This window comes from Echeneis naucrates, chromosome 7, assembly GCF_900963305.1.
Source record: "Echeneis naucrates chromosome 7, fEcheNa1.1, whole genome shotgun sequence".
Lineage (NCBI taxonomy): Eukaryota > Metazoa > Chordata > Actinopteri > Carangiformes > Echeneidae > Echeneis > Echeneis naucrates.
In genome coordinates, this window is record NC_042517.1 from 25,088,135 (window position 1) to 25,232,313 (window position 144,179).

The window sequence follows — 144,179 nt, forward strand, 5'->3', positions numbered from 1 at the left end:
CCAGCAGCTGCAGCTTTAAGTTGGAACTTAGCCTCTGTAGTTTAGCTGCTAATTTCTGACTCCTGAGTTTATTTTATTTTGTTGTTGTTATTTTTTCGTCAGGTCTCCTGGGGAAGCTCTCCTCTCCAGAACTTCCTCAGAACTCCACCAATTCAAGACCCCATAAAATGTAATATTTGACTACTTTTATTTGGGGGCCGACTCACAGGAGTGGACTGGTTGTCAGCGTGAATTTGGTCCAATCAAGTTTCTCCCTTTAACATCAGAGCATAGCAAGGGTGGTGTTTGGATTTATGGATTTCAATCACCCAAGTCTGATGTTATATATAAAACAAAGATAAATGTCTCCTTTTGATAAGTACAGTTTTCTCTGCTTGTTGTGGTTACTTTGGTGGACATGGTTTTATCTGATTCACTGTAAAACACAATTAAATGGTTATTAGTTAATCACAACATCACAGAACACACAACCAAATGAACCAAGAAAAGAACATGATGCTGGATGAGATCCAGAGGAGCAAATATGGTGGACTGGACTCTGTGAAGCTGATTTCAGAGCAGCTCAGTCATCTTCATAATCCTCTTCACTCTCGCCTTCACTGATATCATCATCACTTCCATCTGTGGAGAGAAGAAGAGTCAGAACTCACAAAGACTCACTTCCTCATGACTTCAGTCCTGGTCTGACCAGATGTGAAGCAGCAGTGTCTTCTGTGTAATGATTTGGAGGTTCTTTTACTAGTTTTTAGATATCTTAACGGTCTTGAGTCCTTTTTTGAGTCCATTAGTTTTTATCCCCAGTGTTTCCTCAGGGGGGCCTTCCACAGTAGGAGTTGCTTTTGGTTCACCGATGGGGGTGCTGTGGATGGCTCCGGTCTGTGTACTGTCTGCCTGGCTCGGGGTTTTCTTCTTTGTTGTTTTTAGCCTCTGTGAGGCACTTTGTGTTGCTTTTATGCATGATCAGCTCCATACAAATAAAATTTGATTTGATTTGAACAGCTGGAAGCTCAGCCCTGAAATAATTTCAGCTAAACCTCTGGATGGATGTTAAAGAGGTGGACCAATTAAAAACTGTTTCCATCTGATGATGTAATGACTTTATTTGTGTCCATGTAAACACCGGCCAGTTAATAATGCAGCCTGCTCTTATTTTGGAAAGTCCAGACTGGGACAGGCACAAATACACACAGACACTGACCTCACTTTACAGTCTCGTCTCTGCATGAGGTTCTCCAGGTCTGGATCCCTCAGGCTGTTTTCCCTCAGGTCCAGTTCTCTCAGATGGGTGGGTTTGGACTTCAGGGCTGACACCAGAGAAGAACAGCTGATCTCTGACAACCTGCAGTCCTTCAACCTGAATGCAGAATAAAAGATTTTGCTACTTGGAACTGTTCAGAGCTGATGTTTGAGAAGAATAAAACATGTTGAGCCGTAACAGAGGAACAAAGGACTCCAAATCCACCCCAACTCAACCAACAGCATGGTTAAGCCCAAGTCAAACATATTTTGGGCCCCCCATTGGTCAAATGGGGGGGCCCAATGGGGCATGGAACATAGCTCTTGGGACATGGAACATAACTTCTGGTGGGGACGAAGCCTGGGCTTGTGCGAGAGGTTGAGTGGTACCAGCTAGATGTAGTCAACACACAGCTGTGGATCAGGAACCAACCTTCTCAAGAGGGTCTGGTAAAGGGTTCTGCCCTTGTGCCTCAGGGTTGGCGAATGGGTGGTTGGCACTTGTGTACCAAAGACTAGTCCTTAGGACAGGTGCTGGAACGCACCCCCATCATGGTGTCCATTTTCCAACTGGGGGACTTGACAGTGTGATCTTGAGATGTGATCTGGACCCAAGCAATTTTCACTTTTTGCGCTTCTGCACTACTCATGGTCTGTTCATCACTAGCACAATCTCTGAACAAAATGGTGTCCATTGGTTCACCTGGCACCAGGACATGCTTGGTCTTAGATCAATTATCAACTTCTAAGTCACTTTGGATGATTTGCAACTGTATGTTTTGGACACACTGGTGAAGAGAAGAGCTGAGCTGTCAACTTCACAACCACATGAGGTGGCAGAGGAGGAAGCCAGAAAGATGTGGCAGGTCCAAACAAATAATAAAGGTCTGCTAGGAATGTCTGATGTAGGACTCAGTCCTCTTAGTTGACCTACTAATGAATTAATGGTTGATGCTTGAAGTGGTTTTCTAGGTTTGTGACATCAGTGTTGATGACCGGGGACGGGGGGGGGGCCAGACGTCACCATGTAGACCCTCAGTGTGGATCAGTATAGTATCAGTCTCATTCCTGCCGATCATCACAATTTTAACATCACATTCAATTCAGCACAGAAATAGAAGTGTAAAGTCTGACCTCAGAGTCTCCAGTCCACAATCTGGACTCTCCAGGAAACCACACAGACTTTCCACACCTGAATCCTTCAGGTCCTGGTTGTCGCTCAGGTCCAGTTCTCTCAGATGGGAGGGGTTCGACTTCAGAGCAGAGACCAGAGACGAACAGCTGATCTCTGTCAAGCTGCAGCCGTCCAATCTGAATGAAGAATTAAAGATGTAGATAAAGTTTGATTGATCAGAATAGTTCTCATCAATGATCTTTGTGTTAGTGTACATCATCATTCATACACCTGATCATGTGAACCCAGATTGATCATCTGCAATCTGTCAATAAACAATATTTGATCAGACATCCATTCATTCATCTGCAACCACATATCCGTTTCCAGGTTGTGGGGTGCTGGAGCCAATCCCAGCTAATACTGTGAGGGAAGGCGGGGTCACCCTGGACAGGTCGCCAGTCCATTTCAGGACCAACATAGACAGACAAAGACCAACAACCACTCACACTCAGACCTACAAGCAGTGACCTGACCTCAGAATCTCCAGTCTACAATCTGGACTCTCTAGAAAACTACACAGAATCTCCACTCCTGGATCCTGCAGCTGCTCGTTGTAGCTCAGGTCCAGGAGTCTCAGATGGGAGGGGTTGGACTTCAGAGCAGAGACCAGAGAAGAACAGTCGATGTCTGACAAATTGCAGAGACTCAACCTAAATAAAAAATAAAAGATGTAGATTAAGTGATTGATGATGAATAATCTAGGTGGTACTGTAGATAATTATCATGTCAACACAACATTCATACACCTGTTGATGTGAACTCAGGTTGATCAGCTGCTGCTGACCTCAGCACAGGACCTTTAAACTGACCTCACTCACCCTGAAGCTGCATGTAACTGTGACCTCAGCCAAAAGTGAACCCTCAGCAGCTTCAGCATTAGATCTGCTCAGGTTCAGCTCCAGGGGCTGAGAGCAGGTCCCATCACTGACCACTAACCCTCTGATTCAACTCTGACCTTTGACCCCTGACCAGCTGAAGTGTTGTGATGTCAAAATCAGTTTAAATCACACAAATACACAAATGACTGAAAAACAGATACAAAAACACAGCACCTTCAGTCCTGAATCATTTAGGGGCATCCTACTCAGGTCCAGTTCTCTGAGATGGGAGGGGTTGGACTTCAGAGCTGAGGCCACAACTTCATAGTGAGTCTCTGAGAGTCCACAGAAAATCAGTCTGTAAATATAGAAAATATAAAAAGTGTTGGAATCAAATCAGATTTAAAGTTTTGTTGATACAACATGAATGAAGGTCTGTTGTTCAGATCGTGTGATCTGATGCTGGAGAGGAAACAATTCTCCTCATGTCTCTCAGACCTCCAAGTTTTAACGTCCATCTTTGTTTACAGATGAAGGAGGGAAATGACGTCACGTTGATGTAATCCTATGATTGGATCCAGAGTTAGAGTCAAGACATTTCTCTGTCCAATGTTTCTAAACTGACTCCAGAAATTTTTGTTTTCGCCTGTTTGTTGCTTTGTTTTCTTCACAGAACATGACGCTGGCCTTTGACCTTTGGTGTGGAGAAGAAGACTGAAGCCTCCAATACATTCATTGATCTACAGTCTTCATGACATGTTCAATAATGAGTCATTCAGCCAGCTCCTCTGTTGTTCTGCTGTGATTAGTAGTTTCCCTTCATGTCTGTGACCTTTAAATAGATGATTGTTTTGGGATTCTACCTCCCTGTTTCTGTGAGGGAGTGTGAGTTTGTGGGTGTGTCTGTGTTTGTGTAGTTGAAGTCCTGGCTGCTGTTTCCTGATTGGGTCTTTGGGGCTTTAAGTGGCACGCCCAACCACCAAGATGACGTCTCCACTCTTATCACTGTAGCAGAGCAAGCTTCACATACGTCCTTTTTCTGTTTTGTGAATTTGTTGAGTACGTGTTTCTTATCTGTTGCAGCAGCACTAAGAGTAGTGATGGAGAAACCGAAGCTTGCTGAACCACTGAATAAATATGAAGCAACTGTGTTGCAATGGTTCAGTGTTTTGAAGTATTTGATTGTTAAATATGGTGACGCCTGCTGGTTAAAATTCAACGTAACATTTGCCTGGAACAAAAAGGGCAAGGTCTCAAACAGCCAGGCACTGTTGAGTATGTTTAACAATTAAGGTTTTATGTGCATCTTAAAATTTTTGACAGTGTTGTCTTTAAAATGTACAATATACTTGTCTTATAATGTGATTGTGCCACAGTAAAATACTGTACGTAATAAAGATATGATTTTGCAACGGAAATACTTGTATAACTATAGTAGTAAACGCTGGTGGTGCTGGATAGATTATTTACGCGGTTCAAAGTTTTTTATTTAAAAACAAGATCATTTCATTTCAGTTTGGCTAAAGTCTGTTTCTCTTCCATGTCACTGCCTCTCCAGCTTTAGAGAAAACTCTTGCATATGGCAGTGAAATCAGTATGTCTCATGTTTGAATGTCTCTGTGCCAGTGTAAAAGTATTACTTTATGGCTGTTAATCTAATCATGTGCTAATCGTAGCTAAAACTCACTATCCCTGGTTTAATATAGCAATAATGCAGGCAAAACCCATGAAGCTTAGAAGGATTGTGCGCTTTTAGTACGTATTGTGGGAGTTTGAAAACACTGTAGCCGCGACACATTTATGATACCCACATGATGTAGTGAAGCTTTATTTGGGGAGTCACTGAATTTTTTCACATGTTGAAGCGAGGCATTGAAGCGAGCCATCTGCTTCGAGAATAACAGCACTAGGTAGAGGTGAGAAAGCCTTTTTATTTTCCAATCTTGGGTTTGTCCTATTTTTCCAGTGCTAGGAGGCTAGGTAAGGTATCTGTACTTTTGTTTGTTTCCTCTTGGTTGAGGTAAGTCCAGGGCCCCTAGTCTCTTCCTGTTTGTTGTTTTGGGTCACGCTCACACCCGAGGATAATAAAAGCTGCTTTTGAGACTTGAGCTTTGTCGTGCTGGCTGTGTTGATTCAGATATTGAGAGCGGTGGGTAATGCCACCCTATCTTACCTCTGGACCCCACTACACCCTGGGATGTAACATCGATGTTGGTAAAAGACTCAACTGAGTGTCTTCAGTAAGTCCTGACTTTTTATCATCAACCTTGTCCCATCAGTGCCTTTTAACTCAGAGCCACTGTTCAGATAAACTGTCACTCAACGCTGATGACTATTGTCATGGAAACCTGAGTCTGAGGACTCCACAGTGACAGGACTCCAGCTTTTAATTCAACCAAAAAGGCTAAATAATGAAATTAAAGTAAAAATAAATAAATACATAAATACAAAACAAAAGAGAAAATAACAGTTTCCATTCATTTGACAGCAACAGTCACAACCATGTGAAACTATTGATGTGTGTTTTTAAAGTCACACTAAGAATAAAGTAAAGAAATGTAATTCTGTTGATCTGGTCTGGACTCACCGAGCCTTCCTGCAGTTCCTGACAGCTGGGATCAGTCTCCGTCGGCCCTGATCTGATGTGTTGTACTTCATCAGGTCCAGCTCATCCAGAACGTTCTCTGACATCTGCAGCATGTCGGCCAGAGCTGAGCAATGGATGTCAGAGACACTCCTATTTGAAAGGGTGTCTGACTTCAGGAACTCTTGGATCTCCTGGTGCACTGAACGATCGTTCATCTCCATCAGACAGTGGAAGATGTTGATGCTTCTGTCAGGAGAGGTGTCATCACTGTTCATCATTTTCAGGTTTTTGATGGTTGTTTGGACGGTCTCTGGTCTGGTCTCTGTCTGACCCAGCAGACTTCCTAAGAGTCTCTGGTTGGACTCCAGAGAGAGACCATGGAGGAATCGAACAAACAGGTCCAAGTGACCATTTTTACTTTTAAGCGATTTCCTCATGACTGCCAACAGGAAGACATCCAGGGTTGAATTGCCATGTTTGTTCCCCAGGAAGTCCTCCAGGACCTTCCTTTTCCTTTTGGCTTGACAGTAGAATATGTACACTGCAGCCAGAAACTCCTGAACGCTCAGATGAACAAAGCAGTAGACGGTTTTCTTGAAGATCACATTCTCTGCTTTGAAGATCTCAGTCAAGAGTCCGGACTTCACCAAGGCTTCTGTGACATCAAGACCACACAGCTCCAGGTCTTCTTGGTAGAACATGATCTTTCCTTTCTCCAGATGTTCAAATGCCAGCCTTCCAAGCTTCAGAAGAATTTCCCTGTCAGCCTCTGTCAGCTCCTGTGGAGTCCTCTCATGCCCCTCATGGTACTTGATCCTCTTCCTGCTGCTCTGGACCAGCAGGAAGTGTGAGTACAGGTCAGTTATGGTCTGTGGCAGCTCTCCTTGCTGGTCTGTAGTCAACATGTGCTCCAGAACTGTAGCAATGATCCAACAGAAAACTGGGACTTGACACATGATGTGGAGGCTCCTGGACTTCTTGACGTGTGACATGATTCTGTTGAACTCTTCAGCCCTGAACCTCTTCCTGAAGTACTCCTCCTGCTGGGCGTCAATGAAGCCTCGGACTTCTGTTAGCCTGTCAACACATGAAGGAGGGATCTGACTGGCTGCTGCAGGTCTGGAAGTGATCCAGACCAGAGTCGAGGGAAGCAGATTCCCCTGGATGAGGTTTGTCAGCAGCAGGTGGACCGATGACTCCTGTGTGACGTCAGACACGACCTCCCTGTTGGTAAAGTCCAGTGAAAGTCTGCTTTCATCCAGGCCATCCAAAATGAACAGAACTTTACAGGCAGCCAGCTGTTCTGCTGCGATCTTCTGTAATGTTGGATGGAAAACATGGAGCAGCCTGAGAAGACTGTACTGCTGATCTCTGATCAGGTTCAGCTCCCTGAATGAAAGCAGAACCAGCAGACTGACATCCTGGTTCTCCGAGCCCTCTGCCCAGTCCAGACTGAACTTCTGCACCGAGAAGGTTTTTCCAACACCAGCGACACCAGTGGTCAGAACCAGTCTGATGGGACTCTGCTGGTCAGGTGAGACTTTAAAAATGTGATCACACTTGATTGTAGCATCATGGATGGTCTTCTTCTTGGAAGTTGTCTCCAGCTGCCTCACCTCATGTTGGGTATGAACGTCTTCACTCTGTCCCTCTGTGATGTAGAGCTCAGTGTAGATCATGTTGAGGAGGGTTCCATTTCCTGTTCCTGTTCCTTCAGTCACATGTTGACATCTGGTCCTCAGACTGATCTTATGTTGATCTAAGACCTTCTGCAGACAACAATCATCTGCTGACAGAGAAGAGACAACGTCAGACTGAGTACAGAGAGTTGTTGATTCTTTTCATCAGCTGCAGGAAAACTGCAGACAATCAGAAAATCTTTTTAAGTTGTGTATTTATCTACATCTTTAATTATAGACCTGTGATGTAGAGAACAGCAGGTGTTTGTTTCAGACATGAGGACGTCATCACAATGATCTTCAGACTCACTTTGGGCAGGGTTAGTCTGCAGTCCTGGCCTTGTTCTGAGTCTTTGTCCACACTGGGGACAGGAGGAGTCTCCAGAAGAACCAGACTGGTTCCACTGTGAGGTGTAGCCCTGTCTGCAGCCCCAATGTCCACATCTGGTAGAGACCGGATCCTTCAGGGCGTTCAGACACAGAGCGCAGCAGGACAGCTGCTCCTCCACGGAGACACTAGTCCTCTTCCTGTCTCTGTGAAGATATTTCATCATCACAAACATGTCAGAGTCACACGTCCTCCAACACCTCTGTCCTCCTGCTCACTGAAAGCTGATTGTGGGTGTGTCAGAATCCAACTATGGAAGCTGTGGAAGTCATGATCAGACGGTTTTAAGAGTGACAGGCTGATCGACAGGAACACAAAGACACTTTGCTTTAGAAATCTGGTGGACAGAGTGTCTTCATGTTTGTGTCTCTGACTTCTGGTTGTGAACCTTCAGGCTGTCTGAAGTTTCCAGGTGTTTAGCAGATCTCTTACTGTGTGTCTGAGGGTCCAGGACCCGGACTGAAGTTTGGAGGTTTGCCTTTAGACCTGTCACTCTTTATGGACACACAGATGGATCCTGGAGACTGTGCTCTGTCCTCCTCTTCCTCCATTCTGTCACTGATCTTAAACACACACACAAAGAATCAGGACAAACAGGTCTTTTTAAGTGAAGCACTCGTGAATTCAACAAACAACAACTTCACTGTCCCTCACCAGCACATCCTTCAGTTCCCTCCTTCTGCTCCGTACAGTTAGAATGGAGTCTGGGCTCTGAACAGTTTCATTTTTACCTGTTTGTTTCCTCTGCTGTTTGAGCGTCTGAGAGAGACCAGAGGCTGCAGCAGCCGGCTGTGGAATCTGCCACTGATTGCTGGAAGTCTCCCTCACACACTGTTACCTCCCCAGTTTGTCCAGGGGTATAACAAAATATATATAGTAAAAAAAAACGGGATTGAAAAGAATACTTCCTGGTTGTCTCTCCTGTTGATTGCGTCCCCTGCCCTAATGTGGATCACCTGTGTCTTGTCTATTCACTGTGTATTTAAGTCCTGTTTTCTGTGTAGTCCACTTCAGATCCTTGTCCCTTGTTCGTGTTTGTCTCGTTTGGCCTGCCTTCCCTCCTTCCTGACTCCTGCCTGTCTCTTTGCTTGTCTCTGCCCGTGTCTCCGCCTGTGTCTCTCTGTCCCTCTGCTGGTCTCTCAGTCTCTCTGCCCGTGTCCCTCGGCCTGTTGTCTTCCTGTACCTCTGCTTGTTCTCTTGAGTTATTTTGTAGTTTTGGTTTTGTGAATTAAAAGTATTTCATTTTTACCTCAACCTGGTTCCTGGCTCCTGCATGTGGGTCCTCATTCCACCACCATTCCCTCACACAACACCACCCCGTGACAGGTAAGGTAGACAGTTGGCGTGTATAGTAAAATCATTAAAACTGGTTTTACAAGTTTATTACCCAGTTTCAAGCAGGGACTTTGTCTCTTAGAGTCACATCTTTTTTTGCTTTACTCAGGTTGAGTTGCTATAGCTTGTTTAATGTGATTTACAATGATAACAAAACCATAAGAATGGGGCTAAAAAAATATTCAATTTAACAACTTGAAATCAAAAGGCACAAGACAATGCTTGGAAAAGACTGGACACAAATCACAAGGCTAAGCTGAATACAAATGATCCCCTTCACAGTGGCATGAAAATCATCTCTCCTAATCAGACCAGGTCTCCCCCAGAAAGTCTTCCAGTTATCTATGTAGCCCACGTTGTTTTCTGGACACCACCTCAACAACCAGCGGTAGAATGAAGTCATAGGCTGTACATGTCATCACTGGGTGCCAGGACCTGATAGTTTTGTGTCTGGTCTACTTCCTGTTTTATTTTGAAGTGATTTCCCTCCCAGTGTGATACACCTGTGTCTTGTTAGCCCCAGTGTCTCTAACTAGTGTTAATTGAGCAGTTTTCTTTCTTCAGTCTTGTTTTGTTAAGCTGTTTTCTTAAACCTCTTCTGATTTTACTTGAGAACTCTTGTACTTGGTGTTCCTGTCTCTGCATTTTGAGTCCAACTAGTCTGTCCCTGATACTGGTCAGATTTGGCAGGCGGCCAAAGAAAAACTACAGCGTTTTTGCACACTGCATTACACTCCACATTACTCTTTGTGACCTCTAGCTGCCGTGGTTGGATGTTGTAACTGCTGATGTGAATAAAACAGCTGCTCTGTTGTGTTTTACATTTATGTATGTCTGTCATAAACTTCAGCTCTTCATAATTTTAAATGCTGTTGCAGGATGACATGGTGGTGTTGCTGTTTTTTTTCTCTCCTTAAAAAAGGTTCATATTTCCTTTAAAGATAAGATCAAAACTGAAGCTCCTTATTGTAACGTGGAGGTTTGATGCGTTTGGATTGGATCACTCTTAGATGGGGATAAACAGCAAGATGGAGATGAATATCTTTCCCAAGCAGCACTTTACTTTTGTTCAAGAGAGGCTAAGTAACCTTACTTAGTAATGTCCGTTTGGTATGTTCAGTTTTGTGTCTTTGTGTGTGTATTTACCTTGTGTTGTTTAGCTTCTTTCTGACCTGTTAATTGCCTCCCTTCCTCTAATGTGATACACATATGTCTTGTTAACACTCAGTGTATATGTGATGTGCTCCTTCCATCATCTCTTCAGGGTTCTGTCAGCGTTCCAGCGTTTCCCCGTGTATACTCTCAGTGCTATCAACTGCTTTTGTGTCTTGGATTTTGTGATTTTGTACCTCTGCCCAGTGTATTGGTTTTTCTGGTTTTTGGACTTTGACTGATTACATTTTTTGAGAACTCCCATTCACTCTGCCCTTGTCTCTGCATATTGAGTCCACCTGGTCTGTGCCTGATCATCAGGCTCTGCATTTTCAGCATATACTTTCACAAAGGAGTTGACTCTTTGACCAAGGGAGAGCTGCTCCTCAACAGTTTTTGTTGAAATGGCTTATTGAGACTTCACCATCCAGCCCTTCCTCCAGTCACTGTCTTTGGTGCTGCTCTGTGTCTCCTGACCAAATATGACATGATCTAACTTTACTTTTGTAAGTCCAGGTATTAAGTTTTACCTCTCTAATCTCATAATGATGCTCTGAGAGCCTGCTGAGCAGTTAGACTGTTGGAGTCTCAAGCTGCTTTCTAGTCTGTTCACTGCAGAATATGAGGAGCTCAAAGACTTTTAGTTTAAGAATGTATGAAACTGAAACCAAACAGTAGACAAAATAAATAAGTCAGAAAACAGGTTACTGGTATTCATCATGTATGCAGGGACATGAATAACCGGGTTTCTCAGTGTTCCATGTAAACATCATATCCCAGTTATGCTTAAAGCCGGGATACCTAAGACCATGTAAGCACAGTAATTAACAGAGAGTGATAGCTGGAGAGGAGAGTTTGATCTTGATCTGGTTTTAAAAGTAATTTAATTGCAGCTGTATTCATTTTGGCTCTTACAAAACGTGTGTTGTTGATCTCTGTCACTGTACTGAGGAATAAAAATGCTAGCACTTCATAAATTGCCATAAATTCTAGCTCTGTTTTCTGATTATCCAGCGCTACATGGTTTTTATAAAGGCCCCTCACATCGTCTGCTCCAACATGTATTAATAGGACTGAAGCAACAGAGATGAGTGGGATAGCCTTTTCAGTTATGTTGGTGTACTCTGTTCAGTCACTTATGCGCTCTTGGTAAGGATTACTTTAAAAAGGAGACATAGGACTGAAATGATAAAACCCTTACCCCTTGTTTTTCTGTGGGCCTAGAGGTGGAGGCCACAGGTTGGACAATGTCCTCTCGCTGCGACATTAATTAGCAAGAAGCGTCATTATTTCTAATTTTAAAAGATGGATTTAGATTTTACAATAAATTCTTTAGATTATCAAGATATCTACCCCCACAGGTCCCTCTGAATACTCCTCATTGTTTTTCTCCACCTGTGGAATAGTTTGAGAAATAAACAAAAAGGATTCAACACAGCAAACAAAGATAAGAGTACATGACAGAGTTACCTCTGTCTGGGGGTCAGCAAGGGTGTGTCCTTCAACTGTAAATTACATGAAGACTTTTCTGAGAAACAATAAACGTGCATTTAGTATTTTAGCACCAAACTCTGGACAAAGAATAGCTGCTGGAAGCTTCCAGGGTCTGACTGAATACCCCCTTGTATCCCCTCCAATATTTGAAAGGACCAGCTCCTCTGAGGCTGTGTGATCTGCTGGAGCGGGGCTTCCTCCGGTCTTTCTCCTCTCATTTTTCTTCTTCTTTTCTTCAGATAATATTAACACGTAATATGTTGCACAGTGTATCATCCACATTACGCTTAAAGAGACACGAATACATACCACTTTGGATTATATTTTTGTGCTTGGTCCAGATTTGCTGCCAAGACTTTTTTGCCCTGCTAGCACTACAACTAATAGAACACCAGATAGAAAATTGCTTTGACTAATCACAAATAAGACAAATCAAATTAATTTCACTTTGATTTGGCCCTAATCTAAGTGATTTCTATGTATCCTTCATTGTGAGACAATGTCAGGAAGGGAATTAAAGTTATGATACACAGTACAATAGGCTATATTAACTTCTGCATTCACACAATTCACACAAATTTTTTGGTCCTGTTTGCAGCAACAGTGTTGCTTTTAGTTGTTAACCCTTTAAGAACGGCTCTGCAGTCCTCCTAACTCTCCATTATTACAATCTGCTCCTCTTGGCTGAAATATGTGGCACGTGATTGGTCCATTTTTCTGCTGAAACATAATTAACTGAACTCAAATATACTGTAATAAACAGGCCCAATAAGGGCTTTGTCAGCGGCGAAAAACACAATACCACAAGGAGTGTATAGAAAAACAAGCAAGTCTTTATTTCATCACAAGTATAAAAATGCATGTATGGAAACAGGAGGAGCACGAGGACCCTCAACTACACAGGTAATAATAATAATAATACATTTATTTATAAAGCGCTTTCCATCAAAGTGCTGTACAGCAAGTAGAATATGAGGATAAAAACACATTAAAACAATGCCAATAAAAAAGAGTCGAGAGCTGATTATAATCATAAAATAAAAACATTTAAAACTAAAATTAAATTAAAACACACACAATCAAGAGTTGGATGTCAAAGTACACAAGTGGGTCTTTAGTTTTGCTTTAAAAACGTCCACTGAGCTGGCCTGCCTGATGTTAAGAGGTAGATTATTCCATAGCGTTGGGGCACGAAAAGAAAAGGCACGCTCACCAACAGTCTTTTTGCAGACCTTGGGGACACACAAAGGGCCGGACTCCTGGGAGAGCAACAGGCGTGCGGGCACATATTGTTTCACCAGATTGGAAAGATACAAAGGTGCGTTACCATTTACAATTTTATAGGTGAGAAGGAGCACTTTGAAGTCTGCTCGCACCTGAACTAGAAGCCAGTGTAAGGAGGCCAGCACTGAGGTAATGTGATCAAATATACTGACTCCAGTCAGGATATGAGCTGCAGCATTTTGAACCATTTGCAGACCATGAGTGTTTTGTTGGGTAAGTCAGACAAAAGGGCGTTACAATAGTCCAATCGTGATGTCACAAATGCAATGATCAGAAAGTCAGTGTCCTTAAAAGTCCTCAAGCCTGTCCAACAATATCTGATAATCCAGAGTGTCGAAGGCAGAGCTCAGTTCTAACAGTAATAAAATAGACGGGAGTCTGAGTCCAATGTCTGCACCACACACGCAGGGAGCAGTGAAGATGGAGTAACTGTTTCTCTCCTCTTAGCCATGGCTGCTGTGCTCAAGGGAAATAACAATCTCAGGCGACTTTACACAATACTTTATAGGCTATTGGCTAATGATTCATATATGATATTATTATATTCTTATATTGTAGCAACACCCAGTCAGGTCGTGCTATAAGTTCACAGTGGTGGACTGGGATAATAATTCAGGTCATCAATTTATATTTAACAATTTATAAATTATATTATACCAGTTAAGGAAACTTCCAAAAAAACAAACACACAATCTTGCTGTATCATAAGCAAACAATTCTTTTCATTGTAGATGAGAGACAATAACAGACAAATAAAAGACATGGAAAGGGAAAGAAAGATGGTATGAAGGATGAAGAGGTGGAAAGTTACACTGGAGACAGAAGAGACAGCAGCTGTAGGAGAAGGTGACAGTCCAGTGGATGATGAAGGTACACAGGATGAAGACACTGACTGCCAACATTGCAAACCAGGACGAGAAAAATTCTAAATTTTTATCACAAAAAACAATGGGACAAAATAAAACCTAAACATGACACGTGTAAGCTCAGATCTCCATGGACTGACACATTATATTGTGAGTTTCCAAAAGAGAATCCACGTTGTACACTTTTGTTTTTTAAGTATCAGCATGTCAAAAAAAAGTAATAGCCACAATAAGGGATTTCACTATTTCAGTGCTAATGCAAAATACACTTTTGATGAGTGTGCTGCTGTTTACCACTTCTCTAAGAGAAAAAAGCCAAAATCAACAGCTACAAAAATAAGTTTTCAAGTGATTTGCGTAGGTGTGATTACACATGCAAAAAACAAAAGGAGATTTCGACCAGCGAAGTACCTGCGCAGAGGAAAAATAGCAAAAGCTATTGCTAAAGGTGTCAACAATTTCACTATGCCATGCTCAAAGTTACACCAGTTAACAAAATAACAGCTGGCAACATAACACACGGCCTGACAAAGGATGTTTTAAAGAAAATGTCCTCTGGAATAAAGAAAAGCAAAAGGCTTCACAGTGATGTCATGCTGGAACTAATACTCACACAAAAAATAATGCTTCATGCAAAGGATATCTTCAGCTTCTCCAAACTGATCTATTTGCACTGCATTCTGTCTGAGCATCTGAGAAAACCATCACCTGTCACTCTCTACCTTGATGCTCCAGGCAGTGTTATCCAGAAAAGACCTGATCAAAACAGAAGGTTTCTGTATTACACAGTAGTTTTGCCCGGCATGGGCAAGGACAACCATCCTACCTGTTACAGACCTGTGTCAAACAGCCATTCACTTCCTGCCATGTCACACTGCCTTATGGAATTTAAAAGACAAATATCAAACAAAACGAGAAAAAAAAATAGCACAGGTTGAAACAGATCATAGCTGGGCTTTGATTAACAGTGTGCTAATTGCATGTAATAAAGAAAATGTTTCTGTCTACCTTGATGGAGCATATGAAATCAGAATGGGACAAACCAGAGAATTCCATCCTTCACAGTACTTCATCTTTGCTCTGCCCACATTTTGAAGGCAGCATTACAAACCCTGGTGAAGAAAACTTCTGACAAAGGCATAAAGGTGCCTTATACACCTTTGATTACCTTCTAAATTGCACTAACATGAAGATGGCTGTGGAGGTGTTTTATCACAAGTTGCTGCTTTATGATGCAGAGGAGGAAAAAGAAGTGGTGAACCAGAGCAAAGGATATCTTGATGTGTGTGTTCTGGAAAACAAGGGCCTTAAGGTGGAGGAAAGTGAAGAAGATATCGATGTGCTACCTAAAAACTACACGGGGATCTTTCCTTTATGGAGTGGTTTGCTTCTTGGGGATCTTTCACGCCACATGAAAAAAAAAAAAAGTAAAAAAAAAAAAAAAAATGTGATGGAAAGCCTAAAACTAGAGATACAAACTGCCACGTTGAGCTGTGGTTCAGTTTAGTGAAGGACTCCATCCTGCAAAAGAAGAGATACTTGTGACCAGCAGAGTTTGTGTCCAAAATGTATGCCTCAATTCAGGAAGGCTATATTGAGCACATCATGCAACAGAATCTTCCAGGGTTAGGGTCAGACCGTTTATTATTATTAATTGGACAATCAATTTGTTGTTTCTGTCAGGTTATTGAGGGCCTGCTTCATGTTTTTGCCAACACATTCAATGTGATGAACACCATATATTTAATGAGCCACCACACAGCAGGTTGTATTCTGTTTGGCAACAGGACAAAGCTGCCTCAACAACGTTTACAAAAAGTGCATGTGTGTGTGCGCACGTGGGTGACTATGATGAGTAAGGCCTAACACTTTTCAATAATCACCGTAAGAATAATTTTGAATAAAACTTTAATTTACTCACTCCCGGACAGTGAAGACAATTAAAAACAACACTACAACACTACAACACTACAACACTAAAACAGGTATAACAGAGAAATGCCATGGTCATGAGTGAACTGTTTGTTTGTTATTTAGGGATTATTTTGTAATTATTCCAACTGTAGGTGAACTTCAGCAACTTCAGAGCTGTTCTGTCATTTGTGCTGGTCAACAATAACCACTGGAACTTGCTGGTTTGTAAATTTTAGATGTGGATCTCTTGATTTGTGTCTTTAAATGCATATCATCTCCCAAGTAATATGAAAAAATATAGATAGTGCCATGAACCATGTAGTAAGGTCCTGTTGCAACCACACTTGCTATGCTCCTCTCATGGTTGCTGTGCCAAAGTCCAAATTAATGCGAAGACAGGTAAACTGGGTGAGGATAAACACTTCTTTATTCACTTCTTTATTTGATCGTTGGAGAGCATTACAAGTGCCGTGTGTGAAAATGCTCTGAACAACAAAGAGAGGTCCCAGTCTTTTGTTCCCCCGGATTTCCCTATGTTTTTTTTTTTTCTGCTTTCGAATGACAGTGAGTCGGATCCCCCTTCTTTCTTGTTGAGAGCAGTTTTCTCAAGGCCATTATTACGTAAGCTGCTCTGCTTTACTGTTACACTACTAGATTATGATTCAAACATGTTATATGAATTCTCACACTTGTTACAGTACCAGATTATGACTCAAACATATTATGTGAATTCCCCACATTACTCTGCCCAAAAACCACAGAGGAGAGTGCATAGCACAGTGACACAGAGAGAGACATGTATATATGTTTTCTATTACAGACAGAGACAGACAGGCACATTTCATTAGGAGCCATGCTGCTGTCTAAATTCAGCATATCAGTATCACACATATCTTCATCACCCTTGGGCACTCTTAAAATTTTGGGTCAGAAATTCTGCAGTTTCACATTGTTTTGTCATTATTTCTTGGCTACATACATGGTGAAACCAGCAAAGGGTACCTGGTGTCAATCAAATGATCAACAAGATTAACAGGACACACCAAAATAAAACAGGATGTAAACACCGAATGTAACACTCCACCCCATAAAGATGGCACTTAACTGTCACATTCATTCATTCGTGACAGGGTATCAGCTACAACATTTCCCCTGCCCTTTTTGTGCCAGATGTCCAACTTGTAGTTTATGACTATGCCGGCCCAACGCATTAGCCTCTGGTTGCTGTTGTACATGCAATGTAAGAAAACCAAAGGGTTACGGGCTGCAAAGAGGATCCAACATACATCTCAAAATGCTCTAAAACCCACAACAAAGCCAAGGCGTCTGTAGTTCCTCTAGTTCTAGTTCCTCTGCGTTTGTGAAAACATTTTGGAAAAGCAGAAGACATGATGGTCAATGCCTGCTGAATCTTCTTGAATCAGAACAGCTTCAGCACCTGAACCACTTACATTAACCTCCAGCTTGAAGGGAACAGCAAAATTGGGGGCAGCAAGAACTGACGAGTTGTACAGCACAGCTTTCACAGCTTGAAAGGCCTGTTCACATCTGGAGTCCCAAACCAACTCCTGAGCCGGACTGACAAGTTCGGGAGGGGAGAAACAATGGTAGCAAAGATAAGTCAGAATGCCCTGTAGTAACCTGCTAGCCCTAAAAAACGTCGCATCTGACGTTTGGTAGTGGAAACGGGGTACTCAGCGACAACACTGATTTTGACTGCAAGGGGGCGCACCTGTCCCTGACCCACTTTCTTATCAATATAAGTAATGGTAGCTTTTGCAAACTCACAGGGTTCACACATAGGGATGCTGCTCGATAGGAGCGCTATCACCGACGTCAGTGTCATGCTGCAAGAGAGTTGTGTAAGTAGGTACGCCTGAAAACAAGACAAAATGACCACATAAACAGCTGAAGGACATCCTCCTTTTGAGAATCAGGAAGATAAGACACATGAGTCTCTAGGTTTTCCAACACTTCTGAGTTCTGAAGCCAAGGACCCAAGACAGCCGAATTTTCCTTGGCTAAACCATCATCACCAGAGCAAGTGGAAACAACTGAAACTGCAGCGACACAATAAACTTTCTTTGATGGACTTTGTCCCTCTTGAGACCAGGCAGCATAAGACTTCAGCAAGCAAGTAGTTCCTCCAAAGCGGCAGACGTGTCCACCGCTTTACCGAGATGACTACGAAGTTGATGCAGTAAGCTACAGACGACATCAATCTCCCCAAGCGGCTGCCATGTATGAGAGTGAGTGGAGACGTCGAGATAACATCCACCACAAACTCACCCAGTCTTTATCCTACACACCAAGTGCAGTGGGACCCAGCCCTCGATTTACAAGAAGATGAGTACTCCTACAGACAAAATGAAGGATATATGACAGGAGGCGTGAAGCGGCTAGTGAGACCTTCCCACCTTCCCCTGAGCCCACCAGGAGACATGACTGGGCTGCTACGTGTAAAGCTGAGCTACAGGAGATTCGTATGGAGAACATGAAGCTGCGTCAATCCTATGAGTACATGTTAGATAACATTGCTCAGATAAGAGACATTCACAAAGACATGAAGTCACTAACAGACACTGTTAAGGCTATAGGTAATGCCCAGGCAGATGTTTGGTGGAACCATGTCTAAAGCGAAACAGAAAAGAGCCAAGCGTCTCGGCTTCCTGGGGAAGTTTCAGACTAAAGATGGACGGAAGGGTGACACCTCAGGGTGAGCAAAGACTACCGAGCAGTCATCTGTTCAACATGTCAAAGAACAACGAAAACCAGAGCAAATAAGGAGGCAAAGGCTCCAAGAGCTACAACAAAAACAGAAAGTCTCGAGAGAAAGAGAGCTGATGAAGCGGAGGAATTTGCAAAGCTTTCAGAATGACATCCTACAGCAACAGAGAGAGTTTGAACAGAGGGAAACAGAAATGCAGAGTTTGGAGAAGCATGTCAATTTTTAAAATGAGAATTCAAGAAAGGCATATTACAGAGAATTTAAAAAGGTAGTAGAAGCTGCAGATGTAATTTTGGAAGTTTTGGATGCACGTGACCCTCTTGGATGCAGATGTCCACAACAGACTGAACACAACAAAGATAAATGAGGGTGCATTCATTTCCATTATTTAGCGGTACATGTAAACAATACATATAAATATAATGCTACTCTAGCTAGTTAGCAGATGTCCTCAGGTGGAGCAGGCAATTATTCAAAGTGGAACCAACAAAAAATTTGTTTTGGTACTCAATAACATTTATTTAGTGTCAAAGGAAATAGTGGAAAAGTGGATTAAGTATCTTCGTAATGAGTTTCCTACTGTGGCTTTCAAAGCATCCACCCAGCAGCAGACAACAAACTTGAAAAGCAGTAATCTCCCTTTGACACAAAACGTCCTCTTGATGGGGCGGCCGGATAGTGCACTACCACAGGTGGTGTATCCTATGGATAAGGGACTGACCAGAAAGAGATGGAAGCATTGTCAGATCCTGGCAGACCAGTTCTGCGCCTGTTTCATCCGGAAGAATCTGCCCACAACCTCTCCAGAAATGGCATGCTACCCAGGATGACCTCACCGTAGACTCTGTCGTACTGCTTGTGGATCCACTGCTCCCCAGAGCAAGCTGGCCCATTGATTGCTGCAACTGCTCTTTAGTGTCCACTTTTTGAGAGGTGCACCAACGGTCAAACGAAGTCTCTTTTTCCCTAAAAAAAAAAAAAAAAAAAAAGATCCCACATAGGTTTGTCTTTCACCTTTGGAGTAGCTACGAAAACGTTGTCTATAAGCGTCTGGCACATGTTCATAGGCACTAAATATAGCAGATATAACAGTATCATAATCTGTACTTTGGTCAAAAGTCAATGAAGAGTACACATCCTGAGCTTCACCCACAAGAATACACTGCAACAACAATGTCCAGTTGTGCTTTGGCCACTCCGATGTGGTTACCACTCACTGAAAATGTGAAATATATTTCTCAACACCTTTTTCATTGAAAGGCAGGCACTACCTCAAGCATTATAACTCAAATTACACCCAGCATAACTGAATAAGATATACAGACTGAACACAACAAAGATAAATGAGGGTGCATTCATTTCCATTATTTAGCGGTACATGTAAACAATACATATAAATATAATGCTACTCTAGCTAGTTAGCACGCTAACCGCTTGCATGCTAAGCGCTAACGTTAGCATGCCAGGTACCAACTGTGTAACGACACAACACTTAACGTTGACTATATCAACTATATTTATGCACTTACTTACTAACATGTCTAATGTCCCAGTCGAGAACTAACCCAGTTTCCTACTACCTTACTTTACCTAAGTATCTTCAGTGATGCACCCGGGCATGCCAGGGGCCACCCCAGGGCTATCACACAAAATAATTAAGTGGTGCTGGTCTCTCCAGCAGCCGCCGGTTCACTCAACTGTGTGACTTCAAACCTACCTCATGTGACTTGCAGGTGATCTGAACAAAAGGGCCAGCCTAAATAGACTCAGCCCTCTCGTCAGCACAGGTGTCTGTCGATGAGATGATCGACCAAGAGGAATCAACAAGATTAACAGGAAACACCAAAATAAAACTGGATGTAAACACTGAACGTAACAACAAATAAATCATCAAAGATGTTAAGCCGATGATTATACAATACAATTGCATTCGGTGTTTAGATTTTAAAGCTATGAGCTAGTTGCTTGACCTCCACTTTTAAAATAGATTATAACAATACATTTTTAACATCGTCAGCAGTGTCACTTAAAAACAAAAAAATCTATTTTGCTCGATGTTGACATAACTGTAAGTGTCTTCCTGTTTCAGTTAGTGAAAGAACGTAGAATACGAATACAAAAATTAGTATTATACATGATAGTTAAACATTTTATTGTAACATTATTATATTTATTATATTATTATTATTATATTTATTATTATTATATAACGTTATTATTTTAACAAAACAGTCGTCCCTGACGTTCTTCAGCATGCCATCATGAAACACATAAAAAGGAGCGCATCCTCAATATTGCGCTTTGTGTGCGCTGTGGGGCTGGCTGCCTCCGGCCGAGAAGAGAGGGCAGACTGGACACAGTTGGCTCAGGGGTATGCACTGGTTCAGGAATCCCTATAACAACAACAACAACAACAATAAGAAGAAGAACAAGAATCGGCTAATTATAATAATAATAGTAATAGTGAAAGGGTCGCGGAGAAAAAGGCAGCACAGGACATAACAGTGGAGCAGCAGGAGGAAAACACAGGACAGCGGTGCTCACCTGGCCCACGTCAGCCGTGAAGAGAACATCTGGATCCACAGTATCCAATGAAAGTCGACTCCTTTTCTTCAGTATAGACCTATTTTCATGTAGGTCGCTGTCCAAGTTTTGAAGCATTTCCAAGGCCATGGCAGCTGTCATCTTTCTCTTCCTTCGCTCATTTATTTTAGACATTGTCTGGTCTCCTTACTCTAAACTTTGACATATACAATGGTACAAATACAGATCTCTGTATAATCCCAGACCGATCGTGACTTGACAGACAGTGATAGCAACTAAAACTGCGACATAAATCGCGGGAAATATGAACTTCAATACCGTGAAATTCCGTGCGGTCAATATGACCGCTTATGGACGAAATAGGTAAAAATGATCATATCTGCTTTGTCTTTTGTGTTATTTATATATATTAAAAAAAAACATTTAAAATTACAATACAGACTCTTTTAGGAAAAGTCAAGTACCAGCAGGATTGTTTGTTATTATTCGACAAAGTTATTGCACATAGAAATTTCAAAACGGTCACAATGACCGTCTTGGCCGTTGTAGCCACCAGAACCAGGAAGTGCCGTTATACAATGGGTAAGTAACTGTAAAACAGTAATACAGCAGACATGTTGAATTGTCAAAGCCACCACACAAACAATGATAATGTTGTTTAGGTGTCTTGAATGAATTTATTAATAATACCATATTTCATTTGTTCTAAATCAAACAGATCCAGCGTGACGAGTGCGACAGGTGGTTCCATAGCTTATGTCTGTCCATGGAGAGTGAGGAAGTAAAGCAAACCATGGATAAAAACTGGAAATGTCCGTTATGCCTTTGAATCACTGAAACAAGCGAAATGATTCATGAGGAGAACAATGAGAGCTGTAAGCTGCAATGATCGGGCCGTGTACCCCGATCCCTGTCTGGGCAGGCTGCAGTCGAGTGGCTTTTACCGGTACAGGACTGTCACACTGTTTTATGTTTTTGGAAATAATATTGTCTTTATGAAGAAATAAAAACATAAGTCATTGTATTGCTATTACTGTTATGATCATGTCACTCCGCTGGTTGCATGAGATAAGCCTCTTGGTTTTCCATTTTAAATCTGCAAATAAATCTGCAATAATATTTGTTTCCGTAAATATTAGTATTTTAGCTGAATAACTTCCAGGTCATGTGACCATTTGACTCGAAATCAGTGTGGGATCACAATACTGCACCGGCTGCATGACATACACCTCTTGGCTTTCCATTTCAGATCTGAAAATATTTTTATTTTTACTGTTAATATTAACGTATTAGCTCAATAGCTTCCAAGTCACGTAATATGTTCCAGCACAAAACCTTTGTTGGAAGATATTGATACTTGTTGGCACTGTCCGCTGTTATTGCCATTAAACACAGTAGTAGATATCCATTTTTTATTTTGAAAACAAGAAGCTGGTACACGCTGCAGCCGTCTTCATCTGCCTGTGTTTAACAAAGTCTACAATACGGGTGCACTTGAAATGTTGCAGTGACTGGTGAAGGTCTGCCGAATATCCAACTTAAAACTAACGTCACTGTCAAAAGGGCTCACGGTGGATGAATGAAAACAGCAAAAAACTACACCCACGGAGGAATCCAGGCCACGCCTACTTTAGACACGGCAAATAATCGCTCCTCCTCCCTGGTAGTTTGAGTCGATCAGCCCACTGTTTCTCTCTAAAATGCATTACTACTAATGATTACTAAAATCGACGGGATATTCAATGCACAATTTTAGTACACAAATACAAAATACAAAACTGGCAGTGATACATGAAGTAAAACCTTCCCAGGTCTGAGCTTTGGCACCGTCCGACCTCCGGAGGACCAACAGCCGCACCACAAGCTGCCAGTGTGCCCGCAAACAAAAGCAGACAGCTCCCTCCAACAACAAACCCTCTTTAACTCACCTCATCCGTGATTGAGCTCCACCACAGATTTATTACAATATGTTCATTCACTTCGACACTTTCATTTTCCATGTTCGTTCCAAATGACAATGACGAAACTCCAAATAAACAATTTGATTTCTGTATCAATTCGCGCATGAGGAATAAACTATGCGCACCGGAAGGCGCCCTTGCGCATGCGCGCCACTGTGCCTTCTGAAAAACTGTGCGTTAAGGAAGAACGCGCGACCGTAAATGCCTTTGATGTGTGACGGCCTTTGTTACGTCACAGAGTAGGAAGTAAGTAGAACTCCATGTTGACTTAACATTCATACAAGTGACTCCAAGAGAACTAAAAGCACAGAGAGGATTCAAACTCCGCTCAACATTTACAGGAGACTTCACATCGACAATGGACCGATCCAGATCACAGATGGACAACACTGCCCTCATCTCAGCCAAGGAGCTTTTACCCATCATCAATAAGTATTTGAGGAGATTCTCTGCAGTACAGTGGAACCTGTTGGCTGCAGGGATCCAGGACTCGGCCACAACAGCTACGCTGGCTGACCTTTGTACAGAGGTGGTCCAGACCCTCTGTACCATTGTCCTCAGACTTCTCACTCCCACCATCGAGCAGAGCTTTCATAGGAAGGAAGCACCAGCTGAAATCAGCGCAAATTTGGAGAATATCAACTCAAACGTTGGAGATCTGCTCTCTGACAGCTTTGCTGTGGCTCTTAGCGTGGAGCAGGTGAAATGCGACAGCGCCACGCAGCTAACAGCTTTAGTTGAAAAGGAAGTTTCAGAGAAGGTCAACTCCATTGTGTCTGAGGCCCTCAGTAGCTCCGTTTGGCCTGAAGAGCCGGCTGTTTTTGTGAGCGGTTCCGTGTCCAGCATCAGCTCCCTGGGTCTAATGGTGTCTCACGTGTCCAAATGTCTGAGAAGATGTTTGAATAAGGTGAAATTCCAGTGCTTGGGAGAGTGTTGGCATCCGAAGATAAGCTCATCTGAGAAAGTCCCTGAGTCAGCACCAGAGACCCCAGAAACGAAAGAACAGGAGCACTGCGACTCACCGCTGAGTGTAAAATCAAAAATTTCTGTCCACTCAGCCACCGAGGCTGTCACCAACATTTTTCTGAAATGGTCCAGTGAAAACCAAGACGAAGCAGAAGAGCAGAAACACTCTCCTCTGTCTGACATCTCTCTGGATGCCCAGGATGCAGCGTCTGACATAGTCAAACTCATAATAGATGATCTCCATTATGAAAACTTTGAATATGTTGCTGGATGCAGCCAGAAAACTAGCTCTCCCAGACATCATTTTAATCTGAGGCCAATTTTGCACAGGGTCAGAGAGTTTTTCCTTTCACAGGACGAACCTTCAGAAAACATCACAGATGGAGACCAGATCAAAGACAAAAACAGATTTTCCTGCTTTGCCAAGAAGCAGTATAAAAAAATGACGACAGAGCTGAAGAAAAGATTTAAGGCACAAAAGCCAAAGTTCCTGGTGAGTCTCACGCAGGATTCAGGCTCCCCTCGGCTGCTAACCAGGCAAACACCTGAACCTACCCGTCCATTCAGCAGGATGGAAGTCACCAGTGTAGGATCAAAACCGTCCAAAGTCGGTGTCAAGGCCATAAACTCTGATGTGAGCAGTTTGTTTGAGATGCTAAACCAAACGAAGGATCCTGCAGCATGTCTCAGCAAGACACTAGAAGCCATCAAGGCCAGCGGAGAGCTCAGAAAATTTTCAAGGGAACTAGTCGATAGAATATACTCTCATCTGGCGACTGGCCTGACAGATGAGATGCCCATTGTTTCAGTGGGCAGCTGTCTTTCTGACTCTGTCATCCCAAAATTGACCGTGAAGAGAGAGGCCGCTCAGTCAAAGTTCTCACCTGAGGTCCTCTACGCCATGACCGAGGACGCTGTGGAAACATTTCTACAGAAGGTGCTTCTCTGGATGGACAGAGAAGAATCTGATAGGAAGAGCTACAGTGATGAAGTGTCAAATGTATTAAATGACATCGTGGAGGTCGTCACAGAGATGCTGTCCACATCACAAGAGGAGGACACCATAATGCCAGACTCCCCTCAAGGTAACAATGAGCCCAAAACAACAGGTCACACACCACATCCTTGTGAGGCGGCAGCCTCTAAATCTGTCTGTATTGAGGTGTTGGATGAAAGGGTTGATGTTCATGAGGTGACCTCACAGAGAGCATCTTGTGACAAAGTCTCTGAGCCTCCATCACTTTCTCACCACAGTCCTAAAGGATGTGGCCCCAGTCTGGGTTTGACCCCCGAGGAGGCAGGTAAGGGGCTCTTAGCGCAGTCAAGGGAGAGCTCCTCTTCTGTAACGGAGGAGATGACCAACGCCTTCATGACTTCGCTTTTCCTGAGGCTCCTCACAAAAGTCCCCAACATGACCAATGTGTCCGGAGAGATAGCTGTCAACGCTCTCACCCAGCGCCTGTCAGACATGGCACTGGAAGAAATCAACGCCCGCAACTCCCAGAACAAAGTCAAGACAATCAACCAGGCTATGACTGAAGAACTTCATTTGGTGTTTAACCCTCCAAAAAAACTGCTGAGGGTGGCAGTATCTGAGGAGCCATTTTTTGATGAAGCGGTTGTGGCATTACTGCAGCAGTTTGTTGATGAGCCCCTCACTGATCCACCCAGAAAGAAGAAATCCAAACTGGCCAGATTTTTCTCAGCAGTAAGGAAAGCTTTCATCAGGCCCTTCAAGTGCTGCAGGTAGAGTGACTCAACCTCCTCCACCAACACCACCATCATCATCATCGACAACAACACCACCAACAACAACACCACCACCATCATCACCGACAACACCACCATCATCATCACCGACAACACCACCACCAACAACAACACCACCATCATCATCACCGACAACACCACCACCAACACCACCAACATCACCATCACCACCAACAACAACACCATCACCAATAACATCACCAACACTTAATTTCACATGCTGTTTGGGTTTACCCCGTGTGCTCCGGTTTCCCCAACTTCTTTTTTTATAAATAATAAAAAAAATAAATCACAATTGCATATAAATTTCCCAGTTGTGTATCTGTCATTAGTGAAAATGAGACTGGATGTATATGTATGTATTGGGTTTGAGTTTCACATCATTACATCAAGAAGAGCTCCACAGTAGATGTAGGACTATATTTTAACTGCTGGATTTAACCAACAGACACAAAGTGTATTTGCTTCTTCCCAAAACTTATCACCCAGGCGGTGAAACACAGTCAGTCTTCAGTCTCTATCTGTGGCTCTGCTGAATGTTATGTGAATGATACATTACAAAATAAATTGAATGTTTTTTTTGTTTTGTTTTTTTTGATACAGTCCCTTTGCTCTTAAATTCATGACTCAATTCATTCATCTTCTACCGCTTATCCGTTTCCGGGTCGTGCGGGGTGCTGGAGCCAATCCCAGCTCACTCTGGACAGGTCACCAGTCCATCACAGGGCCAACGCACAGAGACAGACAGAGGTGAGTGTGTAATGCTGTGAGCGTCCACTAAGTGGTGATAATAACAAATCACTCCATCCATTAACATTTTTTGATAATATGATCCAAAAACACAAGCTGTTGTCGGCTGTTGTGGCTCAGTGGTTAAGGCAATGGACTGGTTCTACTACTAATCCAACACACTAACATCTGCACATATCACCTGTCAACCAAAAACCACAATTTTAGTAAATAAATACAGACAAAAACTATCTTTGATCAATGGAATATGCTTCTTTACATATCCATGCACCTCACACATATTTATACAAAGTTAATTTAGTCTGAATGCCACTTAAAATACAATTTATACTTGCATATGGTCATATGGTGATGTCATATATATGAATACTGCTCCATCAACCCTGAAAGCTCTTGATGCAGTTTACCACAGTATGTTACGTTTCATTACTGGATATCCATTCACCACTCACCATTGGGCATTATATAGTAAAGTTGGCTGGTCCCCTCTTGCCATCCGTAGAGAACAACATAGTTTATTATTAATCTATAAGGCCCAGCTTGGAAAGCTTCTTTCATATTTAATCTCACTTTTAAATCTCTGTGTCATTGGTCCACAGATGCACAACCTTGGAAAGTCAGCCTTCCCCTTCTACACACCGAATTGTTGGAATAATTTACAGAACTCGTTAAAACTTAATCATCTCATCTCTGTGAAAGCTTTTAAAGCTCCACTCAATGTTGCAATCACGAGTACTTGTTCTTACTAGTAATTCTTTAACTTCCGGATTATGTGTCATTTATCAAATGTTAGTTGTAAATCATGTGTTGAGCACATTGATTACTTCTATTGTACTCTGTTCTATTTATGTACCTGTGATGTTTTGATGTATTTGTCTTTGTAATGTGTTCAGGGCATCCTTGAAAAAGATGCAAAAAAAATAAATAATAAATTGTAAATAAATTGTCGTGGCCGACTGGTTAAGGTGATGGACTAGAAATCCAGTTGTATGGCTAAAATGCCGAGCACCAGTACGCCACGCACACTAAACCCAAGACAGGCATCATTGCCAGACATGTTTGAAAGTGTCACTTAGTGTGAGTGCAGCTCTAAAGTCACTGGAAAACCACTCTGACAATTAAAGAGTTCATTGTAAGTTAAATACATAGAGGCAAAGCCAAAGACATGTTGCTCTTATGTTTCTGTAATGAACAGCTAAATAAAAGTGTTATTTATTACAACTCTTGCATCTTATTGTGACATCTTTTAAGGTACATAAATATGTCATTGAGCACACATACTGCACTATTTACTGGAAACTTTTAAACTCCAGCACTATATGCTGTTTATCACAGAGGTAATATCTCAAACATTTTCATTCTGCGAAATTAAATGTAAGCATGAGTTAATGACTTGATCTCAATCTGTACTTGGATGAAGATATACCAAGTATTGGTTGCAATTGACCTGATTAAGATGTTCATCTATATAAACGTGTTGTTTTGTATATGTATATTGAGCGTATCCTTTTATAGCGACTATCCTGTCCTCCTTTAGTCGTTCATGGTGAGGTGGGAGACTGTTTTCCTACGCGCTCTCTATTGAAACAATGTCCATATGTTTCCACTTTTGGGTCATGTTCCCGTTTATTGATCAGAAAAAAAAAAAAAAAAAAAAGATAAGTTATTACATAGATGCAAAAATAAATAACGTTGGCATAATGATGAAAACCAAACAAAAGAAACCGGCTGCGTGACCTTCCACCTCCAAACTCCTCCTCCATCACCAGCACCCGTGCTTATATAGAAAAATGGTATTCTGCCACCTGTGAAGACCTGACCCAACACCCGAAGACAGACAAATAAACAAATGTGGCTCCTACACACCGGCCCCTAATTGTGACAATAGAACAATTATATCAAAGCAAAAAAGAAGGAGTCACAAAACAATCTAATCTTCTGTCTTCTTTCTTCTGAGTCAAGATCCTCCAACACACATGACTCAATGTCAGGTCCTGACCTTTAGACCGCTTCTTGAAGCAAAAAGAGCTTGGATATGGGCCGCTGCACATACCCTGTTTTTGTCTTCAATTGTACTGAACGTACAAGTCCCCTTTTGTCTGGGTAAGTCTTTGTTACTCTTCCCATAATCCATGAACCACGAGGAGCTGTTTGATCCATGACAACAACAATATCTCCAATCATGAAACTCCTCCGAGGCTTCATCCATTTTTGCCGTTCCTGCAGCAGTGGTAAGTATTCCCTGATCCACCTCTTCCAAAACAGATCTGAAAGGTATTGAACCTGTTTCCATCTTCTCTTGATGTACACATCATCCTTTTGAAAGAGGCCAGGAGCAAGAGTGGGTTTACCTTTGAGCAAAAGGATGTGATTTGGAGTGAGAGCTTCCAAGTCATTGACATCATCAGAGACCTTGGTAAGGGGGCGGTCATTGAGGATGGCCTCCACTTCACACAAAATAGTATGAAGACTTTCATCGTTCAAAGAAAACAAGACCTTTCTGACCATCCTCATGAGTCGCTCCCACACGCCGCCATGATGGGATGCAGCAGGGGTGTTGAACCTCCAATCAATGCCCTTCTGCAGGAGAGCGCCTCCGATCTTGCTGTGATCTATGGCAGCTAAGGCTTCTCTTAACTCTCGCTCTGCTCCAACAAAATTTGTGCCATTGTCTGACCTCAAACTGCATACTTGACCTCTGCGACACACAAATCGTCTTATGGCGTTAATACAGGATTCTGTGTCTAAAGAATATGCAACCTCCAAATGTACAGCTCTGCTTGCCATGCAGGTGAATATTACTTCATACCTTTTGACCACAGCACGTCCTCTCTTGACCTCAATGGGCCCGAAGTAGTCCACTCCTACATGGGTGAAAGGGGGCAGGTCTGGAATAGTTCTCTCCCTTGGCATGTCAGCCATTTTCTGCTCACTTGGTTGTCCTCGATGCCGTCGACAAGCCACACATTCAGATATTATTTTTCGACAGGCAGAGTTAGCACTTGTGATCCAGTATTTTCGTCTCAAGGTTGAGAGCATGTGATTTCTTCCAGCATGGCCAAGTTGTTGATGAACATATTGCAGAATGAGATTGGATACATGATGACCTTTGCACAGTATTACAGGATGTTTCAGCTCCTCAGGTAAAGCTGACCTACTGAGCCTTCCTCCCACTCTCAACAAACCATCCTGCAACACCGGATCCAGTCTGTAAATAGCACTGGTTTTCTTTACACCTGCTCCTCCGCTCTCCAAAGAAGTGATTTCTTCCCTGTATGTTACCCGTTGACTGAAGGAAATAATGGCTGATTCTGCTCTGGAGAAGTCACTCACAGAAAGCAATTGACTTTTGACAGCATGTCTAGCCTTTCTCATCTCCTCTTCAACTGACTGCATAGGTGAGCCAGCAAAAGATGCAATCGTTGTTTGTTTTAATGGTGCAACTCTAACTTTGCCCAACATGAATGCAATATGTATCCCTTTATCCTGGTTCTCCAGCCTCAGGTAGGACACTGTGCCATAACCATGGTCGCTAGCATCTGCAAAGTGATGCAACTGTGCATGCGTATGTTTCCCAAAGTCTTTTGGTTTGATACAGCGATCCACCTTAAACTCTACCACCTTCTCCAGGTCCATCAGCCATTCTGTCCATTGCTGCGAGAAGGTGGGTGGTACAGGATCATCCCAGGACATGTTTTTGCGACATATTTCTTGCAACAGCATCTTTGGTAGCAAGGTGAGTGGTGACAAAAAATAGATGGAACAGACCATTGGAAGAATACCTCTTCTGGTATGCGGTCTCTTTTCCACTGCAGGCTTGAATATAAATGTGTCACTCTCAGCACACCAACTCAACCCAAGCGCTGTCTCCACTGGCAAGTTGTCCTACTCCAAGCGCAGCTGCCTGGTTGTTTTGGAACGCTTTGCCTCTGGAATAGATGACAACACCTTTTGACTGTTGCTGGTCCACTTTACCAGCTGAAAACCTCCCTTTGCACATAGGTCAGCAAAATCAGCAACCAACTGCTGTGCATCCTCATCTGTGGGCAGGGATTTCAAACAATCATCCACATAAAAGTTTTTATAAATGGTGTCAGTTACTTCCACTTTAAAGTCATCCTTATTGTCCGTTGCAGTCCTCCTCAAAGCATAGTTAGCGCAACTTGGTGACGAAACTGCTCCAAAGATGTGCACTCTCATTCTATGTTCCACTGGACTCTGTGACGTGTCTCCTTTCGGCCACCAGAGGAAGCAAAGAAAGTTCACATGCCTCTCTGACACCCTCACCTGGTGGAACATAGCTTTGACATCAGTCATCAGAGCAATGTTTTCCTGCCTGAATTTTATTAAGACACCCAAGAGAGAATTTGTGATGTCAGGACCCTGCAAAAGCTGACAGTTTAAAGAGGTTCCTTTAAATCCTGCTCCACAATCAAAGACCACTCTCAAGGTTTTCTTCTTTGGGTGATAGACTCCATGATGAGGGAGATACCACACTCTGCCATCTTTACATTCCAGCTGGTCTAGAGGAACCACCTCAGCATATCCACTGTCAATCATCTCAGTGAGATACGCTGTGTACTCCTCCCGATAGATCTTATTCCTGTCAAACTTCCTCCTGAGACTTTGAATGCATTGTTCAACTATGCACCTGTTGTTTGGCATGGTGATGTAATTCACTTTAAAGGGCAGGTCCATGCAATAATGACCTTCCTGCATGCAAGTGGACTTCTCAGTGATCTCCATAAATCTCAGATCCTCCCTTGACATCTCCTGCTTTTCCTCCATTATTTTCTCACTGAAATCCTGGTTATATTGTGAGACCAACAGCTCCTCCAATTTAATGATGGATATCCTATTGGCATATATGGTTGAGCAGCTTCTCTGACAATCATTGTTGCCCCTCAAAGGTCCGTTGATGACCCACCCCAATAGGGTCTTCACGGCGTAAGGTCCATCACCTTTACTGTTGAGTATTTCCCATGGTTCCAGGAGTTTTGGTGCATTAGTCCCAATCAAGATTTCAACATCAGCATCCAGTTCTGGGATCCTAATATCTTTCAGATATTCCCATCTTTCAATATCTTGCTGTGTTGGAACGTTATTCTTTGACACAGGGATTGTTTCTTGTGTGAATGTCTCTGGGAGCTCCACACATGCCTGCCTTCCAGGACAGAGAGTCTTGTAGTAGCAGCAGCTATTTGTGCATCAATGTCCAGCTGCTCCTTAATTTTCCTCAGTTTGTCTCTTTCTTGTCTGAGTTTCTCCTCTTGTGCCTCAAGTGCCTCCTTTGCAGAGCAACAGCTTTCTCCATTAAAGCTGCTTTGTCAGCCTTTGCCTTTAGGCGTGCAGATAACATACTAGACATGCCTGATGTAGCACAGCTCGTCCTGCTTGATCTTTTACTAGGCACATTAGACACACTGTCCTCAGGATTAATATCATCTTGACTCTCAGACTTTGCATTTTTATCAACATCATAATCATCACTTTCATCAACATCGTTTTTATCAACATCACCATCAGCATTTTCATCAAGAGACTATCCATTCTCTTTCAACCATGTTGATATTTCTTCAACAAACGCATCGTTACTAGACCTTTTGGTCTGAAACCATGCTTCCTGCTTTCTCAAAACCTCCTCGGGGAGAGAATATTGAATGACCAATGTGTTATGAAGCTCAGATGCCTTTTGACATAGTTGCTTAAACCCTTTTAAATTATGATGAACAGCAGAGACACTTTCCTCAGACGCCAAGAGAGCTCTGATTTTTGTTTTCAATTTGCTTGCCTGAGCAAAATCTTCCCTCCTTTCCTGTTGGAGCCGTTCAACCATAAACACGGTTCCTTTATATGTAGGTTTCCTTGTCCTCTTCTCCGAGGCATCACTTCTCACAGCTGAGTCGGTTTCAGCATTTCCACACTGCATTTCATTCATTCACAACAAGAGCCTGCTAACGCTTTAAAGAGAAGACGCTTCAACAGTGCGGCGCTATGTTTGAGACCTGCATGCGCGCGATGTGCGCACCTTTATCCATATGACACAATCACGGTCACACAACGAATACAACTTTGAACGATTACCTCTTTCCTTCATTTCCCATGAATTCACAAGTCATCACAGTGAATAAAGCCTTGAATGAGAAACTTCAACATCGGCCGACTGCCGTATCAGCGCAATGCTGTTCCAAGGTAAACAAATGCACAGGTAAGCGTACTAACCGGACCTCCCAGGTATTCGTTGATGCCCATAAACTTTTCCTTCTTTCGGGATGACAATGATGGAATTACTGCGTCCCAAGATGTTGTCCAAGAAGCTCCAAGTCTCCAGGTGAGAGGTTTTTCCTTGTATAGCGACTATCCTGTCCTCCTTTAGTCGTTCATGGTGAGGTGGGAGACTGTTTTCCTACGCGCTCTCTATTGAAACAATGTCCATACGTTTCCACTTTTGGGTGATGTTCCCGTTTATTGATCAGAAAAAAAAAAAAAAAAAAAAAAGATAAGTTATTATACGGATGCAAAAATAAATAACGTTGGCATAATGATGAAAACCAAACAAAAGAAACCGGCTGCGTGACCTTCCACCTCCAAACTCCTCCTCCATCACCAGCACCCGTGCTTATATAGAAAAATGGTATTCTGCCACCTGTGAAGACCTGACCCAACACCCGAAGACAGACAAATAAACAAATGTGGCTCCTACACACCGGCCCCTAATTGTGACAATAGAACAATTATATCAAAGCAAAAAAGAAGGAGTCACAAAACAATCTAATCTTCTGTCTTCTTTCTTCTGAGTCAAGATCCTCCAACACACATGACTCAATGTCAGGTCCTGACCTTTAGACCGCTTCTTGAAGCAAAAAGAGCTTGGATATGGGCCGCTGCACATACCCTGTTTTTGTCTTCAATTGTACTGAACGTACAAGTCCCCTTTTGTCTGGGTAAGTCTTTGTTACTCTTCCCATAATCCATGAACCACGAGGAGCTGTTTGATCCATGACAACAACAATATCTCCAATCATGAAACTCCTCCGAGGCTTCATCCATTTTTGCCGTTCCTGCAGCAGTGGTAAGTATTCCCTGATCCACCTCTTCCAAAACAGATCTGAAAGGTATTGAACCTGTTTCCATCTTCTCTTGATGTACACATCATCCTTTTGAAAGAGGCCAGGAGCAAGAGTGGGTTTACCTTTGAGCAAAAGGATGTGATTTGGAGTGAGAGCTTCCAAGTCATTGACATCATCAGAGACCTTGGTAAGGGGGCGGTCATTGAGGATGGCCTCCACTTCACACAAAATAGTATGAAGACTTTCATCGTTCAAAGAAAACAAGACCTTTCTGACCATCCTCATGAGTCGCTCCCACACGCCGCCATGATGGGATGCAGCAGGGGTGTTGAACCTCCAATCAATGCCCTTCTGCAGGAGAGCGCCTCCGATCTTGCTGTGATCTATGGCAGCTAAGGCTTCTCTTAACTCTCGCTCTGCTCCAACAAAATTTGTGCCATTGTCTGACCTCAAACTGCATACTTGACCTCTGCGACACACAAATCGTCTTATGGCGTTAATACAGGATTCTGTGTCTAAAGAATATGCAACCTCCAAATGTACAGCTCTGCTTGCCATGCAGGTGAATATTACTTCATACCTTTTGACCACAGCACGTCCTCTCTTGACCTCAATGGGCCCGAAGTAGTCCACTCCTACATGGGTGAAAGGGGGCAGGTCTGGAATAGTTCTCTCCCTTGGCATGTCAGCCATTTTCTGCTCACTTGGTTGTCCTCGATGCCGTCGACAAGCCACACATTCAGATATTATTTTTCGACAGGCAGAGTTAGCACTTGTGATCCAGTATTTTCGTCTCAAGGTTGAGAGCATGTGATTTCTTCCAGCATGGCCAAGTTGTTGATGAACATATTGCAGAATGAGATTGGATACATGATGACCTTTGCACAGTATTACAGGATGTTTCAGCTCCTCAGGTAAAGCTGACCTACTGAGCCTTCCTCCCACTCTCAACAAACCATCCTGCAACACCGGATCCAGTCTGTAAATAGCACTGGTTTTCTTTACACCTGCTCCTCCGCTCTCCAAAGAAGTGATTTCTTCCCTGTATGTTACCCGTTGACTGAAGGAAATAATGGCTGATTCTGCTCTGGAGAAGTCACTCACAGAAAGCAATTGACTTTTGACAGCATGTCTAGCCTTTCTCATCTCCTCTTCAACTGACTGCATAGGTGAGCCAGCAAAAGATGCAATCGTTGTTTGTTTTAATGGTGCAACTCTAACTTTGCCCAACATGAATGCAATATGTATCCCTTTATCCTGGTTCTCCAGCCTCAGGTAGGACACTGTGCCATAACCATGGTCGCTAGCATCTGCAAAGTGATGCAACTGTGCATGTGTATGTTTCCCAAAGTCTTTTGGTTTGATACAGCGATCCACCTTAAACTCTACCACCTTCTCCAGGTCCATCAGCCATTCTGTCCATTGCTGCGAGAAGGTGGGTGGTACAGGATCATCCCAGGACATGTTTTTGCGACATATTTCTTGCAACAGCATCTTTGGTAGCAAGGTGAGTGGTGACAAAAAATAGATGGAACAGACCATTGGAAGAATACCTCTTCTGGTATGCGGTCTCTTTTCCACTGCAGGCTTGAATATAAATGTGTCACTCTCAGCACACCAACTCAACCCAAGCGCTGTCTCCACTGGCAAGTTGTCCTACTCCAAGCGCAGCTGCCTGGTTGTTTTGGAACGCTTTGCCTCTGGAATAGATGACAACACCTTTTGACTGTTGCTGGTCCACTTTACCAGCTGAAAACCTCCCTTTGCACATAGGTCAGCAAAATCAGCAACCAACTGCTGTGCATCCTCATCTGTGGGCAGGGATTTCAAACAATCATCCACATAAAAGTTTTTATAAATGGTGTCAGTTACTTCCACTTTAAAGTCATCCTTATTGTCCGTTGCAGTCCTCCTCAAAGCATAGTTAGCGCAACTTGGTGACGAAACTGCTCCAAAGATGTGCACTCTCATTCTATGTTCCACTGGACTCTGTGACGTGTCTCCTTTCGGCCACCAGAGGAAGCAAAGAAAGTTCACATGCCTCTCTGACACCCTCACCTGGTGGAACATAGCTTTGACATCAGTCATCAGAGCAATGTTTTCCTGCCTGAATTTTATTAAGACACCCAAGAGAGAATTTGTGATGTCAGGACCCTGCAAAAGCTGACAGTTTAAAGAGGTTCCTTTAAATCCTGCTCCACAATCAAAGACCACTCTCAAGGTTTTCTTCTTTGGGTGATAGACTCCATGATGAGGGAGATACCACACTCTGCCATCTTTACATTCCAGCTGGTCTAGAGGAACCACCTCAGCATATCCACTGTCAATCATCTCAGTGAGATACGCTGTGTACTCCTCCCGATAGATCTTATTCCTGTCAAACTTCCTCCTGAGACTTTGAATGCATTGTTCAACTATGCACCTGTTGTTTGGCATGGTGATGTAATTCACTTTAAAGGGCAGGTCCATGCAATAATGACCTTCCTGCATGCAAGTGGACTTCTCAGTGATCTCCATAAATCTCAGATCCTCCCTTGACATCTCCTGCTTTTCCTCCATTATTTTCTCACTGAAATCCTGGTTATATTGTGAGACCAACAGCTCCTCCAATTTAATGATGGATATCCTATTGGCATATATGGTTGAGCAGCTTCTCTGACAATCATTGTTGCCCCTCAAAGGTCCGTTGATGACCCACCCCAATAGGGTCTTCACGGCGTAAGGTCCATCACCTTTACTGTTGAGTATTTCCCATGGTTCCAGGAGTTTTGGTGCATTAGTCCCAATCAAGATTTCAACATCAGCATCCAGTTCTGGGATCCTAATATCTTTCAGATATTCCCATCTTTCAATATCTTGCTGTGTTGGAACGTTATTCTTTGACACAGGGATTGTTTCTTGTGTGAATGTCTCTGGGAGCTCCACACATGCCTGCCTTCCAGGACAGAGAGTCTTGTAGTAGCAGCAGCTATTTGTGCATCAATGTCCAGCTGCTCCTTAATTTTCCTCAGTTTGTCTCTTTCTTGTCTGAGTTTCTCCTCTTGTGCCTCAAGTGCCTCCTTTGCAGAGCAACAGCTTTCTCCATTAAAGCTGCTTTGTCAGCCTTTGCCTTTAGGCGTGCAGATAACATACTAGACATGCCTGATGTAGCACAGCTCCTCCTGCTTGATCTTTTACTAGGCACATTAGACACACTGTCCTCAGGATTAATATCATCTTGACTCTCAGACTTTGCATTTTTATCAACATCATAATCATCACTTTCATCAACATCGTTTTTATCAACATCACCATCAGCATTTTCATCAAGAGACTATCCATTCTCTTTCAACCATGTTGATATTTCTTCAACAAACGCATCGTTACTAGACCTTTTGGTCTGAAACCATGCTTCCTGCTTTCTCAAAACCTCCTCGGGGAGAGAATATTGAATGACCAATGTGTTATGAAGCTCAGATGCCTTTTGACATAGTTGCTTAAACCCTTTTAAATTATGATGAACAGCAGAGACACTTTCCTCAGACGCCAAGAGAGCTCTGATTTTTGTTTTCAATTTGCTTGCCTGAGCAAAATCTTCCCTCCTTTCCTGTTGGAGCCGTTCAACCATAAACACGGTTCCTTTATATGTAGGTTTCCTTGTCCTCTTCTCCGAGGCATCACTTCTCACAGCTGAGTCGGTTTCAGCATTTCCACACTGCATTTCATTCATTCACAACAAGAGCCTGCTAACGCTTTAAAGAGAAGACGCTTCAACAGTGCGGCGCTATGTTTGAGACCTGCATGCGCGCGATGTGCGCACCTTTATCCATATGACACAATCACGGTCACACAACGAATACAACTTTGAACGATTACCTCTTTCCTTCATTTCCCATGAATTCACAAGTCATCACAGTGAATAAAGCCTTGAATGAGAAACTTCAACATCGGCCGACTGCCGTATCAGCGCAATGCTGTTCCAAGGTAAACAAATGCACAGGTAAGCGTACTAACCGGACCTCCCAGGTATTCGTTGATGCCCATAAACTTTTCCTTCTTTCGGGATGACAATGATGGAATTACTGCGTCCCAAGATGTTGTCCAAGAAGCTCCAAGTCTCCAGGTGAGAGGTTTTTCCTTGTATAGCGACTATCCTGTCCTCCTTTAGTCGTTCATGGTGAGGTGGGAGACTGTTTTCCTACGCGCTCTCTATTGAAACAATGTCCATACGTTTCCACTTTTGGGTGATGTTCCCGTTTATTGATCAGAAAAAAAAAAAAAAAAAAAAGATAAGTTATTATACGGATGCAAAAATAAATAACGTTGGCATAATGATGAAAACCAAACAAAAGAAACCGGCTGCGTGACCTTCCACCTCCAAACTCCTCCTCCATCACCAGCACCCGTGCTTATATAGAAAAATGGTATACTGCCACCTGTGAAGACCTGACCCAACACCCGAAGACAGACAAATAAACAAATGTGGCTCCTACACCTTTAAAAGCCAGATTAATATTTATTTATCCACGTTAAAAAATTAGACTTTTATTTTTAAAGGCTACTTGCTGTTTGACGCAACCCTACCGGTGTGTCAACCGATTCGGTTCCCCTTTACGCTGATTTACTGCTGAATCGTGCGTACTTAAAGAAGAAACGTGGTGATGCACACAGGATTATACATCGTGGCCATATTCTTAACTGGAACACGAACAGACATGGCCACGATGTATAATCCTCACCCTACCTGGATTATTTCTCCATAACGATCGGGTCGTTCTACATCATATATCATCATATATCTTGGTCGTATTATTACCTGAACACGCATTCAGAACACGCAGTCAGAGTTTGGATGTCTTCTGTGGAAATCACTTACAACAACACGGTCCAACTCCTCATCTCAAAATACAGGTCTGTCTTTCTGCACACCCCAAAAAAAAAAAAAAAAAACATTAATGTCCCGGTCCTTGTGTGTGTTGTTGTGTCTGAAGCGGTTGAGTACTTCATCTACATTTGCGGTCAATATCTTTGTGCAGAAATAAAGCCAACAAGTTAAATAAATTCCTCTGGCCCCATGTCACTTTCTCTGTGACCTGACTGCAGCTGGAGCCCTCTCCGTCTCCTCCTTTCTGATGGAGCTCCCAAACTCAGCTGTTTCTGTCAAAGATAGCGTTTTGTGTCAGGCTTTAATACAAGCTAGGCTAATGGACGTTAGCATTAGAGCTGTCCAGTTAGCTTACGTTACAAGCTAACGACCCTGTTTCTTACCTTTCTCTACGTTTCTCGTCCCAAATTCACCGTCACCACCTTTTTAGAAAACATTTGCATAGAAAAAATATGTGTTGGGGGGGTGTGACAATTAGGAAGAAAACAAGTTAGAAACTTTTGTAACTCAAATAATACATAATCTTAACGATCACTTTTTCCCTCCTTCCATAACAAATCATCTTTGGTGATTCCTTCGCTCTTTTACTGGTCTAGTCTGTGGACGTCCTGTCTCCGGTCTGGTCTCGGTCCGTTCCTGGAAGGGTGCCGTCACCGGTCTGGTGTGGTTCGGTCTCGGTCCTGTGGGGGCGCCGCAGTCCAATACTCGCAACCAATTAGCTCCGTAGACACGTTCAGGTGCCCGCACCGGGAATGGACCTTCACATTACATTCATTTAGAGTTACCATTACATTTGCATCATGTATACATATTAACATTGTACATTACATTGTACATTCACATCACATACCCTAGCCGAGAATCGACCCCTCCCACTTAAGTGCGGGTCGGCAGCGTTACCGCTGCGCCACAGCGCTGCTGGAGTTACAGCACACATTTGCTCCACGTCACCTGACCTGACGTGATGACGTAAAACCCAAAGTGAGCTGGGATTGGCTCCAGCACCCCACGTGACCTATTCTTCTTAGCTCCGAATCCACATCTGTTGACTTGTTAATAATTCTTATGAGTAAATAAATACCACGCTTTGTTGCTGATTTTTTGTTGTGTATATGCTACAGTTTAACTGGTTTATCGATCAGTGATAATTATGTAGACATATAGCCTATTTTATGGGCACGTCGTGCAAGAGATAACAGATCACGTGCAGGCTTCCAGGAAAAAATATTTGAAGTGTTCAGTGAACGGATCATTGACTTTCGTAGTGGGAACACCTTTCAGCCTGCAAGGTTGTTGCCCAGAATGAGGATAACCCCCACAACTGTGACCTGTGACCAGACTACACTTTAAATACACAGTATGCAGGGGTGCCCTGAGGTAGGCCATTTCACAACCATGTATTAATGCATCACCACCAGGGAAAGTCTCTTCAGACAAAGGTAGCACTACTTGTAGGAAAATGGACTATGATCCCACAAAATGTGAATCAGTACAGCAGGATCAGATTCAGACAGTGCTACAAAGCCGTCAATGATAAATGGTTCAAAGCCTAAAGGCTTGGAAAGTGGATGAATGAACAGCACTGTGGTTGCTCAGAGTCAACGGCAGAGAATGAGCAAAGCACATACCCAATTAAGGCCACAGGTTTAGGTTTCTGCTCTTTGTTTAAAACAGGGCAGTCAGCTACAATATTGCCTGGCTTCTTGCAATTGAAACAACTCCTATCTGAGCCTTCATTTTTAGAGCCAGAAATTTTGTTAGAAGCATAGGAAGCGGGACTACCACTGGAAACCTTACTGGGAAGACGAGATCTCTGTACAACTGCATGAATCTTACTTTCAGCGTGAAACTTGTCACTAAACATACTATACGCCAATACAGCAGTGTCCTCCACAGTTTGTGCTCTCTGCTCACTTAGATAAGTGGAAACCACCTCTGGAACACAAGTTTTTAGCTCTTCCAGAAGAATTGATTGCAGCAAATGCTCTTTTGTGTCCACTTTTAGAGAGGTGCACCAACGGTCAAACAAAATCTCTTTTTCCCCTAACAAATCACACGCAGGTTTGCCTTTCACCTTTGGAGTAGCCACGAAAACGTTGTCTATAAGCTTCTGGCACATGTTCATAGGCACACAATATAGCAGCTTTAACAGTATCATAATCTGTACTTTGATCAAAAGTCAATGAAGAGTACACATCCTGAGCTTCACCCACAAGAATACACTGCAACAACAATGTCCAGTTGTGCTTTGGCCACTCCAATGTGGTTACCACTCACTCAAAATGTGAAAAATATCAGTTCATGCTGCCTGAGGTGCTGTCTTTACTTTGCCTCAATCTCCAATTCTAACTTCATCAACTGCAGCTTTAACCCTAGCTCCCTCACTCTTAAGAGTTTCGTTCTCAGTAGCTTCATGTTCACTCTGTTGCAACTCACCTCGCTCCTGTTCTCCCTCAGAGGATGCAAAAGCCTGCTGATCAGGCAACTCAAATTTTTCAGACAAAATACCCTGCTCAATCAGACCAGCAATAATCTTTTTATGCAATTCCTCTTTCATTAAAGTACCTTGAACACCAATATTATAGTGCTTTGCTACCAAACAAGATCTTTTATTGTGCAACATAAAGGTTGCTGATGTGTTGGTGAGAACCAGGTAAACTGTAGTGCTGGGTCTGGATAATAGTAGTCGATCTGTGTCCTCATCTGAATCAGGGATGGCAGGAAGGGAGATGAATCAGGCCACCGGTCTGGTGTGGGTCCGATCCTTCACCAACACATCTGCTGATGTAGTGCACTATCCGGCTGCCCCATCAAGAGGACACTTGGTGTCACTGGGACATTACTGCTTTTCAAGTTTGTTGTCTGCTGCTGGGTGGATGCTTTGAAAGCCACAGCAGGAAACTCATTATGAAGATACTTAATCCACTTTTCCATTATTTCCTTTGACACTAAATACATTTTATTGAGTACCAAAATGATTTTCTCGTTGGTTCCAATTTGAATAATTGCCTGCTCCACCTGAGGACATCTGCAGCCAAGAGGGACACGTGCATCCAAAATTTCCAAAATTACATCTGCAGCTTCTACTACCTTTTTAAATTTTCTTTAATACACCTTTCTTGAATTCTCATTTTCAAAATTAAAATGCTTCTCCAAACTCTGCATTTCTGTTTCCCTCTGTTCAAACTCTCTCTGTCTCTGTACAATGTCATTCTGAAAGCTTTCCAATTCCTCCGCTTCATCAGCTTTACACGAAGCAGCCCAGTCATGTCTCCTGGTGGACTCAGGGGAAGGTGGGAAGGTGGGAAGGTCTCACTAGCCGCTTCACGCCTCCTGTCATATCCTTCATTTCGTCTGTCGGCGTACTCATCTTCTTGTAAATCGAGGGCTGGGTCCCACTGCACTTGGTGTGGAGGATATAGACTGGGTGAGAAATCAATAACATGTCTCTGTATTAATACAACCATTGTTATTCTCAGCAGAGAACATATTTAGCTGGGAGACAGCACAGTACCACACTTAGAGCACAGATTAGCATACTACCCCAAGCATTATAACTCAAATTAAACCAATAATAACTGAATAAGATATAGAGACTGAACACAACAAAGATAGATGAGGGTGCATTCATTTCCATTATTTAGCGGTACACGTAAACAATACATATACATATAATGCTACTCTAGCTAGTTAGCACGCTAACCGCTAGCATGTCGACCGCTAGTATGCTAAGCGCTAACGTTAGCATGCCAGGTACCAACTGTGTAACGACACAACACTTAACGTTGACTATATCAACTATATTTATGCACTTACTTACTAACATGTCTAATGTCCCAGTCGAGAACTAACCCAGTTTCCTACTACCTTACTTTACCTAAGTATCTTCAGTGATGCACCCGGGCATGCCAGGGGCCACCCCAGGGCTATCACACAAAATAATTAAGTGGTGCTGGTCTCTCCAGCAGCCGCCGCTTCACTCAACTGTGTGACTTCAAACCTACCTCATGTGACTTGCAGGTGATCTGAACAAAAGGGCCAGCCTAAATAGACTCAGCCCTCTCGTCAGCACAGGTGTCTGTCGATGAGATGATCGACCAAGAGGAATCAACAAGATTAACAGGAAACACCAAAATAAAACTGGATGTAAACACTGAATGGAACAACAAATAAATCATCAAAGATGTTAAGCCGATGATTATACAATACAATTGCATTCGGTGTTTAGATTTTAAAGCTATGAGCTAGTTGCTTGACCTCCACTTGTAAAATAGATTATAACAATACATTTTTAACATCGTCAGCAGTGTCACTTAAAAACGAAAAAATCTATTTTGCTCGATGTTGACATAACTGTAAGTGTCTTCCTGTTTCAGTCAGTGAAAGAACGTAGAATACGAATACAAAAATTAGTATTATACATGATAGTTAAACATTTTATTTTAACATTATTATTATTATTATTATTATTATTATTATTATTATTATTATTATTATTATTATTATTATTATTATTATTATTATATAACGTTATTATTTTAACAAAACAGTCGTCCCTGACGTTCTTCAGCATGCCATCATGAAACACATAAAAAGGAGCGCATCCTCAATATTGCGCTTTGTGTGCGCTGTGGGGCTGGCTGCCTCCGGCCGAGAAGAGAGGGCAGACTGGACACAGTTGGCTCAGGGGTATGTACTGGTTCAGGAATCCCTATAACAACAACAACAACAACAACAACAACAACAACAACAACAACAACAATAAGAAGAAGAACAAGAATCGGCTAATTATAATAATAATAATAGTAATAGTGAAAGGGTCGCGGAGAAAAAGGCAGCACAGGACATAACAGTGGAGCAGCAGGAGGAAAACACAGGACAGCGGTGCTCACCTGGCCCACGTCAGCCGTGAAGAGAACATCTGGATCCACAGTATCCAATGAAAGTCGACTCATTTTCTTCAGTATAGACCTATTTTCATGTAGGTCACTGTCCAAGTTTTGAAGCATTTCCAAGGCCATGGCAGCTGTCATCTTTCTGTTCCTTCGCTCATATATTTTAGACATTGTCTGGTCTCTTTACTCTAAACTTTGACATATACAATGGTACAAATACAGCTCTCTGCATAATCCCAGACCGATCGTGACTTGACAGACAGTGATAGCAACTAAAACTGCGACATAAATCGCGGGAAATATGAACTCCAATACCGTGAAATTCCGTGCGGTCAATATGACCGCTTATGGACGAAATAGGTAAAAATGATCATATCTGCTTTGTCTTCTGTGTTATTTATAAAAAAAAAAACATTTTATATTACAATACGGACTCGTTTAGGAAAAGTCAAGTACCAGCAGGATTGTTTGTTATTATTCGACAAAGTCATTGTACATAGAAATTTCAAAACGGTCACAATGACCGTCTTGGCCGTTGTAGCCACCAGGACCAGGAAGTGCCGTTATACAATGGGTAAGTAACTGTAAAACAGTAATACAGCAGACATGTTGAATTGTCAAAGCCACCACACAAACAATGATAATGTTGTTTAGGTGTCTTGAATGAATTTATTAATAATACCATATTTCATTTGTTCTAAATCAAACAGATCCAGCGTGACGAGTGCGACAGGTGGTTCCATAGCTTATGTCTGTCCATGGAGAGTGAGGAAGTAAAGCAAACCATGGATAAAAACTGGAAATGTCCGTTATGCCTTTGAATCACTGACACAAGGGAAATGATTGTAAGCTGCAATGATCGGGCCGTGTACCCCGATCCCTGTCTGGGCAGGCTGCAGTCGAGTGGCTTTTACCGGTACAGGACTGTCACACTGTTTTATGTTTTTGGAAATAATATTGTCTTTATGAAGAAATAAAAACAACCAGACAACATAAAAACAAGTCATTGTATTGCTATTACTGTTATGATCATGTCACTCCGCTGGTTGCATGAGATAAGCCTCTTGATTTTCCATTTTAAATCTGCAAATACTTTTTATAATATTTGTTTCCGTAAATATTAGTATTTTAGCTGAATAGCTTCCAGGTCATGTGACCATTTGACTCGAAATCAGTGTGGGATCACAGTACTGCACCGGCTGCATGACATACACCTCTTGGCTTTCCATTTCAGATCTGAAAATATTTTTATTTTTGCTGTTAATATTAACGTATTAGCTCAATAGCTTCCAAGTCACGTAATATGTTCCAGCACAAAACCTTTGTTGGAAGATATTGATACTTGTTGACACTGTCCGCTGTTATTGCCATTGAACACAGTAGTAGATATCATTTTTTTTTATTTTGAAAACAAGAAGCTGGTACACGCTGCAGCCGTCTTCATCTGCCTGTGTTTAACAAAGTCTACAATACGGGTGCACTTGAAATGTTGCAGTGACTGGTGAAGGTCTGCCGAATATCCAACTTAAAACTAACGTCACTGTCAAAAGGGCTCACGGTGGATGAATGAAAACAGCCAAAAACTACACCCACGGAGGAATCCAGGCCACGCCTACTTTAAACACGGCAAATAAACGCTCCTCCTCCCTGGTAGTTTGAGTCGCTCAGCCCACTGTTTCTCTCTAAAATGCAATTACTACTAATGATTACTAAAATCGACGGGATATTCAATACACAATTTTAATACACAAATACAAAATACAAAACTGGCAGTGATACATGAAGTAAAACCTTCCCAGCGGTCTGAGCTTTGGCACCGTCCGACGTCCGGGGGACCAACAGCCGCACCACAAGCTGCCAGTGTGCCCGCAAACAAAAGCAGACAGCTCCCTCCAACAACAAACCCTCTTTAACTCACCTCATCCGTGATTGAGCTCCACCACAGATTTATTACAATATGTTCATTCACTTCGACACTTTCATTTTCCATGTTCGTTCCAAATAAACAATTTGATTTCTGTGTCAATTCGCGCATGAGGAATAAACTATGCGCACGGGAAGGCGCCTTTGCGCATGCGCGCCACTGTGCCTTCTGGAAACTGTGCCTTAAGGAAGAACGCGCGACCGTAAATGCCTTTGATGTGTGACGGCCTTTGTTACGTCACAGAGTAGGAAGTAAGTAGAACTCCATGTTGACCTAACATTCATACAAGTGACTCCAAGAGAACTAAAAGCACAGAGAGGATTCAAACTCCGCTCAACATTTACAGGAGACTTCACATCGACAATGGACCGATCCAGATCACAGATGGACAACACTGCCCTCATCTCAGCCAAGGAGCTTTTACCCATCATCAATAAGTATTTGAGGAGATTCTCTGCAGTACAGTGGAACCTGTTGGCTGCAGGGATCCAGGACTCGGCCACAACAGCTACGCTGGCTGACCTTTGTACAGAGGTGGTCCAGACCCTCTGTACCATTGTCCTCAGACTTCTCACTCCCACCATCGAGCAGAGCTTTCATAGGAAGGAAGCACCAGCTGAAATCAGCTCAAATTTGGAGAATATCAACTCAAACGTTGGAGATCTGCTCTCTGACAGCTTTGCTGTGGCTCTTAGCGTGGAGCAGGTGAAATGCGACAGCGCCGCGCAGCTAACAACTTTAGTTGAAAAGGAAGTTTCAGAGAAGCTCAACTCCATTGTGTCTGAGGCCCTCAGTAGCTCCGTTTGGCCTGAAGAGCCGGCTGTTTTTGTGAGCGGTTCCGTGTCCAGCATCAGCTCCCTGGGTCTAATGGTGTCTCAAGTGTCCAAATGTCTGAGAAGATGTTTGAATAAGGTGAAATTCCAGTGCCTGGGAGAGTGTTGGCATCCGAAGATAAGCTCATCTGAGAAAGTCCCTGAGTCAGCACCAGAGACCCCAGAAACGAAAGAACAGGAGCACTGCGACTCACCGCTGAGTGTAAAATCAAAGATTTCTGTCCACTCAGCCACCGAGGCTGTCACCAACATTTTTCTGAAATGGTCCAGTGAAAACCAAGACGCAGCAGAAGAGCAGAAACACTCTCCTCTGTCTGACATCTCTCTGGATGCCCAGGATGCAGCGTCTGACATAGTCAAACTCATAATAGATGATCTCCATTATGAAAACTTTGAATATGTTGCTGGATGCAGCCAGAAGACCAGCTCTCCCAGACATCATTTTAATCTGAGGCCAATTTTGCACAGGGTCAGAGAGTTTTTCCTTTCACAGGACGAACCTTCAGAAAACATCACAGATGGAGACCAGATCAAAGACAAAAACAGATTTTCCTGCTTTGCCAAGAAGCAGTATAAAAAAATGACGGCAGAGCTGAAGAAAAGATTTAAGGCACAAAAGCCAAAGTTCCTGGTGAGTCTCACGCAGGATTCAGGCTCCCCTCAGCTGCTAACCCGGCAAACACCTGAACCTACCCGTCCATTCAGCAGGATGGAAGTCATCAGTGTAGGATCAAAACCGTCCAAAGTCGGTGTCAAGGCCATAAACTCTGATGTGAGCAGTTTGTTTGAGATGCTAAACCAAACGAAGGATCCTGCAGCATGTCTCAGCAAGACACTAGAAGACATCAAGGCCAGCGGAGAGCTCAGAAAATTTTCAAGGGAACTAGTCGATAGAATATACTCTCATCTGGCGACTGGCCTGACAGATGAGATGCCCATTGTTTCAGTGGGCAGCTGTCTTTCTGACTCTGTCATCCCAAAATTGACCGTGAAGAGAGAGGCCGCTCAGTCAAAGTTCTCACCTGAGGTCCTCTACGCCATGACCGAGGACGCTGTGGAAACATTTCTACAGAAGGTGCTTCTCTGGATGGACAGAGAAGAATCTGATAGGAAGAGCTACAGTGATGAAGTGTCAAATGTATTAAATGACATCGTGGAGGTCGTCACAGAGATGCTGTCCACATCACAAGAGGAGGACACCATAATGCCAGACTCCCCTCAAGGTAACAATGAGCCCAAAACAACAGGTCACACACCACATCCTTGTGAGGCGGCAGCCTCTAAATCTGTCTGTATTGAGGTGTTGGATGAAAGGGTTGATGTTCATGAGGTGACCTCACAGAGAGCATCTTGTGACAAAGTCTCTGAGCCTCCATCACTTTCTCACCACAGTCCTAAAGGATGCGGCCCCAGTCTGGGTTTGACCCCCGAGGAGGCAGGTAAGGGGCTCTTAGCGCAGTCAAGGGAGAGCTCCTCTTCTGTAACGGAGGAGATGACCAACGCCTTCATGACTTCGCTTTTCCTGAGGCTCCTCACAAAAGTCCCCAACATGACCAATGTGTCCGGAGAGATAGCTGTCAACGCTCTCACCCAGCGCCTGTCAGACATGGCACTGGAAGAAATCAACGCCCGCAACTCCCAGAACAAAGTTAAGACAATCAACCAGGCTATGACTGAAGAACTTCATTTGGTGTTTAACCCTCCAAAAAAACTGCTGAGGGTGGCAGTATCTGAGGAGCCATTTTTTGATGAAGCGGTTGTGGCATTACTGCAGCAGTTTGTTGATGAGCCCCTCACTGATCCACCCAGAAAGAAGAAATCCAAACTGGCCAGATTTTTCTCAGCAGTAAGGAAAGCTTTCATCAGGCCCTTCAAGTGCTGCAGGTAGAGTGACTCAACCTCCTCCACCAACACCACCATCATCATCATCGACAACAACAACACCACCATCATTATCACCGACAACAACACCATCATCATCATCGACAACAACACCACCAACAACAACACCACCATCATCATCACCGACAACAACACCACCAACACCACCATCATCATCACCGACAACAACACCACCAACATCACCATCATCACCACCAACATCACCATCATCACCGACAACAACACCACCAACACCACCATCATCATCACAGACAACAACACCACCAACATCACCATCATCATCTCCGACAACAACACCACCAACATCACCATCATCACCACCAACAACAACACCACCATCATCACCACCAACAACACCACCAACATCACCATCATCACCACCAACAACACCATCACCATCACCAACACTTAATTTCACATGCTGTTTGGGTTTACCCCGGGTGCTCCGGTTTCCCCAACTTCTTTTTTTATAAATAATAAAAAAATAAATCACAATTGCATATAAATTTCCCAGTTGTGTATCTGTCATTAGTGAAAATGAGACTGAATGTATATGTATGTATTGGGTTTGAGTTTCACATCATTACATCAAGAGGAGCTCCACAGTAGATGTAGGACTAATCTGCATTAGCCCAGTCCAATACTCGCAACCAATTAACTCCGTAGACACGTTCAGGTGCCCACACCGGGAATGGACCTTCACATTACGTTACATTACATTACATACATTTAGAGTTACCATTACATTTACATCGTTACATTTACATAATGTATACATATTAATATTATCATCACAAACCCCAGGGGTAAATTACATTATACTGTACATTGTACATTCACATCACATACCCTAGGAATCGAACCCCTCCCACCTAGGTGCGGGGCCAGCTTTACCGCTGCACCACAGCACTGCTGCGCTACTTCACCACTTCACATTCACGTCACCTGACCAAACCGTGATGACGTAAAACCCAAAGTGAGCTGGGATTGGCTCCAGCACCCCACGTGACCTATTCTTCTTAGCTCCAGTCCACGCCTGTTGACTTGTTAATAATTCTTATGAGTAAATAAATACCACGCTTTGTTGCTGAATTTTTGTTGTGTATATGCTACAGTTTAACTGGTTGATCGATCAGTGATAATTATGTACATCGTGCAAGAGATAACAGATCATGTGCAGGCTTCCAGGAAAAAATATTTGAAGTGTTCAGTGAATGGATCATTGACTTTCATATAAATCACGCGCTTACTTGGAACTAACCCAGGACATAAATTAATTCCCAACCCAGTTTCTGAGTGTATGTTCTTTATGGTAAAATGGACAAACTTGTGTTCAATGACTTCGTGAATTATGAAAAATACGGACACTAACTAAGCTGTTGAGAGAAATTGTTGAGGTCATGACAAATAAGCTCCTGGCTGATATGGGCACAAGGTTTGTTATTGTTTCATTTGGTGCCGAGTTTAAATGCGGTGCGCTTCTTGAATTGATATAATGTAATGTAAAGTTGCATTTTCTAATACAGAAGATGTATTATTGAGAACATTATTTCATATGATTTATTTATTTGTCCACAAAGACTTGAAAAGAGAGCTATTATTGTACAAGTTGATTTTTCTAACACAGAAGAGACATTATTTCCATCATAATTTTATTCCAGAGATTTTACATTTATTTTGCACACACACACACACACGTTGTATTTCTACTATTGAGGCATAATGAAGAATGTTTAGTAACCTCTGAGAAGCCTATCTGAATTTATGTCTTTGAGAGATGTTATTTTGTAATATAACAAAATATTCCTTCCATACATAAAAATATATTAAAATTATAAGGAATCTTTGAGTAAACTGTGAGTATAATTTTAGTAGGCTATCTCGTGGCCAGGCCGAGTGTCCTCTTTTTTTGGAAATCAAAAATGGTCACCCTACCCAAGCTAGACTGGTCGTCGGCTGAAGTGGCTGTCGGTCTGGCTCGTCCCTCTTCAGCAGCAGTGTTGTCTTTTGAGCGATTGTGTTGGTTATTGAGTTAATGTCCGAATTATTCTTCTCTTTTCTAATGAAAACAGACTGGAGCAGCACAAGCGGCCCTGGTTACCACGGCAACTCGAGATGCTGGAGGCTGAGTGCAGTGCAGCCAAACTTGTTCCGGTCTCCAGCAGCTGCAGCTTTAAGTTGGAACTTAGCCTCTGTAGTTTAGCTGCTAATTTCTGACTCCTGAGTTTATTTTATTTTGTTGTTGTTATTTTTTCGTCAGGTCTCCTGGGGAAGCTCTCCTCTCCAGAACTTCCTCAGAACTCCACCAATTCAAGACCACATTAAATGTAATTTTTGACTACTTTTATTTGGGGGCCGACTCACGGGAGTGGTCTGGTTGTCAGCGCGAATTTGGTCCAATCAAGTATTTCCCTTTAACATCAGGGCATAGCAAGGGTGGTGTTTGGATTTATGGATTTCAATCACCCAAGTCTGATGTTATATATAAAACAAAGATAAATGTGTCCTTTTGATAAGTACAGTTTTCTCTGCTTGTTGTGGTTACTTTGGTGGACATGGTTTTATCTGATTCACTGTAAAACACAATTAAATGGTTATTAGTTAATCACAACATCACAGAACACACAACCAAATGAACCAAGAAAAGAACATGATGCTGGATGAGATCCAGAGGAGCAAATACGGTGGACTGGACTCTGTGAAGCTGATTTCAGAGCAGCTCAGTCATCTTCATAATCCTCTTCACTCTCGCCTTCACTGATATCATCATCACTTCCATCTGTGGAGAGAAGAAGAGTCAGAACTCACAAAGACTCACTTCCTCGCGACTTCAGTCCTGGTCTGACCAGATGTGAAGCAGCAGTGTCTTCTGTGTAATGATTTGGAGGTTCTTTTACTAGTTTTTAGATATCTTAACGGTCTTGAGTCCTTTTTTGAGTCCATTAGTTTTTATCCCCAGTGTTTCCTCAGGGGGGCCTTCCACAGTAGGAGTTGCTTTTGGTCCACCGATGGGGGTGCTGTGGATGGCTCCGGTCTGTGTCCTGTCTGCCTGGGTCGGGGTTTTCTTCTTTGTTGTTTTTAGCCTCTGTGAGGCACTTTGTGCTGCTTTTATGCATGATCATCTCCATACAAATAAAATTTGATTTGATATGAACAGCTGGAAGCTCAGCCCTGAAATAATTTCAGCTAAACCTCTGGATGGATGTTAAAGAGGTGGACAAATTAAAAACTGTTTCCATCTGATGATGTAATGACTTTATTTGTGTCCATGTAAACACCGGCCAGTTAATAATGCAGCCTGCTCTTATTTTGGAAAGTCCAGACTGGGACAGGCACAAATACACACAGACACTGACCTCACTTTACAGTCTCGTCTCTGCATGAGGTTCTCCAGGTCTGGATCCCTCAGGCTGTTTTCCCTCAGGTCCAGTTCTCTCAGATGGGTGGGTTTGGACTTCAGGGCTGACACCAGAGAAGAACAGCTGATCTCTGACAACCTGCAGTCCTTCAACCTGAATGCAGAATAAAAGATGTTGCTACTTGGAACTGTTCAGAGCTGATGTTTGAGAAGAATAAAACATGTTGAGCCGTAACAGAGGAACAAAGGACTCCAAATCCACCCCAACTCAACCAACAGCATGGTTAAGCCCAAGTCAAACATATTTTGGGCCCCCCATTGGTCAAATGGGGGGGCCCAATGGGGCATGGAACATAGCTCTTGGGACATGGAACATAACTTCTGGTGGGGACGAAGCCTGGGCTTGTGCCAGAGGTTGAGTGGTACCAGCTAGATGTAGTCAACACACAGCTGTGGATCAGGAACCAACCTTCTCAAGAGAGGCTGGTAAAGGGTTCTGCCCTTGTGCCTCAGGGTTGGCGAATGGGTGGTTGGCACTTGTGTACCAAACACTAGTCCCTAGGACAGGTGCTGGAACGCACCCCCATCATGGTGTCCATTGTTCAACTGGGGGACTTGACAGTGTGATCTTGAGATGTGATCTGGACCCAAGCAATTTTCACTTGTTGCGCTTCTGCACTACTCATGGCTGTTCGTCACTAGCACAATCTCTGAACAAAATGGTGTCCATTGGTTCACCTGGCACCAGGACATGCTTGGTCTTAGATCAATTATCAACTTCTAAGTCACTTTGGATGATTTGCAACTGTATGTTTTGGACACACTGGTGAAGAGAAGAGCTGAGCTGTCAACTTCACAACCACATGAGGTGGCAGAGGAGGAAGCCAGAAAGATGTGGCAGGCCCAAACAAATAATAAAGGTCTGCTAGGAATGTCTGATGTAGGACTCAGTCCTGACCTACTAATGAATTAATGGTTGATGCTTGAAGTGGTTTTCTAGGTTTGTGACATCAGTGTTGATGACCGGGGACGGGGGGGGGGGCCAGACGTCACCATGTAGACCCTCAGTGTGGATCAGTATAGTATCAGTCTCATTCCTGCCGATCATCACAATTTTAACATCACATTCAATTCAGCACAGAAATAGAAGTGTAAAGTCTGACCTCAGAGTCTCCAGTCCACAATCTGGACTCTCCAGGAAACCACACAGACTTTCCACACCTGAATCCTTCAGGTCCTGGTTGTCGCTCAGGTCCAGTTCTCTCAGATGGGAGGGGTTGGACTTCAGAGCTGAGACCAGAGACGAACAGCTGATCTCTGTCAAGCTGCAGCCGTCCAATCTGAATGAAGAATTAAAGATGTAGATAAAGTTTGATTGATCAGATTTGTCCTCATCAATGATCTTTGTGTTAGTGTACATCATCATTCATACACCTGATCATGTGAACCCAGATTGATCATCTGCAATCTGTCAATAAGCAATGTTTGATCAGACATCCATTCATTCATCTGCAACCACATATCCGTTTCCAGGTTGTGGGGTGCTGGAGCCAATCCCAGCTAATACTGTGAGGGACGGCGGGGTCACCCTGGACAGGTCGCCAGTCCATTTCAGGGCCAACATAGAGAGACAGACAAAGACCAACAACCACTCGCACTCAGACCTACAAGCAGTGACCTGACCTCAGAATCTCCAGTCTACGATCTGGACTCTCTAGAAAACTACACAGAATCTCCACTCCTGGATCCTGCAGCTGCTCGTTGTAGCTCAGGTCCAGGAGTCTCAGATGGGAGGGGTTGGACTTCAGAGCAGAGACCAGAGAAGAACAGTCGATGTCTGACAAATTGCAGAGACTCAACCTAAATAAAAAATAAAAGATGTAGATTAAGTGATTGATGATGAATAATCTAGGTGGTACTGTAGATAATTATCATGTCAACACAACATTCATACACCTGTTGATGTGAACTCAGGTTGATCAGCTGCTGCTGACCTCAGCACAGGACCTTTAAACTGACCTCACTCACCCTGAAGCTGCATGTAACTGTGACCTCAGCCAAAAGTGAACCCTCAGCAGCTTCAGCATTAGATCTGCTCAGGTTCAGCTCCAGGGGCTGAGAGCAGGTCCCATCACTGACCACTAACCCTCTGATTCAACTCTGACCTTTGACCCCTGACCAGCTGAAGTGTTGTGATGTCAAAATCAGTTTAAATCACACAAATACACAAATGACTGAAAAACAGATACAAAACCAGCAGCAGTCAGTGAACTGACCTCAGAGACTCCAGGACACAGTTTGGACTCTCCAGTCCAGAACACAGCACCTTCAGTCCTGAATCATTTAGGGGCATCCTACTCAGGTCCAGTTCTCTGAGATGGGAGGGGTTGGACTTCAGAGCTGAGGCCACGACTTCATAGTGAGTCTCTGAGAGTCCACAGAAAATCAGTCTGTAAATATAGAAAATATAAAATGTGTTGGAATCAAATCAGATTTAAAGTTTTGTTGATACAACACGAATGAAGGTCTGTTGTTCAGATCGTGTGATCTGATGCTGGAGAGGAAACAATTCTCCTCATGTCTCTCAGAGAGAGTTAGAGTCAAGACATTTCTCTGTCCAATGTTTCTAAACTGACTCCAGAAATTTTTGTTTTCGCCTGTTTGTTGCTTTGTTTGCTTCACAGAACATGACGCTGGCCTTTGACCTTTGGTGTGGAGAAGAAGACTGAAGCCTCCAATACATTCATTGATCTATACTCTTCATGACATGTTCAATAATGAGTCATTCAGCCAGCTCCTCTGTTGTTCTGCTGTGATTAGTAGTTTCCCTTCATGTCTGTGACCTTTAATTAGATGATTGTTTTGGGATTCTACCTCCCTGTTTCTGTGAGGGAGTGTGAGTTTGTGGGTGTGTCTGCGTTGTGTAGTTGAAGTCCTGGCTGCTGTTTCCTGATTGGGTCTTTGGGGCTTTAAGTGGCACGCCCAACCACCAAGATGACGTCTCCACTCTTATCACTGTAGCAGAGCAAGCTTCACATATGTCCTTTTTCTGTTTTGTGAATTTGTTGAGTACGTGTTTCTTATCTGTTGCAGCAGCACTAAGAGTAGTGATGGAGAAACCGAAGCTTGCTGAACCACTGAATAAATATGAAGCAACTGTGTTGCAATGGTTCAGTGTTTTGAAGTATTTGATTGTTAAATATGGTGACGCCTGCTGGTTAAAATTCAACGTAACATTTGCATGGAACAAAAAGGGCAAGGTCTCAAACAGCCAGGCACTGTTGAGTATGTTTAACAATTAAGGTTTTATGTGCATCTTAAAATTTTTGACAGTGTTGTCTTTAAAATGTACAATATACTTGTCTTATAATGTGATTGTGCCACAGTAAAATACTGTACGTAATAAAGATATGATTTTGCAACGTTGGGAAATACTTGTATAACTATAGTAGTAAACGCTGGTGGTGCTGGATAGATTATTTACGCGGTTCAAAGTTTTTTATTTAAAAACAAGATCATTTCATTTCAGTTTGGCTAAAGTCTGTTTCTCTTCTATGTCACTGCCTCTCCAGCTTTAGAGAAAACTCTTTCATATGGCAGTGAAATCAGTATGTCTCATGTTTGAATGTTTCTGTGCCAGTGTAAAAGTATTACTTTATGGCTGTTAATCTAATCATGTGCTAATCGTACCTAAAACTCACTATCCCTGGTTGAATATAGCAATAATGCAGGCAAAACCCATGAAGCTTAGAAGGATTGTGCGCTTTTAGTACGTATTGTGGGAGTTTGAAAACGCCGTAGCCGCGACACATTTATGATACCCACATGATGTAGTGAAGCTTCATTTGGGGAGTCACTGAATTTTTTCACATGTTGAAGCGAGGCATTGAAGCGAGCCATCTGCTTCGAGAATAACAGCACCAGGTAGAGGTGAGAAAGCCTTTTTATTTTCCAATCTTGGGTTTGTCCTATTTTTCCAGTGCTAGGAGGCTAGGTAAGGTATCTGTACTTTTGTTTGTTTCCTCTTGGTTGAGGTAAGTCCAGGGCCCCTAGTCTCTTCCTGTTTGTTGTTTTGGGTCACGCTCACACCTGAGGATAATAAAAGCTGCCTTTTAACTCAGAGCTACTGTTCAGATAAACTGTCACTCAACGCTGATGACTATTGTCATGGAAACCTGAGTCTGAGGACTCCACAGTGACAGGACTCCAGCTTTTAATTCAACCAAAAAGGCTAAATAATGAAATTAAAGTAAAAATAAATAAATACATAAATACAAAACAAAAGAGAAAATAACAGTTTCCATTCATTTGACAGCAACAGTCACAACCCTGTGAAACTATTGATGTGTGTTTTTAAAGTCACACTAAGAATAAAGTAAAGAAATGTAATTCTGTTGAACTGGTCTGGACTCACCGAGCCTTCCTGCAGTTCCTGACAGCTGGGATCAGTCTCCGTCGGCCCTGATCTGATGTGTTGTACTTCATCAGGTCCAGCTCATCCAGAACGTTCTCTGACATCTGCAGCATGTAGGCCAGAGCTGAGCAATGGATGTCAGAGACACTCCTATTTGAAATGGTGTCTGACTTCAGGAACTCTTGGGTCTCCTGGTGCACTGAACGATCGTTCATCTCCATCAGACAGTGGAAGATGTTGATGCTTCTGTCAGGAGAGGTGTCATCACTGTTCATCATTTTCAGGTTTTTGATGGTTGTTTGGACGGTCTCTGGTCTGGTCTCTGTCTGACCCAGCAGACTTCCTAAGAGTCTCTGGTTGGACTCCAGAGAGAGACCATGGAGGAATCGAACAAACAGGTCCAAGTGACCATTTTTACTTTTAAGCGATTTCCTCATGACTGCCAACAGGAAGACATCCAGGGTTGAATTGCCATGTTTGTTCCCCAGGAAGTCCTCCAGGACCTTCCTTTTCCTTTTGGCTTGACAGTAGAATATGTACACTGCAGCCAGAAACTCCTGAACGCTCAGATGAACAAAGCAGTAGACGGTTTTCTTGAAGATCACATTCTCTGCTTTGAAGATCTCAGTCAAGAGTCCGGACTTCACCAAGGCTTCTGTGACATCAAGACCACACAGCTCCAGGTCTTCTTGGTAGAACATGATCTTTCCTTTCTCCAGATGTTCAAATGCCAGCCTTCCAAGCTTCAGAAGAATTTCCCTGTCAGCCTCTGTCAGCTCCTGTGGAGTCCTCTCATGCCCCTCATGCTACTTGATCCTCTTCCTGCTGCTCTGGACCAGCAGGAAGTGTGAGTACAGGTCAGTCATGGTCTGTGGCAGCTCTCCTTGCTGGTCTGTAGTCAACATGTGCTCCAGAACTGTAGCAATGATCCAACAGAAAACTGGGACTTGACACATGATGTGGAGGCTTCTGGACTTCTTGACGTGTGAGATGATTCTGTTGAACTCTTCAGCCCTGAACCTCCTCCTGAAGTACTCCTCCTGCTGGGTGTCAGTGAAGCCTCGGACTTCTGTTAGCCTGTCAACACATGAAGGAGGGATCTGACTGGCTGCTGCAGGTCTGGAAGTGATCCAGACCAGAGCCGAGGGAAGCAGATTCCCCTGGATGAGGTTTGTCAGCAGCAGGTGGACCGATGACTCCTGTGTGACGTCAGACACGACCTCTCTGTTGGTAAAGTCCAGTGAAAGTCTGCTTTCATCCAGGCCATCCAAAATGAACAGAACTTTACAGGCAGCCAGCTGTTCTGCTGCGATCTTCTGTAATGTTGGATGGAAAACATGGAGCAGCCTGAGAAGACTGTACTGCTGATCTCTGATCAGGTTCAGCTCCCTGAATGAAAGCAGAACCAGCAGACTGACATCCTGGTTCTCCGAGCCCTCTGCCCAGTCCAGACTGAACTTCTGCACCAAGAAGGTTTTTCCAACACCAGCGACACCAGTGGTCAGAACCAGTCTGATGGGACTCTGCTGGTCAGGTGAGACTTTAAAAATGTGATGACACTTGATTGTAGCATCATGGATGGTCTTCTTCTTGGAAGTTGTCTCCAGCTGCCTCACCTCATGTTGGGTATGAACGTCTTCACTCTGTCCCTCTGTGATGTAGAGCTCAGTGTAGATCATGTTGAGGAGGGTTCCACTTCCTGTTCCTGTTCCTTCAGTCACATGTTGACATCTGGTCCTCAGACTGATCTTATGTTGATCTAAGACCTCCTGCAGACAACAATCATCTGCTGACAGAGAAGAGACAACGTCAGACTGAGTACAGAGAGTTGTTGATTCTTTTCATCAGCTGCAGGAAAACTGCAGACAATCAGAAAATCTTTTTAAGTTGTGTATTTATCTACATCTTTAATTATAGACCTGTGATGTAGAGAACAGCAGGTGTTTGTTTCAGACATGAGGACGTCATCACAATGATCTTCAGACTCACTTTGGGCAGGGTTAGTCTGCGGTCCTGGCCTTGTTCTGAGTCTTTGTCCACACTGGGGACAGGAGGAGTCTCCGGAAGAACCAGACTGGTCCCACTGTGAGGTGTAGCCCTGTCTGCAGCCCCAATGTCCACATCTGGTAGAGACCGGATCCTTCAGGACATTCAGACACAGAGCGTAGCAGGACAGCTGCTCCTCCACGGAGACACCAGTCCTCTTCCTGTCTCTGTGAAGATATTTCATCATCACAAACATGTCAGAGTCACACGTCCTCCAAAACCTCAGTCCTGCTGCTCACTGAAAGCTGATTGTGGGTGTGTCAGAATCCAACTATGGAAGCTGTGGAAGTCATGATCAGACAGTTTTAAGAGTGACAGGCTGATCGACAGGAACACAAAGACACTTTGCTTTAGAAATCTGGTGGACAGAGTGTCTTCATGTTTGTGTCTCTGACTTCTGGTTGTGAACCTTCAGGCTGTCTGAAGTTTCCAGGTGTTTAGCAGATCTCTTACTGTGTGTCTGAGGGTCCAGGATCTGGACTGAAGTTTGGAGGTTTGCCTTTAGACCAGTCACTCTTTATGGACACACAGATGGATCCCGGAGACTGTGCTCTGTCCTCCTCTTCCTCCATTCTCTCACTGATCTTAAACACACACAAAGAATCAGGACAAACAGGTCTTTTTAAGTGAAGCACTCGTGAATTCAACAAACAACAACTTCACTGTCCCTCACCAGCACATCCTTCAGTTCCCTCCTTCTGCTCCGTACAGTTAGAATGGAGTCTGGGCTCTGAACAGTTTCATTTTTACCTGTTTGTTTCCTCTGCTGTTTGAGCGTCTGAGAGAGACCAGAGGCTGCAGCAGCCGGCTGTGGAATCTGCCACTGATTGCTGGAAGTCTCCCTCACACACTGTTACCTCCCCAGTTTGTCCAGGGGTATAACAAAATATATATAGTAAAAAAAAACGGGATTGAAAAGAATACTTCCTGGTTGTCTCTCCTGTTGATTGCGTCCCCTGCCCTAATGTGGATCACCTGTGTCTTGTCTATTCACTGTGTATTTAAGTCCTGTTTTCTGTGTAGTCCACTTCAGATCCTTGTCCCTTGTTCGCTTGGTGGTGTTTGTCTCGTTTGGCCTGCCTTCCCTCCTTCCTGACTCCTGCCTGTCTCTTTGCTTGTCTCTGCCCGTGTCTCCGCCTGTGTCTCTCTGTCCCTCTGCTGGTCTCTCAGTCTCTCTGCCCGTGTCCCTCGGCCTGTTGTCTTCCTGTACCTCTGCTTGTTCTCTTGAGTTATTTTGTAGTTTTGGTTTTGTGAATTAAAAGTATTTCATTTTTACCTCAACCTGGTTCCTGGCTCCTGCATGTGGGTCCTCATTCCACCACCATTCCCTCACACAACACCACCCCGTGACAGGTAAGGTAGACAGTTGGCGTGTATAGTAAAATCAGTAACACTGGTTTTACAAGTTTATTACCCAGTTTCAAGCAGGGACTTTGTCTCTTAGAGTCACATCTTGTTTTGCTTTACTCAGGTTGAGTTGCTATAGCTTGTTTAATGTGATTTACAATAATAACAAAAGCATAAGAATGGGGCTAAAAAAATATTCAATTTAACAACTTGAAATCAAAAGGCACAAGACAATTCTTGGAAAAGACTGGACACAAATCACAAGGCTAAGCTGAATACAAATGATCCCCTTCACGGTGGGATGGACACCATCTCTCCTAATCAGACCAGGTCTCCCCCAGAAAGTCTTCCAGTTATCTATGTAGCCCACGTTGTTTTCTGGACACCACCTCAACAATCAGCGGTAGAATGAAGTCATAGGCTGTACATGTCATCACTGGGTGCCAGGACCTGATAGTTTTGTGTCTGGTCTACTTCCTGTTTTATTTTGAAGTGATTTCCCTCCCAGTGTGATACACCTGTGTCTTGTTAGCCCCAGTGTCTCTAACTAGTGTTAATTGAGCAGTTTTCTTTCTTCAGAGTCTTGTTTTGTTAAGCTGTTTTTTTAAACCTCTTCTGATTTTACTTGAGAACTCTTGTACTTGGTGTTCCTGTCTCTGCATTTTGAGTCCAACTAGTCTGTCCCTGATACTGGTCAGATTTGGCAGGCGGCCAAAGAAAAACTACAGCGTTTTTGCACACTGCATTACACTCCACATTACTCTTTGTGACCTCTAGCTGCCGTGGTTGGATGTTGTAACTGCTGATGTGAATAAAACAGCTGCTCTGTTGTGTTTTACATTTATGTATGTCTGTCATAAACTTCAGCTCTTCATAATTTTAAATGCAGTTGCAGGATGACATGGTGGTGTTGCTGTTTTTTTTCTCTCCTTAAAAAAGGTTCATATTTCCTTTAAAGATAAGATCAAAACTGAAGCTCCTTATTGTAACGTGGAGGTTTGATGTGTTTGGATTGGATCACTCTTAGATGGGGATAAACAGCAAGATGGAGATGAATATCTTTCCCAAGCAGCACTTTACTTTTGTTCAAGAGAGGCTAAGTAACCTTACTTAGTAATGTCCGTTTGGTATGTTCAGTTTTGTGTCTTTGTGTGTGTATTTACCTTGTGTTGTTTAGCTTCTTTCTGACCTGTTAATTGCCTCCCTTCCTCTAATGTGATACACATATGTCTTGTTAACACTCAGTGTATATGTGATGTGCTCCTTCCATCATCTCTTCAGGGTTCTGTCAGCGTTCCAGCGTTTCCCCGTGTATACTCTCAGTGCTATCAACTGCTTTTGTGTCTTGGATTTTGTGATTTTGTACCTCTGCCCAGTGTATTGGTTTTTCTGGTTTTTGGACTTTGGACTGATTACATTTTTTGAGAACTCCCATTCACTCTGCCCTTGTCTCTGCATATTGAGTCCACCTGGTCTGTGCCTGATCATCAGGCTCTGCATTTTCAGCATATAGTTGACTCTGTGACCAAGGGAGAGCTGCTCCTCAACAGTTTTTGTTGAAATGGCTTATTGAGACTTCACCATCCAGCCCTTCCTCCAGTCACTGTCTTTGGTGCTGCTCTGTGTCTCCTGACCAAATATGACATGATCTAACTTTACTTTTGTAAGTCCAGGTATTAAGTTTTACCTCTCTAATCTCATAATGATGCTCTGAGAGCCTGCTGAGCAGTTAGACTGTTGGAGTCTCAAGCTGCTTTCTAGTCTGTTCACTGCAGAATATGAGGAGCTCAAAGACTTTTAGTTTAAGAATGTATGAAACTGAAACCAAACAGTAGACAAAATAAATAAGTCAGAAAACAGGTTACTGGTATTCATCATGTATGCAGGGACATGAATAACCGGGTTTCTCAGTGTTCCATGTAAACATCATATCCCAGTTATGCTTAAAGCCGGGATACCTAAGACCATGTAAGCACAGTAATTAACAGAGAGTGATAGCTGGAGAGGAGAGTTTGATCTTGATCTGGTTTTAAAAGTAATTTAATTGCAGCTGTATTCATTTTGGCTCTTACAAAACGTGTGTTGTTGATCTCTGTCACTGTCCTGAGGAATAAAAATGCTAGCACTTCATAAATTGCCATAAATTCTAGCTCTGTTTTCTGATTATCCAGCGCTACATGGTTTTTATAAAGGCCCCTCACATCGTCTGCTCCAACATGTATTAATAGGACTGAAGCAACAGAGATGAGTGGGATAGCCTTTTCAGTTATGTTGGTGTACTCTGTTCAGTCACTTATGCGTTCTTGGTAAGGATTACTTTAAAAAGGAGACATAGGACTGAAATGATAAAACCCTTACCCCTTGTTTTTCTGTGGGCCTAGAGGTGGAGGCCACAGGTTGGACAATGTCCTCTCGCTGCGACATTAATTAGCAAGAAGCGTCATTATTTCTAATTTTAAAAGATGGATTTAGATTTTACAATAAATTCTTTAGATTATCAAGATATCTACCCCCACAGGTCCCTCTGAATACTCCTCATTGTTTTTCTCCACCTGTGGAATAGTTTGAGAAATAAACAAAAAGGATCCAACACAGCAAACAAAGATAAGAGTACATGACAGAGTTACCTCTGTGTGGGGGTCAGCAAGGGTGTGTCCTTCAACTGTAAATTACATGAAGACTTTTCTGAGAAACAATAAACATGCATTTAGTATTTTAGCACCAAACTCTGGACAAAGAATAACTGCTGGGAGCTTCCAGGGTGTGACTGAATACCCCCTTGTATCCCCTCCAATATTTGAAAGGACCAGCTCCTCTGAGGCTGTGTGATCTGCTGGAGCGGGGCTTCCTCCGGTCTTTCTCCTCTCATTTTTCTTCTTCTTTTCTTCAGATAATATTAACACGTAATATGTTGCACAGTGTATCGTCCACATTACGCTTAAAGAGACACGAATACATACCACTTTGGATTATATTTTTGTGCTTGGTCCAGATTTGCTGCCAAGACCTTTTTGCCCTGCTGGCACTACAACTAATAGAACACCAGATAGAAAATTGCTTTGACTAATCACAAATAAGACAAATCAAATTAATTTAACTTTGATTTGGCCCTAATCTAAGTGATTTCTATGTATCCTTCATTGTGAGACAATGTCAGGAAGGGAATTAAAGTTATGATACACAGTACAATAGGCTATATTAACTTCTGCATTCACACAATATGCAATTTTCTGGTCCTGTTTGCAGCAACAGTGTTGCTTTTAGTTGTTAACCCTTTAAGAACGGCTCTGAAGTCCTCCTAACTCTCCATTATTACAATCTGCTCCTCTTGGCTGAAATATGTGGCACGTGATTGGTCCATTTTTCTGCTGAAACATAATTAACTGAACTCAAATATACTGTAATAAACAGGCCCAATAAGGGCTTTGTCAGCTGCGAAAAACACAATACCACAAGGAGTGTATAGAAAAACAAGCAAGTCTTTATTTCATCACAAGTATAAAAATGCATGTATGGAAACAGGAGGAGCACGAGGACCCTCAACTACACAGGTAATAATAATAATAATACATTTATTTATAAAGCGCTTTCCATCAAAGTGCTGTACAGCAAGTAGAATATGAGGATAAAAACACATTAAAACAATGCAAAGCATATTAAAACAATGTCAATAAAAAAAGAGTTGAGAGCTGATTATAATCACAAAATAAAATAAAAACATTTAAAACTAAAATTAAATTAAAACACACACAATCAAGAGTTGCATGTCAAAGTACACAAGTGGGTCTTTAGTTTTGCTTTAAAAATGTCCACTGAGCTGGCCTGCCTGATGTTAAGAGGTAGATTATTCCATAGCGTTGGGGCACGAAAAGAAAAGGCACGCTCACCAACAGTCTTTTTGTAGACCTAGGGGACACACAAAGGGCTGGACTCCTGGGAGAGCAACAGGCGTGCGGGCACATATTGTTTCACCAGATTGGAAAGATACAAAGGTGCGTTACCATTTACAATTTTATAGGTGAGAAGTAGCACTTTGAAGTCTGCTCGCACCTGAACTAGAAGCCAGTGTAAGGAGGCCAGCACTGAGGTAATGTGATCAAATATACCGACTCCAGTCAGGATATGAGCTGCAGCATTTTGAAACATTTGCAGACCATGAGTGTTTTGTTGGGTAAGCCAGACAAAAGGGCATTACAATAGTCCAATCGTGATGTCACAAATGCAATGATCAGAAACTCAGTGTCCTTAAATGATAAAGCAGGTCTGATCCTAGCCATGTTTCTTAATGTTCTTGTCTTGTCTCAATGTTCTCGGTTCAGTAGCAGGAAATTTGCTGATAACCAGCTCTTAACAGCAGCCAGACAGTCCAAAAGTTTCTGTTTGTTTGACCCATCACTGATAGTTAGTGGCATATATAGCTGCAAATCAACCACATAACAATGAAAATCGATATTAAAAGAACAAAGAAGCTGACCCAGAACACCCAGAAATTCTGCAGTTTCACATTGTTTTGTCATTATTTCTTGGCTAACAGTACATACATGCTGAAACCAGCAAAGGGTACCTGGTGTCAATCAAATGATCAACAAGATTAACAGGACACACCAAAATAAAACAGGATGTAAACACCGAATGTAACACTCCACCCCATAAAGATGGCACTTAACTGTCACATTCATTCATTCGTGACAGGGTATCAGCTACAACATTTCCCCTGCCCTTTTTGTGCCAGATGTCCAACTTGTAGTTTATAACTATGCCGGCCCAACGCATTAGCCTCTGGTTGCTGTTGTACATGCAATGTAAGAAAACCAAAGGGTTACGGGCTGCAAAGAGGATCCAACATACATCTCAAAATGCTCTAAAACCCACAACAAAGCCAAGGCGTCTGTAGTTCCTCTAGTTCTAGTTCCTCTAGTTCTAGTTCCTCTGCGTTTGTGAAAACATTTTGGAAAAGCAGAAGACATGATGGTCAATGCCTGCTGAATCTTCTTGAATCAGAACAGCTCCAGCACCTGAACCACTTACATTAACCTCCAGCTTGAAGGGAACAGCAAAATTGGGGGCAGCAAGAACTGACGAGTTGTACAGCACAGCTTTCACAGCTTGAAAGGCCTGTTCACATCTGGAGTCCCAAACCAACTCCTGAGCCGGACTGACAAGTTCGGGAGGGGAGAAACAATGGTAGCAAAGATAAGTCAGAATGCCCTGTAGTAACCTGCTAGCCCTAAAAAACGTCGCATCTGACGTTTGGTAGTGGAAACGGGGTACTCAGCGACAACACTGATTTTGACTGCAAGGGGGCGCACCTGTCCCTGACCCACTTTCTTATCAATATAAGTAATGGTAGCTTTTGCAAACTCACAGGGTTCACACATAGGGATGCTGCTCGATAGGAGCGCTATCACCGACGTCAGTGTCATGCTGCAAGACAGTTGTGTAAGTAGGTACGCCTGAAAACAAGACAAAATGACCACATAAACAGCTGAAGGACATCCTCCTTTTGAGAATCAGGAAGATAAGACACATGAGTCTCTAGGTTTTCCAACACTTCTGAGTTCTGAAGCCAAGGACCCAAGACAGCCGAATTTTCCTTGGCTAAACCATCATCACCAGAGCAAGTGGAAACAACTGAAACTGCAGCGACACAACTCACTTTCTTTGATGGACTTTGTCCCTCTTGAGACCAGGCAGCATAAGACTTCAGCAAGCAAGTAGTTCCTCCAAAGCGGCAGACGTGTCCACCGCATTACCGAGATGACTACGAAGTTGATGCAGTAAGCTACAGACGACATCAATCTCCCCAAGCGGCTGCCATGTATGAGAGTGAGTGGAGACGTCGAGATGACATCCACCACAAACTCACCCAGTCTTTATCCTACACACCAAGTGCAGTGGGACCCAGCCCTCGATTTACAAGAAGATGAGTACTCCTACAGACAAAATGAAGGATATGACAGGAGGCGTGAAGCGGCTAGTGAGACCTTCCCACCTTCCCCTGAGCCCACCAGGAGACATGACTGGGCTGCTACGTGTAAAGCTGAGCTACAGGAGATTCGTATGGAGAACATGAAGCTGCGTCAATCCTATGAGTACATGTTAGATAACATCGCTCAGATAAGAGACATTCACAAAGACATGAAGTCACTAACAGACACTGTTAAGGCTCTAGGTAATGCCCAGGCAGACGTTTGGTGGAACCATGTCTAAAGCGAAACAGAAAAGAGCCAAGCGTCTCGGCTTCCTGGGGAAGTTTCAGACTAAAGATGGACGGAAGGGTGACGCCTCAGGGTGAGCAAAGACTACCGAGCAGTCATCTGTTCAACATGTCAAAGAACAACGAAAACCAGAGCAAATAAGGAGGCAAAGGCTCCAAGAGCTACAACAAAAACAGAAAGTCTCGAGAGAAAGAGAGCTGATGAAGCGGAGGAATTTGCAAAGCTTTCAGAATGACATCCTACAGCAACAGAGAGAGTTTGAACAGAGGGAAACAGAAATGCAGAGTTTGGAGAAGCATGTCAATTTTTAAAATGAGAATTCAAGAAAGGCATATTACAGAGAATTTAAAAAGGTAGTAGAAGCTGCAGATGTAATTTTGGAAGTTTTGGATGCACGTGACCCTCTTGGATGCAGATGTCCACAACAGACTGAACACAACAAAGATAAATGAGGGTGCATTCATTTCCATTATTTAGCGGTACATGTAAACAATACATATAAATATAATGCTACTCTAGCTAGTTAGCAGATGTCCTCAGGTGGAGCAGGCAATTATTCAAAGTGGAACCAACAAAAAATTTGTTTTGGTACTCAATAACATTTATTTAGTGTCAAAGGAAATAGTGGAAAAGTGGATTAAGTATCTTCGTAATGAGTTTCCTACTGTGGCTTTCAAAGCATCCACCCAGCAGCAGACAACAAACTTGAAAAGCAGTAATCTCCCTTTGACACAAAACGTCCTCTTGATGGGGCGGCCGGATAGTGCACTACCACAGGTGGTGTATCCTATGGATAAGGGACTGACCAGAAAGAGATGGAAGCATTGTCAGATCCTGGCAGACCAGTTCTGCGCCTGTTTCATCCGGAAGAATCTGCCCACAACCTCTCCAGAAATGGCATGCTACCCAGGATGACCTCACCGTAGACTCTGTCGTACTGCTTGTGGATCCACTGCTCCCCGGAGCAAGCTGGCCCATTGATTGCTGCAACTGCTCTTTAGTGTCCACTTTTTGAGAGGTGCACCAACGGTCAAACGAAGTCTCTTTTCCCCTAAAAAAAAAAAAAGATCCCACATAGGTTTGTCTTTCACCTTTGGAGTAGCTACGAAAACGTTGTCTATAAGCTTCTGGCACATGTTCATAGGCACTAAATATAGCAGATATAACAGTATCATAATCTGTACTTTGGTCAAAAGTCAATGAAGAGTACACATCCTGAGCTTCACCCACAAGAATACACTGCAACAACAATGTCCAGTTGTGCTTTGGCCACTCCAATGTGGTTACCACTCACTGAAAATGTGAAATATATTTCTCAACACCTTTTTCATTGAAAGGCAGGCACTACCTCAAGCATTATAACTCAAATTACACCCAGCATAACTGAATAAGATATACAGACTGAACACAACAAAGATAAATGAGGGTGCATTCATTTCCATTATTTAGCGGTACATGTAAACAATACATATAAATATAATGCTACTCTAGCTAGTTAGCACGCTAACCGCTTGCATGCTAAGCGCTAACGTTAGCATGCCAGGTACCAACTGTGTAACGACACAACACTTAACATTGACTATATCAACTATATTTATGCACTTACTTACTAACATGTCTAATGTCCCAGTCGAGAACTAACCCAGTTTCCTACTACCTTACTTTACCTAAGTATCTTCAGTGATGCACCCGGGCATGCCAGGGGCCACCCCAGGGCTATCACACAAAATAATTAAGTGGTGCTGGTCTCTCCAGCAGCCGCCGGTTCACTCAACTGTGTGAGTTCAAACCTACCTCATGTGACTTGCAGGTGATCTGAACAAAAGGGCCAGCCTAAATAGACTCAGCCCTCTCGTCAGCACAGGTGTCTGTCGATGAGATGATCGACCAAGAGGAATCAACAAGATTAACAGGAAACACCAAAATAAAACTGGATGTAAACACTGAACGGAACAACAAATAAATCATCAAAGATGTTAAGCCGATGATTATACAATACAATTGCATTCGGTGTTTAGATTTTAAAGCTATGAGCTAGTGGCTTGACCTCCACTTGTAAAATAGATTATAACAATACATTTTTAACATCGTCAGCAGTGTCACTTAAAAACGTTCTCTATTTTGCTCGATGTTGACATAACTGTAAGTGTCTTCCTGTTTCAGTTAGTGAAAGAACGTAGAACACGAATACAAAAATTAGTATTATACATGATAGTTAAACATTTTATTGTAACATTATTATATTTATTAAATTATTATATTATTATTATTATTATTATTATTATTATTATTATTATTATTATTATTATATAACGTTATTATTTTAACAAAACAGTCGTCCCTGACGTTCTTCAGCATGCCATCATGGAACACATAAAAAGGAGCGCATCCTCAATATTGCGCTTTGTGTGCGCTGTGGGGCTGGCTGCCTCCGGCCGAGAAGAGAGGGCAGACTGGACACAGTTGGCTCAGGGGTATGTACTGGTTCAGGAATCCCTATAACAACAACAACGACAATAATAAGAAGAAGATCATGAATCCGCTAATTATAATAATAATAGTAATAGTCAAAGGGTCGCGGAGAAAAAGGCAGCACAGGACATAACAGTGGAGCAGCAGGAGGAAAACACAGGACAGCGGTGCTCACCTGGCCCACGTCAGCTGTGAAGAGAACATCTGGATCCACAGTATCCAATGAAAGTCGACTCCTTTTCTTCAGTATAGACCTATTTTCATGTAGGTCGCTGTCCAAGTTTCGAAGCATTTCCAAGGCCATGGCAGCTGTCATCTTTCTCTTCCTTCGCTCATTTATTTTAGACATTGTCTGGTCTCCTTACTCTAAACTTTGACATATACAATGGTACAAATACAGATCTCTGCATAATCCCAGACCGATCGTGACTTGACAGACAGTGATAGTTGCTTAGCAACTAAAACTGCGACATAAATCGCGGGAAATATGAACTTCAATACCGTGAAATTCTGTGCGGTGAATATAACTGCTTATGGACGAAATAGGTAAAAATGATCATATCTGCTTTGTCTTTTGTGTTATTTATATATATTTAAAAAAAAAAATTAAATTACAATACAGACTCTTTTAGGAAAAGTCAAGTACCAGCAGGATTGTTTGTTATTATTCGACAAAGTTATTGCACATAGAAATTTCAAAACGGTCAGAATGACCGTCTTGGCCGTTGTAGCCACCAGGACCAGGAAGTGCCGTTATACAATGGGTAACCCCGATACCCCGATCCCTGTCTGGGCAGGCTGCAGTCGAGTGGCTTTTACCGGTACAGGACTGTCACACTGTTTTATATTTTAGGAAATGATATTGTCTTTATGAAAAAATAAAAACATAAGTCATTGTATTGCTAATACTGTTATGATCATGTCACTCCACTGGTTGCATGAGATAAGCCTCTTGGTTTTCCATTTTAGATCTGAAAATATTTTTATTTTTACTGTTAAAATTAACGTATTAGCTCAATAGCTTCCAGGTCATGTCATATGTTCCAGCACAAAACCTTTGTTGGAAGATATTGATACTTGTTGACACTGTCCGCTGTTATTGCCATTAAACACAGTAGTAGATATCCATTTTTTATTTTGAAAACAAGAAGCTGGTACACGCTGCAGCCGTCTTCTGTCTGCCTGTGTTTAACAAAGTCTACAATACGGGTGCACTTGAAATGTTGCAGTGACTGGTGAAGGTCTGCCGAATATCCAACTTAAAACTAACGTCACTGTCAAAAGGGCTCACGGTGGATGAATGAAAACAGCAAAAAACTACACCCACGGAGGAATCCAGGCCACGCCTACTTTAAACACGGCAAATAAACGCTCCTCCTCCCTGGTAGTTTGAGTCGCTCAGCCCACTGTTTCTCTCTAAAATGCATTACTACTAATGATGACTAAAATCGACGGGATATTCAATACACAATTTTAATACACAAATACAAAATACAAAACTGGCAGTGATACATGAAGTAAAACCTTCCCAGTGGTCTGAGCTTTGGCACCGTCCGACGTCCGGGGGACCAACAGCCGCACCACAAGCTGCACCACAGATTTATTACAATATGTTCATTCACTTCGACACTTTCATTTTCCATGTTCGTTCCAAATAAACAATTTGATTTCTGTGTCAATTCGCGCATGAGGAATAAACTATGCGCACGGTAAGGCGCCTTTGCGCATGCGCGCCACTGTGCCTTCTGGAAACTGTGCCTTAAGGAAGAACGCGCGACCGTAAATGCCTTTGATGTGTGACGGCCTTTGTTACGTCACAGAGTAGGAAGTAAGTAGAACTCCATGTTGACTTAACATTCATACAAGTGACTCCAAGAGAACTAAAAGCACAGAGAGGATTCAAACTCCGCTCAACATTTACAGGAGACTTCACATCGACAATGGACCGATCCAGATCACAGATGGACAACACTGCCCTCATCTCAGCCAAGGAGCTTTTACCCATCATCAATAAGTATTTGAGGAGATTCTCTGCAGTACAGTGGAACCTGTTGGCTGCAGGGATCCAGGACTCAGCCGCAACAGCTACGCTGGCTGACCTTTGTACAGAGGTGGTCCAGACCCTCTGTACCATTGTCCTCAGACTTCTCACTCCCACCATCGAGCAGAGCTTTCATAGGAAGGAAGCACCAGCTGAAATCAGCGCAAATTTGGAGAATATCAACTCAAACGTTGGAGATCTCCTCTCTGACAGCTTTGCTGTGGCTCTTTGCGTGGAGCAGGTGAAATGCGACAGCGCCGCGCAGCTAACAACTTTAGTTGAAAAGGAAGTTTCAGAGAAGGTCAACTCCATTGTGTCTGAGGTCCTCAGTAGCTCCGTTTGGCCTGAAGAGCCGGCTGTTTTTGTGAGCGGTTCCGTGTCCAGCATCAGCTCCCTGGGTCTAATGGTGTCTCACGTGTCCAAATGTCTGAGAAGATGTTTGAATAAGGTGAAATTCCAGTGCCTGGGAGAGTGTTGGCATCCGAAGATAAGCTCATCTGAGAAAGTCCCTGAGTCAGCACCAGAGACCCCAGAAACGAAAGAACAGGAGCACTGCGACTCACCGCTGAGTGTAAAATCAAAGATTTCTGTCCACTCAGCCACCGAGGCTGTCACCAACATTTTTCTGAAATGGTCCAGTGAAAACCAAGACGCAGCAGAAGAGCAGAAACACTCTCCTCTGTCTGACATCTCTCTGGATGCCCAGGATGCAGCGTCTGACATAGTCAAACTCATAATAGATGATCTCCATTATGAAAACTTTGAATATGTTGCTGGATGCAGCCAGAAGACCAGCTCTCCCAGACATCATTTTAATCTGAGGCCAATTTTGCACAGGGTCAGAGAGTTTTTCCTTTCACAGGACGAACCTTCAGAAAACATCACCGATGGAGACCAGATCAAAGACAAAAACAGATTTTCCTGCTTTGCCAAGAAGCAGTATAAAAAAATGACGGCAGAGCTGAAGAAAAGATTTAAAGCACAAAAGCCAAAGTTCCTGGTGAGTCTCACGCAGGATTCAGGCTCCCCTCAGCTGCTAATCCGGCAAACACCTGAATCTACCCGTCCATTCAGCAGGATGGAAGTCATCAGTGTAGGATCAAAACCGTCCAAAGTCGGTGTCAAGGCCATAAACTCTGATGTGAGCAGTTTGTTTGAGATGCTAAACCAAACGAAGGATCCTGCAGCATGTCTCAGCAAGACACTAGAAGACATCAAGGCCAGCGGAGAGCTCAGAAAATTTTCAAGGGAACTAGTCGATAGAATATACTCTCATCTGGCGACTGGCCTGACAGATGAGATGCCCATTGTTTCAGTGGGCAGCTGTCTTTCTGACTCTGTCATCCCAAAATTGACCGTGAAGAGAGAGGCCGCTCAGTCAAAGTTCTCACCTGAGGTCCTCTACGCCATGACCGAGGACGCTGTGGAAACATTTCTACAGAAGGTGCTTCTCTGGATGGACAGAGAAGAATCTGATAGGAAGAGCTACAGTGATGAAGTGTCAAATGTATTAAATGACATCGTGGAGGTCGTCACAGAGATGCTGTCCACATCACAAGAGGAGGACACCATCATGCCAGACTCCCCTCAAGGTAACAATGAGCCCAAAACAACAGGTCACACACCACGTCCTTGTGAGGCGGCAGCCTCTAAATCTGTCTGTATTGAGGTGTTGGATGAAAGGGTTGATGTTCATGAGGTGACCTCACAGAGAGCATCTTGTGACAAAGTCTCTGAGCCTCCATCACTTTCTCACCACAGTCCTAAAGGATGTGGCCCCAGTCTGGGTTTGACCCCCGAGGAGGCAGGTAAGGGGCTCTTAGCGCAGTCAAGGGAGAGCTCCTCTTCTGTAACGGAGGAGATGACCAACGCCTTCATGACTTCGCTTTTCCTGAGGCTCCTCACAAAAGTCCCCAACATGACCAATGTGTCCGGAGAGATAGCTGTCAACGCTCTCACCCAGCGCCTGTCAGACATGGCACTGGAAGAAATCAACGCCCGCAACTCCCAGAACAAAGTCAAGACAATCAACCAGGCTATGACTGAAGAACTTCATTTGGTGTTTAACCCTCCAAAAAAACTGCTGAGGGTGGCAGTATCTGAGGAGCCATTTTTTGATGAAGCGGTTGTGGCATTGCTGCAGCAGTTTGTTGATGAGCCCCTCACTGATCCACCCAGAAAGAAGAAATCCAAACTGGCCAGATTTTTCTCAGCAGTAAGGAAAGCTTTCATCAGGCCCTTCAAGTGCTGCAGGTAGAGTGACTAAACCTCCTCCACCAACACCACCATCATCATCACCGACAACAACACCACCAACACCACCATCATCATCACAGACAACAACACCACCAACATCACCATCATCATCTCCGACAACAACACCACCAACATCACCATCATCACCACCAACAACAAAACCACCATCATCATCACCAACAACACCACCAACAACACCATCACCATCACCAACACTTAATTTCACATGCTGTTTGGGTTTACCCCGGGTGCTCCGGTTTCCCCAACTTCTTTTTTTTTTATAAATAATAAAAAAATAAATCACAATTGCATATAAATTTCCCAGTTGTGTATCTGTCATTAGTGAAAATGAGACTGGATGTATATGTATGTATTGGGTTTGAGTTTCACATCATTACATCAAGAAGAGCTCCACAGTAGATGTAGGACTATATTTTATCTGATAGATTTAACCAAGAGACACAAAGTGTATTTGCTTCTTCCCAAAACTTATCACCCAGGCGGTAAAACACAGTCAGTCTTCAGTCTCTATCTGTGGCTCTGCTGAATGTTATGTGAATGATACATTACAAAATACATTGAATGTTTTTTTTGTTTAGTTTTTTTTGACACAGTCCCTTTGCTCTTAAATTCATGACTCAATTCATTCATCTTCTACCGCTTATCCGTTTCCGGGTCGTGCGGGGTGCTGGAGCCAATCCCAGCTCACTCTGGACAGGTCACCAGTCCATCACAGGGCCAACGCACAGAGACAGACAGAGGTGAGTGTGTAATGCTGTGAGCGTCCACTAAGTGGTGATAATAACAAATCACTCCATCCATTAACATCTTTTGATAATATGATCCACAAACACAAGCTGTTGTCGGCTGTTGTGGCTCAGTGGTTAAGGCAATGGACTGGTTCTACTACTAATCCAACACACTAACATCTGCACATATCACCTGTCAACCAAAAACCACAATTTTAGTAAATAAATACAGACAAAAACTATCTTTGATCAATTGAATATGCGTCTTTACATATCCATGCACCTCACACATATTTATACAAAGTTAATTTAGTCTGAATGCCACTTAAAATACAATTTATACTTTCATACGGTCATCTGGTGATGTCATATATATGAATACTGCTCCATCAACCCTGAAAGCGCTTGATGCAGTTTACCACAGTATGTTACGTTTCATTACTGGTGATCCATTCACCACTCACCATTGGGCATTATATAGTAAAGTCGGCTGGTCCCCTCTTGCCATCCGTAGAGAACAACATAGTTTTTTATTCATCTATAAGGCCCAGCTTGGAAAGCTTCTTTCATATTTAATCTCACTTTTAAATCTCTGTGGCATCATTGCCAGACATGTTTGAAAGTGTCACTTAGTGTGAGTGCAGCTCTAAAGTCACTGGAAAACCACTCTGACAATTAAAGAGTTCATTGTAAGTTAAATACATAGAGGCAAAGCCAAAGACATGTTGCTCTTATGTTTCTGTAATGAACAGCTAAATAAAAGTGTTATTTATTTCAACTCTTGCATCTTATTGTGACATCTTTTAAGGTACATAAATATGTCATTGAGCACACATACTGTACTATTTACTGGAAACTTTTAAACTCCAGCACTATATGCTGTTTATCACAGAGGTAATATCTCAAACATTTTCATTCTGCGAAATTAAATGTAAGCATGACTTAATGACTTGATCTTAATCTGTACTTGAATGAAAATATACCAAGTACTCAAGTTCCCCCAGCATGTTGCGAAGACCCCTGTCAGACCTGACATCGTTCTGGTGTCAGAGACAACAAAGAATGTTGTCATGCTGGAGCTCACGGTGCTGTGGGAAGAACGTATGGAGGAGGCCTTTGAGTGGAAGAGGGAAAAATATGATGGCCTGGTCAGCGACTGCCAAAGATAAGCCTGGAAGGCTAGGTGCTTGCCTGTGGAGGTAGGGTGCAGAGGCTTTGCTGGACAGTCTCTGTGCAGAGCTTACAATGCACTCGGAATCACAGGAGAGTGAAGGAGGAGGGCCATCCACAACATCACAGGAGCAGCAGAGAAAGCCTCTAGGTGGCTCTGGATTAAGAGGGCAGATGCCTGATCAACCTCAGCAGGGTCACCTGAGAGATGGAGAGTCTGATGTTCGAAAGACCTGAAACATCCAATGATCTCAGATACATCACAGAACATGTGCCCTAGCTATGCATCAGAAGATGTTTCATGACAACAAAAAGCTACAGAACGGAGCAATATAACCAACATTTTACTGTCAAGGAGCCCCTCAGGTCACATGTGAAAAATAAATAAAGGTTATAATTATTACACTTTTTTTCTTGACTTTCAATGTAAGATGGAAAGGTGGAGTTCTAAAATACCCCTTCCAGAAAGATGGCTCCAGCTGCGGAGTGATTGTCATCAAAGTAATAAGAATGTATTTCAAGAATGTTTCTTGAAATATCAACTTGATCAATTTTTATTTTTTTTAAGCGATTTCTGTTTTATTGTAATCCCATCTGCTGGAATTTTCAAAATTATGCAAACTTTTTTTACTTTTTAGATGGAAAAGGCAGTCATGGGGGCCTCTCCACATACATCCAAGATGAAACTTGAAACAGCTCCAAGCAAGATGGCAGAGAAAAGGAAGCAGCTGGCCATGGAAGTCCTGGAAGCCCCACATGTATAACAATGGATCCTATACAGTAACCTAGTATTACTGAAAACACTTTATTTTCAGTATTTCAGAATAGGAAGATGTTTATTGTTGTTATTATAAGTTCTATGATCTGTGATGATACACCTAATATTTTCAACTTCATGTTAGTTTTTAACACAGACACGAGCTGTCCCATGTGTGCAGCTGTGAAACCACCACTCCCAGGGCCTGCCTTCACAAACTGGGTCAATTATTGTTTTGTAAACTTTGTGTATGCCTTATATTTAATCTGGATGACATCAACCAAGGGTAGAGAAGGATCGGAAATCAGGAAATCTCTCTCTCTCTCTCTCTCTCTCTCTCAACCCAACCGGTCGAGGCAGATGGCCGCCCCCCCTGAGCCTGGTTCTGCTCGAGGTTTCTGCCTCTTAAAGGAAGTTTTTCCTTGCCACTGTTGCCAAGTGCTTGCTCATCGGGGGATCTGTTGGGTCTCTTTAAATAAATTTATAAAGAGTTTGGTCTAGACCTGCTCTATATGTAAAGTGCCTTGATGTAACTTTGTTATGATTTGGCGCTATACAAATAAATCTGATTTGATTTGATTTGACAAACAAGCATCTTGAGCTTCTCTCCTCGGCCAAAAGGATAAGCATGTTTTACAAGATATGACAAAATTTTGTTCTGGAGACTAATCAAATATAGATGAATAGTCGTCAAAGGGTGGTGGTAGGAAATTTATTGTTAAGGCAGTACATAATTACTTAGTGATTTCCATGAATAATGCAAATACAACGGCCATGTCAACCTTGTAATTTCATGTCATTCACATAAATTACACATTTGTTTTACACTGTGCGAATGCATTTTCACACTGTGAAATATCATCTGGAACACAAAGCTATATATTTGAAATATCATGATTATTTTATTCTTTTTTCTGTCATAATTAAACAAAAAGGTTTATTCTTGCATGTCTTTTACAGATTCTTTGCCTGAGGTCAACTGTACCAACCATTGTCAAATCAAATCAGATTTATTTGTATAGCGCCAAATCATAACAAAGTTACATCAAGACGCTTTACCAATAGAGCAGGTCTAGACCAAACTCTTTATAAATTTATTTCAAGAGACATAACAGATCCCCCGATGAGCAAGCACTTGGCAAACGTGGCAAGGAAAAACTTCCTTTAAGAGGCAGAAACCTTGAGCAGAACCAGGCTCAGGGGGGGCGGCCATCTGCCTCGACCGGTTGGGTTGAGAGTGAGAGAGAGAGAGAGAGAGAGAGAGAGAGAGACAGGCATTGGGTAGGAACATGTTGCTGCATGAAGTTCATGGAGTTGAGCTGTAGTACATAATTCATGCTATATGGGACCAGCAGGTGTTGCAGGAACATGGGATGGAGATGAGTCACCACCTGCAGGATGAGGACAGGGACAGAGAGGAGAGGAACTGGGAGAGACAGAGACTTTGGCAGAACATGGTTAGTAAATGCAGTATAAATGCTTAGAACTGGGTGAAACTGTTTTTTAAGAAGGATGGTTCTTATCAGCGCATGCAAGGGGGGAGAAAAGGAGAGCGAGCAGAGGGAGGGAGAGAGAGAGAAAGTGGGAGAGAGAGAGAGAGAGAAAGAGAGAGAGAAGCTCAGTCCTTCCAAAGGACATGGAGCTGTTGTTAACATGAACAAACTGATGTCTATCTGATAAGTAGGATTTGAACCACCTTAGTGCAGTTCCTTTAATTCTAATTTCATGTTCCAGTCTCTGTAGTAAAATATTATGATCTATGGTGTCGAATGCAGCACTAAGATCTAGAAGGAGAAGTATGGAGGCTGATCCATTGTCTGAGGCCATCAGAATGTCATTGGAGACTTTAACCAGCGCTGTTTCTGTGCTATGATGGGCTCTAAATCCTGACTGAAACTCTTCAAACAAACTGTTCCCATCCAGATGGTCGTGTAGTTGTTTTACTACGGCTTTCTCAATGATTTTAGAAATAAATGGAAGGTTCAATATGGGTCTATAGTTTGCCAAAACATCTGGATCAAGATTAAGCTTTTTAAGCTGGGGTTTGATGACCGCGGTCTTAAGTGCCTGAGGTACATAACCCTGAAATAAAGTCAGATTAATCAAATCTAGAATGAACGGCTCAATGAAATAAAAGATCTCTTTAAAGAGGCCAGTTGGTACTGGGTCTAATAGACAGGTTGACGGTCTGGATGATGAAACTATAGAAGCTAGCTCTGAGAGATTCAGAGGTGAGAATGATTCCAGATGTAAAAGAGCCGTTGCAGCTGATTCAGGAGTTGCCGTATTCAGTAGGGGATTTTTATCTAACGTAGGCAAGAGCTGATAAATTCTTTCTCTGATCGTGAGAATTTTATCTGTATATCTGTATTTTATCTGTATAATAATAAAATCCTCACTGCTTAGAGCTAAGGGGATCACTGGTTCAACTGAGCTATGGCTCTCTGTCAGCCTGGCTACAGTGCTGAAGAGAATCCTGGGGTTGTTCTTGTTTTCTTCTATGAGTGCTGAGTAATATGAACTTCTAGCACTGCGGAGAGCTTTTTTATACGTTTTTAGGCTGTCTTTCCAGGCTCAGTGAGACTCTTCTGACTTACTGGAACGTCAGTTTCTTTCTAATTTCCTTGATGTCTGCTTTAAGGCACGGATTTGGGAACTATACCAGGGAGACAGCCTCCTCAGATTGAATACTTTCTTTTTGAGTGGGGCGGCATTGTTGAGATTCGAACGCAGTGTGGCCATAGTGCTAGTCACAAGGTCATCAACCTGCGTATGGGAGAATTTAGATATGGCATTGTTGGGAATGATGACCAGATGTTCTCTTTAAATTTAGCCACAGCTGCTTCAGATAAACATCTTCTATAGCTGAATTTATTCCTCAATGCTGTGGAGCACATTAAAGTAAACTCAAATGTAATAAGGTAATGGTCAGACAGGAGAGAATTTTGGGGAAGAATTGTTAGCTTGTCAATTTCAATGCCATAAGTTAGAACAAGATCAAGGATATGATTGTAGAAGTGAGTGGGTTCATTCACATGCTGGGAAAAGCCAATTGAGTCTAGTAGGGAAAGAAACCCAGAACTAAGGCTGTCGCTTTCTACATCAACATGTATATTGAAATTTCCCAAGATAATGATTTTATCTGTACTGAGTACTAACCCTGATATAAACTCAGAAAACTCTGATAGGAATTCTGAGTACGGACCAGGTGGACGGTATACTGTGACTAACAACAACAACAACAACTGGTTTTTCACCTTTCCAGTCTGAGTGGGAAAGACTAAGAGTGAGGCTTTCAAAAGACCTGCAGCCAGATTTTGGTCTGGGGTTGATTAATAGGCTTGACTGAAATATTGCAGCCACCCCACCTCCTCGACCTGTGGTACAGGGATATGAAAGTTAACATGAGTTGGGGGTGTAGCTTCATTAATGCTAACATACTCATCCCGCTGCAGCCACGTTTCAGTTATACAAAATAAATCAATTTGATGATCAGCTATGAGATCGTTAACTAGTAGAGATTTTGATGATAATAATCGAATGTTCAACAGTCCACATTTGATCGCAGTGTTATTGTGGCTGTTTTAATTTCAGTTAGGTTTTTGTTTTTAGGTCCTCTTCTGTTTAATTTGGGTTTATTAACTTTTCTAAATTTAGGTGGTCGGGGGACAGACACAGTTTCTATAGACCTAAACATAGACAGAGACTCGGCAGGTGACCGCTCTGACTGAGGCGCAGAGGAGCGTGTTAAACTGCGGCTCTGCCTCCTGGTCTCGACTCGGGATTGTCAGGGTTTTGGATTTCTAATAAAAATCGGCCATATTTCTAGAAATGAGGCCCCGTCCACGGTGGGATGGACACCATCTCTCCTAATTAGACCAGGTCTTCCCCAGAAAGACTTCCAGTTATCTATGTAGCCCACGTTGTTTTCGGGACACCACCTCGACAGCCAGCGGTTAAATGACGTCATGCGGCTGTACACGTCATCACTGGTCCGATTGCGGAGGGGCGGAGAAAAATACAGTGTCCGACATCGTTTTAGCAAAAGTACACACCGATTCCACATTCATTTTTGTGACTTCCGACTGGCGAAGTCGGGTGTCGTCACTGCCGACGTGAATAACAATATTAGCATATATACGTTTACCCTTAGCCAGCAGTTTCAGATAAGACTGGATGTCGCCTGCTATGGCCCCCGGATACACTTCACTATGGCCCCCGGATACACTTCACTATGGCCCCCGGGATACACTTCACTATGGCCCCCGGAATATACTTCACTGTGGCCGCCGGTGTCGCTAACTTCACGTTCCTCAGAATAGAATCACCTTCACTAGAGTCGGCTTTTCAGCGGGTGTGTCGCTGAGAGGGGAGAACCTGTTGGAGGTGAACCGGGGGCTGCTGCCTACGACTATGCCTCTTGTCTCGGACAGTCACCCAGCCGCCCTGACCAGATCCCGGCTGCTCGGGAGCCACTGGGGGGGAGGAAACTATCTTAGCTGCCGTATGAGCTCGTCTAGGTTGACCCGCACCGGCTACAGGGGGGGAGGGGCTAGCTACACTAGCATAGGTTGGGCTAGCTAAAGTGCGGAGCCGTGATTCTAACTCATTAATTTTCGCCTCCATTTCTACCATCATCCTACATCTATGACAAGAGGTGCTGTTATAAAAGGAGGCAGAAGAATAACTACACATGAGGCACAGAGAACAGGAGAGGAGGAGGAGAAGGAGGAACAGAGAGTGGAGACAGAGAGCTAGAGGACATTACTAATCAGGTAGATTGATTAGCGGAGGAGCAGAACCGGTTATAACCTTTGGAGAAAGTGGAGATATTGACTTTTAAACCTAGTGTTGGTGTGAAAATAATTTGTTGTCGGATTAATCGAGTGAATTAGGAAATAATAGCAGAAGAACAGTGGAAACAGCACAGGAGATGACACAGAGCACAGCAGAGAGCAAAACCGTCAGTGACCGGAAATGACAACACGCTGACCGCCAAGAGACAACAGGGAGTGTGAGAACTTATGGGCCAAAGTGTTGTTATTGTACAGTGAAGATGGAACATTAGGCTTTTTCAGTACAAAACAAAAAAAAAAAAAAAAAACAATAAGACAACTTTGAAGCCTAATTTCTCCAAAATGATACAGTAAAAATGTTTGATACTGAGTGAGGGAGTAGTCAGGATGGTCCTGAGGTCAACTGTACCAACCATTGTGAGAACTTACGGACCAAAGTGACATTACTGCACATTAAAAATTGTATTTTAGTCATTAGAATGAATGGGTGAGCGTGACTGATTGCCCTTGTATTACCGATGTCCTATTTTGAAAACCGGAAGTATTCACGCTCGTTATTGAATTAACGTAAGTTCCATGACACGGGCGCACTGAAAATGTTGGTGGGCTGGCTAGACTTCGTGAAGACGAATGCCGGCTCATTTGAGCGCAATAACGAATTGGTGTACTTTTTTCTTCAGTTTTGGTTATTGTAAAGTTGGTCTTAAATTTCACTCCAAGTGGCATATAAAAGTCCCAAATCTAACTTGCCTCAAGATGTAGGAACCCTGCTGACCGTCAGGCTACGCAGGGGCGCTACAGTGAGCCTACCGCCTCTCTACCCAACAGTAGGATTGATTTAACGCAGGACCATAAGCCACACTTTAGGCACACAATCAATAGACATACAGCCATTAAAACATAGAAAGGTTCTTCGAAGCACTTTGATATTTTTTATAATTAAATGTACTTTTGTATTTGACATTTTTGAATGAAAACCCAAACATATTGATACAAAAAGTAAATTACAGGCAGCCTCACTTAAAACATATTAAACTCTATATTGAAGTTAACTTGTTTCTCTTGGATTATTTCTGTCAGCTGTTTCATCCAAGCTTTGGAAGATTCAAGTATTATTGTTGAGTCTGAATTCGATCCCAACCCTTCACATGCATATGGTGGTGGCCTCTGCGAAAGAACAAGACACTACAACATTGTTGTTACAAAATTCAGTCCGTAAAATTGATAGCAGAGATGTTAGCTATAAATTATTACATTAAGCAATTAGTTCTTCAGCTCTTGAGATAACTTCAAAAGTTCATTGAATGTGTTGGAACCCACTTCCCCTCCTTGCAGGACCAAGGAGGTAAAACCTGGCAAATTTAATTTCACCAGCACCTAAAACATAAAAATATTATTTTGCAAAAGGTTTTAATATACCATGAGTTAAAGTTAAACATGCAGTGAAACGCTTACTAGCATGAATAAACAAATGTCACTAAAAATGCTAAAAACAAAAAGTACTACAATTTTGCAGTAAAGGTAGAAAAATACCATATGAATACTGAAGCTGGTAAAAGTGGTCTATATGCTTTCAATAAAAAATATTTAAGTACTAACTGGTGAATAAATGTATTTATGCATTTCCCCTCAAGGGTCAATAAACTGATGTCACTAAAGTTATATCTTAGTCTTTAACATTCATTTATTCATGTCTACCGCATGTCTGTTTCTGGGTTGCAGGGGGTGTTTGATCTAATCCCAGCTCACATTGGGTGAAGATCATAAACATATATACATGGACACGGTGCTGAGCTGTACATCAACGTTGCCGCCATATTGGATGAGGCAAGCATCAGAGCAGAGAAGATGCCTCATTCCTGTGCTGTGTGGAATTGTTGCAACCGTTGTACACCCCAAACCAAATCAAATTACCTTTAAGATTTAACAATTACCTTTGACAGTATGGCCCATAGTCTGCATTATTTGGCCTCTTTAACATAGTTTTGAGAGCATAATTTGCAGATGTTGTGGTAAACTGCATCTCATATGAAATCTCCTCTAAACCTTTGCTTTTTATTGGGGATCCCCTGACGATTCGTGCTCCCAGCTCCATGGGGGTTAGAGTTAGGGTTGGGGATGATGATGTTTTTTTTTTTTTTCAGAGAGACTCGATTGGTCAGGGGGCGGGGCTTTTATTCCCAGTGACCTGAGTCTCTAACATAACCTCCCGGGAAGGTTAGCCGATCAGCATAATTATCCGCCGTAATATGCACCGGAAAGAAGTGATCCTCCTTCATAGGAGCGAAAAGCCAGACTTGAACCTTAATAATTCACCTCGATATCTAAAAATCCTATATGAAGATATATATATATATATGTATGTATGTGAAATTCATTAAATACATTTAATTATTTGTTTATTTTTAAATCAATTGTACGATTCTTCATAGATCCTTGAAACATTAATGGTTTTGCCACATGCGCATTATTTACTATGAAATTTACGAATGATGATCGTAAAATCATAAAACTGATTGTTGCGCAATTTTTTTTCTAAATTTACAGAATCAAAAAGGAAAATGTATGTGTAGTCTAAACTGTTTGTGCGCGACGAGCTTGCAGTTGTTTTGTTACATTCCTGCGGAGCGTTTGACCTTTGACCTGGTTGTTGCATTCCAAAGAGGCTTGTTCTGCAGCTGCACCACCGCCAGCACTGCACTCGCACTGCTGCTATGCTACAGACAGACGATGTGTGTTGAGGTCGTTTAGACAAAGCATTGGAGAAAGTAGTAAGGATCAGTAGAGACGAGCAGACACCGTAGCATCTTGCCGACCTAAGAAGGCTGTCCTGTCTTGTGTTTGCATACCTATCCTAGAGCGTCGTTAGCCATTTTGCTAAGCAGCTAAAACGCCATCGCATTGAGGTTGCTTTGTACACACAGCAAGCTAGCCGCAGACACCAGTGCAAAGGAAATGAAGGACAAACAAAAGAGAAAGAAGGAGCGGACCTGGGCTGAGGCGGCTCGCATGGTAAACACTCTATTTGTGCATTGCTGCTGCATATGCGTCATGTATGAATACATATGAAGTGGTTCATCTAGATGTGTTGCGTTTGAATATTCTCCTCACGACCACAGCCTGTGCTCTGCTGTGGCGTTAGTATCGGTGAGCTAATTCAATGCCAGCGTTAACTTAGCTGAAGACACGCTATCTGAACTGCTACAAGAAGGTCACACTTTACTATTGCTGCATGTCTTTTGGGCGTCTAACACAAAAAGCTACGCGACATAGGATGCCAACGATGGTTAGCATGCTAATATCTACATCTTCTCTCGGAGCCCTTTGTTTGCTAGGCAGCAAACTAGCCTGTGCTACGCTAATTATCATCTGAGCTACCCGACGAAGTAAACACACACAGGCGCTAGGCTAGGTGTCTGTACTTTGAGCCAAAAAAACACAATGTAAATGTGTTGTCGTTCAACCTGCAGTATTAATATAACCCTTAATTCGGTGTAATTCCAACTAGCTAACGTTGCTGGCCACAGTGCATGCTAACGTTAGCAAAGCTAGAAGCTAACATGAGCCACTAACTCAGCTGTCTCACGAATCCACATTGTCACCAAACGGCACAGGAAAATGAAAGAAGCCTCGTTAATCTTCTGTTGAAGGTCTAGTGATAGATTTTTTTTTTAATGTGCAAAACAAGCTAAGTATGAACTGCAAATGAACAAAGTCCATTGTGTAAAAAGTCCCTATCATCAGCTGTGGTCAGATGTCGTTTTCATTGTTTCTTCTCTTAATGCCAAGGGATTACTAGTATCAAGCCTCCTACTCTTACAGCTGTTTTATGATGTAAACACTTAGACTTGCATGAAAAAATCCTTACAGACCTGACATTCTTCCAAGTAAACAATCACACTGTCTTAACAGTGCACACTTAAGCACCAAAATAGGCAGCTGATTCAGGTTTTATGACCTCCTCAGTTTTTATATAGCTCCACTACTTTACTTTTGAATTTCATAATTAGATTTCTTTATCAATATACCCTCAAACATAAAGCAGGACAAAGAGATACCATTCTAACAGTGAACAAGCTCATTAAAGTTGTGACACGTCTGCTGTGGCTTCAGGTTGTGGTCAGCTACATCTTCGAGGCAGTGTTTTCACCCAAGCCTGTACTTCTGCAGGATCACTCCCAAATAAATATTTTCATTATGAACTATGGTTAAAGGATAGAATGGGGTCTTAGGAAGAACTCTAACATGTTTATTTGTTACTGTATTTTTTAACTTTCATTACCATTGCACAGTACTGCATTTTGGACATTTTCCAAAGAAATAATGGTTTCCTCTTAGTTTGAAAAATGTGTTATCTCATTAAAGTTAAGCTCCATGATTTTGTACAATTTGAATATGTGTTACTTTTGCAAAGGTATGCGCTTGTGCTATTGCTGTGTTTGGGTTGATTTGTTTGTTTTTTGTTTTTTTTCCAGGACCAATTCTACAACTCCAGAACAGATATTTTAATAAATTACCAACTGCGTGAACAGTAAATCTCAGTTATAAGCCCAAACAGCTTGACTACAGTTGGTTTATGTCAGTGCTGTCCTCACATGGGAACAGACACACCTTGTGGCCTAAAGATACTCTTTAATATAATAGTTTTATAAATTTTTTATAACCATATGACACATTTTCCCCTGCCCCCTTTAAAATGAAGCTGCATCATCATATTAACGCCATATTTACTTTTAACTGGTTTACTTTGTAAATTTATCTGCAACCATTTTTATACTTCTAAGTAACATTAACCCAATTTTAGTCTTTTCCATTTTAGTACATCAGGGGCTAAAGTGCTCCAGTCAGTGTTGTCTATTCTTGGTTGATTTTATCACTGCTCCATCACAGCCTAATTGACACTGCTGTGTTCTTCATCGTAGTGCCTATCTACCTACTGTGCTTATAATTTCAGTTTGTTTAGCTAATTCGCTTAGCTCTCTGCTCCTTTTTAGGGGCTGCTTTTTCAATTCAGCAGTTACTTACACACCATTCAGATCGTGACATTATCTTAGTAGTAAGCAATGGCAAGTTATTTCTCGGTGTCTAAATGTCAATGTACAGGGTGATGCTATTGCAACTTCAGCAATGTTTGCCTCATTTCTCAAACACACAGCTCTGCTTGATGACTATAAGTCTAGCTTATACCTGTCTGTGTTTACAGTTGCCTTCAGTGCTGATAACCTATTATTTTTGATTTGCAACCAATCGGATGGTTCTGTGGCTGGGCCGTTTTATGGAAAAATGCTTACTTACTTGCAGCTGATTAATGACCAGAATAATTATTAATCTCATGATCTGTGATATATCCAGAACTTGACTTGAGTCCACCTCTGGTAAATTGAAGTGATGGACAGTTTAGAAAAATAACATTCCATCTTGCCCTTGCTCTTTCTCTTTCTTTCCCAATTAAAATGTATGCGTTTTCACTTTGAATGTATACTTTAAACGACTGTTACTGTTCATCTACAAAGGGCCTGTAAATTGTGTTTGTGTAAAATTTGTGGCTGGTTACCAGGTGTTGGAGAACTTCTCTGATGCTCCCATGACCCCCAAACAAATCCTCCATGTCATCCAGACCAAGGGGCTGAAAGAAATGAGGTCAGACACACACACACACACACGCTCAGAGTTTATAGTAGAAGTCCCTGTGGCTGATTTTAGAATAGTTAAGCCATGTGTAACTGATAGACAATGTTGTATGTTGTTTGGTACCTGCACTATCCTGCCTGGTGTTAATAGTGTTCACACAACTTATCGTACAGTACAAACCAATAGAACATGTAAGTCTGATTTTTAACTATGAGTCTTTATTTTCCCTTTGGCTGGACCTCTGGACCTGCTAATGACCAACAGGAGGTAGGTGCTCACACTTCTTGCTTCTCCACTATTACTTCCTCAGTTTTAAATGTTGACTGTATCTTGTTTGCTTTCCTGAGGAAAGTGAGATCATTTAAAAATCATCAGTCATTGTTGGATGTAAAGCACACTGTGATTTCAACTTTGTTGAAGAATGGCGCAGGACCAGTGAAGCAGTCAAATTTCTTTTCTTCATGTGTGATAAGATGGCTCTGCCAGATAGATGTGGTCAAGCTGAAGTGTTGCAAATTAACAGTTGTGAAAATCTTAGCTGAATTTTGAATAAACATATACATGTATTGATCTAACATGTTTCTTTTTTGGAGCAGTATTCGACCCAAAGACACAGCACCTTCAAACTGCTGGACTTTGACATCTCTGACTTGCATATGTTATTTGCTGTGCTTTAGCACAGAACACCTCAACCAAGCAAGGCTTTACCTCACTAAATCAAGAAAAAAAAAATCCACTGCCAAATATAGCAGAGGAAGAAGAAATCTTAAATGTCATTAGACACACACTGAAATTAATGTACACACAACAAAATGACATTTACTCTCTGACATACATATATAAAGGCCCCAAAACAGCCACACACACACACACACACACACACACACAGGGGCCCCATGTTGTGCGAACATGTGGTGAAGGTGCTGCCATTGCATGGCACACCTGGAGTGATTTTTTTTTTTTTTTTTTTTTCCCCCCTTCTTAGGGGGGGGGGGGGATCAATGTGAGGAAAGAATAAAATAAAAATAATTACCCCAATTGCATCACCTTACAGAAGGGCACCAAGTTATGACATGACTCCAAGCTGTTACAGTCAGATACTTAGCTGTTAGATTATCTAAGATATTGTAACAGTGTGGGCCCATGCATTTCCTTTGAACCAGTTTGGAGAGCATGCAAAAAGGAAAGGGATGGGTGAAAAAACTTAAGTGGACACGAGCAATGATTGATTTACAGCATTTCCCCAAATGAGCCAATATGGCCAGCAGTGTGGTCTCGGTGTACAATTTTACATTTATGAATTCTATGTCTAGTCATGTGTGTGCGTGTGTGTAACTCCACAGTGGGACAGCTCCGTTGGCCTGCCTGGTCACCATGCTGCATTCTCAGGTGAGAGGAGACCGTGTCAAGAACAGCATCTTCTTCAAGCTGCCTGGACGAATGAGTCTGTTCACCCTGAAGGTGAGGACCGTCAATCATCGCTCTCAGAACTTTTGTCCAGAAAAGAAGTCCAAACACAACATAACCTAGAGCCTACAGAGTTTAGAGTTTATAATGGGAACATTTCCTGACTGAAGCACACTAACTAAAATGTATGAGAGTCACTGGTTGAGAGTGAGAGGCAGAGTTAAGAACAGTTTGCTGCTTGGTAGATAATTGCGGTGATTTACTACTATGCAGGATTGCTAACATTAGAGTGAGTACCAGAGGAAGTACTGGCACTAGCTGAAATGGCTCTGACAAACTCACTGGTGGGAATACATAATGTAGTACTGAATTTTTTTTACATGAAATTTCTGATAAGCACTACTCATAGAGAACAGCTTTTATCCAGACAGACAGGGTCCCTCTAACTGTACTGTTCATGCTGTAGAAAAATGCACTCCAGTGGACAAAGACGACTTCAGAATCAGAGACGCCGACCGATGCTGCTGGTAGCAGTGCTCACTCAGCTTCCAGCAGCATCCCTGCAGCAAGTTCCGCTGTGGCCCCAGACTGCCCCACAGAAATCACTGAGCAGGAGAGCTGCGATTCCACTGAAACAACTGCTGCTGCAAGTGGAGATAATGATGGTAACATCAACTACATACCAGTAATTTCATCACCTCTAGCAAACACTTGTGGTCTACTTCCTTAGATGGTTATTCATTCACTATACGCCAACTCAATTCTAGGCAGTTTTTCTTAAAAAGCTCCAAATTACGATCAACATTTTCTCTAGGCACTTTTCAGGCTGGCACCTGCAGGCTTAAACCTTCTCTTTATTATTACAGCTGTAAGCATTCCCACGTGAGTAGCACCTTATGATATGACAGGAAAGACCCAATTTAAGAGGTAGAAACCTCAAACAGACGGCAGAATGGTGGACTGTCTGCCGTCACCAGAGGGAGGGAGCAAAGACAATATTATAGGGTAATAAGGCCAGTAATAATGGAGGAAGTCATAAGTGGTCTTCAGTCACAGATCATTCATTGTATAATTTCATGTATTTTTGTTTCATATATTTTTGATGATGAGACAAAATGTCCGGGGATCAGAAATGCATGAAGATAATTAAAATATAATTAAAACATTCATAGGATGATCATGCCACAGTTTATATACAAAGAGTCAAAGGTGAATTTCACTGTGTCGACATGATTTTCTGCAAAGCCTTTCACACCTGTAAAATGAACTTGGTTGGAGGTGATTCTAGTTCCTTTGATATTTGAGGAGCTGGGCTTTCGAGTCCCACCTCCCACTGACCGTCCTTCTCAAGCTTGTTCTTAAAGCATGTCAGTATTTTCAATGTAGTGATAATTGGCATTTCAGTGTTGGTCAGAGTCAGATGGTGAGTGTTATCTACAGCATGTGTCTTGTCTCTATATGTTTCTGCTGCAATGCTGAACAACATAAGGTGTGTTGGCTTCTGTCGTGTGTCTCATAAGTGGAAATGTGTATTTCCCCCTGACCTGAAGCCTCAGTGGATGAGAGCTCGTCAAGTGCTTCCTGCTCCACAGAACTGCATGCCCCCAGTTCCCAGCCTCAAACCCGCCTCAGCAGGGCAGCAGGACAGCAGGGACGCACAGACACACAGCAAACCCAGCATCCTCAACACGCCCAGACCAGACTGAGCCGCTCCAGACAGGTTAGCAAGGCTAAAACGCATCTTCTGCCATTTTAACTGGGGAAAATATAACATGATGATTAGGAATGGGGATATAAAGGGCTGCTGAGTGCACTAGTTGTTGCTGTGGCCTCCACGAATGCTTCTACGGAGGCAAACGGCTGCTCAATATACTGACTATGGAACTTTTGCCACCTTTCCAACCAACTTGTGTTACAGTCAGGGAGGCAGAGGAAGAAAGCAGTCATGATGCCCCGCGTTGTCCTTACCCCTCTGAAAGTCAATGGAGAGCACGTCCCCTCTGGTAAGGACCACTGTCATTGACATGATGCCAGTAATGACAAAGGACAAGAACTGTTAGGATCGGCATCAGTTTTAATTTGTGCTCTTTGTTGTAACAGGGCCTATGAAGAGGAGTCGAGGAGGGGTAGATGTAGACTTTGAAACACCAGGATCCATCCTGGTCAACACCAATATTCGAGCTCTCATCAATGTGCGGACCTTCTCAGCCTTTCCTGCACACTCTCAGCAGCAGCTGCTGCAGCTGCTACCAGAGGTGGACAGGCAGGTGTGTGTGTATTTTGTTTTCCCTCCCTCTTCTTCTCTCTTCAGCCTTTGTCAGTAGTGATATTACACAGCCTAAGCCAAACTAATCACACAGCAGTCAACATCACGGACCGGTGCCCTTGAGTGGTGTCATCTGTTCACTCATATGGATGGAATCCTTTCAGTAGTTGTTGTTAATTAAAAGGTAATAGAGCCAGAATAAAGTCAATTACAAATTGTTGGATAATATAAGGCCTATCCGGTGTACATTTAGTCAGATCTATAGTCTGTGTTATCCATGTGTTCAATTTTCCTATTGTTTATAGTTTGTATCCTTGCTTTGCAGATTGGACCTGATGGGATGGCCAGACTTAGCAGCTCTGCTCTAAACAATGAGTTCTTCACCCATGCTTCCCAGAGCTGGAAAGAGAGACTGGCTGAGGGTAATTGACTGTTTAGCAAATTGCTAAACATTTTACAAACATTTTACTGTCTTTGATCAGAACTACAACTGAACACCTGCAGCTTGTTTAAACAAACCAGGATTGTACAATTAAATGATAGTGCTTTACAGTTTTTTTTTTTTTTTTTTTTTTCTCTTCTCTTTTCGCACCTTTACCTGTGTTTGACTCCTTTAGGTGAGTTTACCCATGAGATGCAAGTGCGTTTCCGACAAGAGATGGAAAAAGAGAAGAAGGTGGAGGCATGGAAAGAGAAATTCTTTGAAGAATATCACGGTCAAAAGTAAGACTAACTCAGTTCATACACATCTGAGCCCCCTATTTTGTCATTGAAGGATGGTTAAAGTAGTGTTCCTGTTTATTAGTTATTAGTTGACTGAACATCCTCAATATAATGATTGTTATTTAGAAAACCCTGTGTTTTCAGCTGTCTGAGCAGCTATTCATGTGAAGTAGACAGACTCAGTGTGAGCCTTGTTAGGTGTGGTCACTGTGTGTACAATGTGCTGACATTTAGTTTGTCTGCAGGTCTGGCCTGACACGAGAGGAGTCTCTGAAGCTCACAATGAATGAAGCTAGTGAAGTTGGAGCCAGTGTGCTTGACAGTGATGTGGCCGTGGTAGCAAGTGGTGCCCCCAAGAGACGCAGCGTGGGTCGGCGGAGAAGAGATGGCAGGATGAGAAGACGCACCCGAGCTGACCTTCGTCGTCGGGCCCGCAGAAACCTCTGTAAGACCCCTGCTTCAGCCTTACAGCCTGCAGAAGCAGCTGAAGCCAGTGCTGCAGTGGACATCTCAGCTGTCGCTGTTGGCTCTCCTGTCTCTGACAGTACAGTTGTTCAGAATGAGGTGGTTCTGCCAGCTGAGTGTGGTGTGGAGCTGCCAGCTGAGAGCGGCTCCATGGAGCCAAAGCCCTCTCCCAACCCAGAGTCAGTCACCTTACCTGCCATCACTCCGACTCCTACTCCAAGTCCAAGCCCAAGCCCAGCTTCCATCAGTGCAAATGAAGAGCCAGAGGTTACATCGCGTCTACTCCCCAAAGAGGCTGCACCGGTGCTTACTTCCACCTCGTCTCCTTCCTCCTCATCCTCCTCTGTCTCATCTGCATCTTCGCCTGCCTCCTCGCCCTCCTCACCTTCTGATAGACAGGGAGGTTTTACTGCTGGCCTGGACTCATCGTCATCCTCCTCAGCTTCCTCCAGTGCTGCAGTGGCTGCAGATCCCCTTGATGATGCTGCTTCCGTGGTTACATCCATCACAGGAGGTACTGTCACCAGCAGCCGTGAGAGCAGCCCCTCAGTCAGCCCAGCGAGCACCCCTGCACCCAGCACCCAGCTCAAGGAACAGAAGAGAAGGCCAGATGAGACACAGGCCTTCTCCAGCTTCCCCGAAAAGAGGCCACGGCTTGACGACCGTCAGTCCTTTCGTACCACAATTGACAGTGTCCGTTCGGAGAAGCCGCAGCCGACAACAGAAGAGCCCAAGGTGCCGCCTATCCGGGTAAGAATGTGATACATTAACCTATGCACGGAAATAATTTGCCTGTTCAGAAATTAGCTGATAAAGTTACCAAAATTAAACACAATTTCTGTGTCTCTTTCCCAGATTCAATTGTCCAGAATCAAACCTCCCTGGGTCAAAGGGCACCCCACCTACCAGATCTGTCCCCGGATCGTGCCCCCCGGCGAGGGCTCGCGGCGTACAGGGACAGGGGGCGCTCGCACCTTGGCAGATATCAAAGCCCGGGCCCAGCAAGCCCGCGCCCAGCGCGAGGCCGCTGCTGCTGTTGCAGCCTCTGGCGACGGGACAAGGCAAGTCGGGGTCCGGCTGCGGCCTGCTGCTGGGATATCGGATAGCACCAGTGGACGAAGAGCACGAGAGCATCCAGGACCTATCGAGCCCGGAGGAGGAGGAGGAAGAGGAGGAAGAAGTGGAAGCAGGGGTGATGGTGGGGTGGAGGAGCATGGGTCGTCTTCAGGCGCTAATTCGTCTGGAACACAACTACTGCTTCTCAATGTAGATCACACAGCCCAGCCCTCCCCATCCCTATCCACTACCTCAACTTCCATGTCTTTGGAGCCGTCACAGACTCCAAGCCCTCCTCGAGAGGAGGCAGCTGGAGGGCAGGAGTCTGTAGAGGAAACAGAAGCGACATCTGACTATAACCAGAGCCCTTCCCATGGATTTACAGACAAGGTGGTTGACTTGCCTCCTCCAGAGCCTGACACTGTAGGAGTATCTGTGGCCATTCAGTCAGCGACGCAAAACCATGTGCCGGAGTCTGTTGTTGCACACTCAGAGAGGGAAGACCAGCAGGGTGAAAAACCCCCACTAGCCCCAACCTCTATTCCAGATTCCCTTCCCAGGTTTGGGGCTCAGGGTGTGGATGTTATTCAGACATTGGCCAGCTCCAAGGAACAAGGGAAAGACATTGGTCAAGGTGTTATCCAACATGGTTCCCACCATGTAGACCCTCAAGAGCCACTCTTTCACAGCAGACAGCAAACAGACGCATTCTCTGCCCACCACGCGGATTCGTCTGTAGGAGAGAAAGAGGACGAGGCTGCCACACACAGCGACTCTACAGAAACCGCTTCAGACTGTGAGAATGAGAGCCAGGATGATGAACAGCAGCAGCCTGACAAGGACTGGGACCCCAGCCTGAACACCCAGAGAAACAGCCAACTGGTCATCTGTAGCCCTTCCCTGCAGAACCAGCAGCCGGTGATTCAGTCCCATGTGTCCAGTCGCCAAGGCCAGACAGTCATTCAGCCTTGCTTCCCTAACAATTTGTCTCAACCTCAGCAGAGCCATTCCCATTCACTGGACCATCAGTCTCTCACCACAGTCCAAACAATTGGGCCAAAGGAAACCAACATTGTGGTAACAATGGAACTTGTAGATGATGGTAGAGCCTCTAGGCAGAGTTCTGGTGAGGAAGAGTGTCGTGGAGGCTTGAAGCCCTCTGCAGTTGCCTCCAAAAGACTGGCCAGCTCAGCCAGGCCAGTGTCCAGTGTGGAGGCCAACAATCCATTAGTCACCCAGCTGCTGCAGGGCAGCCTGCCCCTGGAGAAAGTTCTACCCTCACACACTGTCAACAGGCTCGAGATCAACCGGTTGCCCGGCCCTCAACCTAGACCACAGCTTGCAAGAACTCTGGGGCCTCGACAAAGGCCAGAAGCTTTGGTACCATCTTCTAGTCCAGAGCTCAATGCAGTCTCTCAGATTCACATCAAGTCTCTAACAGGCCGGCCAGTCTCATGTTTGATGGAGGCCCCAGCTGTGTCTCAATATCAGTCCCAGCAGGCCCCTGGGGCTGTTCCAGTCATCACTTCTCTGCCACCTTCCTCTTCCTCCACCAGCGCACTGTCCTCCAGAAGTAAGTCTGACCCCAGCTCTCAAAACACTTTGGAGTCTGTAGTTATCAAAGAGTCTCGTGGCACTCAACCCTCACCTGGGGCTACTCCAGATAGGCCCCATCCAGCCCATCGAACCATGCCTAATGGCCCATCTCCTCCCCATGCAGACACCTGTCCCACAGAGGTATTGCCTACTATTAAGATCAACTGGTGTCCCCCCCAGTCCCAGCTCCCCCACTCTCACCAACAACAGCTCTCTCCTGCACCTACCATAAAGAATGAAGCCGCTGCACGCCCCTCGTGCCAAGCTCTTGCCAAATTCTCCCCCACCGTACCTGTGAGTGTTACCAAAAAAGAACCTTTGAGCTCTGTGGACAGCTACCTGAGCGGGGGGGCAATGGAGGGGCTCCTGAACATGGAGATGACTTTAGCCAGGATGGCAAAGAAAGAGCACAGCAAAGCTCCTTATTCCTCTTGTTCTCCTTCCACCTCCTCCTCCCCCTCCCCCTCCTCCTCTGTGTCCTCCCTTCCTTTCCAGCTGTATGGGAAGCTCCCAAAGCAGGTTGGGGGTGTTGGATCTGTGAGCTACACAGCTAATGTATCAGTCATGGACAATGGTGGTTTCTCTCGGAGCATGGCAGATGGTGTGCTCCAGCTGCATCCCCGCTTGGCCTCAAGTCAGACCACCCTCAGCATCCAGGCCTTCACTGACAGTACCGCTGAGGAGGTGGCACTCAAGTGCTCATGCCGCCTCAAAGCCATGATCATGTGCCAAGGCTGTGGTGCCTTCTGCCATGACGACTGCATCGGGCCCTCTAAACTCTGTGTGTCCTGTCTGGTGGTCAGATAGCGTGTGTGCATGTGCACATTTTTGTGTGTGTGTGTGTGTGGGTGGGGGGTGGGGGGTTGGGGGTGCGTGCGTGCGTGTGTATTGGTTCAGCAGCCAGAAGTGGGGCTTGAGGATCAGGAGCAGGATTGGGGCGCTCCAGTGTACAGATACCTGATGATGGTAGTGCCCACAAGAGGAGCCTGATAGGCAGGACTTGCCTTGTATAATGTAACTGGTCTGTATTTTTTTTTTTTTTTTTTTTTTTTTTTTTTTTGGTTGTTGTTGGAGATTTTCAGATATTTTTTTTTGTTGTACTGATATATTGTTATTATTACTATTATTATTATTATTATTATAATTATTATTGTTGTTGTTATTGTGAATTTGGGGCATGATTGATTGTAAATTGTGCCTTTTTTTTTTTTTGTTTTCTATCCTCAAAAACATTTACCTCATCTTATCTCGCTCCACCTTTCATCATTCGGTGGCCATGTTCGTTTTGGTTTCTTGTCTCCTCAGTAGACAGGGATTTGTTGTTGTCTCTTTGCGCAGAGAAGTATTTTTTTAACCATTAAAATTAGTAAATGACTTTGAGTGGTGTGTCTTTCACTCAGCTTATGGCTCCTTCAGCTCCACTCTAAAAATAAAGTGATCAGTGAATGGTAAAAGGCTTTTTGATTCCTTGATACCTGTTGCCAGCATGCACTCCCCTCAAAAAAAACAAATGCAGCAGCGAAACAGAGCCTGTAAATATTTATCACTTGATTTCAGTAAAGGTGTTATGAGTTTGTGGTCTCAGTTTCAAGTCTTCTATAATACAACATGTTAGTTTAAAATGATGGTCTCCTTAAGAGTAAAACAAAGCAGCATATGCATGGCAATGTGTTACTGAGAGATTGTACCACACTGCATTCGCCCTCCTGTATGCTATACAATCAGCATAGCATTCAGAAACCAAGATGTGGTAGTCAAATTATAGACTGGAAGTTTCAAAATGGCTGTTCACAAACCCAGGGGATACATCACAAGGGGTTAACACTAGGAAAATTATTACATTATCAGACTTTAATATTCTGAATCGGCAAAAGGACTCATTTGTTTGATGGGTTAAATGTCGACTTGATGGAGATGAAGATGTAGGTGAAACATCGCATTTGTATCGATTGCATTATTATTGTAACCTCGGATTCTGCCCAGGAACGGCCTCGTGGTTTCTGTGATTTTCAGCTAAAACTGAGTAAAATTCCAGGTGTCTACATTTAAACATTGTGGACAACATCAATTATTGCATTTCAACACATAAAAGTAAATACAGGAGGAGAAAATATGATCAATACTGTCAGACTTAAATCTACATCGTCTTATTTTAAAATGTTTGTCTTCACCTTCACTACATACATTCTCACTCAGAAGTATGACTTGATCTACAAAATGACATGGTAGCTATGAAAAGGCTAGTTCTTTGCAGTGATCAGTCTGTCAAAAGCTTCATTCAGATTTTTTTCCCTCAACTGGGAGGCTGCTTCAGTGAGTGGGACCAACACAACCTGATCTGAGGATTAGGCCTCCACCTCCTAACTACATCTGCCTCTGTCCTCACACTGATGAATGTAATGATTAATGATGTCTTTCCAATTGACAGACAAGTCACAACACAAGGTGGAGATGGACAGAACTCTGGGTTACTCCTGAAGTGACTCTGGGTGAACATGGTAACTGCTGTTTCTGGAAAGGAAAACCCAGACTTTATTTAATCTGTACCCGGGTCGGTTTCACAAAGCAGTTTTAGTGGAAACTCTGTGAAGTGAGTGGAGACTCAAGAAACAAAGTATCAAAATAAACAATCACTCACACTGGAATATAAATAACAGAAAATCACTCACTGGGAGGAAACAGAAAACACAGTATCAGAATGCCAAAAAGGTAAACTAAGGCCTGGACAATGCAAAATACAAAGCCTGGCTGGACATTAAACTTGGCATGGACGTAAGTGTGTGTTCTCCGACATAAAGACAAGACAAACTGGCATAGGCCAAAGGGAGACACAGACTACACACACGGTAATGGGAAACAGGTGAGACGATCAAACCATAGGGAAACACGCAGGGGAAAGGGCAAGCTGCCTGAAACGAGAGGAGAGTAAGGTTTCAAAATGAAACAAGAAGTCACGGGAAAACAAGACACAAAACTAGAACATAACAGGATTTCTTGGACATGACAGGGGGAAGGCACATCTGCAGCTGGGGAAACTGTCACTGGACTCCAGGCTCAAAGTATGTATGTAAGTATCAATTTAGTGGAAATATCTTGCTTATTGAGCCAATAATGGATATGAACTCACTGATTTGGTGCTAATAGAAAATAGCATAGGTGTCACAGGACCCAGACGCTGCACAGTCCCATCAGCAGTCTGGTGACATTGTCAGTATTGGATAAAATAAATCTACATTATGCACAAATCCTGCTTTTTTTACCGTATTCACAAATGGTCAGAAGTCTCTACATCAAGCATCTTAAGAGACAGAGCAATGCAGAGGTAAAATTTAAGCTGAAGAAGAGAAAGCTGCAAAAAATGTAGCTTGGTCTGGAAATGAAACGCAGAGTCCTGCATGTGCATGCAACAATGACATCACAGTCTGCTAAGAGATGCTCAGCTAACTCTCGAGGAGGCAGCGAGACAGTGCCATGCAAGTGACTTAGCAACAGCATGCAAAGACATTCAGTGAAACAGGTGTGACTGTGGGACATGACAGTGCACAAATAGGAACGGATTTGTTTCATTGTAATTAGAAAAATGATTTGTTTGTCATTAATTGCCAGTCAAACTTCCCAGAAATTGCTCTGCTCACAAATGCAACTGCCAACGGTGTTATTACTCGTGGCAAGCCCATATTCAGTAGGCATGGAATACCAGAGACTGGTGACTCGTGACAATGGTCTGTGTTGCAACTGTGACGAATGGCAGCTGTTTGCAAAACAATATATATATGTCACATCCAGTCCCCAGCATACACAGGCAAATGGCAAAGCTGAAAACAGAGTGCATATCATTAAGCAGCTTCTGAAGAAGTCAGAGCCTTATCTAGCTCTGCCCCACTTGACCGTGGTCCGTCCCGAGCAGAACTTTTGATGAATTGCAAGCTGCTCACTACACTGCCCTGCTACATAGAGATCAAACATACAACTGAGAGTGCAGTCACGGTGCTCAAGTTGATATCAGAGGGACATGTGCAGTTGGAGACAAGTGATGTTTCCACAGAGTTGCCTGTATTGAAGATATGTCTGCGTATACTCTCATTCATCCAGGTCATGGTCATAGCTGAATCGAAAGCAACTGGATTTAGGAGCTATATGAACACTCTCACTCTCAGAGGTTAAATATCTGGGTCCAATTCTACTGTTTGTCAGAATGCTGAGGAACAGTCAGACCGAGGCGTTATGAACTGATGAAGCCCCCTGGATAAGAGCAAAAACGTCTTTGGCAAGCTGAAGTCCTAAGTCCAGTTGCTTTTGATTCAATTGTTGGCCGGATACTGTATTGAGGAAATCTGAACGTCAGATCAAAAGACTGGTTAGATTTAATCTTTAAATCAGTGTACTGGATGTTTTGGTTCGAATGTTATATGTTAAAAAAAAGAAGATACAAATATGATGTATTTGAAATGTGTTTATTTGTCTAAAAGAGTTTGGTTTTAATTGAAATCATGGTTCAAAAAAGTCATGCTGGAGATAACAGTTTACAAGAAGTTAGTAGAAAAAGACAATGTTGTAATCGTGGTTAGAATAATTTAGATTCATAGTATTGACATCATATGAATGGGTGAAGGCATGTGTTTTCTTGTGCTCATTGTCAACAACTTAAAGAGAAGGGGATGTGCTAATATTAGTGTGTTGCCACCAGTGGCGACCACTAGAGGGCGCCGGGGGTGGTTAGAGGATAGATGCACTTCCTGTGGGGTTTTTCCAGAACGTGTATGGAGAAGCAAATGAAACACAAGCGTTAGCTCGGGTTGAACTCCCGAGCTAACGCTCTTCTCATCATTTTATAAAGATGAACAAAACAGTCTGGAGCAGGCTCTCTGCAGAGAGTAAATCACCATAGTAACTTGACAGGGATACATTTGACCTACTTTCATGCAACCGACTTGAGGCTAAATTCAGCCAGGCTAACCAACATATCCTGGCTTAATCCCTTATTTGGGTTTTGTGCAATATGCCCCTCTGGTTTTAATACTCTGCAGCCTCTTGCCCTAGAGGAGAGGGATCAAACAGTCCATGGGCCAGGTGGCTAACGTGCCTTATGATGTGGGCCACGTAGCTCCTAAACTTGCTGATATAGATTTGATCAGTGGAAGAATGGCTGCTCCTGGTGATCTGGGCAGTTTTCACCACCGTCAGCAGCACTTTCCTGACAACAGAAGACCAGTTCTCATACCAGGGGTTGATAGAGGACGTGAGTATAATCTCCATCAGACACCTGTGGAAAGCTGCCAACACTGACATATTGAGGCCAACCTGCCTCAGCCTCCTGACAAAACAAAATGACCTTCTTTAAAATGGTGGCGGTGTTTATGGTCCTTTTAAATTTGCTTTTAAAAGCCACAAACACCCCTTTGTCTTCTCACATGGATACAGAGGTTACTCCTCACACCAGTCAACTCTTTTCACCTCATGCCAGCACAACAACTCATTATTGTGGGACATTAGACCCACTAGTGTAGTGATGTTGAGGATGAGATGCAGGAAGGAAGTCCCAACCTGAGTTACAAAGGAAAGGTGTTAATCTGAGTTAATCTCCAGTAAGGGAAACCCGAGACGGTTGTGCAACATTTGTCATTTTCCAGTGAATCAAAAACTGTTTACACTGAAATAGAAAACTTGCTATATTATAAATAATGGATTTCATTCATTCATTCATCTTCAGCTGCTTATCCGTTTCAGGGTCACGTGCTGGAGCCAATTCCAGCTCACATTGGGTGAGGGGCGGTGTACACCCTGTACAGGTCACCAGTCCATCACAGAGCCAACACACAGAGACAGACAGAGACCAACAACCACTCACACTCAGACCAACGGACACTTCAGAGTCACCAGTTAACCCAAACATGATGTCTTTGGACTGTGGGAGGAAATCCACAGAAGGCACGGGGAGAACTAACCCTAAACTCAACACAGGAAGGCCCCAGACTGGAAACTAAACCCACAACAACGCTAACCACTATGCCACTGTGCTGCCTTGAATACAAATTATATCCAGCATACTTAAAGCTGTCTGTAGGTCTGCGTGTGAGTGTAAGTGGTTGTTGGTCTCTGTCTGTCTCTGTGCGTTGGCCCTGTGATGGACTGGTGACCTGTCCAGGGTGTACCCCGCCCCTCACCCGGTGTGAGCTGGGATTGGTTGCAGCACCCCCCTGGACTCAAAAACCTAAAAGGCAGTGGAAGATGAGTGGATGGATAACATTCTGCTTTGTTTTTGTTGCTCTCATTTACCTGAAAATAGCTTCACACTGCTGACATGACTCCTCTGTGGGAGAGGCAGATGGCCACCCACCCTGAGTCTGACTCTACCTCTTTAAGGAAGTCTTTCCTTGCCACTGTCACCCAGTACTTGCTCTAGGTAGTATTCTTTGGGTTCCTTTAAACAATTCTCAAAAGACTTTAGTCTATGAATGCTATATGTGAAGTGGCTTGAAATAACTTTGCTGTGATTTGGTGCTATACTAAAATTTGACTTACTTTGAATACTGGTTATCATTAGAGAGGAGATGGTTGACTTTCAAAAGAGTCCAGTGAAAGCACTAAAACATCTGTAAAGGGTAGTTGGTAGTCACAAATTAATGAAATTAAATGAGTTATCAATAAAATAGCCACCCAATCCACATGCACTGTGGGTCAACCTTTATTTCAAGAGCAACTTAAAAGACTAATCCAGACACAGCCATCATTAACACTGACGATACAAAATAAATATTCACCATCACTTTGTTTTTCATCACCAAATAAATAACAAATATGTGCAGCTCAATATTCACAGTGTATTGCAATGTACTGAAAATAGTTTGTGGAAATAAAAAGGAAAATCATATAAACATAAGCACCAAAAAATATTTTAGAAAATTATTAAAAACTTTCCATTACAAAATATTTGTACTTAAAAAGATCCTGTATTTTAAATAAACAATAAGATTTATAAAAGAATTCATAGTTGATATCTTAAAATATTTCCTCTTTGTTCAACAGTGCAGAGGAAATGATCACCTTTTCTCAGTTACTGGTTAAAATCTTCTCAGGTAGCAGTTTCAAATAAATAAAAAAACTTAATAAATAGATTATGTTTCATAAATAGGCCAACATAAAAATAATACCGCAGACATGAGTGAATAAGTTGTTATTAAACAAACATTTGCAAAGTTCTTAATATAGTTACACAGCAATTGTAAGAATGATTCTACAAACTAGTCCTGAAGGTGCAACATCACTATGCTCTTATAGATACTATCAACATTATTGTTTAATGGGATATGTTCACTAACTAAGACTCTGGTCACTGCTCTGCGTGTGTAGACCATCACAGTCTAATTCACACCCTCATCTCTTCATACTCACACCATCATAACGCAACATGCAAATAGGAAACAAACGCGAACAACAGATGACAAACTTCTAAATGAGAAGAATTAATTACATACAGTATCTAAAGGTGGGGAAAGAAATAGTGTTGCTGTGATGGCTTGTCCCTGCTCCAATCACACCTCGATACCCTTCACAGCCTGATTGATGGACTCGAGCAGTGCTCTGTTCTCAGGGTTCTGGTAGCAGTCTTTATTAGTAAACATTTGGGTCAGGGTGTCTATGTAGCTGTCGAAGTTCTGCTCAGACAGTGGTTCCTGCTAAACACACAAGGTCACAGGTCAAGTCAAATATGTATGAACCTGATCATCAGTTATGTGAATTGTGTGCTCTTCACACAAATTGGAACAGAAGCATTTGATCAACACATCTGCGTCCAATGACATCAGGATTCAGTGACAGAAACCAGTTTGGAAAATAAATGGTCATAACTCTGGTCCCCCATGTGAACCCTGGTTCAACAAACTACACCCCATAGAGACTGTGTCATACATCGTTATCCAAACCATTATCTCAAACCACTCACTGAGTCAAGCCGAAGTCATGATGATTGCACCTTTTGATTTCTCACTTTTATTTGATGGATTTTGCCTGGATGCTACCGATTAAGCAGGTGTTTCACATCTGTTTCTGTAGGGGATTCATTGTATGCTGCTGATCTTGTTTCTGTGGAATTTTACTGGTGCCCTGGTGCTTAACCTGATTAACCGTTTGAAGTAAAGGCTTAGTTAGGATTATAATTGGCACTAACTAACTACGGCTAGTCTGAATCAGACTAACTGTAGTTTGATTACAGTCTGATTTACTGTATTTCACTTTTTGCTATTTTTAAATTTACAGTTGCAAGAAATAAGAAATCAATCATCTGGCCTGACCTGTGAGTATGTATAAATTAGGGCTGCCAACAACTAAAAAAAAAAATATATCAAAAAACAAAAATCATGATTGCAAAATTTCATTGGTTAAAATTCTATAATTTTTTATTTCAAAATAATTTTGAAGCCCATATTAACAACATAAAGCAGTTCTCACCAGTGTTTTCATTGGGAGTCAAATGAATTATTCAAATGAGTGCAAAGAAATGTTATGTTTCTGAAAAGATTACATTGCTACAAGCCCTGTGTTCTACGTTTTCCTACAGCTCCTGTAATACCCACAACAATGATGGATTGGGAATCCACTAGAAGAATGTCACATGGAAGCAGTGAATATTCAAGAAAGAACCCTTCAAAACTTTTGCTAACTAAAGTAGATCTCACAGCAGCCACCTCAGATACTTACAGGATGAAACCCAGTTGAAATAGAATGATCAGCTGTGCGTCGAAGCAGCATGATAGAATTAGTTATCTCAAAATAAACATGGTTTATACTCACCATGGTGGGAAGGCGGATATTGGCCAGGCTGTGGATCAGGGCCTGACTCAGACCAGAGAGTTCTAGGAACAAAGCCTCATTCCTTTCCTCTATCTGTTTATTTTCTTCTTCCATGCTTTTCAGGTTCTTCTCCATTGAAGAGATCTGAAGCAGAACCAAATACACAAAACTCCAGAAGCCGCTACTTCTGAAGGAGCAACACACAGTTCTTGACAAAACAGCCCTAAATATTTTGCATGCCTGACAGACTTTGACAGTGATAGTTGCTAGTTGCTAGTTTCAGTAAAGAATTTCTTTCTTTTTTTGCTTTTTATTTTAGTACTGCTGTCGACCATTCTGACAAATCGACCATATCAAGCTTTAGCAATACATTGGTGATCCTGATGTGTGTAGTATCATATAGCCTCTACGACAAATGGCAGCTAGCATCTCTTGGATATATCTTCTGGCACCGCTGAGCTGACCGGCTGAGCTCACCTGAGTGTGCAGGTTCATCATGTCGGTCTCCATCTCTGAGTTGGACTCATTCAGCTCGTTGATCTCCTTATTGAGCTGTTTGATATCCTCATCGTTGTCCAGTACTGTGCAAAAACATTGTTAGCAAACAGAAAATAAAGATCTCTGCTCGTCCTGCACACACTGCGTCTGTGGAGCAAGTACATCTCTGTTTCATTGCATGATATGTGTTACATGAGTTTGTCCCAAACAAATATAATAGGCTTGTTTCTTGATTTAGTAATAACAGCAGCAGTAGTGTGGGAGACATGTGAGACACTGTCAGACGAAGGGACTGTCTCTTACCATCACTGGCTCTGAACTTTGCAGTAATGTACTCGTCTCCTGGGAACTTTGCTCTCTTCTTGTTGGCTGATGCTCTGGGACAACCTGACAGACTGAGGACGAGGAGCTTTTCAGTTTTGAATTAACATGTTGAGGAATTAAGAAAATAGCAGACACAATCCGGTTGTCTTAATATACAAACAGATGGCAAGATTGAGATCTTTGTATTAGGTGACAGAGAAATAAAGGACAACCATTACAGTAAAGTGGACCAGCGTTGTAAGTTATTTATGGCGGCCCAGTGAATCATTGTGTGATGTGTGAGCCTGCCTTGCAACAGAATTGAATGTGCATTGAGATAAAGAAGTAAGCTGTGCTGCTCTACATGTGTTCATACCTGCGGTGGGTAAGGAAACTGCCATTAGCATGGCCAGAGCCGTCACAGCCTGGTGTTGGACAAGTTGGACCTTCAGTCTTAAAGGCCTTCCAGGAAAACGGGGTGCCATTAAGAAGACCCTCCTTCTGTCTACGTGCTGCCAGAGGACAGCCATAGGCACTACGATGGGTGGCGTACTTCCCACTGATGTGGCCCAGACTGTCACAGCCAGGAACTGGACACCTGGAAAAAGTAAGTACTGGTTGGATTCCTTGATGGAGAGAGACGGATGGACTCGTAAATCTAGATTTAGTTTTCAGGTTTGGATTTTATTTGGGAAGTGACTGCCTATGCTTTTTCTCAGACTGTATGACAATATTATCTAATATAGAGAAATTAAAGTTGAGTTTTATTTAAATGTCAGATTGGCATTTTGAATGCTAAATGTTGTGGAACTACGATATAAGGTTTGCCATGCTGCGTTGGAGGACAAATGAATATTAAAGAAAAAATAATGTCTTGCTTTCAGAACATGGGCGTGCTGATGGATATTCCATAACTTTTGTTCTAGTATGTTGCAGACAATCTGCCTTCCAGCTCCTTTTGCTCACCTCAACAACTCAGAGTCTTCTTTGTCATCCTTAGTGGGGACTGATTTGACCCCGCTCTTCTTGGCTCTTGGGCAACCGGAAAGACTGGCGAAGAGGATCAAAGAGGATGAGACACTGCATTGTCTTGAGTGCTTGATGGTGTTGCAGGCAGGGGGTGGAGAAGAATTCCTACCTTCTGTGTGAAGCATAGTTTCCAGTGATGTGGCCTGATCCATCACAACCTGGCGTTGGACACCTGAGACACACAGATAATCTGTCAATATCCAGCTTTTCTGATCTACCCTGTATGTTGTCAACATGTAGATTCTACGTCCAGCAGCTCTGCTGCTGCCCTCTGCAGCAGGGCCCTGTTCAAAGCAATACAATATTTTATTGTTTCCAACTTCATCATTTCCGGCACTGACTGTTTTATGAATATTTCGATAAAAAAATGGCATTCTGGATTTCAGGTAAACACTCAGAGAAACTAAATCCTGCAAGTTTGGATGGTCAGTCCAGGTGGGCTAGGCTTGGGGTGTGGCTGAAAGTGATCACTGCCTTGTTGTGACAATGCAAATTTCCAGAAAACCTGATGGCTTGTTATAAGGCTCAGTTTCTGAATGTGCTCATTTCTCTGTGGACTTTAATTCACTCTATTTACCAATTTAGAATCACCAATGAACTGAAACATACAGGTAATTGAACTGTGGGAGGAATTTGGAGTACCTTGAGGAAATGTAAGCACAGGAACAACATGCAACTCCACACATGGGTTTGAACCAAGAACCATCTTTTTTTTTTTTTTTTTTTAATTAAACTCTTTATTTAGGAATAAAATCATGGCCGCTGATTAATTGAGCAGTTATAAAGTTATAAAAAGAAACTACTCGTGGAGGCCAACTTCATTGAAATATGAACTTTGCACAAATGATCATGATTGTGATCTTTAGTGTAGGAACTCAATTTCAATCACCGCTCATCCACAACAGGCCTTTGATGAAAAATGTGTTTAAAACTCAGTGAGTTGTGTGTTGGTGCTGCGTATTGTAGTGGACAGGGACAGAGCTGAACAGGAGGAGGTCAGAGACAGAGGCAGACGTACTTCAGTTCAGCTGTGTGGGCAGCCATGAGGGTCCGAAGTGATTTATCAGCAAGAGGACAGCCAGAGAGACTGGAAGATACAGAGAGAGACCAGACCAGAATTGACTACAGAGCCAGAACCAGAACTTGACTACAGAGCCAGGACAGAAGTGAACCACAGAACCAGAAGCTGAACTGGACTACAGAGAACCAGAACAGACATGGACTAGAGAACTGGTACCTGAACTTGACTACATAGCCAGGAATGATCTCTGCAGTAGAGTAATAATGGAAAAATAATGATGAATGAACATATGTGGGGGGTGCACATTTTCAAGTGATGCAGAGTAGGCCTCCATGCTGGAGCCTTCTCATTCGTCTCGAAGAGCTGTTTGAATGTGTGAATGACGGCCAAACATCTTCCTCAGTGCATCGCCTTCCATCTAAACACAGTCATATCAATACTGTGATTATTCCAAACAGGACCAAACCTCAAGACTGAGCCACTCCTGTATGCTAAAAAAAGAGAAGTGTTTCTCTGCATAACTAGTGATTGGTTTACCTGTGATTTAATATACAAACAGTAATCCATGTCCATGCATCGTATTGAAACTCAAGATTATTTTAGAGACACTCTGAATACTTTGTGTGTGAAGGGAATATTTACAGGGTGTTAACCAAGTGTAGAAATTTGAACATCTATACCTATTTTAGCAGCATATAGGTGAAGAGGTTAAAAACAAACATTTTCATGCTATAAATACTACCATTAAATATTATTCAAATTCATAGTCAAGCTAGTAATTGACTGTAATTCTATTCTATACTTGTTAAATAGGTAATTAACATATGGTACAGATTATCCTGTGGGTGATAAGAGTGGAAGCTTACACACTCCATACACAAAATAATTACATTACAGGCTATGATAGAAAACTGGCCAATCATGATCCAGTACTCACAGTAACTAGACCAAAAGGTACCTAATATAAATATACTGGCTAGATAGTGACTCTTCTTTCAGATGTACCATAAGTCTGCTTCTTTCTAAAATGATTCAGTCTCATAATGAAAACATGGTGCAGTCACACCACAGATTGTGCAGCATTACAAAGAATTCACGCCTTCACCTTAATAGGATGCAGTCAAGACAAAGTTAAAATGCTCTTCCTGTCACAGCAGAGAGCAGCTCTCACCTTCGATGTGATGCATAGTTTCCAGTAATATGTCCACTGCCATCACATCCCGGAGTGGGGCATCTAGGACCAGGACACAGATGTACAGATCAGGAGATGGTGCTAATGCTAAACACTACAGTGGTACTTTAAATCTGGTGTTATCGCAAAGCAATGAGTTTGATGTGGTTTAGAAGGGGTTGTGTGAAGGTTGAGGATACAGGTGGTGGTAAATGTAATGAGTGGTTGGTTTAATCGTGAGATTAATGGACTTAATGGACAATCCATAGCAGCACCAGGTTATACAAAAAAAGCAGAGGATTTAAAGAAAGAAAAATACCTAATGTTCTCACTAACAGGTATCTCAAAGCCATCTGTGACTGAAGATGATATGACTGATATGAAGGAAGTGGAAACATGATCCATAATCATGAATGGTTGTAACTTACACCAAAACCTCTTTTTTGCTGTCTTTAGGCTGGAACTTGACCTTGAAGCTGCTGGTGGTGACCTCACCGGGGTACTTCCTATCCTCTAAGTTCTCCTGGTCTTCTTCCTCCCCATCAGACGAGGTGTAAGAGGGAGCTGTATACTCCACCTGAACATAGGTAAGATCAAATGTAACCATGACAGCAAATTATCGTCAAATTTCTCTCTCCTCTGGTTTGCATGTTGACTGCACCTCCTCATGGTTCTCCTCTTTGACTCCACTTGGTTTGGTGAAGTCCAGCGGCCCCTCCCACTCTGGCTGACTGTGGCCCTGAGACAAGCTGGCTCCAATGTGTTGAGAAGATGAAGAAGAGGAGGAGGAAGGCTCTGAAGACTGCATGCCCTCCCTTTTAGTCTTCTTCATACTGAGGTCCAAAGTGCCATTTTCATCCACTTCAATGTCCGACTCCTAAAGTTCAGACACAGAGCACGTGTTTTTGCGCAGCTCATCTAGTCTGAGCAGTCTGGACCAAGAATAATGTTTTATGTACCTTGGTGCAGAGCTCCTTGGGCTTGGTGCTGAGAGTCTCCGGCCTCTCCCAGCAGCGAGTGGACAGGTTGAGGATGGCTGTTGCTGCCATGTGGGCTGCCTCTGCGTCTTGGCTGTAGTCATAAGCAGTTGAAGATGAGGCGCTCTTTGAGTATCCTCCAGACACACTGTGACTGGGGGAGGAGGCCTTGGGAAATGGTTTATCTGTGGGAGAGAAGGGAAGTTACTGAGACAGGAAGAAGAGAGAAGAGCACCCTGACATAATATTATTACAGCTCAATGTGTTTCAGCCCCTCCACTGAAACACAATTACAGTCATATAAGGCGTGTGAACCAGGAATCACGTCTGTCTTGACCACACAGTGATGAGCAGCATGATGGAGTGGTGGGTACCATTGTGACCTCGGGCAAGAAGGTTCTGAGTTTGCATGTTCTCCCTGTGCCTGTGTGTGTTCTCTCCAAGTACTCCAGCTTCCTCCCACAGTCCAAAGACATGCACATTTATTGCTGATTCTAAATCGCCTGTCAGCCTGAGGGTGAGCTTGCATGTCTCTATATGGCTCTATATGGCCCTGTGATCCTTTGTTAGATCATCAACCTGTCCAAGGTGTACCCCCATAGCCTCCCAGGAACCCTGACATTCAAATGAATAGGAAGGTGTGTCCTAACTTGTGTGTGTCCTATGAGCGAGTCAACCACCATGAATGCTAATGGAGAGGTAAAAACCACATTAACTCCATCCAACCAGTCAGAGCATCTTATCAGTTCTCTTCTGTATTTTTCAGATTTTTTTGTCTATAAGAAGTGGAGCATTGAGGTGAAGAATATGGGCCTCACGTTTGAAGGCTTTGGGTGATGCTTCAGTGGTGCTGGGCGTCTTTGGAATCAACATACGCTTTCCAAACACCTGGACATCAAAGCTTGCATAGTCAAAAGACACCTTGGAGTATTTCTCCAGCTCCTTGGCCAGGTTAGCTCTCGGTGTGGTGGTCACTGTGTTTGGCCGGTAGCTGCCATACTGAGGAATCTCCAGTTGTTTTACAAAACACATGGGCCTGGAAGGAAGGACACAAGTTATGATTATCTGTGCAGTGAAGTGGACAGAGCTGTGTGTATTTATGCATTAAAACCATTGCTTCACCTGAGCACTCTGTCTGAGTTGGAGGAGGGTTCACTAGCTGAGGCCTGTAAATGAACCTGCTTGTCCTGGTTCTTGTTGAGTTTAGCTGCTGCTGCGATGGGGCAGCCGGATAGACTAATCAGGGGGACACAGCCACATAATGAGATCAACATTCAAAACCCAGACGTGAATTTAGATGATTAGGTGTTAGTGGTATTAGCAGAGATTGGTTTTTCTTTTATCTTTATTTCTGTATTTCTAATCATGCCAGTTGACAGCCGATCTTTAATGTAACTCCAATCTTTGTTGTTGTTACATTGTCAAACCACTGACTATATAGGTCGGTTTGTGTGTGTGTGTGTGTGTGTGTGTGTGTGTGTGTGTGTGTCTTAACAACCTCCTGTGAGTGTTACGGTTGCTGTTGACATGACCTTGGCCTGTGCAGCCAGGAGTTGGACACTTCAGGACGTTCTCATGCATGGCCAGAACTACAGACACACAGCCGACACAGACCCATGTAAGTATGTTTAGTTCATGGACGGTCTTACATCACACAGCCATTGAAAAAACATTAATGGGGATGACAGTGGTACTATTAGTGAGGTTTCTATAACAGAAAGTAGTAGCACTCTTGGAATGGTAATGTTGGTAACAAAAAACAAGTTTTACTTACAAGTTTTACTGGCAAATATCTAAATTAAACTGCTCCGTGTGTCAAATAGAGTTTTTGCCTAAAAGCTGTAACTACCATAGTGTTGTGCATCATGAGAGGCTGAAGGTATTTATATTATTTAAAATAAGGTGTACTCACTTTCTGGAGGAATTCGGTCTTTGTGAGGACACCCTGACAGACTGCGATGGTGAGGGTACAACCCAGTCACATGACCTGTCCCATCACATCCTGGGGTAGGGCACTTCACCTCTTTCTTCTCTGAAAGGAGGATGGTAGATTTACATGATCGTGGGAAAAAATGCAAGCAGACCTTTCGGATCTGTAGTATTGATACAACCACCTGTCAAATAGTACCAGTTGATCACATAGAAGTCAAAACTCACACTAAGTGGTGGATGTTTTATAGGATTATTGATGTATATCTAGATTCATACTGTTCTTGAGGTTTGGAGAGTCACAGTTCAGTGTGGATGGCAAAGTAATCATAATTGAAAACATTGTGATACGAAAATGTTTTGTAATGTATCTTGCTGGCTGTCGTCCTACTGTCAGACACAGATGAATATGTTTTCAGTTGGTATCATTTATTTAGCAGACATAGAGATATTTTTTTATCTTAAAAGGGCCACTCTACATTATAAATATTCAGGACCTCCTTCTGAGTTTATCAGGTGTGGTGGGACAGTGTACCTTTGCTGTAGTGAGCGGTACGCCGGGCAACAGCAGCAGACTCACAGCTCTTGCTCGTGGAACTGTATGGTTGGTATTCTGGGGAGCTGTGGGCTTCCTTATCCCCCTTTACCTCTTCTGCCTTTAGGGCGATGGCCTGCTCCAGCAGCCCCAGGTTCCCTCGAGTCATATCCCAGTTCTCTGAGTCATCTGTGATTCCTGAACCTTCTGAGACACGATCCTGCTCGTCTTCTTCCTCCTCCTCCTCCTCCTCCTCCTCTTCTTCCTCCTCCTCTTCTTCCTCCTCGTCTTCCTCATCTTCCTCCTCCTCATCATCATCTTCCTCAGAGTGGACTTCTATAACCACTGTGGTTGGAGAGGCCTTGCTGGAGTCCTGGCCTTCTTCTTCCACCACCACCTCACCTGCTTCTTTACCATGCTTCTCATCTTCCTCTTCCTCCTCTTCATCATCATCTTCTTCCTCAGTCAAAGGGGTATGGATTTTTTCCTCCCTGAGTGACATCTTGGTTCCTGATCCCTGAGTACGCGGACTCAAAGTGTAATGAGTGTCAACCTCTTGTTCATCCTCTCTCTCTTGACCCTCCCCCTCTTCATCGTCCTCTTCCTGTTCCTCCCTCTTTCTATGCTCTTCTTTGGCATGATGGTTGAAATCGCCACTGGAGTATTGGTGGTCAGAATTTTCCTGGCTGATCTGTCTTTCTACCTCTCTGTCCTTCGTCAAATTGTCCAGCTGCTTTTCTTCTTTCTTGTTTTCTTCCTCTTCCTTGTCCTCTTTTGTCTCTTTAAGCTCTGTAACAGCCTTGTCTTGCTCAGGTTTGTCTGACAGCTGTGTCACCAGATGAGCTTCCTCCTCCTCCTGTGTCTGTCCTTCCTCCTGTTGATCATCGTCTATGAGTTTTTCCACATTCGCTTCCTCAACACTTTCCTCGTGTTCAGGTTTGCTCTCATCTTCAGTGGCAGGAGAAGCTGCTGTCTCTGCTGTTGTCTCAAAAGAGCAGTCTGCTGTAGAGTAAACGTTGTAACGAATGTTAATATCACAAATATCTGTCGCCTCTGTCTGAGAACTGCAGACATTAATGAAGTGAACAAGTGTCCACTGCTATATCAAGGCTAAACTCTGCCCTATTAACATAGATCCAAGGATGGGAGCAGAGAACTGCCCTACCTGTGTTATGTAGCGCTAACTGGCTTCTGTTAGAATGATAAATCAACTAACTATAAAAACATGTAAATCTATTATGGTGACCAAAGCAATAATTAGCTGCAAAACATGAACATGCTATCCTTGTTAGCATGTTAAAATGCTAATGATATCGCTCCTCTTCCTGGTCTTTTCTCCTGCCCAAAGTGGTGACAGCAGTCTTGGTGTTGACAATTTTTCCTCTGTTTGATGATACTGGCTTACTGTCCATTTGACCCGATCTCTGTCTGGACTCTTGTCACTTGTTTCATCTAATTTCTATACTGTACTGTAAGAGTTTTGTTTCACTTACTTTGAATTGACTCTGGTCTGCATTTTATTTTGTTTTCTTTTGTTTTTGTCGTGTCTCTGAGGTCCTCCTCTTCACCCTCTTCCTCCTCTTTCTGATCATCATCCTCCTCTGCTGCATCACTATCTGCAGTGAAGCCATCATTGGTTGTCTGTGTGAATGGTTGATTCCGCCTCTTGGGAGTAGACTGGTTCTCTTCGGCCTCTGCCTCCTCCAGCTTCCTCTTCTTCACAATTGGACACCCCAGTACGCTGGGGAGACCAGGATGGGTGAGTGCATCAGTGCAAACATCCAACATGCTAACATAAAGTAGCACATTTGATAGCTTGTGTTTGTTTTGTAGCTTCTTTGAAATGACACAAAGACACAATGGATTTTGGTCTAACTATTGGATGTGAGATTATTATTAGTATGAGCACATTTACCGTACATAAATACAGACAGTGTCAAATTCAAGGAAAACCCTGAAGAAGAGTGAGAAACAGGAAAATACTGTTTTCATCCACAGATCAGTGAGGACACTGATGATCTGATGAAGATCCACATGATGTAGCTCACATGCTGTGACCTTCTGAATGTCCAGATGGCAGTTCAGTTAATTATGGTGAGAATGTTAGACAGCTCTCTTGGCCACATCCGCAAAACACAAGAGGGTAAATGTCTATGAAGACTGGTTCATCCTCCCATAAAGCTCAGAGACCTAAAGTAGTTCTGTGATTGACACCTGACTGGGACAATTCATACTAGCATCTCCTTGCATCAGTCCTCATCTGTATGTTGACTACATCTTGATAAAGGGTCATTGAAACACGTCCAATAACAGGCTAACACTATGTTCACATAATGTAGTTCACTCTACTTCTGTTTTTATTATTCATGCCAAAAGAGGTGTCAATATGAGTATCAGTGTGTTGGACATGTAACACCTGCTGTCCTGAAGCGACAACTTCATCATGAAGCTTTTCAAAGCAGAGTGCGTGCTCTATGACTCTGTGACTCCATTATATGACTTTACAGAATTTTACATGAAATTATAAAGTCATTTAAATCTGTGATTCATTTACATCGTTACCAGTATGAAATCCTACCTTCTGTGCCGTGAATATCTTCCACTGACATGGCCTTTGCCATCACATCCAGGGGTGGGACAGCTGCTACAGCTGCAACAGGACAAATACACACTTCATACGCATAAAACCTGCTTTATACACATTGACAGTCATCTGTCAAAGTACATGACCTACCTCAAGTCCTGCTTCATCTCTTGTCCCACAGGTTCGGATGACACTGTTAAACAGCAGGGGAATAATTAGATATCAAAATAAAAGTCCCATGAGATTCATTTCATTTTGTGGGAAAAGCTGTTAACTCATTGTGCATCATGTGAAGCCCATCCTCATACATAAAACATACTTGTCCCATACAGCATACAAAGAAAGGCTCTCAGAACTGTGTGTGTGTGTGTGACTGTACTTATACTGACCCCGGATGCCTTTGGAGCGGGTTCGTGTTCGTGTCTCTGTAATGTCTTGGCTCATCTGATTGAAGTGAATAGAAACAGACAGAGACATGAGACAGATGGATAGGTGGATAGACGGATGGACAGACAAATAAGATCTATCAAACATAGATAGATAGATAGATAGATAGATAGATACTTTGATCTGAGGCGTGCCCCTTCTGTATGACTGGCTCTGCCTTTGTCCAATGCTGATTCAGTGTCTGACCTTTTAACTCATTTTCTGTTGGATAAAACACAGCATGAAATGCTCCATGTTAGTAATAAATGGTTAGAAGATCCAATCTGTTGCATATGGATAGTTGAATGAAAAGATGCATTTGAATTATCCAGCATCTCAAGGGCTCCACTTTAGGGACTAAACGTTGGAGTGCTGCTTGTTTGTTCACAGCTTTATTTCTGAACCCTGCTAAGACATCTCCTGAAAAAAATCTGGCATGACGCAGCCTGGTGATTAAAACCTTACTGTCCCATAGGAAAAAGTTTCACAGCAAACCTATTTTGAGACTCATCATTTGGGACTTTCCCTGAATACAGCTCTATAGTGGAGCAAACAGCTGAGATATATGGTGTACGTAACTGTAACGAGGTCATTTGATAATTAAAGACCATAATAATCACATGTAATTACATACTACATTTAATACAAACAAAATATTTCCATTAAAAATGCATTTTCTTTGGTCCTGGAGGTATGCTGGTGTGCTGACAGGCTGCCAGTCAGAGGTCATGGAAGTGTGGTTGTTCTGTGGTTATTTTTAAGCCACTTCACTGGCCGGAGAAGGTGAGTTTTTACCTGCTGGCTCCGTCTAAATGTGTATTAACTGCTACATCATCACACCAAAAACAACATGGAGTACTGAGGCAAGAGTTAAGTGCTTCTGGCTGACGGGGCGGATGTAGGCCTGTGAACTATAAAAAGGCCTTCCACTATTAGACACAAACAAATACAAAAAGGCACATGACGCCACTATAAACCGGGGGTATGGCCCTTTACTAACCTTACCGTGACGACACCGGGCCGCCATTGTAGCAGCCAGAAATGACGAGCCACAGTATTAACTGAATTAATGCCTGACACGATACCTGAAAGTGCGAATACACTGCGACGAGCTAAGTCAAATACTGCCTTGTTCCGACATGCCCGTCCGATCGGTATCCGCCGTGAGGCCTTCAACCGGCCGACGACAACACCGACAGGAGAGACGCTTCGTGCTCTTTGTCAGACACATAAAGCCTTACCTTCCTGCCATCCCCTCCCCCTCCGCTGAAACAGCTTCGGCTCCAGACACACGTTCACTGTAACACAACCGTGATGGCTACAACGACTATCCACCTTCACACCCAAGTAGGGGGACTAACGGGATGGCGGCGGCGTCAGACCGGGCCCAGCAACCCAGAGCTGTTCAGCACCTCGGACAGGGCCGGCCGGATCTTCAGCACCATGGACAGAAGCCCCGCGACACTGCCCCCTGCAGGAGGCCGGCGGAGCTGCAGGCGGCCCGGCCCGCAGAGGGGCAGTGGTAATACTTCATAGAGCCGCCAAGCAGATGGAGGAGCAGCACTCACCAGCATTCCTGGAATACAAATATTTCTGTCTCGGTCGCGCTAATTTTACACCCATGCCCAAAAAGAAGCTTTTAAACCTCAACGTCTAAGTGACACGAACCGACCACACCTCCCCACTTCCAGGGTCTAAAATCTTGTATCAGTGTGTCAGTGTTATGTATTTAGTATTGAGGTAGGTGAGAGCACAGTGTGTCATCCCTCTCACCATCATCCATTAGCTATACCACTTAACCCACGTTAGATTATTCCAGGTGATTGGGAACCACATCATAGCCAACAAACAGACACAAACAACTAAACAACAGTAACAGCTCATTTATGGTTACAGTAGAAATTAACGCCATATTGTTTGTCATTGTAGCCATGGTAACAGCAGCAGCACGAGCAATACAGACTGTTTGCCTCTTTTTTCACAATGATGTCACGTTACATGTAACATAAGAGAAAGTGCCAGAATAAAACAAGAGTGTATTACCACAATGAAAACACAAATTAATGAACGAGGGTCATTACTCATCGTTGGGTTTATTACCACTGAGACCATAACATTCAAAGCTGCTGTGCAACACATGACCACCCAAAAACAGAGTATTCTCTAGTATGGTGTCTTACAATAGCTCAATATGGACAACATGAACACAGTTACTGAACTGCACATAGTATAAATAATTCACCAAACGGTCTTTGAGGCCAAATTGAAAGTTCTTTATCTTTCCGTCCTGCATCATAGAAGGATTAACCATGCACTGCTGTGTTATCAAGTGGATGGCCTGGGTACTTTAAACGGGTTTCCCTTCCTCTGTGTGCATTGCTCCACCACAGCGCCCAGTGAGGCTGATATAGTTCCACCTACAGAACCAGTTCCTCACACCAGTTTGTCCAGCCGCTTGCATTCTTTTGTTTTATGCTGCCTCTCTATCACAGACCGTTAAAACATCTGAAGCATCTTTCTGCAGCTGGCTGCATCTAAGCCTCCTTAAGAAAAAGTTGTTTCTGTTGAGAGCATCTACGCTGGTGAACCTATAAAACAAATTAAACCATATAGAGCCAAATCATAACAATGTTACATCAAGGCAAGTGCAGGTCTAGACCAAACCCATAATGGAGAGCTATAAAGTATCCTTCCAAGAGCAAGCACTTGGGGACAGTGGCAAGGAAAACCTCCCTTTAAGAGGCAGAACCCCAGGGTCAGGGGTCCATGTCAGAAAGCAGAGTTAGTTGACTCAGAGTTGAAGGAAACTCTGGTTATGGTTATGGCTTCAGACAGTCGGTCCAGCTTGACTCTAAGTTAGTTACCATGGCAACACACTGAAACAAACCTGCTGGCTGTGAGGTTTTCTTAAAGGAACCCTGAGTTTCTCCAGCTCTTCAGTTGAAGCCTGCAGACTTAAGGTGGTGGCAGACATGGTGTGTCCTTTTCTTGCAGAACCAGTTGATGTGGAAGCGCAGATGCTCCACAGAAATCTCTGTTGGGAGAGGATTGTTAGACCCCGATTGGATATTTTATCACTTCCCTGATGAGTACCTTTTTGAGCGTACTGTGACTCTGGCACTCAAATGTTTATTATATACGTTTGTAATAGTCCCCAGTCTCAGACCCACCAGACTGGAGTTCCACTGAATTTCAGGTATCAGTCTAAGCAATAATTAAATTTTGTAGTATAAAACTTTAAAACTTGAAGCACTAATCAATTTTTTATATTCTAGGGTTTCCAGGTATGATTGGCTGCATAGACGGCACTCACATTCCCATCACAGCTCCTTCAATCAGTGAAGGAGATTATCACAGTAACGTGCAGGTAGGCGTAAATAATAGCCTTTTCCATGCCAAATTAAACATATTTCACAATAACTCTACAGCAGCTAATTACTGTTCTCCATTGTGAAGATTATGAAGATACGTGAAGACCCATCAACTCCCCAATGTCAAAGAAATACACAATGCATCTCATTTTATCAGGTTGTCTTTATTTCCTGGAAGAAGCTAATTAATTCTTTTGTTATTCAAACAGTTAAACGTCATCCACTTGTGAGCACCTCACCGACCTCTGGCTGTTATTGAATTTCACGGTGCCATGTCCATTTACTGTCATCGTAAGTTGTGGGTCAATGCTGAACAACATCTTACTGAGGTAAGATGTGCTGCGGAAGTTGATGGACCCATTTCGTTATTACAATGAGGAATTGTAATTTCCAGCATTGCTGTGTTAGATGGGGGGGGTGGTGTATTGTACAGCAAGTTGTATTGTGGTTCAACACTATCGTCAACTATTACATGCTAATTTATATAAAAAAAAAGTGGAAACCTCAACAGGCCTCTCTACTTCTTTCCTCTGTGTGGGGGCTGATAATGTGTCTTCATCATCCTACTTCAGTGAAACTGAATTTTTGAGTTACAAGAAATGTCAGCCTGCTAAGTTGTGTCTAAGATTAATGGACGACCACTGAGCTAACACTAGCAAAGGGATGAACGTACATATGCCATTACTTTGAATGACTAACCTCTGATGGCCTTTGTGTCCTCCGCAGAGTGGGGGGGGGGGGCTGGGTCCAATGAGCTGCCCCAAGAGATGCCCTCAGCAATAGCTAACCCACTGCCATGACTGAGAACCATCTCTTAAGTCTCCGTGAGAGGTGGTGCTGGACCTCCAGCTGCCTTGCGGGCCTTAGCCTTTTTTCTGTTGGCTGTAATGGAAGTCAAATTTGAACACCCAGAAAGCACAAATTTGGAGACAAGTTTTAAGGCATTTAGGTGTTGCTTTCAAACAGACACAGCTGAAAATTAGACTTTTTCTTTGCTTAGGAGACTTCACTTATTAAGTATATCACATGTTGAATGTAGCCACTGAATGCTGTGTAATGTTGCAGGGCAGGCTAAACATCACAATTGCTTGTAATGAAATTATACCTTACCTGTTTGAAGTACATTTTTCTATTTCATCTTTAGTTACTGCCAAGTGCACTTTGTACCTGTCGGGTTGCACTTGCACCCACACACAGCACATAAATGTTGAATAAGTGGACCACTCAAGACAAAGCCTTTATTTTTTTAAATTAATACTCATGCATTGACTCGGTCAATGATCTTCTGCCATACAAGCTCCCGCTCCTTTGTTACTGCCACAGAACTGCTTTTCTTTTTTAGTATATGCTCATATTCTGCATGCAGTCATTAATATCTCCAACTCCACTGGGGAAAAGTAGGAGGATTGCTTTTTTCCAATTGTTGCCATGGTGAATCATGTTATCTGTGTTCCATTGAGGAGGGCCTCCCCACTTCCAGGGTCTAAAATCTTTTATCAGTGTGTCAGTGTTATGTATCTATTATTGAGGTAGACAAGCTTTACTCTGGATGAATTTAACTCACAGTTGATTGAACTAATTGTTACCATCTGTTCCGAAATCAGAAACTCTGAATTTGACAGCTCCGAGTTAATCAACGCAGAGATAAAGTTTCGACTCAGAGTTTGTTGAAACTGCTTTCTGAACTGGGCCTCTGGTCATTCCAAATGTGCACTACTAAGTATTAGTAGTAGGAGAGAAGAAGAGGTTACAATGGGAAGTGGGTAGCGGCAGCAGCAGGTACCGAGCAAGAACATGGAGAGATGATTCTGCACCTGGAAGATGAGGACAGGAGGGACAAAACACAGAGTATACGAATAGACAGTTAGTGACATGTAATGATATAATGTACATGCATGGGAGACAGAGACAGAGACAGAGACAGAGAGACAAAGAGAAATGGAGAGGCGCTCAGTGTAACCCCCAGCAGTCTAGGCCTCTAGCAGCAAAAAGAGTAGTTAAACCTAAGGTTTAACCGTAGGCTTTGTCAAAAAGGAAGGTTTTAAGCCTGATCTTTGAACCTGTGACAGAGTCCAGCCCCAGGCTGATACTGGGAGTTGGTTCCATAGCAGAAGAGCCTGATAGCTGAAAGGTCTGCCTCCTACCACAATAATAATATTAAATCTCCACCACATCAGAGAGATATTCCTGAAGCATGTTTCATACATGTATTTTTCAGGTTTTTCCACTTCCTGATTTCACATTTTCTGTCCCCTGCAGAGCCCAGAGGTATTTCTTATAGGAGGGGGTACTGTAAAGAAAATGGCTACCTCAGGGTGAACACTACAAGAGATCTGATATTTCAAATTGCAGTACAAGCCAAACTCTGAGAGAGAGAGTGAGTGTTTTGCAAACAGCCAATGATGATATTGGCCCCAAGTCACTTGGGGAATGCAAAGTTATTCAGTTACAGCAGTTGCTCTTTGTTGGCTTGTGTTTTGTTGTTTTTATAGTGCGTTCTGGAGTGACTGTAGGTGAAGGGTTGTCAGTGGAGATGTGGGACACCTGTGCAGCCTGGCTCAGCTGCATTTAAGATGGCTGCCAGACCTTGCTCGCTCTCCCTTCCATCATACAGTAGGCTGGGGACACCTCAGCTGTCCTTTCAGCTTTGTTTTGACTATTTTTCACACTCAAGACATTACTGATTGCAAATTTTGCTGCTGTGGTACTAATAAAGGATTATCTTATCTCAATTTTTTCCCCTAATCAAAGAGTAGGGTAATTCATCATCATCATCATTGGATTATTTGGTTACTAGACGTTTAATATTATTGAATAATTTTCTCTAAAATGGACATTAATTTTTTTGTCATTTGCTGATTATTCCAGAACATCTTTGCTGGAAGAAATAATGTTTGTGGAAATTAGAACAACAGGGAAGGGAGTTTGAAAGTCTGAAGGCCTCGCACCATAAAGAGTCATAGCAAGTCTTTAAATTTAAATATGCATTATATTACGTCACTGGTTTTACGACATTTCCGGTCACCACTGTACCCTGTTGCTTTACGACAGTTGTAACAAACCAGAAGTGTCAACTGCAAGAGATCTTTCTCTAGCAGAAACCTCTCTGAGCACAAACAAAAAAAAAAGGAAATGAGCTGGGACACAACCTCTGAAATGACGCTCACTCACACCTGACGGAGAATACGACATCGATCACGATGCGAGGAACAGCAACTCGCCTTCAACTGCATACGTTCGCGGCTAGCTAGCTAAGCTAACTTACCCGGAAGCTTGCACAGCTTTCCATCTGAAATCATGTTTCAGGTGATCTCCTAGTTTTCACCCTGTGTAAGGTGGGTGCAGTTCATATAGTCTTTCTCGTAACCGGGCTTCCATCACTTTAAAACACGATGTGGCTACAGCAGAGACTGAAGGGGCTGCCTGGCTTGTTATCAAGCAGCTGGGCGAGAAGACTTGTCATCGGGCTTCTCCTCCTGCTCATATTCTACTGGTACCTGGGAGCGGAGCGCCGGTGGAGGCTCTTCAGCAGCTCGGCCATGCCCGGAGGAGCGGCTGGCCAGTGCCTCCTAGCTGAGATCCACAGGTGGAAGTCCCTTGTCGACCGAGGAGAGGGAATATACAGCACACCTCAGGAAAAACTAGACACACCTTTCGTATCAGGGAATGGCCATATTCTGATAGACGTAGATTCAAACAGACTGTGGGTGGCATCGTCCGTGAAGCCAGGTTCGGCTCCGGTCCACCAGACCGAGTACTCGCCGAGAGTCGGCGTCCACCTGGAGGGGAAGCGGGCCGAGACTCAGGCCAGTATGCTCTGGTTCCGGAAAGGAGCAGTGCTGTCGGTGCGGTGCGCCTCACCGGCGGCTCTGCAGTCAGTACGGGACTGTGTCACCATCAGAGAGGAGTTAATCGCCCACAGAAGCAGGCCTAACGTCTATCTGCAGAGAATCCACATCAACAACCCATCTGACAGGACCGCCACCCTGGTCGCTTCCTCTGACAATCCAAACTTCGGTAGCAAATTCTCTACAATGGTGGATAAGCTGGAGGACAGAGATATAGTGCTCTCCTCTGGCAGAGTACCTGTGGAGAACAACCGGATGGTGCTGGTAGTGGTGGCCACCAAGAAGGTGAACAGCAGGATTCAGGTTTCTGCCAAATCTGAGTACACAGATAACATTGTGTCAGTAGTGTGGACATCAGAGTCCACTGAGCCGTCCAAGTTGGAGGAGACCTTCAGCACCCTCAGAGAAGGAGCCAAAAAGGAACTGGAGGAGCTACTGAGGGCCAGCATTGATGAGCTGGTTGCAGATCACCAGCAAGCCTGGATGGACATCTTCAGTTCAGGTAAGCTCAGGTTGCACACCAGTGGCACGCCGCTGCCTCCAAATGTACGTATTCTCAACCAGGAGCTAAAGTAATATTTGTACCTGCATTCTGTAAAGTGGGAAGTTTTATTAAATTTATTAATTCTCTTGTTACTGCCGTTGACAAAAACGTACAGCCACACAAGAGCACAAGCTCCTACCCTTTATTTTGTCTCCTTTTATGAAAGGCTTTTCACAAGGTGGACAAAAAAGTAAAAGTATTGCGTAGTATTACAGACCGAGTGGGTCATTTATCAGGATATGCTGGTGTTGTTATGGGAGTGATGGTAGTGCAATATAGGAAACGTTATATTTAAAAGTAAAAATTCACCTGCCAATACAACAACAAAAGAAGAAATATCACCTTAATTCTCACGCTGATGTCAAAGAGTGTAGAAGTTCTATGGTAATGTCTTGCATCTTAATTCCTTTTTTGTTTGTTGTTCCCGAGATGCATTTCAACCTTTTGCTGAAATTTAGAGAAATTGCAACCTGTCACAAATACTGTGGGCTTGAAGTCGCTTTGGTTTTTTTATTTGCAAGATTGTGATTTCCCAGATAGACTAATTAGCAATGAAAAAAAAAAGTTGCATTATGTACAAAAAACTATACAAGACCCATAGGCACAAGCCTATTCGTGGTCATGTTTCACAGCTGAAGTCCATGTTAATGGCAGTTGTGTGGGGAAAAGGGCTCATAAAAGAATGTATGCAAATTTAACAACGGGAGATTGCATTGTGAACAAGTAGCTATTGCCTTCTGAAATTGCAGAGAATTCTCAAATGCTGGACTGAATAGATAATTTATATTTATATTTGCACTGAAGAGCATTATGATGGGAAAATGTTTATCATGTATGATAAAACAGAGCTAAAGGGATCAAATGACCATGTTTGAAAGCTCTGAAAAAGGAATAAAGATGGTATTTATTGATTAATTTTATTACTTTCCAAATGTTGGCACTCAAAGTAAATGTACCTTACTTAATTTTAGCTCTCTTTTGATCCAGGTATTGAAATGAGAAAGATTACGGACTCTCACACGCCATCAAGTCGCACGGTCAATACCACCCTCTACTATATCCTCTCCTCCTCCATGACTCCCCTGCTGGACTGGAGGCTGAGCAGTGAGGAGCGTGCTCGTCTTGAGTCAAGTCTCAACTACGCCGACCACTGCTTCAGTGGTCATGCTACCATGCATGCTGAAAACCTGTGGCCTGAACATTTGAGCAACACTGCTCAGATCCTGCAACTTGTCACACTGTGGACTCTGACTCTGCAGAAGAGAGGATGCAAGGTGCTAGTTGCAGCAGGAGCCCATGGAGCCATGCAGGGCATGGTACTTAGCTTTGGTGGCCTTCAGTTCACAGAGAACCACCTCCAGTTTCAGGCTGATCCAGATGTGCTGCACAACAGCTATGCCCTGAGAGGAATCCACTACAACCAGGACCTCATTAATTTGGCAGTTCTTCTGGATGCGGAGGGGAAACCTTTCCTTCATGTGTCTGTGAAGCCTCAGGAGAAGCCAGTGAAACTGTACGCCTGTGAGGCCGGCTGCCTCAATGAGCCGGTGGAGCTGACATCAGAGATTAAAGGTCACACTTTCCCAGTGATGGTGACTCAGCCCATCACACCACTGCTGTACATCTCCACAGACCTGCGCCATCTGCAGGACCTCCGGCACACCCTACACCTTAAGGCCATCCTGGCCCATGAGGAGCACATGGCCAACAGGTATCCTGGCCTGCCGTTCCTTTTCTGGTTCAGCGTGGCCTCGCTGATAACTCTGTTCCACCTTTTCCTCTTCAAGCTCATATACAACGAGTACTGTGGCCCTGGTGCTAAGCCCCTCTTCAGGAGCAAGGTATAAACCATGGTAACTGGAAACAGAAGTAAAACCTGCTCTTCTCAGTCTCGTTTTTTTTTTTGTTTTGATTTGTGTGATGGCAAAGATTTCCTCTCTTTCTATCTATGGGTTGGTTTATCAGTTTGAATTTTTACCCTCTGTGAGTGAATTTTATTTTCCTTGTGTCATACTCTTACATGTTGTGTAGTGGGTTTATACAATAGCCTTGCATACCATGTACGAAAGGTGATTCCAGTTTTTTTCCCGTATGAAAAGTGTCAAAGTTTTCCCACTGTAGCTATTTCCTCGGAAAAACTGGGCAATGAAGAATTTGATCTTACTTACCCCAGTAGAACAGTAGCCCTCATTTCAGAAGCGATCGTAAATCACAATGTCAGTGTTCATGATAGCACACCACCTGTTGACTGCACTTCATGGCCATTGTCGAATGTAAGATTTTTTTTTTTTTTTTTATCATAATGGAAGAAAACAAGCACAATACTTTCCTCCTTTCTATTTGTTCTGAGTTCTTAAAGGACCACACCAGTATTTTCACATTTACAACAAATCATATACTGATTTACCAGGAAGTCATTTCACATTGACTTGTTTTAGTAGTAAAATCCATTACATCATGGTTTTTGTTTTTTTTTCTTTTGTTAAAGTGATGTTTTGTAAGTTGTCCTTTCAGACCTTTCAGTCCAGCTCTCAACATTGAATGTAGCCTGTACAGTTTCTGTTCGCTGCCAGTGATGTTGCATCTTGTGTACAAACAGAACTATACAGGCTATGCACACGTAGGTGGTGGCGTGCAGTTGGCAAGAAAGAAGACCACACACCAGTGTGAGAAAATTATATGGTCTGAACATATTAAAGAAAAATTGCTTTTAAATACATTCAGTATGTTTGTGGGACCTCAAGGATAGACACATTTGTGGTGATAAAAAAACAAATGAAAGCAGAACTTTGAAGTGTTAATGAGCTGTCCAAAAGGTACCATTAATTTTGACACACATTTAAATTTCACTGTGAAGGATGATCTGACTGACTGATCTAACAACCACTGACTTCATGAGGAATGGGAGAGCACAATTTAGACAACTTAATCTAAACTGGAAAAACAGCCTGAAAGGCATGCTTACATGAACATGACTTGTACATGAAAAGTAAATGATTCACAACACTGGTGTGGCTCTTTAATACTTGTTTACAGAATGGGATTCTGGCATTTGGTTTCTGTAGGTCAAGTGTGCAGTGATGTCCACTCGGTTCTTGCTGAAAACTGGGAATGCAGTGATGTGAAAAACAGTCCAAACATTCAAACAGGTGTTTTGTTTAGGAAAAAAACGTCTAATGGCAAATTCATTAGCATAGATAGTTTGTCATTCATCTATTGCTTGTCCATTTTCTGGGTCACAGGGGCTGCTGGAGCCAATCCCAGCTCACACTGGGTGGGTTCTGTGACAGGTCAGCAGTCCATCACAGGGTCAACACAGAGACAGACAGACAAAGACAAACAAGCATGTCGGACAGTGGGACGACATGAAACCTCCACACAGAAAGGCCCCAGCCCAGAAACTGAACCTGTAGCCTTGTTTTTTGTGAAGCAACAGCGCTAGCCACTCTGCCACCATGCTGTTCCTGTGTAGCGAAGGTTTATTATAGATTAAATGTATTCTCCAAAAATTACATAATCTGTCAGGCAAACTGTAGGTTTTCCCCCCGTCTGTTATGTGATCTGACCAAAGGTACAGAAGAACAAAAGCAAAGTCAATTCCTCCTTTTTAAGCAAGAAGATTATTGTTAGTCCAAAAGAAAATTATTGTACTAATTGAAGAAGACTGAAGTAAAACACAATATAGTCTGGGGGTCTACGAAAGTCTGTAACATCAATGTCTTCACAGAAGAAGGTGTTGACCTCCAGGATGTTTGGCAGAGGTTGTGTTACAAGGGAGGTGTCTTAGCAGTTGGGACTGTGTGCTCGCTCTGCCTTGACTTTTTTCCTGCTGCTATCTTTTCTTTCTCCATTTTGATTCTGTTTTATATTGAATCACACAATTAAATTGACAAAAAATGTGTGGGTTTTGCTTTGGATCTTTAGAACTGACCAGAATACTCTGTTATGGGTTGGTTTGAGTGTTTTTCTAAGATAATCATGCATTCTGTTCCCCTCCCCTCCTTCCTCTGACTTCACCAGGATGCCAGAAAAAGTGTGGATGGCTGCTGTGACATCAAGAGTGATGCTGGAATGCCACAGTTCAACATGTAGCAGTGGTTCTAAATCTGAAACATTTTCTTCTTCTAGTGAACGCAGACGGCTGTTCAGAGTTCAGTCCAGTACGCATAATAAATTTAAATAACATAAGTGCCCAAAATTGAGACGTTTCGAACTGGGCACTGGGTTCATAAATGTTGATGATGTTTAATGGACTCAACATGAGTTCCAGTCAAAGGGCGCTCAGATGAGGCTCATGGCTTATTGAGGTGCACCGATCTGTCAGTCTGAGGACTAAAGATCAAAGATTAAAAGTGAAAGAACGAGCGCTGCGATGGCTACAGTGAAGCTCCTAAAGAAAATCTCTGTGGAGGATACAGAGTTGGCTGACTTCTGCCGGTCTGAACGTCATTCACTAAATATTCAAAATGATTTTGTTTGTGTAGCTGCCCAATAACTTAACAACCACTCAACTGTTTTCTGTTCTGTTAAAATATCTGTATTTCTTGCAAAGGTATTTTTATCGTGTTGTTTTTCAGCGCAGCCTGAAACAGAGTGGGCATATTAATGTGGTCCCCATCCACTTAACTGTGTAACTGTTGGCAGATATCACACAATAGTAAACTCAACAGATACTTATGTGAAGATTAGCAAAAAGCACCTGGTTAATATTTTCTAAAATCTATTCCTTTTGATATTTGAACACTATTTTAGCGAGACAGCTGAACGGCGTTACAGCAACATGGCAAAACTACCAGTAAAACACTGTGGTCTAACCACTACAATGAAAAATCTAAACACAGTAAACCACAGTGAGTTTTTCTAATGGCAGACAAACTGAACAAGCTTTTAAGAGGTACGAATTATTGATTTAGTGGCCCAAAAATGTTGCACTACAGATGTGAGATGAGCAGCTCCATGGGGCTATGCTTAAATCAGCCAACATCGAATTCAGACACTCAAAATGATGAAAACATTACTTGCTGAGGCAACAGCAGGTGGTGTTTATTATATCAGGATTCTTACACTGTTGTGTTGTTAGCACTCAATGTTTGTACTACTACATTGCATGATGAGCTATTTAGTTGCTGAGATAGTTCAGTCTAGATATAAGTGGAGCTGAGACTGTCAATCTCACTGTGGTATCTACGAGACATCACTACATTGTTCGGTGTCTACAGAGGGTTGTAATCTCAGAGCTAACAGTGACCAGAGCTGTACACTGGATGGGAAACTGATTTCTCCCAGATTTTCTACAGATGAAATGAAACATAATTTTTCTGACCTTATGTCTGTTCTGAGACTAGTTTAACTTGATTCTCATATATTTTCAGATTGTTGTTATATTTCCAACCTCGTTTGTATGTAATATGGCAGTCTCTGTGACAACTGCTAGTCTGTCTGCTGCTCGTTAGGTAGCGGCTCTGAGAAATCAGTTGGTTGTCGTAGCCCTAAATGGCTACTCTAAATAACAAGGTGAGAAACCTGTCATGACAGAGAAGGACAGGATGGATGGTGCTGCCTGAGTCTAGACCATCGTCTTTATTATCTGTCTAAACTATTATTTATCTCCCTGTCTACACCAGAAATGGACTCGGTGCATTTCCTTGCCTCAAGCAGTTGAGAGAAGGGGAGGTAGAAAGAAGAGAGGCAGATGGGCACCATGTGCAGTGATTGTGAGAGCTTACACTAATACATTCTGATTCATTAAGACTGTGGTTGACCTGCCAGCTATGGGATAGTAACAGGTACAAAATCACTTGAATACGAGTATGCTAGAAAATAAAATACAATATCAGAGTCTTACTTAAGCAGATGTAAGAATTTCAACATTAGTCATATACAGAAAAGTTTGATTCTCGGTTAATTTTCCTGTTGAAAAATTGAGTTTTTGGAAATCACTTGAATGTGTTGATTGAAGGAAATTGAAGGTAATTGTTGCTTTACCAGCTGCTGGACCAATGTAATATACCAATAAATAATTTTTGTAAAGGCATAGGAAGCCTGTTAGATAAGCGACTGCATACTAAACACAACAACCAACAGCCTGTGTTCAAACGGTGTGAGAGGAGCTGCATGGGACTATATTATACCAATGAAAATCACTTCCCCCTGTTTGTCGAAATAAGTCAGCATCCCTATCTTATCTGTTAGTGTCACCAGTTTCTTTTTTATGTTCCATGTTTTACTATTTCTGTCTCAAATTGAAAAGACAAGAAACTGCGTTGGAGGGGGAGAACATGTCCCATTAATCAAGGGAACACAGCCCGTTAAATACACATGTAATGACTTTTTTACAACATATTACAAAAAAAAAAAATAAAAAATTAACAGGATTTCGGCGTTCATACCACTGGAGAATGTAACACCTAATGATGTCCAATTGATACCAGTAATCAGTGCGTTTAACAAAAAGTAGCAACATGGCTCCAGCTGCCTGTTTCTGTTTTCCATGATCCTTCTGATTCTCATGTTTGTTCTGTTTATGGGTAAATCTGTTTTTCATGTGACCTACTTACAGCATCTTAATGAAGAAATCAGTGAAAGAAGTTCATTTATATGATTGGATTGTACTTGAATGGTTTGTGATCATGTGGAAATCTTGTAAACTGTAATTTTGCTGTCTGATACAAGCTTTGGGTTTTTGGCCATATTAGAGAAAATGAGTCTGGAATAATGAAACTAGATGCTACAATGTTGAATTCTGAGGAAGCCTTAATGTCTGAGCTTATCACAATACGGATTGCACAGCAAGAAGGCCCCGGATTCTGCTAAAACAATTCAGAAATGGCACACAACTTGGTCAATTACAGTAGCTGGTAATGCCCTTCTGTTTTCACTTAAGTATTTCTTGATATACATACTTGAAATAAAAATCATCCTTGGATTCGAGACAACCTGACAGGAACTTCGATTGAAAGAAAGAAAACACTACTCTAAACTCCTTCCATACAGATAAGCAGACGCATGAGGTGACCTGCTATAAGAAATGAAGTTTGATACAGAACTCACATTTCTTCTGAATTGCAGAGTATACAGCATGTAAAGGTTATGCAAGTTAATGCCATTTCCACTAGATGTCGCCCTCTACTACCAGCATCTCAGACCAACTCCAAACTAATGTTGGCTATGCTGTAAGAGCAATACTGACATACTGCACCTTTCAATTTAAAAAAAAAAATAATAATTGACTGTTTATATTTGAGTTGAAGTATCAGAAATTAAATTGTTAAGACCAATATGTGTATCTCAAGTTCATCATTTTGAGTCAAAATTATTGTATCTCACAACTTGTGTGTCAAGTTTCTGGTGTCCTTCAGTGGTTGGTAAACTGATGTTCAGTTGACATAGGTGTGACATGCCTATTCTCAACAGGATCTTAAAATCTACTTTGAAGATGAACAAATTTGAAAGTCCGTTTGATTTGATCATATTTTATTTTTGATCTAAAAATGAAGTTCCCTGCAATGAAATAACGAAATAAGAGAAAATGTCTACCTCTAACTGTACTACACATCTGTCAGGACCAGGACTTGTGTAAAGATTTGTGATGTCACAGTCATTAGCAGGCTGCATTTCAGCTATCGCCAAAGAAATTGTTTTATTCCTGTAAACAAACAGCACCTGTGCTAACAGTGGACCTGTGGAGCACGTTAGAAACTGCTTTCATCTATATGCAGGCAAGTGAATCAGTCAACTTTCTACCACACACATCATGGAAATTATACAACTACTCAAAGAGTATGACAGGATCACTAGTGAAATGGGCACCTCTGTGTTTTTATCATCTTTATCAAAACTTGTTTTCAGCTCTTTACTTAAAAATAGACTAAAAATACTTAAGAAAACTGATTTCAAGCATCTGCAGAAGGAACCAACTCTATCTTAGGTGTGACACCTCGGCTTCAACGCATCTCTCGTAACAACACTTCAGCAGTAACCTCCAATGGACTTTGGTAAAAGTTATTATGTAATGACAAATGCCATTTTCCCCTCTTTTTCAGTTTTCCATATCTGAATTATATTACAGTGTCAAAATATCACCATAGGCACTTAAAGCAGTGGTTTCCTGTGTTCACATAACCGGATCACTGTGGAAACTAGGACAAGTTCATGTTTGCATTCATCGTTTCTGATACAGAGCTGTAGAATGAATAGTGTGTGTGAATTAGAGGTTGCCCAAAGCGTACTAGGTGGATGAACTCACTGCCAATATATAGATAGATAGCACAGTGTTCACACAGACTATTCAAACATTACAGCAGTGGACACATTTCATTTCCAGCCCTGAACACAAAGACTGACATGAGAATAGATGAGCTGATGATGGGTTGTGCTTATGCTTAACTGAACTAAATTAAAATAATGACCACATATCTGCAGACCAAATGCCCTTCAATTATTTTGTGATTACGACTGCTGAGCATGTGAGCATTCAGGCAAGAGTTGAGCTGCGTTAGCAGACTCAGGAGAGAACCAGATTCCTCTCAGGCCTTGTCTCTGTCTTTCAGTAGAGACATTCTGAGAATGGCATAAGAAATTAGCACATAATGAGTGAGAAAAGGTTTTCCAGTCCTACAAATGACTGTTGGTAACTACATGGTTTCATATAAAAGTGCTATTAAACATGATGAGGTTTTCTCCTTACTACTAATGGAATTAAGATGACAGTCTCACTGCCTCCAGTCTCTGTGTCATAACTCCATCAGCTCAACCCAAGAGAACACAAATAAATGAAAATTAAACAAAAAGCCACACATTTTCACTGATCATGTTGTATCATATCTGGATGAAAACACAAGTAGGAGCTACTACCTTCTATTGGCTGAGAATCAACTTTTACACACAATAAATACATGACAGACAAATCTTCTCAGCGGAAGCTTAAACACACCGTGAATACAAATAATTTGTTTTTCATTAGCAGAAGCTCTGCTGCAGTAAACGTCGAGCTGCCACTGGTGGATTAAAAACATTAATAAAAGCCTTAATTTACCTGACTAATACTGACTTTAATGAAACGGTACAAACTGGTGTTGCCCTAAGGCACTACACTGCTATCATTCAATTTGTATTGGGGTTAAATATTCCCTGTAATTAAGTCATTAATGAAAAACAGTGATTGACACACACACAGATAGTCACTTGTTGCTGACGTGGAATTTGCAGGACCCCAAGGTACATGATTAAAAAAAAGAAAAGAAAAACTTCCCCCACAGGCATCCTAACACACTCCTCTCTTCGAACTATGTGGCGTTTTGTTTTTGGAGTATCAGAGTAACAGGCTCATATCATACAGTGTTCAGCAGGAAAAACACCTACATTGGGTATGGAACGTATTCAGACCCCCTTAAATTTGTTACTCTTTGCACACCTGGATTTGGGAATACTCCTGCTATTCCTCCTTACAGGTCCTCTCCAGTTCTGTCAGGTTGGATGGTGAACATTGGACAGCCATTTTCAGGTCTCTCCAGAGATGCTCAGACATGCTAAAGTCAGGTCTCTGGCTGGGCCGTTCAAGAACAGTCAGAGTTGTTCCAAAGCAACTCCATTATTTTAGCTGTGTGTTAAGGATCATTGTTTTGTTGGAAGTTCAACCTTCGGCCCAGTCTGAGGTCCTGAGCACTCTGGAAAAGGTTTTCGTCCGGGATATCTCTACTTGGCCACATTCATCTTTCCTTCAATTGCGACCAGTTGTCCGGTCCCTGCAGCTGAAGAACACCCCCACAGCATGATGCTGCCACCACCATGCGTCATTGCCTGGATTGTATTGGGCAGGTGATGAGCAGTGCCTAGTTATCGCCACACATAATGTTTAAAATTAAGGCCAAAAGGTTCCATCTTGGTCTCATCAGACCAACGAATCTTATTTCTTACAGTCTGGGAGCCCTTCATGTGTTTTTTGGCAAACTCTGCAGGCTTTCATGTGTCTTGCAATGAGGAGGCTGCCATAAAGCCCCAATTGGTGGAGAGCTGCAGTGATGGTTGACTTTCTAGAACTTTCTCCCCTCTCCCCAGTGCACCTCTGGAGCTCAGCCAGTAGTCTTCGGGTTCGTTACTTCTCTCACCAAGGCTCTTCTCCCCCAACTGCTCAGTTTGGCCGGACAGCCAGCTCTAGGAAGAGTCCTGGTCGTCCCAAACTTTTTCCATTTAAGGATTATGGAGGCAACTGTGCTCTTAGGAAACCTAAGTGCAGCAGAAATGCTTTTGTACCACTGGCCAGATCTGCACCTTGCCACAATTCTGTCTGCGCTCTTTTGGCAGTTCCTTTGACCTTGTGATTCTTATTTGCTCTGTGAGCTGTAAGGTCTTATATAGACAGGTGTGTGCCTTTCCTAATCAAGTCCAATTAATTAAATTAAACACAGCTGGAGTCCAATGAAGATCAGAAGAAAGGGACAGCACCTGAGTTAAACATACAAGTGTCAGAGCAAAGGATCTGAACACTTTCAGTTTTTGTTCAATAAATTTGCAAAAATATCTACATTTCTGTTTTTCTGTCAAAATGGGATGTCTAACAAAGAAAAAAATCAACTTAAATGACTTTAGCAAATGGCAGCAACATAAAGTGAAAAACTTAAGGGGGTCTGAATACTTTCTGTACCCACTGTATATCTCTGACACAGCATCAACTGCTGAGCCAGTACTCAACTCAAAGTCACTGGACATGTGGGATCCTGATCGTATCCTGTTTGTCCAGAGCTGCCTGAGAGAGAAAGAGAGAGAGAGTGTGTGTGTGTGTGTGTGTGTGTGTGTGTGTGTGTGTGTGTGTGTGTACTGAAATGGGCTATGAGTTTTTGAGCATGCTAATCTGGGCAAATATCTTGAGTGCAGGGCCCAATTTGATATTCATGGTTCCCATGAGGTGGTCCTCCTTCAGCAGCAGCAGGGCCTGTCCATCAATCTCCTGAGAACGGAACTCCTCAGCGATCTCCAGACAACCTGCAGCCACAAGAACAGTCAGATTGGAAATGCTCTGGACAGGGCTCCTGTCGACATGATAATCACCATCATGGCTAATAATGTACATTTTTCAACAGATTTTTTTCATGGTTGGCATGAGAATTTAATTAAAATCACCATCATATCAAATCCAATCATCTCTCATTCAGTCTGATGTGCGCTGGTTTCAGCGTAGTATCTGATTTCCATCATGTTTCAATCTTGTTTAAGCTGTTTTCAGCTTCTTAATCAGTGAATCTTTATCATATGTGAAACTGATCTTTGAAACAAACACACGGTTCCCTGAGAAGTGCTATGTTGTTTCTTCAAGGGACCATTGTGTGATGGTGTATAAATCTGGTAACAAATAATCTTTGACAGTACTTTAGGCTGTTAACTTGTGCTTGTGTCCGCTCATCTTGAGTGGGGAAACTGCAATCCCCTGCTGGCTGACCATTGCTATATAACTTGATAGCTCAGTCAAACATTCAAGCTTATGGGGCTGCCCAATACTTGTTGTCCTTTCAAAAACTATAAAAGCAGTGAGCCTGAGTGACATTTTCATTAATGAACACATTCAACAAACACTCTCTCTTTCCATCTCTCTTTCCAACTCTACATGCCAGCAGCAACAGACTAGCAGAGCTCCAAAAGTACATAGATCGACAGGTGAAAATAGTTGATGTTCTATAGATGTTCTTGAACAATAATCTACTTGTGGAGTCCCTTATTAAAAGAGGTACCAGCAGAAACCAATTGACTTGGAGCTGTCAGCTACAGAAAGGGCCTGAGAGACAGACAAAACATCACTGATTTGGCTCAGTGCAAGAGTTTTGCTGTCTCTAAGTGATTGTGAGGACTTCCGCTCTTTCATAGTGCTGTCATTCAGTTAATGGGCTGAAAGCTGTGAAAGCCCATAACTGAATGAAAGCTATCCAAAGGTCTGCTAGCTTATGTCTAGCTTGTTTAGCCCTACATCAAGAGTCCACTTGCTTATTTATGTCCCTTTTTACTGTCACAGTGTGGATTGAAATGGCACATAACTAAGCTTTAATATTTGTGACTTGCATTTATGCATAGTAATACAAACATTACATGATGCAAGAAGCAACTTACAAATTTAAGTCACCACTTTTTAAATGTGTTTGTTCAGTTAGTATTAAGAGTGTTTTCTCAGGCTATTTAAAGATGATGAGTATGCGATAGTCTCCTCCACACCATCACAATGAGAGGCAGTTTAGTAAAAATGTACACAAATGTAACAGTGACACTGATGTAGTTCCCACCTGGCAGAGAGGATATGAATTCATAGACATCCTCTATGTTCCACTGACTGGTGTCACTGGCCAGGAAGCGATGGGACAGCAAGGGCAGTTCAAAGCCTTGCACAACAGGCACCTGCTGGGTTGCTGACAGGGGGGGTGGGGATTTTTTGTAGCCCAGCAAGTCTGAACATTGGCTGGACTCTCCCTGTGCAGGTTGGACAGAGTGACCAGTGGATAGAGCTTCAGCAGCTGACTTCTGTAGAGAGAGTGGTGTCATAAAGTCAAAGGTGCTTCAAATGCAGGGACATAAATGGCGTAATCCAATGAGGGAGCCAGACATGTTGCATAAATTAGATTTAACAAATATTTATCTGCTAAACTCAGAGGCCCCTTACCTCACTACAGATAAATACTTTGTTCATATGATAACAGTACAAATTAAATGTCTCACCTTTTTAGACTCTAAACTTGAGTTTTTGTTGTTTCCATTCAGGGCTCTCTGTTTCTTCATGTTCTCCAGGGTGGTTTTGCGGTTTGGGAAGAGACCCATCCTCTTTGTGCATCCCACGTTGTAGCTACAAATCAAGTAAACATCGTGTTGGAAAACTTTTGGGGCTTGGCCTGATCCAGATCATTGATCATATTTGTACAATATTGGGCATGTCTGCACCTCTGTAAGATCTCATGAATTGCAATTTGTTCACACCACCCCCAGTTCTAAGTTTTATTCCAAATTAAGTCATCCCCTTCAGATATTTCAATACTCCTCTGTGCTGCATAAAAAAAAAAAAAAAACGTACAGTTTGTAGGTCCAACTAGCGTTGCCTCAACAGGTGTGAAATACACAGGAGCTTTGGGCCCGATTAATACCTGCCCTCAGCTCGTCAGTATATGTATTAACATTTTAACCCAGCGATTCTCAAACTTTTTCAGATCAAGTCAATCAGCCATTAAAATAAAACCCACAGAACACCTTATCCCCAAACTAGTACTTGCAAACTAAAACTTTCATGAAAAGCTTTATGTGTTTGTCTGTATGTCTTTATTGGATAGGTCAGTGTCAAAGTCTAGCCAAAGAGGAATCTAAACATGGTCTCAAAATAGTGAAGGATCCACTTTATCCAGCTATTTAGTCTCTTCTATGACATGCAATGCTTTTGTGTCACGAACTGTAAGACAACTAGGTGAACGCTTGTGTGTGAACTCATATGCTTCAGTCTAGTGTTAGTCTGAGCACCACATATTGAGCTTTTTTGTTTTTAATTTTTAACATTCTATTTAAATACACTGCATATTTGTTTAGATGCATTTCCTTGCCTTACTCTCAAAATTTTACATACCACATGTAAACTGGCAAGTGATTCATCTGTGAGTAGCCCATGCACATCAATTTAAACATGCAATGTTGCCAGCGTGTAATTTCACATAATGGTGGCCACCCCAAATTACTCTGGTCTGTGGGAAACACTGTATCAAATATGCTAAATGTCATGGCAATGACATTGTGACTTCACTGAATACTTGCTTATTGTGTCAATTGTGTTGTATATTTCAGTTAATTCACTTTTATTTAGCCCCATCTTAAGCAATGATGTAGTCCTATGTTTTGTCCAGAAAAACTTATCTGTGTAAACTTATCTCTGTAAAACTGTCTATTCAAATAATTTTTTACTTTCCATAAGTTTTGAAATAGTATTGAAAACAGCACATAGCCCTACACAAATAGGGTCTGTTGTTCTTTGACAGTTTGAGAAACACTACATTAAAAATGACATTTTAATAAATCAACTCCAGAACACCTGGGACTGATTACATACCACCCTTTGAGAAATGTTGTCATAGCATTTGATAATGTGTTTTCCAAGCCTGGGAAGGTTTTGTTAAGATTTTAATACAATAGCTACTTACATACAGTAATTCATACTAATAATGAAATGATGTCACAATTAAGATGTCTAACTGATATCAAATTTGACAAATTAGAAAATGTGCCAATTTTTTATGCACTACTGTAGACTGTTCATGCCATTTATGTTTAGTATTTTTTTTTTTCTGAATAAATTTTCAGTTTATATGCATGTATGTTTGCGATAAGGACAACTGGTGATTTTATTACATTATTAATTAGCAGAATGTGAATAATTAGATCAAGATCATACATTTATTCTTAAAGTATCAATAATCTCAGTTCATTAGTAGATTACCTATTAACCAGGGTAGGGGGGCAACAAAAACCTGAGGGCCGGCAAACTTGATCAGCACATCCCTCATTTCCCCAGAGTTAATTATGGAAAAGATCAAGTGTAGCTTCTCCTTACCGTTTAGCACACACTGTAGAGCAGAATCTCTTCGATCTTTTGAAGATGTAGGCAAAATCTACCCTGCCACACAGCTCACAGGTCAGCATGGGCTCCTGCTGGGCCTTTAACTCTGAGGTGACAGTCAAAACAATGTCAGCTGGAGACAAAGTTCGTTTTCTACAAATTGTGCAATACAGTTTTTTTTCCAAGGTAATCTGGAATCACACAAGCCTGTTACCCAGGATGAATCATGTTAAACTTGACCCTCAGCAAAGGTCAAGAATCCCGTCTTAACATGTATGGATCTTTTTGGTTTTCATTTTGGCATCCATATTAGGGTCAGGGATGTCAGGATTTGAAATACGTCATTCACAGCAAATGTAGACAGAAAACATCTGCTCATAGAAATATTGACACCAAATAAGCAAAGACACAATCTGAATACAATACAAACATGAATATAAATGTTTAAATATTGAAGTGAGGCCATGTGTACTGCGTCACAGCAGAAACCTGATATAGGCTAAGATCATAAGCAACAGAAGTGTACTCTCTGTTTCAAGTGCTCTTGCTCTAAGGAAAAGTAATTGAAAGCCAGTGCAAACTTTGAGGAACAACAGAGATAGCAACAGCGACACAGCAGACACAAAGTCAGTGTGAACACTGACCCCATTCCATTGTTATCCGTTGTTGTGAGTTGGCCATTTCTGAACATGGATCAAATTGATGAGGGGAAACCAAAACTGTGAGACTCCAAATGCCCTGTTTTCTTTTAGTTAACGGCTCCTGACTGGCCTCTTGAACTGATTAGCCTGGTTGTTGAAGGCCTCAAGTGTGGGGATAGTCAAGAAGTGGCACTGGGCACCTGAGGTTATAAACATGATCAAGGATGGGAAAGCTCCTTATGACTTTCTCTCAGGGAGACAGTTGACAAAGGACTATGAAGGACTACTCAAGTCACAGGGCACTTGTCAGACTCCTCAAACCAACCTGGGAGAAAGAACTTTGTCCCTACTCAGCTGACTAGTTAGATACAACTGACTAGTTGCTAGTTTGTGATCGTTTTATGCTGTAATGTGTTTTGTTCAATGTTTTTCTACATGTCCAGCTGATTTCTGTAAAAAATGTGTGGTTTGTGCTGCAAATAAAGCCTCTGGGGTAATCAGAATGCAAGGACATCCTCCTCCAGACCAACCATTTGAACACATAATGATGGATTTGAAGGGGAAAAGTATTGCCTGGTGATAGTGTGCATGTTCAGCAAATGGGTTGAGGTTTTTCCAACTTCCATACAGGATGCAGGAACAGTGGCGAAGATTCTTTTGAGGGAGCTTATTCGCCGGTGGGGAATTCCCAACTTCATTAGAGTGAAATATTACAACATTTGGATATCATTGGATCATTGTTCTTATCATCCACAGTCAGCAGGTGCAGTGGAGTGAGAGAGCACCATCAAGGCTAAACTGGCTAAATGTTGTGAAGAAACAGGACTGTCATGCATTAAGGCGCTTCCATTGGTGCTGTTTCACACGCTAATGAGAATTAGCAACGAGCATGGTTTTAGCTCTTTGGAGATTGTGTTTAGAAGGCCTCCATGCACAGGCATTGGTCCGATTACGTCAGCCTGACAACGGACCATATGAAGATAGCATATTGAGATATTGTGCTAACCTAACAGCTGCACTCTCAGCACTCCATACACAGATGAAAGTTGCAGTACCATCACCAGCTATTGCAGTCCAGCATCACCTGAAGCCATGAGACTGCTCATCAAGGATCACAGGAGGAAGCACTGGAAACAATGGCGCTACACAGGCCCTTTCCAAGTTTTGCTGACCACGGAAACGGCACTGAAAGTGGAAGGGAGGTCGACTTGGGTGCACACTAGTCATTGCAAGCAGATCCCGAGTCCAGAGAGTGGGGAGAAGACAGATGCTGTCCCCAGCTAAGAGAGAAGGATGAAATAGTGCCTTCCTCCACCAGCAATGTGCCAAGCTCCTCTGCTCTGGATACAAAAACCAAACACACTTCTTCACCTATGACACACACATGTACCCAGCAGTTTTCTTGATGGGCAAAGCATTGTGTCTGTGAGATAGTCACTCACAGAAGAGAGCAAAAGCAAAATGCATTTCTGAATTTCATGCCCATCTCTAACAACAATTATGTTACAATATGTACTCAACATTCACCACATGGTTTTTCACCCTTAAAGTCAGGGTAGTTTTAGATTTAAATGTTCTTATCAGAAGTGAGCTGATTATGATTTTAGATGAGAATGTACAGGATTGAGAAAGAAATTAACTGTTGGTAGAAGAATCACTATTTACTTTTGTATGAATCATTACCTGTATTTATAGATTATGAAATACACAAAAATATGTTTATGCACAAAATAAGAACTAATTCATATGTACTTTGAGAAAAGTAAAAGCATAATTACTCAAAGAGTCTCAGTTTTATAAGAGCAGCAGAATCATATGACTTAGAACTACATTGTCCTGAAATTGCATCATCATGGACAAGAGAAAAATACGCTCCCCAAGTGGATCATGAAAAACAAGAAAGCTACACTTTACCCTTTGGTGAGAGGCCAGCCACCTTTGAGTCTGTGGTGTGTCTCCTTAGGCTTTCTATAGAGAAAGATGGACGTTCTACCTGCAAATTCAAAAAAGAAAAGAGAGGGGGGGAAAGGACATTACACATAATTCGAGTATACTTCTTTTTTTAGTTCAACAGTGTAAATCATAAACACAATCATCAGTGTGCCATTCAAACTACATTTGAGTTGTTAAGCTCATCTCTTAACTATGTTTATTTCTGTCATCCACACAAGTCCCCAGTTTTTAGCTCCTAAAACAGGGACTTTCAGAAACACTCCTGAGTTATGTTTTAATCTCAGAGTATAGAAGTTGAGACTTTTGGAAACAGTGCATGTTGCTTCACTGCTACCTCAGGGTGAATGAATTGCAAGTAACTTTGTTGTCTTTATCAGCAGCTTTTGTGGCATTAAATTCAGCATTTTAATGGTAACAGTGACCTTATTTATTTGCAGCATTTTCGGGAACTAAGCAACTGCACAATGGACAATCTGCTTTTCTGTTTATCTGGACAGACTTGTGCCCAGTGTTTGAGTGACCACATGATCTATTGATTCAGGTGTGTTAGTTTAAAAAACACACTGTGTGTGACTTACATCAGACTTTAAATATACAAATGAAAACAGATTAACGGGGACCTAAAAGAAGTAAAATGGTACATCTTCAATCTTAATATAAATCATCCTCTTTTGAGTTACCTGGCATCCATGATCTCAGGCACAGGTCTTTGAATATTGTCCCTATCATGCAATTTATTCAGTGTGTGAGTATGCATGTGTTGGTGACACACAGATTCATGACAAGCTTAAGTACTCACAGGAAAAGGCTCAGCACCCTCCTGAATGACAAAGCCTTCAATTAGATGGGTGAGGATGTGTGTCTTGACTAGAGCCTGGGCAGGTTTGCTATCTCCATTGTGTTCGCTGCTGTTAGAGTTCCCATTACCAGAGGTCATGACTAGAGCACAGGCCAACCCTCACCTGTCAACACAAGCAGTAAGGCAAAAAATGCATTAGCTCCAGATCCTAACTGGTGTTCAAAACACAAACTATTTTAAGATGTCACCTTAAAGTTGCCCAGTGTTGCACTACATCATTTTGTTTGTCACATGTATCCGTTTACTTTCCGCCTACTTTTGAATTTTGCTGAGAAACAGTCCAGTACAACAGTACAACTTTCAAGTTGATCTTTTTGACAGTGTTGCTGTAATTAACAGGAATAGGCTCATCAATTAATTTAATGTGTGGAGATAACGAGGGCTTCTAATACACTGACGGCGGGGGGGCAAACAAAAATAAAAACACTGCCAGCAGCATCCACCATCAACTGCTGTGTTTCTATGCCGTTGCTGGAAGAGCTGTCAAAGCTGTAACATGTATCAGACCGATCAAATCACACAGAGAGAGCTAGAGTGCGTGTGTCCGTGTGACCACAGACCCCCCAGTGAAACATGCAGCCCCCCAGTTAAGACTTTCTGGCGCCGCTGCTGCCCTAATAGTGTCATAATTCCGTTTAACTCTACCAAAGTTTTTTCTTACAATAAACTACGCAATCCCGCATTGTCACATTTCTGAGTGACAACCTGCACGCCTGAGGACGAGGCGGAGCGGGGTCGGTACTCTCGGCTTCACACGGACTATAATGATGGAGCTGTGATTCAGTATCCGCCGTACAAAGAAATAACAGTGGCACATGTCGGCTGTTTTTCTCTTTAACAAGCTAGCGAACTGCGCGGCGCAAATAAACCTGCTCACCCCAGAAAGTGATTTCCAATCAGGCCAATCAGCCAAATCTGCGTAAAGTTGCAGAAAGCTTTGTTTCACAGCGCGTCGCCTGTGTTAAAGGGATTAGTTCGCTGCTGGTGTCAATGAACTCCAAAGAACAAAACAAAAAACAGCACCAACAACACACACGGTGCAACTCCGGAGTAGTTATCTTACTTTCACAGTGTGAAACCACCTCTAAGTCAGTTAGAAAACAGGCGCTCCGCTCGGTAACAATGGGAGAGGGAAGAAGGGCTCTTTGTTCCGCGGCTCCAAACAACGCTTTCATTTGCTTCCACTCCTTCCGCCGAACGGCGAGGAGCCAGCCAGCCCGCCACCGGGACACCGGGACACCGGACCACCGGACCACCGCGGAGGCAGCCCCGGTACACGAGGACACGCTAAATATGCCAGCGATTCATATCCGCCAGTTTCTGCCGCCTCCTTACCGCACCGTAACACCGACAGCGTTCAGAGGACGGCCGTGCACGTGCGTGTGTGCGGGCGCACGAAAGGAACAGACAGGGGCACTAACTACTTCCGGCAGGAACCTTCAGAATTAGAGCACAACTCGGCGTTAGTCACTTTGTTGCAACACATTTTGTCGGCGTTCAGTGATCACATTGTTACTGCCTTTATGGTTTCAGCATGAATGGGGGCGTTCCGTATGGTGCTTTATTTTTAACCTTTGTATCACCGATGGACCATTTCTCAACTGATTTCTTACCTTCAAATTGCAGCCTATAGTGTATCCGGGCAACAATTGAATTGAAAGCAACTGGATTTAGGACTTGGACATAAATCCTAAATCCAGTTGCTTTCAATTCAATTGTTGGCCGATATGACCATGACCAGGATGAATAAGAATATACAACAGGTGTATGTCGTTTGCGTGGTTGAAAGCTCTGGAAAAAAGTTTGGAGTGCTTCGATCCCCCCCTCAGATTTCACGCCACGTCCATTTACTGTGGGTTAATGAAACCATAAAATTGAAATAAAAGTTATTTGAACTTTATTTCCTAATTTTGCACAAAGAGTGGTCACTCTAATCAAGACGTGCATTTATTGTGAAGGTCGGTATTTTCGATGTGGCATTGTTACTCCAACCACTCCTTAACTTTACACTCCTGCAAGAACAATCTTTCTGACACACATGAAATCATTAGTTATTACTTTACCACTCAAAGTGGTGCCTTTTCAATTTCTAGAATCTTTATTTTTTTAAGGTAACTGAATCACTTTTTAAATACCAATTAAATTCAGGGATAGGATGGATGTTGTGGCCAAAATGTATATTTCGCCTGCGATGTTTAGTTTGTTTAGGCTGCACACATTTATTTCGATCCTCGCATTACTTGTCCTACTGTTTGTGTGCTGGGATTGAAAAGCGGCAAAGTTATTTTACCAGAGTTTTCAGGTTCATGTTTTTGGCTGACAGTCTCATAGTTTGGCACACTTGAGATGTCTTTGAAAGAATAAGACAGTAAGTCCTCACTGGAAGCAGTCAGTTTACTCCAGATAACTCAGGTATTGTCGGTTATTGCGCTGAATTTCCATTTAAAAACATCCTGTAATTATAAAACGTAAGGGAGACCGGGTACACCTTTTGCTTCAGCACCTACAGCTCTCAAAGTTTTATATAAAATACCCACATTTGTCACAAACCTGCAAGAATATCACAGACCTTCAATTTCGAGAATCTTTATTTTTTTAAGGTAACTGAATCACTTTTTAAATACCAATTAAATTCAGGGATAGGATGGATGTTGTGGCCAATACATGTTGCTGCTTTATTACAACCTATTCCACTGCTGGGGTGAGTTGCATCAGAGAAAAAAAAAAAAACAACCCAGATCAATGTGTCTCTCTATGACTGACTATGACTCAAACACACTCTGCGTTTAACTCAGGAGGTTGTGTATGTGTTTGTGTGTTTAAATGAGCCTACCAGAACAAAATTTCATAACAGTATGAATGCTTAATGAATTCTACAATGCGCCTGTATGAGAAACACACTTCCTTTGGCTTTGAGCAGTATCTGCTCAGTGTTGCATGCCAGTTCCCATGTTCCTTCACCACCGATCTGACCGACTTGCCTCTCTTTTCCTACCTCATATGAGACCCATATGGCCCAGATAAGCTCTTATAAAAAAAAAACTAAACTAAAACAACATATTACAACTTAAAGAATTCTGGCAAAAAACAAACAAACAAACAACCATTGTGCAGTTGCCAACTCTGTCAATGCGTAAATTACTGTGATTATAACATTAAATCTCCACCACAGTGGCAAGATTTACTGTGTGTGTCCCATAACTTCATGTTTCATTTTTTTTAATCGCTTGTTTTACAATTTAAAGCTCATTATTTCACTCACAACCCCAGTGGAGCAAAGACAACTTGGGAGTAAGTAAAATCAAATAAGAACTCAAAGTGGTCAGTAGGTTTATTGTAATATTTTATAGGCTTCATATGTGTCCCTGTTGTGAGCTTTTTTACACTGTATCTTTGTTTTAGGATCATCAAAATGGCAATGATTTAATATTGTTTGCAGCCCACAGGAAAAATGTGACAGCAAGAAGACAAGGTGGGCCCCTACTCAGGAGTGCGCTCCTGCAGAGGAGCTTTACATTTCAAATAATGAGGGTTGCCCCTTGATCGAGGGTGTGGAGGAGGGAATTGTGTCAGACTGTGGTGTAGATGGCAGCTCACAAAGCGCTACATCTGTGCATGGTATGTTTCAGTTGCGCAATTATGCGTTTACTGTGAAAGTAAGATGAATTTTTTGCACAGTGTATAGTGAGACCCTCACAGTGAGCCTGCTATATAATAATATTGTGTAGTTTTTTTCAATTTCCTGTATTAAGAGGTGGAGTTACAGTGGGTAGTGTACAGCACATGTGACTAAGTAGGCTATGCTTAATTATCCTGCAATGAATCGATTACTATGATGCTTTCTTACAGGAAGAGGAAAACCGTTCTTTTGATAACCTCTTTCTCTCCACATCAAAACAAGCAAGGAGACAGTCACAAAATGTAAATCACTTCACTTCATTAGTGTGACATTGGCATTATTTTAATGTGAATCACTTTTTGTGCGAAAGCCACTGTATTATGTACTTAATTTGTTTCAGGTGGATGCTGACACTCTGAGAGAAATTTACAAAAAAAAAAAAAAAAAGATTGGTCAGCGGGTGGTGTAATATAGCAGCAGAGCTCTTAACCCCAAATTTAACCTGCTCCAGGGCAGGTTACGTGTTCCGTGTTAAGCTGAAATCGATCATCATGATACAGGCCCAAGGTGACCAGAAGAGATGGGCACTATCTGTCCAGGCCCAGCTTTTACCTGCCTTTTTACCTGTCTCGTTGGCCTGGAGAGCCGGTTCAAAGTGTTTGCTTCTTTCTTAAAGCTGCTAGATGTGTGACAATCGATGCTGGTTCTATGCTGTTTATTACACTTGACTGTGTATTGTTCTGAAGTGTTCAAACTATGTAGTTCTAAGGTGTCATCTTTATTGATAAATGTAATTGAGATGATGTTTTCACTTTACAGTTCAGTGGTTCTGATTTGAATGGTGCAGATTGGAGTCATCTCAAGGACTGCTTCTACAGTAAAGGCTGAAAAGAAAGGGTATAGAGAATCATGGAACCCGAGGATCAAATATTTAAATCAGTGCAAACAAGGTTTCATTGAAGAATGGGAACACTCTTGATAGTATAACAGCTTGTGATGCTACCAGACCATATGAAAGATGAAGATGGTCTTTACGGTTAAAACACTGAGAAACTGTGATTCTAATGCAGTCTGATGTGATCACTATATCTGTGTGATAGCAAAGGGACTTTAAGGTACAGGGACAATTCATGGAATAGGCTCAGCTGCAAAAATTATACAATTCAGAAAACTCCTCTGCTCATGCCAGGGTGAATCGTCTGAAAAATAATTGGATGTGAGATAAAATAAGCAGCCTGATGACTCTCCTCGTAGAGCTTTTGGTCCTTTGCTGTATATCATCCCTTTTCCCTCCCCCTCTCTGATTTTCTGAATAATGAAAAGAGAACAAACATACAACTGACTAAACAGAAATAACTGGAACAGGCTACATCACCAAAACAGAGACCTCCCCCCCGCTGGCAGAAAAAAGGTTTCAAAATTCTGAACATTTCTCTTTGTTTGTTTTGTTGTAAATTTGGTCTTCAGATACTGTGTGCTGCATGGCTTTTTTTTTCTTTTTTTAGCAATTTCTGCTGCATAACCATACATTTCTTTAATTGTGATACTATCAGGTTTCAATCCACCATGATGTCACACATTGGTTTATGATCATTTTTTGGCCTTCAGATTGTAAATACTGACGCCATCTTGGTTTTAGAAACCATATATTGGTGGAGAGGGTGGAACTCAGGAGGAGTGAGGGGTCTGTTCTCCGTCCTGATGCTCAGGTTGGCCACAGTTTGTGGTAGTCTGTCATTCACATGATAGCCATGTCTTATTACATACCCTTCTTTATGGTGTATTTTCCTCTATAAGAGACACTGATTTTTAAAAATAAACACAATGTTGTCAGATAAGAACACTTGAAACTAGAGATTGACACTAAACTTATTTGGCAAACATGAATAATATATAAAATTAATAAATTTTCATACAGACCTGAGCTATAGTGACAAACTGGCTTTGCAATCAATCAGTCATGTGCAATGGACAGTGATGGATGGACAATAAATAGAATGCAGGTATAAGGCACTTTGGTTAATGTTCATTTTTGTGTACAGTTTCTATCAAAGCCTACAACTCATTGGGACCACATTATTGTTTTATTATTTCCCAGTTCCATGGCATGAATATGTACTGAATATGAATCAGACGCCACTCGCACATTTGGACCTTTTCTGGCCCGCACACTGAAATCTGTCAGGTATCACTGGAGGGTTGGTACATGTTGGTCCAAAAGTTCTCAATTTCCAATCTGAAGGGTGACAAATAATTTGAATCACGGTCACCATCATAATTCAACGTTGGCAATCAGAAGCAGGAGTAGTCAGAAGAAGACAATCGATGATGACCACCCTTAGGGAAGGTATTTGTGGCAAGGAGATAATTTGCAATGTCAAAAAGTAAATTAAAATATAAAAATAAATATTTAAGAGTGGTCGCCTCAACCAGAACTCAACGTCCCCTCATACAAATGCAGGAGAGCTTTGTGGAACACTGTCCTTCAGGGTAAGTTAAATGAAATGCCTTGCTGTTTAGTATTAATTTTGTCAGCTATTTTTTTGTGTGAAATGTGCTTCTTAGTTTTTTCACATTTACTATGAAATATTTTTTAGACTCTGACAG

At 42.6% G+C, this 144,179-nt stretch overlaps 6 protein-coding genes across 13 annotated transcripts; 2 read left to right on the forward strand and 4 right to left on the reverse strand.

Annotated features, from left to right (window-relative positions):
* Positions 1-515: 515 nt before the first annotated feature.
* On the reverse strand, positions 516-57,937 carry LOC115046085 (protein NLRC3-like). The gene is given in 8 exon segments (XM_029506209.1): positions 516-621; positions 1,199-1,354; positions 2,371-2,547; positions 2,887-3,063; positions 52,659-52,835; positions 53,772-53,945; positions 55,910-57,695; positions 57,829-57,937. Coding segments are annotated over 8 exon segments (2,706 nt in total). The 5' UTR covers positions 57,878-57,937; the 3' UTR covers positions 516-611.
* A 24,499-nt stretch (positions 57,938-82,436) lies between these two features.
* Positions 82,437-93,959, forward strand: asxl1 (ASXL transcriptional regulator 1). 4 transcript variants are annotated; one of them, XM_029506572.1, is made up of 15 exons: positions 82,717-82,773; positions 85,319-85,401; positions 85,657-85,659; positions 86,736-86,853; positions 87,266-87,326; positions 87,387-87,464; positions 88,350-88,394; positions 88,491-88,519; positions 88,718-88,802; positions 88,900-89,066; positions 89,391-89,487; positions 89,683-89,788; positions 90,034-90,432; positions 90,475-91,003; positions 91,109-93,959. In XM_029506572.1, the coding sequence occupies exons 1-15, from the start codon at positions 82,717-82,719 to the stop codon at positions 93,710-93,712; spliced, it is 4,461 nt and encodes a 1,486-aa protein (XP_029362432.1). In that variant the 3' UTR covers positions 93,713-93,959. The 4 variants fall into 4 exon arrangements, with proteins under 4 accessions (XP_029362428.1, XP_029362430.1, XP_029362432.1 ...); XM_029506568.1 differs by having other exon boundaries at positions 82,437-82,773; positions 87,266-87,464; positions 88,350-88,519; positions 90,034-91,003; XM_029506570.1 differs by lacking the exon at positions 85,657-85,659 and having other exon boundaries at positions 82,437-82,773; positions 87,266-87,464; positions 88,350-88,519; positions 90,034-91,003.
* A 5,897-nt stretch (positions 93,960-99,856) lies between these two features.
* LOC115045790 (myelin transcription factor 1-like) lies at positions 99,857-110,656 on the reverse strand. Its single transcript, XM_029505692.1, has 18 exons — positions 110,652-110,656; positions 109,159-110,160; positions 108,607-108,726; positions 108,193-108,283; positions 107,817-107,930; positions 107,513-107,730; positions 106,677-106,879; positions 106,379-106,594; positions 106,146-106,294; positions 105,718-105,780; positions 104,544-104,612; positions 103,635-103,697; positions 103,463-103,546; positions 102,873-103,094; positions 102,497-102,588; positions 102,173-102,276; positions 101,696-101,839; positions 99,857-100,578 (listed from the first exon to the last, which is right to left on the reverse strand). The coding sequence occupies exons 2-18, from the start codon at positions 109,658-109,660 to the stop codon at positions 100,438-100,440; spliced, it is 2,595 nt and encodes an 864-aa protein (XP_029361552.1). The 5' UTR covers positions 109,661-110,160; positions 110,652-110,656; the 3' UTR covers positions 99,857-100,437.
* Positions 110,644-113,459, reverse strand: LOC115045903 (myelin transcription factor 1-like protein). The gene is made up of 6 exons (XM_029505868.1): positions 113,410-113,459; positions 112,307-112,390; positions 112,132-112,186; positions 111,893-111,935; positions 111,737-111,808; positions 110,644-110,899 (listed from the first exon to the last, which is right to left on the reverse strand). Exons 3-6 carry the CDS (start codon positions 112,184-112,186, stop codon positions 110,644-110,646), a joined length of 426 nt encoding a protein of 141 aa, XP_029361728.1. The 5' UTR covers positions 112,307-112,390; positions 113,410-113,459.
* A 5,131-nt stretch (positions 113,460-118,590) lies between these two features.
* On the forward strand, positions 118,591-126,354 carry kiaa2013 (KIAA2013 ortholog). 3 transcript variants are annotated; one of them, XR_003840940.1, is made up of 4 exons: positions 118,591-119,889; positions 120,919-121,772; positions 123,952-124,091; positions 125,556-125,651. XR_003840940.1 is itself a non-coding variant. In XM_029507157.1 (3 exons), the coding sequence occupies exons 1-3, from the start codon at positions 118,932-118,934 to the stop codon at positions 124,021-124,023; spliced, it is 1,884 nt and encodes a 627-aa protein (XP_029363017.1). In that variant the 5' UTR covers positions 118,591-118,931; the 3' UTR covers positions 124,024-126,354. The 3 variants fall into 3 exon arrangements, 2 of the variants coding, with proteins under 2 accessions (XP_029363017.1, XP_029363016.1); XM_029507157.1 differs by having other exon boundaries at positions 123,952-126,354; XM_029507156.1 differs by lacking the exon at positions 123,952-124,091 and having other exon boundaries at positions 125,556-126,354.
* A 1,067-nt stretch (positions 126,355-127,421) lies between these two features.
* On the reverse strand, positions 127,422-139,338 carry phc2a (polyhomeotic homolog 2a (Drosophila)). 3 transcript variants are annotated; one of them, XM_029506446.1, is made up of 7 exons: positions 139,017-139,338; positions 137,894-138,056; positions 137,056-137,134; positions 134,495-134,606; positions 132,628-132,751; positions 132,198-132,432; positions 127,422-130,911 (listed from the first exon to the last, which is right to left on the reverse strand). In XM_029506446.1, the coding sequence occupies exons 2-7, from the start codon at positions 138,029-138,031 to the stop codon at positions 130,757-130,759; spliced, it is 843 nt and encodes a 280-aa protein (XP_029362306.1). In that variant the 5' UTR covers positions 138,032-138,056; positions 139,017-139,338; the 3' UTR covers positions 127,422-130,756. The 3 variants fall into 3 exon arrangements, with proteins under 3 accessions (XP_029362306.1, XP_029362307.1, XP_029362308.1); XM_029506447.1 differs by having other exon boundaries at positions 138,831-139,338; XM_029506448.1 differs by lacking the exon at positions 139,017-139,338 and adding an exon at positions 138,142-138,345.
* Between the last annotated feature and the right edge of the window lie 4,841 nt (positions 139,339-144,179).

Coding starts and splice junctions, on each gene's coding strand:
- asxl1 (XM_029506568.1), top strand. CDS start 82,717: ATGAAGGACAAACAAAAGAGAAAGAAGGAGCGGACCTGGGCTGAGGCG. Junction 87,465..88,349: donor TGCAAGTGGAGATAATGATG/GTAACATCAACT, acceptor CCTGACCTGAAG/CCTCAGTGGATGAGAGCTCG. Junction 89,488..89,682: donor GAAAGAGAGACTGGCTGAGG/GTAATTGACTGT, acceptor TGACTCCTTTAG/GTGAGTTTACCCATGAGATG.
- LOC115045790 (XM_029505692.1), bottom strand. CDS start 109,660: ATGTCACTCAGGGAGGAAAAAATCCATACCCCTTTGACTGAGGAAGAA. Junction 106,595..106,676: donor CCAAGGAGCTCTGCACCAAG/GTACATAAAACA, acceptor TCTGAACTTTAG/GAGTCGGACATTGAAGTGGA. Junction 103,547..103,634: donor AACTATGCTTCACACAGAAG/GTAGGAATTCTT, acceptor CCTCTTCGCCAG/TCTTTCCGGTTGCCCAAGAG.
- LOC115045903 (XM_029505868.1), bottom strand. CDS start 112,186: ATGAGCCAAGACATTACAGAGACACGAACACGAACCCGCTCCAAAGGC. Junction 111,936..112,131: donor CCGCTCCAAAGGCATCCGGG/GTCAGTATAAGT, acceptor GCTGTTTAACAG/TGTCATCCGAACCTGTGGGA. Junction 110,900..111,736: donor AGATATTCACGGCACAGAAG/GTAGGATTTCAT, acceptor TGGTCTCCCCAG/CGTACTGGGGTGTCCAATTG.
- kiaa2013 (XM_029507156.1), top strand. CDS start 118,932: ATGTGGCTACAGCAGAGACTGAAGGGGCTGCCTGGCTTGTTATCAAGC. Junction 119,890..120,918: donor GATGGACATCTTCAGTTCAG/GTAAGCTCAGGT, acceptor CTTTTGATCCAG/GTATTGAAATGAGAAAGATT. Junction 121,773..125,555: donor AGCCCCTCTTCAGGAGCAAG/GTATAAACCATG, acceptor TGTCTACACCAG/AAATGGACTCGGTGCATTTC.
- phc2a (XM_029506446.1), bottom strand. CDS start 138,031: ATGACCTCTGGTAATGGGAACTCTAACAGCAGCGAACACAATGGAGAT. Junction 132,433..132,627: donor CAAGTTTAGAGTCTAAAAAG/GTGAGACATTTA, acceptor CTCTCTCTACAG/AAGTCAGCTGCTGAAGCTCT. Junction 130,912..132,197: donor ATTCATATCCTCTCTGCCAG/GTGGGAACTACA, acceptor TTGTGGCTGCAG/GTTGTCTGGAGATCGCTGAG.